This window comes from Sinohyriopsis cumingii, chromosome 19 (genome assembly GCF_028554795.1).
Source record: "Sinohyriopsis cumingii isolate HCF-2022 chromosome 19, ASM2855479v2, whole genome shotgun sequence".
Classification (NCBI taxonomy): Eukaryota; Metazoa; Mollusca; class Bivalvia; order Unionida; family Unionidae; genus Sinohyriopsis; species Sinohyriopsis cumingii.
In genome coordinates, this window is record NC_142979.1 from 1075866 (window position 1) to 1220044 (window position 144179).

A 144179-nucleotide genomic window follows, 5' to 3' on the forward strand; every position below is an offset into this window, starting at 1 on the left:
TGATGTGAGCATGAACCATCGATGATGTAACTACTACTTTTGTTCCTGTGCCTTAAAACACAAATAAAAAAATTAAAACATCCTCATTGGTACAGAATTATAAGCAGGCCAAGTTTCGACATACTTGTTCTCACATACCAATGCTACCGAGAATATCCAAACTGTAGTAGAAGTCGGTCCACTACAGTGCCCAGAATGAAAAAGAGGAAGAAAGTTTTTCAATCAGGCATTAACCTTTTCGTTTTTGGTGGTGGGTTTTAATGAGTCTTCAACAGGTTTTAATAAGCATGTGGGCTGAGATCTTTCGAGATGAGAATTTATTAAGTTTTTTTAAATCTCAGGTTTAAAAGGTTAATTTTTCTGGAAAACAGAACAAGAATATTTTGGCAGCTATTTGAGGGATTGAATTTTTTAAATTAAATATTTATAAATCCCAGCCGAAATCGGTCCCGTACGGTGTCTGAAGTGAAAATAAAGGGAGAGGTCCTTTTTTAGCCGAGATTTTTTTTTTGTTTAACCTCAACCTAATTATTTTATATTTTTTTAAAGTAATAAATTGAAATAATAGTTTAGTTTTTTCTTTCTAGAAATTGAAACAAGCATATTTTGCAAGCTATTTCAGTGCCGGAAATTAAAACAAAAATACTAGACAGTTAAAAGTAGTTGATCCTGAAGAAGCATGGTTCCAGACTAAAAGTGTGGTCATGTCTAAATGGAGCACAAAATCCTTAAATCTTTTCATCATTTGCATGTCTCTTTCCATTCTTTGCATCACAGTATTATAATATTCATACATGTTGTGTGATGTGGATAATATAGACTGACACATTGTATTTCTTCCTCTTAGGTTTGAAACAGGCTGCGTACAAAATATAGACCATTCAATAACGCCTGGTCTAATTTTGGGACAAAACGTTTTAAACCCAGCCGCAATGTCTGATAACAATTTTAACCCCCACTGTCTGGCTAAGTGAACCTATTTTCAGAGGCTTTGTACTCATTACGATGACAGACGCTCCGATTCTTGGATACAGACACGTGTGTGGGCTTGTTTTGAGATGACTTAATCATTTACATAGGACACATGACGGCGACTGGAAGCGTATTCTAAATTGGTTGCAAATCCATAGCAACCACATACAGTATTTGTCTTGCTATGTAACTAGATCAACGACTCAGCCTTTGACGAGACGTTCTGTTAGTATCTTAGCCTTTGCTTTAATAAACTCTGATTATTGTCCCTCATTATCTCATATCCAGAGATATAATGAAATCAATCAACGAGCACACTCTCTCTCTCTCTCTCTCTCTCTCTCTGTTCTATATATATATGCTTTCGGTTTTAAAAAATTTGTTCATAATCTTTTGGGGTGTTTTTTTTCCTTTTTTTTTTTTTTAGTTTTTCCTTAAAGCAAGAAATGCACGAATACTCGTAGTTCAACCCAGTGAACCTACACTATATTTTATTTTTGTTACGACTCTATAGTCTTTATCTAAGTAACAGAAAGAATCAAAACAAAAAAGCTGTAACACTTAGTTAATAATTTATCTGCCTGAGTTATAGATGAAAATATTAGAGGAACTTGCAGTATTATGAGTTGAATCCAAACTAATACTGACCAAAGTTCTATTAAAGTCCAAAGGAATGAAAACTTCCGTATACATTTCAGAACTGAAAATGCGCTAGTCCGCCAAGAATCATGACGTTGTCAAAATGGCGCTATCCAGAATTCCTATGAATAATTCACAACAGTTCAAGCATAATAGTATAGAGCTCTTTCTATTTTCACTGAACAGTCTAAACAAATGTTCTTTTCTCTCCAATAATAATTATGTACAACATAAAATACACCTGCAGACTTTATGGTACAACAGGAGCGCAACAAATAAGAATGACTCCAAAACTGGAATAAATCGGATTGTTCTGTTCTCTCCTTATACAAACATACCCAGATTTTACTACTCAATCTAATATTTCAAAATGCTGTGCATGTGACCTAACCCATCCAATAGGAAATGACTTTATTTTTCGAAGATACCTCCAGACCAATCCTACCAATAGGAAAACGTCCGAATTTTGTAAACAAATTTACTAATAATTATATTATCAGTAAGTGTCAACACATACATGAACATCTATTTATAGATCTGATTCAATTTTATGTTCTCTGATATCTTAAAATAGACCCTATGCACGTACGAAATCCATCTATAGATAATCATTAAAATTTACAGTCAGGGATAAAAGTTTCAAACAATTAGGCAAAATCATGTAAAAGGAGTTATCAAAAATATAGATATACCTAGGACAGTGAATCAATTATCTAGGCTTGTCTTATCAGCCAAAGTGAATAATGTCACGAAAACAAGATTCATTTTCAATACGAAAATCGATGACTGCATTGAGAATAATATTGGAAAAGCAAAATATGTCACCAAGTTTGACCTTTTAAATGGTTTCTGGTAAATTCCACTCAAGGAAAGAGCAAAGGAAATTTCGGACTTTGCAACTGTATGTGATCTTTATCAATATAAAGTGGTGCCGTTTTTCTTTAAAAACTCTCCGTCAAGATTCCAACGCTTAATGAGTATGTTAACTGAATAGAGCATCTTGTGTGGATAACTGTGATGTGTACATCGATGATGTTATTACCTGCAGCTACACCTGGAAATATCATTTCGAAACCATTCGGAAATTCTTTGATCGACTCAGTAATGCCTATTTGGCAGTTAATTTAGATAAAAGCGAGTTTGGTTATAATTGTTTTACATTTTTAGGACATATTGAGGGGCACGGTCCATTTCAATCTGTAGATGTGAAGGTCAAGGCTATCCCTGAATTCCCAGTTCTCATCTGTACAAATTAAACAACTGATGCAATTTTGGGGTATAGATGGATATTATCGGAATTTTTATTCAAATATTTTCATAATTGCTGAACCCCTGACCAATTTGTTGAGTAAGAAAATCAAGTTCATTGATCTGACAATGTCTGGAGGCTTGCAGCTCCAGATTTCAGTCAATCATTTAAAATGTCTGTTGATGCAAGTTATGCTTGGATTTGTAGAATATTGATTCAAGAAAATAAAAATGGTGTTGATCCTCCAGTGTGCTATTTCTCTAAAACAATACACACCAAGCACCAGAGAAATTAGTCAAAAATCAAGAAGGAATCGATACTGGCATTACAACACATTGAAGTGTGTATTAGTTCAGCTCCTTCTTCGATTGTTTTATTCACTGATAACGACCCTCTTCCTTACAGTGGCAAAATGAAATACAAAATTAATAAATTGTTGAGGTGGAGTTTGATGTTGCAGGAATAAAACACTGACATCAGGCACATCAACGGAAAAGATAATATGATGCACTTTCAAGTGTAAATATGTGCTATATTGCTTTATTTTTATGAATAGTTTGCTTTATTCAAAAGAAATATTCTGATGAAAATTTAATTATAGGCATATTTGATTAACATACCAAAGAAGCTTTATTGCATAAGTATTTCCTTCTTTTATGACGGGAGGGGTTATGCATATATGGTGTGTTTAATCTTTCTCCACGATTGTAGGTTGTAAGGGACATTGGTAAGCAAGCTGTTGCATAGCTACTTTATGCCCATGATTGTAGATTAATACTTTAAGATTATATATATATATATATATATATATATATATATATATATATATATATATATATCTTGTTGTTTGTTCACATTTAAGTAAACATAGCTGACCTTGTTAACAAATGGATTACCCACATCCTAGCCCTCTTATTGTGCGTAGGTTTTCATATAAAAGGATGTGATCAACAAAGCTGTTTATTCTTACTTTAACATCCGCCTATTCGCACCAGTCTTGTAGTTGTGTTTAAGTTTTAATTTTAGAGGACTTATTTACTTAAACTATTCATTGGAATTATAAAATGCTTCTTGACTTATGGACTAACAGACTATTCTAGATGTATTGTGAATTCATTCAAAACATTCTGGATTAAATCACTATGATACATCAAGACTATTGGTACATAAGTGCACTTAAGACTATTTGCACAACAGCACATTCAAGAATATAATTCATTGAGATATCCAATGGAATTCAGTCAGAACGTTCTATACATGTAGGCCTGCGGTAGAATGTTTGGGATTATTTGAGATTGATTAATATACTGTAAGATCATTTTAAGCTTTAAATTTGTATTCTTTGGAAATACTTTATTTGTCGAATTGTACTAAACTGCTTTTCTTCTGTTATTTAGTTGAAGACCATAGAGTCGTAGCAATATATATATATATATATATATATATATATATATATATATATATATATATATATATATATATATATATACATGAATCCTATTTAAGGGCAGAATCTATGTAACAAATGTGAAATGAACACAGTTCAAGGGGCGTTATCTTCACGGTGGCATAAGAATGATATATTTCAGTATCCTGTTATCAAACATACAATAAAGTAAAATAATCTGTCTGTAATATTTTGGAAAATGAATATCCAAATTATGCACAGTGGGCAACTTATGTATTAAAAATGAATCGAATCATATATTTAATGGCAAGTGTATGTGTTGCAACGCAGCGGCTGCACACAGCTACCATGATGCATTATCTCTAATATAATACTACGACTCCATAAATTCTGCTAGAAATAAGAATGAGGTAATCAAATTCTTGAAACTACACCTGAATTCCTATTTTGGAGTTTAATAGTCATACTAGGTATTACTAGGCAATTGTTTCTCATACCATTGCATTAGTTTTGATATCTAGGTACAAATTATTGTGAATACAACAATGTGATCAGCTTTACCTACATTGAGTATTCGTGTGAAAAGGGTTTAGATTATGGCATGTAGTCCTCTAGTGCTTTGGAACCATTCATCGTGGGTACGCTGGCGACAGCCACAATGTCTTAGAGCACTATCGTGCTACCTGCAAAATTTCCCTTGCTAGCTCATTTGACGTCACATTTCTAATACCTAACAAAATATGAAAATATCTGCCGTACCATCTTGACTTTACGAACAAAAATATCCGAATAACTTAATTTTAGGCAGATCAGAGATACCCACACATACTCATTAGCATAAAAATATCCAAATGAACTTAGCAGAACTGTGTAGCATGCACACTGAGTACTACATGGTAAATATGGTAGAAAACGGTTGAATCGTGTCCATTTATTGTATTAGATATAAGGAGAAAAAATGGAACACACTATAGCTTTGCGTGAACCGATCCTGCTGTTGGAAGGTGTTTTTTGGTAAGTCGGTTTCTTTGAGACAGATGCCAGTTTCAACCCGAAATGGTAGAGGATTATTTTCAATCTTTATAGTATATATCACTCATAGTATATATCACTCATTCCTTGAACTACCTCAGGGTCCATGCTTATGGCCTATGTAAGGGTTGTATTAATTCTACACATATGACATTAGAAATGCAGCCGCAATGCTTTCAGACTGTGCACAGTTTCATTGTGTGAGGGATGAAAGTAATATACACACATTCAACCACATAGAACCAGTCTTGTTCAACACCTAGGTCTAATATTAAGGTCTCACTGGACAGTTTATATGGTGAATTTTCATCCGACAATGACCAATTACAGAAAAATGAGAATAATTTTACACTAAAGAAACAAATAAAAACAAACTAATGATTTTTGTAGAAAGCATACATGTGAGATTTTTACTGCAGTAATCAGGTTAATTCCTGATGCAACTGGTGGTTTCTATAAACACTGCCACCAACCCCTAAGTTTTACATTCATTTTTGATAAGAAATAGCTATTTTGAATATTTTTATCTGACAAGGCAGCTAAAAGAATGAATAAGTGCCTTATGCATGAATAAAGTTCACTAGTACTATAACAAATTAGCATACTTTTCATCACCCCTCAACCATCTAGATTTTTAGATTTTTACCTCTGTAGCAGACACAAATAAATACGTAAGCCAAGTCGGCAGCTCATTTGCAGCCCAAGTTACGCATTTGATCTCCAATGCTCATCTAACTGTGACAGGCAGTCACCAACGAGACAACTTGTTTCCGAGCCTAACTCAAAGTAAATCTAAACCACATTATATATTTAGCTTATGTGTGAATTTATAAATGCTAGGCTTGTGATAATTAGGTTCATGTCTTCTACCTTAAAAATTAGGGGTGTCAAAATACGAAACTATCCAGTGAGACCTTAAGAATTTAATAGCAGTCTGATTAAGGGAAAATCTTCTTATTTTTAAAACTTTGGCGAATTCTAAATAAAACGCAACCTTAAGAAGTTTAAAATTCAAAATTGTTTGTTTCCTATGTTTTATTGAATTTATCGAGGACCAAAAGCTATCAAACAGAACAACAGCTATGAGACAGCTTCATACTTTATGTATTAGGCCCCTTCTTTCCCCTCTGAAACATAAAATTTCCTTATAATATGTCAGTTTCATCATTTTTCACAGCTAATACACCCTGTCTTGTTAGTGCCTGTGAATATCAAAAATATCTGAGAGCACAAATAATACAACTCTTCATGCAAACTGAAATAGTAGTGAATAAAAGATGTAAAAGAAGCCAAGCTGAATTTCTTGTACAATAGCTGCAGAATGTACATGCTAAGTACTTGAAAGAATAATAACGATAATCGGAGGGAATTCAGATGCTTCTTCTTTAGTTAATGTTGATTTCAATCAAAACTCCATGGTTCAACGGTACTGATACTGGTCTCTACGCATTAGTCACTATAACGTCACGTGAACATTCCAGGACATGCACGTATTTGTGTTTTTTTCTCTCCAAGAACCCATTTCTTACAAATAATGACGCTATCTGTGGATGATATTTTCTGCAGCACTATATAAGACTGTAGATAATGACTACATTTTTCTGCCAAAGAACGTTATAGGATATATGTGTAATCAATTTAATTGAATTTAGTCACGTGATTCGACATTGTTAGACTATTTGATTCCAGTCTTATAACTGTGCTTGTAAATGTGGCAAGGTTTTGAGTTTTGACTGGGATGTGATGTAACGTAAAGACTGAAGAGTAGCTTAGGAATTTATTTATACTCGCGTGTCAAGAAACAGAATTGACTGTAATGTACTAACAATTGTAGCAAATGGAATGCAATTTCATTGCGTTCAAACATTTTAGCAAAGTAATTGAATTGATATACTGAAATAAGCATGAAGTTGACGATAATATTCTTACCATCCGGTAAGTATATTTTCCTCCAATCTGGGTCTATACCCAGGTGTTCTGGAGTATATTACCGGAAAAGAGAGCTCTACCAAACTGCTAATCATGTCAGAGCTATGAAGGGCTCCCATATGATATTCTGGTGTAGATATGACATAAAATGTCATAATAATGACGTAAAATAGAGATGTGGCATACCGTTGAGAGAGAAAAAACTGAATTGGTTATCATATCCTTCACTTTGTTGGGTGGAAGTCTTAGCATGAATGCGGTATCAGTCTGAATGCAGTATAAAATCTTAGCTTAAATGTCAAATTAAATACACTAAAAATAATAAAATGAATCGAAGGAAGGAAATATAGGTATGTTCGGTGCAAGGTTGTTGTTGTTAAGACTTTACTTATTTGACAGCTTACACATATTCTTGTCACACTTCCAAGACCATGGAACGACTAAGTTAAGGAACTCAACAAAATTATTTCTAAGTATATTATTTGGAATAGAACTGACAGAGTTGCAGGAAATGAGTTTACTCCAAGTTATTACAGTAGTTTATGCAAGATGGATATAAATGAGTTTATTTAGTAAGTCCGTGATGTTTTTTTACGACCGGGTGTTTATTAACGTCAAATTCTTCATGGATTGTTCTTAAAATGACTCCTTCCGTCTAAAGTGCGATGCATATTGATGAATATTGTCTATACAGTTACTTAGACAAAACAAGAAACCTTCCTTAGAATGAAATCTTTAAAGAATCCCTTCAATACAATATAGATAACTTTTACTAATGCAAAAAATGCGTTTACTAAATTTTATATAATGGATGACTTCTAGTTGACATTTTTTATTTTTTGCGAAAGCTTGATACGTAAGAGGTCGCAAACATCTTAGATATATTTTCCGCGAATGAAAATATTTTGAATTTTGAGCAGTTTTGTAAGAAATATTTTTTAAACCTGCAAATACTTTAAGATAATAATAAAAAAACAGCCATATTACATAAATGACCGATTCTAACAAACGCTTTTCAAGTAATATTTTATTAATATACCAGTACATATTAAACTATGGAAAGATGGTTAATAATTTTGTATCATGTGTATTGAGAAGTTGAAATGTTCAGATAAAGAGAAACACAACAATTAATATATTACTGACATACATACTGGCAACACCATGCATAAAAACAGTAACAACTCTGCAAACTATTTGCTTCAATATGTAGGAAAATGTTCACACAGAAAATTCACTGCAAGAATAATGCTACAATTTACTCACCAATGTTATTTGCGGCCGTATTTCTTTCGTACAAGTAGTCCATATTTTAATCTCAATATCTATTTTTAGGCTCACTCCACACCTAGGGTTATTTAATATTCAAGGTGCCTTGCAAACATTAATCAAATACAGACCTTCGCTGATATCAGTTAACAACTAACTCAATGGCCTCAGGACACGAAACAGGTACTCTCTCTCTCTGTCTCTCGCTGTCTCTCTCTCTCTCTCTCTCTCTCTCTCTCCAGTTCGTTTTGACATAATATGTAAAGTAGAAGTGAAAAGAGAACATATTGATACACAGGCTTGAAGGCACACGAATAGATGGAAACAAGTACAATAAACGGAGACATATATAACTCCTGGTTTGTTGGCTGAACAAATGGATAAATGGGTAAATGGAGAAGTGTTACAAAGTGCAGACATGTCGGGAGCTGATAAGTGACTTAAATTTGAAAAGCATTTACTTATTTGACAGTTGAAGCTGATTTACAAATAAAGTGCACCCGTCAGTTAAATGTATTTGTCAACAGGTTTAATTGCGATGACACGGTACAAGGGGACGACATGTAATTGAAATATATCCACCATTCTTTACCCTCTGGTATTTATACAGTTTCTATATAAGGAATAATATTTTATGTTATTGTGTATTATTCCTTGTAGATTTGTACCGTGTACCAGCGGTCAGGCCACCTGGCTTGGAGCAGGTGCGTGAATTATCACAGTCCATGGGACTGCAGTGTACAGACGACGACCTAAATGTTTATCAAGGTACTTAGATAAATTATTTGCTTACACATGACACGTTATCGTGGTAATGCCAAATATGAGAGTTACACGAGTGATTGTTTCCAATGAAATTTATGACACGAGTCGAGTTATGTTCATATTTTCCAAGTCTTGAAGATTTAATTGTTCAACGAATTCAATAAATCACATTTGAAATGAGTACAGATGACAGATTTTAATCTCAAATGACGATAAGTTTTAATTTTATTTTATGAAGCCGCATAATTATATAGTCAAATGACTGCAATACATTGAGATACTTCGATTGCTACCTTGCAACACGTTAGTATGTCATTTTTGTTACATATAACTTGATCTCCAGTGTCATTACGCTCCTCACATCATCTATTTTTACGAATAAATCGCTGCCGTAAAGCTGTTTTGACCACTGGGTTATCTAAAAAAAAGTAAATAGTCTCAGTGCTTTAGTACGCAAGCATGTTGACTGGATCTCGCTTTATTTCTGTTCTCTTGGATTGAAATCCAAACATAAATAATTTTAAAAGAACCCGACTGTACGTGGTGGCTGCGATGCGCATCCTTGTAGCTTTAATCAGTATATTGTTGATGCCTGCCGCGTGCTATCTTATAACATCATCGGCCTTCTACTACATCAAGGCAAGTAATCATTCCGGTCTTTTTATTCTAGATATTTGTCAAATTCCTCCCATTCTGCACGTAAATCAATTTATAGGAAAGATGGAGGGTTATGCAGCTGTCTAAGAGTGCACTTTCTGGAGGTGACACTTTTTTTTGCCACGTTTGCATCATTGTGGCAGTGGGATTATCCAACCCAAGTTATGTAATCCACAGTTAGGCATATACAACAGTAATATAGTTACGGACGTTACGGACTCGCGGTACTAATTCAGGTCCCATAGTAAACCTATAGTAATATCACGATGTTAGCAATTTAATGACTTGACATTTCTGAATGCCCATGATCAAGCATATATTTATCAAGTTTCTCTGTAGAGAAAACAATACGAGTCGCGGCATTTTCTGGTGATAGGTGTATTTGAAACACGTTTTCAGTTCCGTACCAAAGAGACAGGTGCAAATTTCTGTAATGAGTTTTCCAAACTCAAGCCTGTAAAAGAACTGAAATTCAAACGATAAAAAATTGTTTGTGCATTTTTTATTTACAACTATGATAAAACCTTAAAAGAATCTTCTTAAAAAAAACAAAAAATTTACTCTCATTTTCAGCCTATCTTGTCTCCAACCAAACCCATTTATATATTTTATGTTCATCCATATTTAGACTAGTTCCCATTCCTCCATATCATTAGCACCGATAGTCTTTAAACAACCCATTGCCTACATAGAACGTGTGACCTGGGCTTAGTTAGACTCGTTTTGAACTCAAAACTTTATGAAACGAATCGAGAAAAATAATATCAGACTGTAGGTAAACGTATTCATTAAGAGGCACATACATACTGTAACCTATTTCATCTTTTGTTTATTAGTTTCTTGTGTATAAAAAAAACCCAACTATCATAAGGTTCGAAAAGCGGATTCTTTGTAAATATTAAATTATCCGAAGACCACATTCCCACTCCAACCCCTTCTTTGTCTCTCACTGTGTTAGTTAGTCAGGCAGCAGACAGAGGAACAGAGACGAACAATAAAAAAAGTACCCTTATGGTAAGTCTCTTAAACCCCCTCACCACATTTCTCTCTCTCTCTCTCTCTCGATCTCGATCTCGACAATCTTAGCAAGGTAAGGGAGAAATATGTTAATTACGGTACAAGTTACAGTTAAAAGGACCAACGAAAGGAGGAAGGAGAGAGATGAAGGATAAAAACAACTTTATAGCCGGTAGCTATCTTAACTAAAGCATAATAATGGACTTATATCAGCTGTACATATGTTTACATATTTGAATTACCTCTTGTTGGTTCGTCATTTCCCTTTGTTTATATTCCCGCTAAGAGAATGGATGTGCGTTCAGTGTTCAAGATGCTAACCCTGTGTTTGTAGTGCTCTACTTTCTTCATTTCAACAATCAATCTTTCATCTTTAAATAATAATTGTGTCTTAACTTGTACTCATTATGAATGAAAATAAAACATCTAAAAAGAAACGAAGCAACTTTTGAACTAGCAAAGAGGATTGTGAATAGCCGCAAAAGGTAAAGAATTACATTTTGTAGCGGGCACACTGACAAGAGATGTAAAGAGTTCATTCACTTCAATCAATACACAGTTGCCTGTAGTAACTCTTAACTCCGTTGGAAATGCAAGTATGTGTATTTTATGTGATACAAATAAAATATTTGCATAGTAGGTACGTTGTATCTTTGATGTACCACTCGTTGCATACATTTTTCATTAAAACCATCGTTTCTTTTTAATGAAACATTTTACATCTCGTGGTAGGTATATCAATGATGCAGCTTACATAATATATATATTTGTAAAGAGAGAGAAAGTTACACTGCACATACATACATACATACATACATACCGTTAGAAGCACACAGTTTCATAATGTGACCAATTATTCAATTAATCGCAATCAATCGTTCCACATTTTACAAAATGAGTCATGGATCTTATTCAGATTAGATAGTTAATGATTTGTCTTATAATAATAACAACACATTCCTTCACTGACAGATTCAATGTTTAAAGGGGCCCCGAGTGGCCGAGTGGTCTAAAGCGGTCACCGTTACGGATCACTGCCATCTCACCTCTGTCTGCGTGGGTTCGAGTCTCGGATTCGGCTAATGTGGATATGTGAGAAAGCTTGCCAGTAGCTTCTCGTGGGTCGGTGGTTCTTCCCGGGGTTTTCCAGGGTTCTTCCTCCACCAATTATACTGGCCGCCATGTATAGCCTATCTTGTACTGAAAAATGGCGTTAAATCCTACAATAACAACAACAACAACAACCAAAAGGTCATGACATCTGGCCACATGACATGAAGCTGATATCAGCATTACTGGCTTTGAATGACATACAGAAAAGGACGATGTCAGATTTAAATATATTGGTTATTCCATAGCTGTGCAATGAGTTCAGAACTTAAATAAAAGATCAATTGCTGAAATATATTAGAGTTAACTTTGCTAGGTATGCGGATCGAGTGATGTCTGCGTGGGTTCGAGTCTCGGATTCGGCTAATGTGGATGTGTGAGAAAGCTTGCCAGTAGCTTCTCGTGGGTCGGTGGTTCTTTCCGGGCATTTCTGGGTTCTTCCTCCACCATTAATACTGGCCGCCATGTATAGCCTATCGTGTGCTGAAAAATGGCGTTAAACCATACAACAACAACAACAACAATGTTTAAAGTTCCACTCATTATACGTTACTTATATGTTAAGTATTTTACAATATATATATATATATATATATATATATATATATATATATATATATATATATATATATATATATATATATAATTGTTTCATGTTCTAATTCACCAAAAGAACATAGTTTAATAATCACTACACTTATCCTAGCCAGATATTAATTGTTTGCCAATATTTGATGAATTATTTTGTATTGAAACTATGGTTTCTAGGGTAACTTAAGCATCATTTGCAGATCTGAAACTGTATTTATGTCCGCAAAAGACATGATGCTACATTTCCTGTACCTGTACCTGTCTCTTTATCTGAAAAATTCACCTCTCAGTACACATGTACAAAATTATCGACTATCTTTCAATAGTTCAATATTTACTGGAATATATTAATGCAATGGTATTTGAAAATCCTTTGTTAGAATTGGTCATTTATATAATATGGCTGTTTTTAATATATAATATAAAGAATTTGCATGTCTAAAGTCGTTTCTCACAAAACTGCTTAAATTCAAACTTTTTCGTTCGCGGGATATAAATCTAAAATGTTTAATCTTTTGTGTATCGCGCTTTGCAAAATATAAATAAACTATCTGCTAGAAGTCTTCCTTGATATCAAATTTTGTAAACGTAAAATTTCGTTTGCATTAGTAACATTTTGTCTCTTTTGTATTTCAGCAAATTGCTTAATGATTTAATTCTAAACAGGTTTTCTTGTTTGTCTCTAAAGACAGAAGGACTCAGTAAAAGAACGGTCAATGAATAATGTGTCTTCAAAAAACAACCGATTCAAATAAAATGTAAGGACTTATTAAATAAATCCATGTTTATCGCTTTGCATACACTACTACATACTGTTATAACCTTGAGTAAGCTCATTTCCTACAAATCTGTCAGCAATATTCTTGATTTTCTTTATAACATCATTTGATAGTCTTGGAAGTGTGACAAAAAATTCATGTTCATGTCATCTTTGATAGTAAGTAGTCTTTACAACAACAGCCTTGCATGGAACACATCTACATTTCCTTTTCTCGACTCATTTAATCTTAGTTAAGTTGGAATTAAGCTAAGATCTAATATATCATTCAGATTGATACTGAAACGTACACCAAACACAGTGAGAGAATATGATGTCCAATGCAGATTTTCTCTATCTACATTAAGCCAAAACTCTAAATTTAAGATATTTCTTCGTCAGAATATATCACGGGAACGCTTCACAGCTATAACAGGATTAGCCGTTTGGTAGGGCCGTCTCTTCCGGTAAAATATGCCAGAACACCTGGGCATAGACCATCACTGGAGGAAAATACACTTAATGGATGGTAAGAATTAATGTTAACTTCGCGCTTATTGCTGAATATGATTTCAATTACTGTGCCAAAAAGATTTAAACGCCTACAATATTTAATTTCCTTCACTACTATAGCGGTTGCTACTGGTCGAGTCGTATTATGAGGTTGTACCTTCTTACAAGGTGTCGGCTTTATTTAGCTGTCGTTATCTAGAGGGTGATCACCCTCGGTATTGTTGACTGGATCGAGTAAATATTAAAATAAAGTGTGAAACTTATAGATGGAATAAATAGAGATCTGAGCCGATATATATAACAGAATGACACAAGCCCCGTATATGAAAAAACAAAAATTGAATCAATTACATAAACAACTGGGACAATACATTACATTAGGAAGATATATTTCTTTTTGAAATAAATCTTTCACCGAATTTCAAACACAAATATAATTATATAAATAGCGGATCTGTTTTAAATGATAGAATTAGTTCATCATATAGTCGACTGAACGATTGAAGTCATTGCCTTGTACAACTTCATCACCTGCTTATTCCGGTCCTCTCCGACTTCACTATGGTGATTGTTCTCGGTCCTTTCGCTTTTACTCTTTTCCGACCTCCCTACTGACTCACCACCTTTCGGCCCTCAAACTTTATGTGGGTAGGAGGATACGTAAGTGCGTAGATACTTGGATAAGTAGGTACGTGGATACGTCCGTTGGGTTTTTCCCCCTCACAAAATAAACAGAGAAGTGACCTAAATCTTCTGTCAGTTGTCCTACTGGAAATAGATCATTACTTGCCTCTCATGTCAGATATTTTTCTATTGGAATTCGAACAGACCTAAGGCTATCTGGTCAAGCTAAACATATCCGACCATACGCAAACCTAGTTTCACAAGATTAATGTGCTTCCTAATGGCTATTTCGTTACTGATTCCCATTAACATTACACGAGACATAAAGGTTCCGTTCTCGCCTCAATTACACAATTGAATGAATGAAATTCATGAAATGTAACTACGTTATTTTCAGCGAATACACACATTCAAGTCTTTAGCATACATAAAATCATATCTAAGATCGGTGAATTCAAACGGATTCTCGTAACTAATATCAACTGAAAGTAATGCATAAAAATCTTAGAATACCCAATTTCTATACAAACAAGGCGATAAATTCAAACAATTCGTAAACTTATGAAGAAGATAATTGTACGAATTCAGATATCTGACAGTTTTACGTATGTCAAGAATATTGATCTATGAAATTTAAACAAATAAATTCATGCAAATATAAACAATTAAATGCAAGCAAATCATTATATTGGTATCAACGAATTACAAGAAACTGACGCAAATACCTTGTGCTTTCAAGCTTTGTTCGCTTCTACCGCCAAAATTGTTTCCTTTGATTTTCCATACATCCGGTCCGTTTGACCAATGTTTTACGAGAGAATTTCTTCCAAATTCAGTCTCGGATTCACTTTTATTTTCACTCTTGCGTGAAAATGGAGACTGACTAGATTTCTTTCGATGAGGGCAATTTAACCCCAAGAAACTTTCGTGTGGGAACCCCTCCCTTTATAGAATTCCAAACAACATATCTGGATATTTCAAATCTGATAGTTCCGATATAAAATCGAAGGTATCCTTCCCTTTTCTAGTTGTCTGACGGTTAAGTAAACGAAGGCTTGATTAAGAATCAATTCCTTTCCTGACACAGACATTAGAAATAATTGCAGTATAGCAATTTAGCAAGCACCTGTCCCCATAAATGTAATTCATTGTTCTCTTGCCCAGAATAATGTGTTCTTCATACATCGAGATAAATTTGCATCCTTATAGTTACCATATGTAAGTACATTGCAGTAAGTTCTCTGTTTCTTGACACCCGAGTATAAATACCCTCAAGGTTATTCTTCGCTCTTTTCTCTACATAATATGCCTGTCAATACTAAAAATCTCTCCACTTTTAACTCCTAATTATAAGACTGGTGTCAAACAAATCTAACACTGTTGAGTCACAGGACTTATTTCAATTAAACTGAATACAAATCTATCACTCTAGAGTCACAAGACTTATTTCAATTAAATTGAATACAAATCTAACACAGTTGAGTCACAAGACTTATTTCAATTAAAGTGAATACAAATCTATCACTGTTGAGTCACAAGTCTTATTTCAATTAAATTGAATACAAATCTATCACTGTTGAGTCACAAGACTTATTTCAATTAAACTGAATACAAATCTATCACGGTTGAGTCACAAGTCTTATTTCAATTAAATTGAATACAAATCTATCACAGTTGAGTCACAAGACTTATTTCAATTAAACTGAATACAAATCTATCACTGTTGAGTCACAAGTCTTATTTCAATTAAACTGAATACAAATCTATCACTGTTGAGTCACAAGACTTATTTCAATTAAAGTGAATACAAATCTATCACTGTTGAGTCACAAGTCTTATTTCAATTAAATTGAATACAAATCTATCACTGTTGAGTCACAAGACTTATTTCAATTAAATTGAATACAAATCTATCACTGTTGAGTCACAAGTCTTATTTCAATTAAACTGAATACAAATCTATCACTGTTGAGTCACAAGTCTTATTTCAATTAAATTGAATACAAATCTATCACTCTTGAGTCACAAGACTTATTTGAATTAAATTGAATACAAATCTATCACTGTTGAGTCACAAGTCTTATTTCAATTAAATTGAATACAAATCTATCACTGTTGAGTCACAAGACTTATTTCAATTAAACTGAATACAAATCTATCACTGTTGAGTCACAAGACTTATTTCAATGAAACTGAATTCAAATCTATCACTCTTGAGTCACAAGACTTATTTCAATGAAACTGAATACAAATCTATCACTCTTGAGTCACAAGACTTATTTCAATGAAACTGAATACAAATCTATCACTGTTGAGTCACAAGACTTATTTCAATTAAACTGAATACAAATCTATCACTGTTGAGTCACAAGACTTATTTCAATTAAATTGAATACAAATCTATCACTGTTGAGTCACAAGACTTATATATTTCAATGAAACTGAATACAAATCTATCACTGTTGAGTCACAAAACTTATTTCAATGAAACTGAATACAAATCTATCACTGTTGAGTCACAAGACTTATTTCAATTAAATTGAATACAAATCTATCACGTTCTTCGGCAAGAAATTATAGTCTTTATCTGTAGTGTTAAAATATAATGCTGCCGATAAAATCGTCCATTATGTCTGCAAAATGACTTGTTTGAAAAAAACGAACAAGCGTGTTCGTGTCTTGGAATGTTCACATGACATTATACTAAAAAATGCAAAGCAAAAGAAAAGACCAATACCATTGAACCTTTGCTTTTTGATGCAACGACTTTAACTCAAGGAGAAGTATATAATTTCCCTCCCATTATCAGAACATAACGTGTACAATTGCTAAACCACCATCATCTTCGTCCATTGTTCACATTTAAATTTTATTATTCAGTTCTTTATTTCATGTTCACAAAGCCCAAATCAGTGTAGGGAAGTGATAGGAAAAACCCTAAAACTTTGTAGTGTAGGATTCGATCATTTAAATTCACACAATAAGCATGAAACCTGTCTACATAGGAATATAAAATTAAAGACCATCCTAATTCCATTACTGAATTACTGATACGTACTGATGAGCAAGAAAAACAGTGATTGACAATTAATCTTATTCTGAACTGTGTAATGAGTTTCCTCCGATGCAGAGTTTAGTTTAGTTCTTAGAATCAACCCATCAGCTGTTGACCAGAAAGGGGTTGAAACCATTCGTGCCTGTTAGCTACTAAGATTTCTAGGATTCTCAAATAAATTTAACTGGTCCTGGATCACCGAGTCAGAGGTTGAATTTATTCAGCCAACATAATTCGAGTAACTGTGTATATAAGAAAACGATTTATTGATTTTTGTAATTCGAAAGTAATCTATCGAAGAAGACACAGAGAAGGCAAGTTACGTTTTGTATGCAGACACTCAAGCATGTCTGGAAAAGGCTAGCTGTAAGAGGAAAAAAAAACACCGGTTTTGGTACAGACGATCGTCTGTTTATTATACCCAAGTTACTTTTACAGAGCTCAGACTACCTGGATAAGATAAAAACCATGTTACCTCCAGGATACTTTGTGGTTTTTATCACAAACTTCTTGTGTAGAATCGTATGGTTCCTGGATTAGGCAGAGATTTCGGTGGCATTTCTTTGTAGATTTGGCTTGTCCTTGTTAATTTTAGACCGAAGGTGTTGATCAAGGCTGATTGTATACGTTGAATATGTGTATATTGCTTTCCGTTCTCATATAATGAAAATGTGCACAGTCCGAATGCATTGATGCTGCATTTCTAATATAAAATGTGGCGTGGCAATACAAATCTTAGATAGGTCATAAGCATGAACCCTACAATAAATAAAGTTTCCTACCATTTTAACATGAAATATTCAGTGTATATACTACAAATATTCATATGGGTAATTGAATACTAATGACTCGGCGTGGGTATCTCTGCACTGGGTATTGATTAGTTATTCGGATAATTTTGTACAAGAAGTTAAAACTGTATGACAGACATTTTCATATTTCGACAGGTATTGGAAATGTGACATCAAAGGAGCTAGCCAGGGAAAACTTGCAGGTAAAACTCTCGGGATCAAGGACAACGTGGCAGTCGCCTGCGTACCCATGATGAACGGTTCCAAATTGCTAGAGGGATATATGCCAGAATTTGATGCAACCGTTGTTACACGAATATTGGATGCAGGTAAAGTTGTAGTGTATTTATTTACAAAAACTTGTACCCAGATATCGAGACCGTTGATATTGTATATTTCACTCCTCGTTCGTTCTCCCTCGCTCCATCAGTAACAATAAACTTGTCTACATTTCTAATTGTATAGAGTAACAGTTAGGGAGGTATATAAAAACTGGGCTAATTTAAAGCAAAGTACGAAGCGCAGCAAGTAGATTTCGAGTATTAACCTTTATGAAACTCATTTCCTCATAAATCTTGTCAGTGGTCATTGACTGAACTGATCATTAACTATTCAATTCAGTCTTCAGTGTCACCTGATAATCGATGCAACAAATTATAAATGATTTAGTGCAAAATCTAGATTTAATATAAAATAATTTTTATTATTGTACCTAGTTTAACTCTCATCACATTTACATCTAAGTTTTAAATTATAGACAAACAGAATGCATGAAAATTGACTGCAAACCGAAAATTAGTGACTATCGAAATTAGGGTCGGTCCTATAATACTGAACTAGACGGCATGTTTGTCAAGGCCACTTCATTTGAACGCTGAAGTTACAATATAAATACGCAAAGCTCTAAAAAGTAAACATGCAGTGATTAAGTCTTTACTTGAGTGCCATGGTTCTATATTTACAATATAGAACAAACTTTGCGCACTATAATTAGAGCTGAAACGAATATCCGGACTTTCCAATCAGAATACTTAGTCGAACAAAAATTATATTCGTATATTCGTTTTTGCTAACCTAGCAAGCGTGGCAGCATATTGTAAAGAAATAAACAGGGTGAAATGTAAACTATGCGATGGTGAATGGGTTTACAATGAAACAACTTCAAACCTTCAAAATCACGCGAAATCAAAAATCAGACTCACAAGGTAAAAGTCGAACTTCTGAAAATTTCGATTACTCACTGCCATTTCTCCATTTCTTTTCATTATATTCTTGAAATGATTACATTTAATACTGCAAGTTTGTGCATCGTGTACAATAGGTGTTATATCAAAGTCAAACAGATCTTACGCAACAGTTAAACAGAACTCGAAAATTCTGTCAATAGCTGTTGTCGGATATTCGTTTCGTCAAGAACAGTTGTAATCAATCCCGCAAAAATTTGCTACTCACCATCACAATCCATCACTCGATCCGCATACCTAGCAAAGTTAACTCTAATATATTTCAGCAGTTGATCTTTTATTTAAGTTCTGAACTCATTGCACAGCTATGGAATAACCAATATATTTAAATCTGACATCGTCCTTTTCTGTATGTCATTCAAAGCTAGTAATTCTGATATCAGCTTCATGTCATGTGGCCAGATGTCATGACCTTTTGGTTGTTGTTGTTGTTGTTGTAGGATTTAACGCCATTTTTCAGTACAAGATAGGCTATACATGGCGGCCAGTATAATTGGTGGAGGAAGAACCCTGGAAAACCCCGGGAAGAACCACCGACCCACGAGAAGCTACTGTCAGCCTTTCTCACGTATCAATGTTAGCCGAGCCTGAGACTCGAACTCACGCAGACAGAGGTGAGATGGCAGTGATCCGTAACGGAGAGCGCTTTAGACCACTCGGCCACTCGGGGCCCCATGACCTTTTCGACAGAACCATTTAAGTTGTAGAGGTCAAGAGCATGAATTTACAATATAGCTTACTACTATCTTCTTCCCACCATGTCTTTATGAAAAACAACATAGTTCCTTGGTGTCTGTTCCTTGTAAAGGTTATTTTATGATATTAACAGAAGCCACAAGGACATGCCATGCCTATTGCAGTGTAAATATTACATATTTGTTGAGGTCAATACTCGATTTTGTGTTTCAGTCAATACAATTAGTCAAGTTGTAATATGGGTTTCTTATGGCTAAACAGAAACTTCTAATGTCCGATCTGATCATTGTATAACCGGTCGAAAAGTCAGTCCGGACGAAAATGTCTGACATATATTGGTAAGACAAAATCCGTAGGTCTGCATGTAACATATAATATTTAATTTAAATTAAATTGAATTGAATTGGCTACATTCCCAGAACAGTTAATAAAGTTTCTGATCTTATTTACCATCCGTCTTCAGTACTAAAGCATCATTAAGGACTGAAATGAGCTGAAGTTAATAAGGGAAAATAAGAAGTACATTTATTTGATTTTTAGTTTGAATCTCCAAACAAAATGCGTTCCAATAAAATAAAATGTCATTTAATTAAATTCAGATAAGATATCTGAATTTAATTAAATGACATTTTATTTTATCCATCAAGCGCCACTGAAAACACCGTAAACTAAGATAGTTTACGGTGTTTTCAGTGGCGCTTGATGGATAATTTTGGATTTAAATAAACATCGAACGAAACAAAAAAGAGAAAGGACTTGGTACCTTTGTTTACATCGAAGAACATACGAATCCAAATCGAACACATTTAACGAATATTCAGAAAGAAAATTTTGGCATTCATATATATTACTCTTTTAATTAGGAGGCAATATTGTCGGAAAGACAAATTGTGAGGACCTCTGTTGTTCTGGCAGCAGTTTTACTAACGTCACAGGACCGACACTAAATCCTCATGACAGGACCCTATCAAGTGGTGGCTCAAGTTCCGGAAGTGCAGCCTTGGTAGGGTTTGGTACCCAGACACTTGGCGTTAACGTGGCTAATTTCTTTAAAACTGGCATTTCCCTGGCACCTTGCATTGCATCTGAGTCTGACTGGCCGCCGTCATTTCTTCAAAATTTAAAAAAGATGGCTTAAAGATAGTACATTTTCGTTACTTTTCGTTTGGAATGTTCAGAATTAATTCAGTAAGGAATCGCCACACTAGATGTCACAAAATATGGAGAACAATTAATGTATTTTGAAGAAAAAAAAACGAAATATAAGAAATAAAGGGATATAGTCTTTTTTTCTTTTTTTTTTTAACAATATTTTGGAACCAATCAGAGCACACTTTAGACTATCTTTCTAGATTCATCGATGTCATGATACATGTTTTTTCCCTTATATTTTAATAATCATGAAAGAGAACTGGTATTGTGTTAGTACAGACGGAAACAATACCAGATTCAAATCACGTTTAGAGTAAAGCATCAGACAAGAATGACCTTTAACCTGTGCGATTGCTATATTGATGCCAAATTATGCTGCCGATAGAGTAATGTCGAACGAATCTGATATGTATTATTTTGACGACAAATAAAAAGAAAACTTGCTCTAGACACACAATTGTGAAAAAGTCTTTTCTTTGTTTTTGTTAAGGTGGCTGCTAGAGAAATCGATATGGCGATTGGTGGAGACCAAGGAGGATCAATTAGAATACCGGCTTCCTGGTGTGGTATCGTGGGATTGAAACCTACATTTGGACTGGTTCCCTACACCGGAGCATGCCCTATTGAAATAACGATCGATCATCTCGGGCCTATGGCCAGAACTGTTTATGATTGTGCCTTACTTTTGGAGGTTTGATTTAAAGATGTCTTTCGCCATTTCCATTATTGTCAATAAGGTGTATAGTTTATTATAATGCGGTATTTTCAAACTTATGCTGATGACACATTCAAGAGGGTTAATATACCTTTGGTATATATGCAGTTCATCTTGCCTTAGTTCCTATATTAAGTTACGGCATCTCAGTTACTTTTATCATGGTATCTAGATTAAGTTGATGTATTTGAATTAGTTTCGTCATTGTAAGTATATTAAGTTGAGGTAGTTGAATTAGTTTCGTCATGGTAAGTATATTAAGTTGAGGCATTTCAATTATGTCTGTGTGGTACGTATATTAAGTTGAGACATTCAGCTAGTTTTTTTCAACCGTCTTTTTCCTTCATATATTCCTTAAAAGCAACGCATGTACACTTTGATAATTTCAATAGATACACTTTCACCTCTTGTATCACTTGCATCAAAATTTAACAGGAAACGTAAGCACTCGTAATTTTCAAATAAGGTTATATTTCACATTCAGTGTACTGTTTTTTGTTGTGGTTACGTTATTTGTCTAATTTCTTTATTTATTTGTCTGATTCATAATTTTGGCAAACAAACCTTCTAGAAACATTAATATATTCTAGCATAGAAACAAATAATAGCTTCTCGTCTAAGCAGTGTTGTTGCTTCGTACGTCATTTTCGAGGACTGAGAGCTAACTTTTTGAAGATATATTTGATGCTATGTATAAATCGAAGGATAAACTATCATGGACACATTTTGCACAGGGTGACTATTGCTAATTCTTTAAACTATCCCGGCTTCATAGAACTTAAAAATACGTCGCTGATCAATAAAATATATAAAAAGAAGTGTTACAGCCGGAAAACGTGTGCAGAAACGTATATGGGCAGATCTTACAAGTGTGTAAAATCAATGACAAAAGCAAACAATGGAAAGAAAAATAATAGTTTAACTTTTCTTGCTATCAATTTCAAATCGTTACGATTAGATTTTTAAAATGCAGAGTCATTAAACAGCTTTAAAAACCTGGTTGACATACATCGGGAAAGTACGATGATTGCAGCTGACCAATTCAAGTACCGGTATCAGACAACATTCATACAATAAGTGTTAGTCGTCGACTGTGCAGAGCGTCATATAAATGAAAGGATCATTCAGCACCAAGGTCCACAGACTGATCTCCCATCTTTTCTGCGATATACGTTTGGGTACAAACGTGACTAATCTGTTTTTAGGTTATTGCGGGACCGGACGGAGACAATGATTCTAGGCAACCACGTAACTTTCAAGTGCCAGAGTACACCAAAGCGGTGAGGTTCATTTACTAAAGTATTACGACAAAGATGTATATTCCATTAAGAACAATGCAGATTATGTCGACTGTATAATTATGCATCACAAGGTAAAATTCTTATCAAGGAAAATGTATAATGCCTGGCATTCACAAACTAGTTTCGTTTATAGAGAAGAATTTATACTTATAATGATAGAATCACATGTCCATGAGAACTGTTACCATTCCTCGCACATGCATCCGGCTATCTATTCAAATTTATTTATTTAACCGTTGGATGATTAACTGAAAATTGTACGCTTTGTAGAGATCATCTATATAGTCGCATAAACGTTCTCAATATAATTGATACATTTATATTTTACCAATCTGCGTTTAATTGTGTTTTAATTATGTCAGCACGTATGTTTTTAGTATTCTGCTTCAGTAAACAAAGTGAGATATTATTTCAGCTATCAACGGACATGAAAGGGAAAAAAATCGCCATGGTAACAGAGGGGTTTACGTGCTGCACGCAGAACGTGCAGGACATTGTCAGGAAGACGGCTTTGCGACTGTCCAGTAAAGGGGCAGTTGTTGAGGAGGTGTCGATACCATTACACAAAGATGGTAATTCTATTTCTGAGAGAAAGAATCTTCGCTAGCCAAGGTTCCGACATGATAACCCTATCCATACCTTGCAGCATCGAGCAGATATTTGTGTGTTTCGGGTCTGTGAATTTCACTGGATTTTAAACTTACAAAGTATCCGTTTTAAGTCAATTGCCTCCACCATTTTCGGCCGATGTACAACGCACCGCTCGAAGATGCTAGTGGTTAGTTGGCATTACCTACTAAGAAAGGCAACTCCTGAAATGTCGCTAGGACAATGCACTAAAATGTATGTTTTATCCGCCTAGGTATGAACTGGGTTATCACATCGGCACATTGGCTAGCAAAGATGGAGAGAAAGCCGATCATTTTATTTATGCACCCAACACTACATGTTAATAGTACCGCCAGAACTAACTGGTAAAAGTAGATAACAAAGTCTCATTGTAACGTTGAGTATTGTTAATATATAAACGGATGAATAGGAAGAATTGAATATACACATTATACTTTCTATATAGTAAGCATTGTAGGCACGCTCTCGGTTGTGAAAATAGCAGGTGCATATCTCATTTTAGATATTTTTGATAGTGCGGTCGCAAACATTATATCATTTGGTAAGAAAGCTTGTGTTTTCCATCAAGATAAAGCATCTGAGAGTTCATCCAAAATTGTCTACAAAATTTATTCTGCGTGGGAATAGATATTCCCACTCAACGCCATCACCACCCCCACCCCCTCCAAAAATTCTACACAAATTAAATGTATGTTATGAATATGAAAGTTGTCCTCCCTGGTTAGATTGACTTTGTAAAACATATTATATTGGCTAGAATTGTGTATTATGAAACAATAAAAGTATACTAGGATCAATTTTCATTCATTTTAAATGATTATTTTTCTCATGTGCCTAGTTAAAACTGAATTGGCCAAGTTTTGATTTGGATATGTTTAGGGATTCCAGAGGCAAAATTGTAGTCGAACGTTTGTTTTGTAGTATAAACAACTAACAAATTATTGCTTATCGAAACATTGCCGTTCCGATTATTCAGAATCTTTCAGTGCTAAGCTATTAATTCAAAGTAGAGCTATTTCACTGTGTACGATATATCCCGAGAACCCTCGAAATTGACTTGAGAATATGCGAAATGCACGTAAATTTCAAAGATATATCGCTAAACAATTGCGACATACTTGAAGTTATTTTTAAAAAATCATTGAATGTTAAAACAAATTAAGAAAACTTCATAAACTATTATTTTATTTGAGATCATGCATGAGAAATCTGTATCACAGTCTGCGCCAGGATTTGTGAAGCTTCTCCACTGGATTTTCCTGTGTTTACAGCTATCACCAATACACACCAATACATTACAGCGTCGTATAACCAATACATTACCGCGTCGTATCACCAATACATTACCGTGTCATATTAACAATACATTACCATGTCGTATCACCAATACATTACCGTGTTGTATTACCAATACATTACCGTGTCATATTAACAATACATTACCGCGTCGTATCACCAATACATTACCGCGTCGTATCACCAATACATTACCGTGTCGTATTACCATTACATTACCGTGTTGTATTACCAATACATTACCGTGTCATATTAACAATACATTACCATGTCGTATTACCAATATATTACCGTGTCGTATTACCATTACATTACCGTGTTGTATTACTAATACATTACCGTGTCATATTAACAATACATTACCATGTCGTATTACCAATAACTTCCTGCGTAGCAATACCAGTACATTACTGTGTCGTATCACCGAAACACAAAAACGGGTAATTCTATTTGTAAATAAAATTATTCTCATCCTGTAACGTTAATAAGTGACTATTGCAAACCAGCATCACTTGTGAAAAGGTACTGATAACTCTTTAAAAGATCATGTATCAAGAATATACAGTTATTTAATACAGTAGATGAAATCACAAACTGACTGAGGTACAACAATAACTTACCCCCGACTTTTAACCATGGGGATTCCAACACGACATCAATGACAGTGATAATAGCAACACCATGCCGCATGTACGACATCTGTTCTTTAAAACGTTGTGCCAATAGGTCGAATCCAGCAGTTCAAAGAAACGAAATCTACATATGTTTATCATCATTTCAGGCGTGACCATATGGGCTCCTATCATTACCGAGGGAGGATTTAACTGCATTTACAGAGAAAATGGTGAGCTTGAAAACTCTTTTACTAGTTTAATCTCAATCACAGATATTCATACAAAAGAAAACTAAAGCAGTGTGATAAAATACAAGAACGCACACTACAACGATATGCATAGAACAATGATTTGTATATGTGATTCAGAATGTGTGTGTTAGGTTCTCTCTCTCTCTCTCTTACCCGCGTTTCAGAACGGGTAATCAGCTTTATCGCCAAGTCGCTATCTGAAAGTACATTTGAACGCATTCAGACAGTAGAGAACATCAATCTATCGACTGTTATGATTTTAACACTATACATACTTAAGGCAGTTAGCAAAATGCGTCCTACATTTTATACCAAGAAAGATTTATTATGTACTCCTCTTCTGTTCCATTTTTGACTTGCTGACGATGGAACTAGCTCATACAGTACTCTTCTGGATTGTGTATCAGGGACGACAACTCCTATTCCCAGCTATCCAGGACAACTAAACATATTTCTGCTACTACGCTTTTATATAAGTAGACACATTTTTCTTCAGAAGGGAAACTATGATGTTCCGATGGATTTTATGCATGCACTTTGCAGGGTATAAGGTTAATTAATGGAATTACCGGAAGTTTTCTGATACAAATAACGATTCTATAAGCTCCACAGTACATTCCCATCATCAAGGTTAGATAAAGGTGATGGAGGAATTCCATTAATTAGTGTATCCCGGTAGCGTTCCACCGAAGCCTGCACTTTTTTGTTCGAGCGTTGGCAGATATTCTCAACTGATCCCCCGAAAAGAAATAATAACATTATCGCTGTACGTTAACGTTTGTTAATAATATTATTTTTGCAGGCGCTGGGTATCACTGGAAGGGATATTATCCTTTGTCAATTCAGGAAAATTTGACGAGAGGGTTTAACCTCAGACCTGAAGATGCGTCTGAAACGTTCAAGGCCATGATGTTATTCGGGGCTTACATTCAGAAGAATTATCAGAATAAATTCTATGCCATGGCTCAGAACCTAAATATGATGTTAACTGCAGCCTACAACAATGTTTTAGAAGAATACGATGTTCTGCTCATGCCAACCATTCCATTTGTGGCAACTGATTTGCCGAAAATGAGTAGCACATTAAAAGGTATTTTCAAAGATTAGCTTAAATTACTCCTGTGGCCTTATTCTGGATTAAATCGACTGATTCTTTTTGTTGACCGATGCACATAAATTTATTTATTTGAGCAAATAATGCCCCTTATAGGTTACAATTTCTAAAAGTTCAATAGTATATCCTTTGTACGTGTGGGTAATTCTTCTTTTATTTTTTAATGAAATAGATGTGTTTTTGTATTTTAAGGTATGCCTTTGCTAAAAGGCATTTTTTTATTGTTACGCAGTTACCACGCCTAGAGCCTAGACGGATTAAATCAGCTTTGACCGTGTTTAATTATTATTCCTTAAGACCATATCACCATTAGTATTCATTGTCTTTGTCACACAGGTGAATCCATTCTTTCCAAAAGAAAAAAATAACAAAACAATAAATATGTAAATATTTATTTTCCAGATCGACTTTTTTCCGGAATTGGAATGGTGGCCAATACCGCGCCCTTTAATAGCACGGGTCACCCAGCAATTAGTATCAATGCCGGAACTTCGCCTGAGGGACTTCCGGTTGGAATGATGATTGTGGGTAGCCATTTTGATGAAACATCAGTGTTGCAGATAGCATATGCATATGAACAACTGCTCAATTCATAATTTTGTGGAATCGGTATGTTGAAAACGTGTCCCATCCTGTACAACTTCGAGTGAAACATTAGAAGCATCGATGATTATAGAAATGTTTTTTTTCTTATCAGTTCTCTTACATTCAAAAATGCCATTAAGCATCGATATGCTTGAAAGATGCATTTTATTTTGAATATGAAATTAGGTATAGTCTAAATCACAAATGTAACTTGGCCGACTTCTCTTGACGTTATGTGTATCCTGACTGAGGACTTCTCTTGACGTTATGTGTATCCTGACTGAGGACTTCTCTTGACGTTATGTGTATCCTGACTGAGGACTTCTCTTGACGGTATGTGTATACTGACTGAGGACTTCGCGCTGCAGCATGTGCTCTTCTGTAGTCTGTGTATAATTTAACTTTTATTCCAATGCCTGGAAAATGTCTTGATTATTTCAATTGTTGTACATTTCATACTTAAAAATATAGATTTTGTTTATTTTAAATTACTTGTCTGATTATGTTACTCGTATACAGTATATCTTTATTAAAGAGAAAAGATCGGGTTAAGAATACTTAATTTGATTCGAGATCTTCAGCATTTTTTTTCAAGCCCTTAACTTTATTTTGATATCATGATGAAACGATCTTCGCTAGCCAAGGTTCCAATATATTAGCCCTATCTTCACCTTGGCGGACTGATCAGATATTTCAATGCTTTGACCTAGCGATATCTATTGGATTTCATGAGGTGTCTCCCTTCGTTTGTAATGCCAACTAACCAATAGCGGTGCTTTGTACATCGGCCGAAAATGGTAGAGGCAATTGATTTTAAAGAAGGACACTTTGTAAGTTTAACATCGAAATTATGACTACGTACAAGAGAGAAGCCATTAAAGATGTATCTGAGTGAAAGGATGTATTTGTGCAATCATGGACCGGCAGTGAAAAATGTCTTATTTCGAATCCTATTCAAGTTGTGTGCTCTCCTGGTCTATATTATGTTGGAACAGTGTTACAATTTAAATAACTTGATTTTAATTGGATGAGGTTGCTTGCGGCCGCATCCAATGAAATTCACAGTGCCGAGGTACAGAAATATCTGATCTATCCGCCAAGATGTAGATCGGACTAATATATCGGAACCTTAGCTAGCGAAGATACTATCAAACGTTCGGTTGACGGAAATGTTTCAAAACAGTCATTAAAACAGCTTCCCAGTAGGCGCTCTCGTTTCTCCTGATATCACAAGCTGATACATGTAACGTTCTTGTTTAAGCGCCTTCTTCTGTTTTTACTTTATTTGCAAGGGATACGCAATAAGTACTAGAGCCAGAGACTCCAGCGTAGTTATTGTTAAATGAACTGTCTGCGTCTTTTATTGAATCCCGACATTGAAACCTAGATTAAGCACAACCTGTTATTTCATACACCATAATATGAAATAAGCATTGCCAAAGGGATAGAAACGCAGCTTCAGTCATAAAAAAGACTTATCGAAGCGACCGACTGACTACATGAAGACAAAATAGTTGCTCTCCGCGACATATTATTATCTACTGACATTAAATTTAGAATTGAACTGTCTGTACGCATGCCTTAGCGGTTCAAACATGAGTTCAGCAAACAGTTGATTGTTAGATGGTCAGATCGGGGAGTGATTGATAATAAATTATGAGTGTTTTGGAAAACTTTGGTGCAATCGTAGGCATTTAAAAGGGCACCCGATGGGTACATAATTATACAGTTTCAACGAGATAGCAGGATTTAATATATGAGCGGGAGGTTACCTGAGTACAAATAATATGTACGATCGCCCCGCTTTCCAAGTGAATGGCACTTTAATCGAAGGAATTCGGTCAAGTAATTATGTGCCCCGCGATCTTGCATATTTTATACGTGCAGACGAAAAATTAGCAGCGAAACAAAATAGCCGAGAGAGACACCTTCAATGTTACATTTTATCGCAACAGAGTGATACGATCAAACAATTTCAGCTGCTTACTAGATAAAGGACGAAAATCCACCATCAAAGTCGACTGAGGAATTTGAAACAGTATTAGGTCTGCGAAATTGGGAGACTTCTGTTGAAGAATAAAATTTACCATATAATTTTCAGGAAATCAGTGTGGGAAACATTTACCTTGGTGATTCGTTTTCGATTAATTCTTTGGTCCGTAATATCTCTGCTTACAGCTAAAGTTATCATACGTGACTATCTCTGAGCTTTACGTACTACACCTGAGGGCAAGATATTTATGTTCTATCTGAGCTAGATACAATTAAGCAGAGTGACGACGAGGAAATATTTAACTTGTTTGTTTATCGTTCATCTTCAGTGTTAGTGGCCTGCTTAATATTTTGTAAATATTGGATTGTGCAGTGCAAACATACTAACTTTAAAATATTTTTCTTTCCATTTCACAGTTCTTTTTCTCGTGTGAATGCAGGCTTAAGGAAATAAAAGATTTTGTTTCAGTGTATATCTTTTTCTTCTTCTCAATTGCATCCCCCCCCCCAAGCGTGCAATGAACTAATTTGACTTAGTTTTGAAATGTAGTTGTATATTTTCAAGGTCAATCAAGACTGTCGCCTGTTTGTCGCTTCTTGTTAGTTAATATGTTATATTTTCAAAGCAGAAGGTAAATACAACAGACAGCGGTGGACAGGGCCGACAAGTGTGTGCAACCGGTGGTATATCCCAACACTTTTTAATTTTATAAACGAAAAGTTTTGTTTGAACAAGAACTAGGAAAGGCCCCGGTGTTTCTTACCCCTACGGGCCTGGTGGTGGATATCAACATACAGTAACAGTAAGTTATACTTTCAAAAAAGAAAAGCCTACTCAAACTTTCAGATCGTGAATATCTGACTACAGGCTAGTGTTGTCGCTAAAATATTATAAAAATGGCATATGCATTTTTTAAATCCCTATTTTTGTACGTGCTAGTGCCTGTAAATGCCTTTGTGTGTGTGTGTGTGTGTGTGTGTGTGTGTGAGAGAGAGAGAGAGAGAGAGAGAGAGAGAGAGAGAGAGTAAATATAATTTAAGTGCCTATCCAAAACAGCGAATATGTAAATTTGTGGACAAGAAAAAGAAAGACAAATCTGCTTGTCCAAAATGAGATAGATTCTGATTAAACACATAACAATATTTTAAATTATTTAATTCAGAGTTGATAGAAGTTCTGGAATTTATGATTTTCCTACATCTGGATTATGTTGAGCCCCTTCTGTACTTTGTGTTTGCTTTGAGATTTATTTCACGAGCAAGGGGCTGACTCATTATCTCTGCTCATTTTCAGCATAAATATATCTATGTATGGAATTTTTTTAATCACGGTGCTGTTCTTTGCTAGTAAATATTGAATAACGTCAGCATTGCTAAGACACTTTATAAAACACGTCAAGTACAGAAGCATATAACATTATCTTTGTCCGTCCATAATATAAAGGAGAATTTAGTCGTTTTACACATACAACGAAATCTGTTCTTTTAAAAAGCGAATATATTTATTGCATAGGGTATATTAATATTATATGCATACCAAAAGTATCGTTTCGTATATCAAATAAAACAAGAATTATGGGGTAGTTTTATATAGATTGGGCTGTGATAAGTACCAAATGTTCACTATACAAGGAATGCAATGGATTGTGGGAAAACTGTGATAAGTACCAAATGTTCACTATACAAAGAATGCAATGGATTATGGGAAAGCTGTGACAAGTACGAAATGTTAAATGCACAAAGCGCAACGGATTATGGGAAGGCCAAGATAAGTACGAAAAGTTCACTATTCAAAGAGTGCAATGGAAAATGGGAAGGTCGTGATATAAGAACGTTGTAATGTCAATATATATATATATATATATATATATATATATATATATAGAGAGAGAGAGAGAGAGAGAGAGAGAGAGAGAGAGAGAGAGAGAGAAAGAGAGAGAGTCGTTTCTGACGTTCTTTGATAAAATATTTTTTTCTTCTGCTTTTTATTATGCATACAGGAATTTGTATGCTACGCATCTAGGAAACAGTTTCGACAAATTTCATAAACATTAGAAAGTCAAATGGATGGGAGGAATCATTCTCGTTTCAGTGAAAAATTTGCATGAAGAATATCTAACCAGTTTTAAAAGAAACAAGTGGAAAACGTGGTCCAACTTCTGAATTTTGGCTGCTACGGATGGATAATGATAACTAATGCGACATTTGTAAATCAGCGACATATAAATAGATGCATGACCCAGCTACATCTATTGTGAAATCTGTGTATATAGGATACTCAGAGACCACGCAGTTTTGTTCATTATGGACCTTAAAATACAAAACTAAACTTAAGAAATAGGGTTCTAAATGTCGTCCTCTGTGCACAGGAAACCTTTCTTAGAGATGTGTGGTAAGCAAGATCCCTCTATAAGTATGTATGCACGAAGGCACGCTATATACACCAATAGATGAATGCGAGTATTTACACAAGTTGCATATGACTACCACTATATTACTGAAAGCGTTTGAGACAATCTAACGAGGAAAGACAATTCACTTTTCAAAAAACGGTCTGACGAAATTAAATCAAGGAAGGCAATATAACTTTTATTACTGACGAAATATGCATTAACACCCCACCACCCACCCCAAAAAAGGAATAGTTTGTAAATTTAACGGTTCCGTTACGACTTGGAAATATACAAGCCTAAAGAGAAGCAATTTATAGCCTAAGCACTTAACTTCATCAATTAAGTGGGCACCAAGCATCAGGTGTATTATAACTAGAGCTAGTATTTATGCGTGTATTGGAAAGTCCCTCGCTCCCTACAGTTTGATCTGCAGTGCAGAAGAAAATATGTTGCAAAACTAAAGCTTGCAGTAGATATGTATTCAGGGGCCATAACTCTTCAAAGTATTGCCATACAACGCTAGAAATTAATCTAACTAAATATCTCGTCAATATAAAAGTGGATTTTAGCTTCGACTGAAATGCAGTTTTTCTTCGGAAAGTTATGCGGCATAAATCGAAATAGGAATACGGTCATTCACGGACTTTATCTGCTGTTAATGACGGTCTATAAAGCTGGAAATCAAACTCACTCAATGTCTGTCTCATCAATCTTATTGAAAACAAGGTCAGGAAGAGGAGCAAATAGGGACCATAACTATTCTAAGTGGATTAACCAATATAATGCACGTATCAATCTAAAAGACAATGTTCATACCAAAATGTATTTGAATATATTCAGTGTTTCTAGATGTATGCCAGTGTCAAGCAACAGCCCACGTGAAGATACGAAGTTAATTGTCAAGGGCCATAACTCTATCCAAAATGAAGTTGACGAGGCAAACACCATGAAAGGTGCATATATGCCTATGACACTGTTCACTGCAATCTGCATCTGAATATGTTGAGTGGTTCTGAATTAGACCGGCTAGAGGAATATTTTCAGTGCAGATGCAATATTGTTGTAGAAACTGTAATAACTCCGTCAAAATTATAACCTGAAAAGATGTAACCAAATGGCATCTAATTATATGTCAGGGTTGCTGAGATATGCCAGTTGCAATCATCCCATGTGAAAATATGAAATTAATCGTCAAGGGCTACAACTCTATTAAACTATTGAGTCAATTCTCATCGCCAAAAAGTACGTCTAGGAATATGAGTCAGTTTACATGGCAAATTGCATCAGAATATGTTGCGTGACATCTGACGTATCCTTTTCAGAAAAATTAGCTGAGTGAAAATATAATATTTGTAGAAAAAGGGCAAGTACTCCGTAAAACTATGAACTGAAATGACGGAAAACTTTAAAGGCACATCTACGCATAATTAGCGATTCGCCTACCAAACAACATCCAATTATATGCAAGGGTTTCAGAGCTATGTTAGTTACATTAAAATGAACAGACGGACTGGCGGATGGACTCAAAAAGCGATTACCATAAAACTCCAGCTTCTCGATGTAGAGCCCTAAAATTACAAGTTAATGCAGATTCGACTTTATGGATGCCAAATATGGTGCAGAGAGAGAACCCAAAATATTGCAAGATTTTAGCTGGCTTCACATTTTTGCTTTCTCAAATGCGTGTCCGACTTGAAGCACGCTCGCATCGTCAAAATGGCGGCCGATAATCATCATGCCGATGGGCAAATCTTGCGTGAATCCGGCATTAATGGTCAGGGTCGGATGGCCGGTGATGTCAAAAGGAGCAGTGTTCTGTATCATTTTCAAGGCTAGATTGAGGCGATCTACAACAGAAACGATAATAAACAGGATATAATTACAGAACGTGTAATGTATGCGCAAAATAAATTCATGTTTTACACACAAGCTGGAGATATATTTCCTGTGCATTTGAATTAGATGTTTCTTCATGTTACGAAATAAAACATTTCTCTACTATGTTTCCTTCAAACAAATTCTGCTAAACCACCATCACCTTTTTGAACGGATACCAAATGCTATGCTACGAGGATAAACCGTGCAAAAGATCATTTAAAATCCAAGGTTTTCATGCGGACACTGAGGAGTTTACACGAAACACTGGAGTAGAAATTTATATCGGCTGTCGTACGAAAATCGATTAATTTGGAATGATAAACAATACAGTAAAGCACTGGTGTACCGAATAGGTGGCAGTGGGGGAGAATCACCCGGGGCAGCAGTTCTATAGGGGCGGCAAAAAAGTGAAAAAGAATAGAAAAAAAAAGAAAGGAAAAGAAAAGGAAAAAAGAAAGAGACAGAGAAGGGTAAACGAGGATAATATTTTGAACATTTGATGATGCCGTCCTTTGGCGGTGCCTATGCAGCCGTCGCCGGCTCGACTTCTGTGAGCTGTGTTTACAAGGATCAATTGGGTGGCTTCAGTGCAAAGGCAAATTCGACAGTTATGTGTATTTTAGCCGAATACAATAGTTGATACGGACCAATGCAAATTATGGCTTATTAGGGACGTGAGTAATTTCGGGTGCAGTGATTATTAACATTAAAAATATTTTAACTGTACTAGTTATTTACTAAAATAATCTAATCGGAGTATTCGGATACTCGCAGAAAGACGGAAAATGCGTCCTTTCAGTCGTTACATCATGTACACAAAGGGAAGAAACTTTTAACTCATTACCTACCCTCACCATTCACTAATGGCTAACCTTCAACTGGATATTTACCAGTTTAATATTCGTTTGGTGCGATCAACATAGTCCTGTATCATCTCTTAATATCTAAGAAATTCGGGTTTATTTCTATCCATCTATCCATAATATCGGTAAACTATTGCTTATGAATGCATTTGCCATATGTTAGATTACATTTATTTTTATTTGTGATCAATATGTTTTGTGAATTTTTCTATGTATGTGGAATTGTAGGTTGGGTGGGGGAGTTACCTTGTTCTCCAACTTGCTACCGTTGCTGCTCGTTTGTTGATTGCTTATTTGCTTACACTGCCTGTATTTTCCTTGGTGATGAAGAAGGTTATTATTTTACATATGAATATTTACGGGTTGTTAGTTTCCATTCCAGCTCATTCGCCCCAGTCAAGCGATAGACGACTGCGCGAAGCTCAACCTGCTCAAATAGCCTCGGTAACATACGTTTCATCTTTACACAGAGAGGCTTCTCCTGCACGCATGGTTCGTGACAACAGAGCCTTACGAATAAAGAAATTCAGCCTTACATTCGTGGAGAGAAGGCTTCAGGGACTGGTGCACATGCGACAACATCGTTCGTTTAAATGCCTTGATCTCACAAATGGCTACCTTTTAGTCTCTGGCTTTTAAAAAGAAACTCAACTCCTACTGCTGTCTGACGTTACCGCTCCTTGCTTTCCAACACTTTCAAACATCATGTTAGAGGGGATTTAGGCAACAACAACGACCTAATGGACTTACAGACCAATCTTCACGTGAATATGCCCAGATCACTCATCTTGTTTCCTATGTGAAATTTCACGTGGATTTTGACATGGTTCAACATTGGCAAGTTCTAGCCTTTAGCTAGAATCTCGCTTTGGCTACATTGATATAAAACATGTTTTGGATAGCCCTAGCGTTGGCATGCAGGGTGTACGAGTTGCATGCCCTTTCGATGGATCCGAACTATCTCCATTTCAGATAGGATTGTTCGGTGGTCCTACTTCCGAAATGAGCTTCACAGCTAGAATGGCCTGCTAGAAGAGCAACAGGAAAGTGACCAGTCACTACATCTCTTAGATGCCTCACTCGGCTTAAACTGGTGAACATCGTTTTGATGGATAGTCGCCTAGCGAGTGGCAAGGGTACATAATGGGAGCAGCAGGGAGGGCTAACAGACCTAGGGTTTCCGACAAAAAATAAATCCTCCACAGAAAACTTTCCCGTAGAAGGACTCTATTTACCGAATAGAGGCTTCCTGGGGAAGCTTACTCGTTACTGAACCCCGTTCCATTAACGAAACCTTAGTTTGAAGATTTAGCTGAAAAAAAAGTATTCTACGTGAATTTTAATTTTTTTTTGGATTCTATATATACGACCGACTCTAGGTAGGTGCCCTCCCTGCTGCTATTATTTAATTGAGTATAGTTGTAATTAGAAGATTACGTAGGAGATTATGATCAGAAAGTTATATCAGAAAATTATGTAATTAAAATTAATACTGATTTAATAAATCATGGATGTTGGAGAATCACTAACATCAAGAATAGCACGAGAGAGACGAGAAGCTATAAGAAAATATTTACCAACACGAGAGTCAGTTAAGAGAAAAATACGCGCAATTGAGGATGCAAAGGAGGGATTTACTGAGTCAGCTGAGTTGTTATTTAAACCAGTAACTGAAACCACTGAAAGAATTTTATTAGGTGACGTAGAAGATCTTGAAGTGAGAAAACACGGTATTCTTTCTGTGCTGAAAAGAATTGAAGAGCAAACCAGACCTCTACCTGTTGTACCTCCACCTCCACCTGGACCTGGAAGACCCAGATTTAGACCAAAAAAACTAAAACTAAATTTAGACCTAAAACTAAGACAACAACGATAGCTGGAGATGAAACTATTGAAGAAGAACCCGAAGAAGCTGTAGCTGAGGATGAAACTATTGAAGAAGAACCTGAAGAAGCTGTAGCTGGTGCTGAAGCTATTGAAGAAAAACCTGGTAAAAAAACAAGAGTTATTCTTTCTCCACGGGAATATTTTACTGAATTCGGTTTAAATTTTCTGGATAAGCAAGTCGATACTGACAGCAAAGAAGGATTACAAAACTTTGGTCTGTTTACTGGTTCTAATTATCACAATAAAGATAAATTTATAAAAGGCGAATATGTTAAAAAAGTTGATGCTGATCAGTGGGAAGATCTATTATATAAGGCAAAACGAGGAGTTGATCGTTTAGATCGCAAGAGAGATTATTCTTATCATGAATATAAAGATTTCGCAAAGAAAGGATTTGAATATTTGAAAGAACAGAGAGGAGAAAGGCGATTAAAAGAAAAAGAAAAAGAAATAAAAAAAGAAGAAAGAAAGAGAAAAGCAGTAGAAAGAAGAGCAAAAAAAAGAAGAATCTAAAAAAGGTTATATAACAGTACCACACGTGCCGGCCGGGCAGGTAGAAATAGAAGAACAATATGAACCACTACCAGAACGTTATTATTCTATGTCACGTGAAGGAGATCCTTATGCAGCAAGAAGAATAGAAAGTATAGAATTAGGGAATCCTATGGATGATCCAGTAGAAGGAAAACCCCAAAGCATATCTCGGCATCAAAAACAAACTAGGAGAAATGGTGGGGGTACCCCCCGAAGAATATTATAAAAAAACTGATATATATGAGGCTCCTTTTCCATCACCACCCACCAGAGATACAGATTATTATAAAAATTTGCTTTGAACAAATACTTTTCGTGATCTTGAAAATGATCAAAAAGTTCTTGCAATTGCTGCTCATAGATATAAAAATAGAAGATTCTATGTAAAGGATGAATATTGATAAAATGCCAGAAAATTTATGGCCAGTAGTAATGTATTTTGTTTCCAAAGATAAAGATATAAATAAAGATGAATATTCTAAGTTTTCTCGTAAATTAATGAAATATAAATTATTAACGAAATCACCACCTAAAACAGGTAGTCGTTATAATTCTATTTGTCCTGACAGTGTTGTCAATAACGTATCTCGATTAGAGGTTTTAATTGGAGGGAAACGAGCTGGGAATAACTCGCACGAGATAATCAACGAGGCAACTGATATCTGCCGAAGATTATTCCAGGGTGGTATCATCGACGTTACTGTTTATCGTGATTTTATTGATGAGTTAGTTGACTACCACAGCGATTAAACAATTAGATAATAATAAAATGATTATTTACAGGAGTCATCAGAGACCAGTACATGTTCATGTAGTTAACTCGCGGCTACCCGTATACAAATACAACTACGGGTCAGGATTTGGTGATTTTTTACGCGAATAGCTCCTAAGATTGGTCCTATAGCTAAACAGTTGTTAATGAAAGCCATAGGAGTTATTCGCGATAAAGCTGCCAACGTTGTTGGTTCTGCTGCCAGTAAAGCATTTGATGTCGTCAAAGAAAGAATATTAAGATTAGTGCGACGAAAAAAACCCGCCGTAAAATTACAGAGTACTCATGAGATGCCCGGTGATGTTAGTAAAATAATAAATAAAGCCGCTAATCAAAAACTAGCATCTCTGGCGTTAGAGCAAGAGGCGGATAATATTTTGACACAGCCATCACTGGCTCTAGAACAGCCATCACTGGCTCTAGAACAACCGCGACGGAAAATTAATACTAGCGCATACGGAGGTAGTCTTCGTTTTAGAAGATAAATAATTTATAATAAAATGTTTTCGCGAACATCTAATGACGCGTTTAAGTTGGATGAGCCAGTAAGAAAGGATTTCTCAGTGCAAGATTATCAATATTACTCATATGATGCAAGAGAACCAAATGCTAATGGTAGAATTGAATTACAAGTACACGATACGACCAGGTATTTTCTACCGTGTGAGGCTTTTATTGAGGTTATTGGTGAAATTGAGAGAGTTATTCCTGTTCCTGGTCCTCCTATCGTCAGGACATTTGAAGATAATTTTAAAATTGACTTCGTCAATAACGGTATCATGGCATTATTCAAGAGCGCCGTTTACATGGTTGATGGAAAAGAAATTGAATCAATTAATGATAACGTTGATGTTGCCACAACAATTATTGGCCTAGCAAGATACTCAGATGACTTTATCAGATCAGCCGGTCCCAGCATGATGTTTGCAAAAGATAACTACGATGAGGCCGATCATATGCAATTTATTATAAGACAACCAAATGATCGTGCTGCTCCTCCTGTTGCTTTTAATAACCTCGAGGATATGATCATAAATTATAATACCGATTATAATCTCGGATTTGCTACACGTAAAAGTATGTTATCAGATGATGAGAGAAGATTTTCTTGTGTAATTCCACTGTCACATATCTTTGGATTTTGCAGAGATTTTAGAAAAGTTATTTTTGGAGCTAAACACACTATTGTCTTTTATCGAAAACCTGAAAGTAACGATGCTCTCTGGAGACAAAGAGGCGATGGTGATGATGGTAAAGTAATATTAAGAAAACTAACGCTGTGGATGCCATCAATGACTCCATCACTACTTGAAGAAGATAAATTAATTTCTTTTATGGACCAGGGTGGTAAATCAGTAGTATCCTGGTTAACAACTGTTACTGATGTTTCTTCTCCTACTAATGTCAGAGGTAATTTTACTTGGCATATAGCATCACAGCAGGGTGTTTCTGCACCCAGACATATCTTTATTGCTCTTCAAAATACTGCTCGGTTAGGTGATCAAACTAGAAGTCATATGATATTTGATGATATCGGAGTCAGCGAGGTATCACTGAGAATAAATGGACACCAAGAACCAGCTGAGGATATTCATTTAGATTTCGAAAATAACTCAATAGCACGCTGCTATCATAGATTATGGAGTTATTTGGGACGAGATCAAAATATTGATACTGGATTGCAAATATCTCAGTTGGATTTTAAAAATTTCTATCCTATCTATTACTTTTCGCTGGAACATCTTGATTTGATGAAACAGTCTGTTGTTGATATACATTTTAAGGCTAGAATAGGTAATCCATTAAATATTAATTACAGAGCAATCGCGGTCATACTCAGCGATAGGACTATGCTTCTCGAGGGTATTAGCGGTCGCATGAGAATCATTAGATGCTCCTGTTGAGAAAATGTAATTTAAATCAATCATTTTATTTATAAAATGCCATACGAACACGTTAGTGTGACTCTGACTCCGGGTCAGATAAAAAAATTACAATCGAATACAACAAAAACCTGCGGGACAAAATTAACGCTAAAAAATAATGAAATCCAGGGTGGACCAAATAAACTATCTCTAACCAAAACACAGCTAGCACGTTTCAGTAAAGCTAAATCAGGTAGCACAGGAATTCAGGTTAATTTATCTGCTGGTGCCATTAAAAATATGGTAAAAACAGGTGGATTTTTCCCTCTGTTAACTGCGATACCAGCGCTGCTCACAGCAAAAGCCGCGGCGTTACCCGCGTTAACCGCCGCAGCAGCACCAGCTCTGGCGAAAGCCGCCGCGTTAGGTGCTGTTGGAGTGGGAGCAAAGATGGCTGCCAAAAAAGTATTAGGTGGAAGATACGGCAAAAAATAGGTCGAGGTTATCGTCTACCGGGAACACCCCCTTCATGGTACGGAAAAAGTCTTCGATTAGTAAAATAACACCGATGTCAAATTTAGATCTAATTAACGCTGCTAAAAAAACAAAAAATAAAATTTTTCAGAGAAGTATTCATGCGAGATCAATTACCAGCTCGCCCCAATAAATATGAAACAGGAATTATAAATCTCGATAAAAACACCGGACCAGGTACTCACTGGGTTGCTTACGCGATAAATCCACACGAGGTTATCTACGCCGACTCATATGGATTAGCTCCTCCTCGTGAGTTTTTAAATTACATATCTCAATTAAATATACCAGCATGGTATTCTACGCTACCAACACAAGCACTAACTCATCCTCCGATCTGCGGTGATGAAGCAATTAATATACTCGATACGATATCTAAATCTAACAAACCATACCATAAAACAGTTCACGAGTACACGTCAAATAAATTAGATCAATCAGGTATAAATAATGGTTGATATTTTTGGTAGATCTCTCTCATCGCTATCAATAAAAAAAACACCTGTTGATGTTGATTTATCTAAATATGCAACAAAAGATTACATAAATAATCTTTTATCGATAGCGGGAGCAGATCCTGACGAGGTTGTTATTTTTCAGGATCAGCATGGAAAATTAAAAACCAGCAACGTTAAGATAGGCGATATAATCAAACGAGACGAATACGATACTCACCTACGTGAATACAGTACTCACTTACGTGATTTTAATACCATCAGTGATAACACTAAAAAAAATGATGATGCCATCAAAAAAGCAAATGAAGATATTAGAATTACAAATAATTTAGCGCGTCAAAAAATTGATATATCAGTATATGATGGAGAAATTAGCGATATTAATGCAAAAATTAATAATTGTGTAAAAATTACTGGCGATACAATGTTAGGAGAACTCAATATGAGCAAATATAAAATATCATCACTGGGAGATCCAACAGCGGGTGAGGATACTGCAACAAAAAAATACGTCGATGATGTAAATTTAAAATTAGGTATTTTACGTGAAGAATATGATCAACACTTAAGTACATTCGCAGCCTTTGCAAGTTTTAGAAGAAATACTTTAGAACTAAACAAAATAACTATTGAATTTTTTGGTAGATCACCTACATTTACTATAAAATACTTAGAAATTAAAAAATTATTCGATGAAGTGGTTCGTGTGGTATCATCATCTACATCTGCAACGTGGACAAGAACAGATAATGCAATAAAATATACTCCAGCTGTTGCTGGCGTATACAGATTAACAGTAATTAGTCCAATGAAATTTAGAGTAATTATAGCTGGACTATCAATTGAATCGCCTCACCCGGTAACAGTTGAATTACAAAAAGATACTGAAGCAGTATTTGAATTACAGCTAATTGATAATGTTTTATTTGCAGCAACATACTCACACGTGTTAGAACTTCTAGTTAGAACATCCTAATTAATATAAAATGAGTGCATCAAAATATCGATACGATCAGGCCCGTGCGTGGCAGGAGTATCTGAAAAATATAATCGATATTTATCAAACAAAAATAAAAAAATATCAGCGCAGATTAGTCGTAATTGATGTTACTGTTTATTCTGTATCTGCCGTTGTTGTCGGTACCGGAATAATATTATCCGCGTTAACGATGATAGCACCGGCAGCGATAACTATCGTCGTTTCTGTGACTACTACGCTGTCCGGTGTGTTCGGTATAATAACAAAAAAAAATATCTTCATGTACCAGCGCAAAGATGAATTAAACACAACGATGGCGGCGTGTTCAAAATTATCCTCGATGTTATCAGAAAGTCTCAATGACGGTATTGTATCTGACGCTGAGTTCTCGCTGATGACTAAGATTTACAATCGAACGATTAAAGATGTCAATATAAATAATGACAGAGTTATTGACGCAGATAGCGACGAACACAAAATCCGCAAAAGACAACGATGATCTCGGCGGGCTCGACTAAGCCCGAGTTCAGTATTAATTTTCCAACACCTATTTCTATTAGTGAAATAGCACTAGCGCAGTTGAGAGTTTATTACAGCTGGCCAAATATCAGAGCTAAATCATTTGGAAATTTACAATCAAATAATTCATTTGTTTTTGCTAATAAAAATAAACCCGATGGAACACCTGATTGGAACGTAGTTGGATTACCAACAGGTAGTTATCAGATTGAGCAAATCAGCGAGGAGTTAACGTGGAGAATAAAAAATATAACCGGAGAGGATCCTGGAATAAAGATATCTGGACATGAATCGACGTTATCATCGATCATCGAAGTGAGCTCAAATTACATAGTTGATATTTATTCAAGTTCAATAAGAACCATACTGGGCTGGCCTGAGGTTGCGCCGCCAGCACTACCAATACTACCAGAGCCTAAGAGAGAAGATTTTATCGCAGATAAACGAGCTTTAACATCAACTATTCTTGAAAATATAATGAATAAAAAGGATACATATCCTGATAAATATTTTACGTACCACACACATCATCCTGTACTTGGTGGTAGAACAATAGAATGGAAACTTTTTAGATCAACACCAAGCGCGCATTTTTCTATAACCATTTATTCTGTTGATGTTACTAGAAAGACTAATCACATTAATGATATTACTAGATCATTTAATGAACACAATGAAGAATATCGTTATAGATTAGATCATTTGAAACGACATTTTAATGAGTGTATTTCTGATGTATCAATTTCATGTAATGAAATTATTAAAAACATTGAAATAATGAATAATTTAACGTCTATCTTAGAAGAATTTCACCGATTTTTAATTCAGATGATAATTGATGATAAAACAGGTAATAAAGAAAATTTTATGAGAGCATATCGGATAACTGAGGCTGAGTTGCCAAATTATAAATTTCCCGGTTATAACGCAGATGAGTTTAAAAAATCTCTAAAAGATGCTATTGATGAAATATTTTCTAAATTACACGCTGCGTGGAGAAAAAGATTACCACCACCATCTATTCTTAAACTTGATAATGCACCAGATGGTACCGGACGGCATATTTCACCTGATATAGTAAATATGACAAATGTTGTCGCGGTTAATCTTAATTGTGATATCATCGAGAACAGTTACAGTGCAGATGCTTTCGTGTCAAATCAGGCAAAACAGGGGTTTGTTTTATATTCGTTTTCACCAACATCCCCACCTGGATTTTTACTTGTGCAAGAACCGATCAATCCTGTGTATTTGAGATGTCACAATAATCTGCTGTCGAGAGTGAATTTCTCACTAACTGATCAATCCGGAAATTTGTTAGATATACGTGGGGAAACTCTGAGCATAAATCTGTTAATAAAATCTTAATTTTGTCATTATAGCAACAAAAAACATTTTTTTTTATTTTATATATTTTTTTTTCTGCTAAGTAATTTCACTAACACTCCATTAGCTTTCTCAGCTGCCTAGCACGATTATCAATCATTTTTTAGACTCATACTCGTCAGACAGCGCTGATCGAATCTTCTCAATTGCACGAGCTAACGGGGTGAAATCTGATATCTGCGTGTCATCGATGTTAATGAGTGATTTATACATTGCAGATTGTATTTTCTTTATAATCTGTACTCGGACGACAGCGTATATCTACCTTCCTGTTTGTTTTGCATTAGTGTTTCAAAATCCATAGTAATTTTATCAGCATCTAGCTCATCTGATAATGGAATCTCTTTAATCTTCAACACCTCAATGGATTTAATTATATCGTTAATATTTTCTTGGTTCATTTATTTATATTACCTTAATTCTAAATAATTTTATTCATCTAATATGACAGGATAATAACTAAATTTAATCCATACTCCAAATCGATATGAAAAGGTCGATTTTTGTAACCCTTCTGCAACAAATCGTATTATAGCACGATTAATACCAAAATATTTACCAGCAGAGTTCATTGATTGAAAATGTAACTCTTCGTTGCTCTCCATATTAACTGATTTGACTGCCCTGGAGATTCTTCGCCCTTCACTGAGATTACCTTTCAACAGGTTTTCGCTTTGAGTAATAGCCTGAAGATTATTTATAGAATTATTTAATTTATCTCCATCAATATCGTCAACTACTAAACCATTTTTTATTGGTCCATTAAAACATTCGTATATAAATCGATGGTTATAATATTTTAATTTACCACCGATGTTAATCATGAGATAACCATGATTATTAATGTTACCGAGTGGTTTTTTCATTTTAACATGTCTAACTGTTCCATCACATGATGCCTCGTAGTTATCGTAAATTGGATGCTTCTTGAATATCGTACTCATTATACAGTATCCATTTGTCTAAATCAAAGTTTGTCCAAAAATCTATTTATATAATCTTCTTCGCACTTGATAGCGAGATCACTATCCTGTGATTTTTTGTTGTAATATCTTTTCAGCTCTCTGTATTTTTTCCCACCGCAGTCTGAACAAATACGTGTTTTTCCTCGAATTCCGACGTTGCATCTGATACATCTTGTTGGTCCAACTCCGCCTCGCTTTATATAAGCTAAGTGTATCCCGCAGTATTCTTTTCTACACGATCTATTACAGCAATTTAACGAACCGATCATCAACCATTTGCAGTTGTTCATTTTATTTATTAAACATTTGTCTAAAATATAATGAAGATATTTGACCTCGATGATATTGAATATGTTGTTCCTGAGGTAGATCTCGCTAAGAAGGAATTCTACGATGATGGAGCAGCTCATGTGTGGTCCACGTGGAGGACAAATGATATTGATAATGCAATGAATAATACACGAGCTAAAAAGACAATTGACTTACTCGGGGATGACAAATATATACTCAGAATAAAATTTATCGTGTATAACAAAAATGACGTATGGATCACTCGAGATAAACGTGATCCTGTAATCAGCGGGAAAAAATCTACAACAGTAAGCAAAAAATCTAAACCAGGACTACTAACAGGAATAGACAAACCATACTACGTGCGAGCTTATCCTGTTACAGCTGTTGTCTATGGCATATATAAACTAAATAAACCCACAGTCGAGAATCTAAGATGAAAATATCGACAAAAATAAATTGTGTAGCTGAGCGAGTAATAGAACACTTTACAAACGCAAAACGTGGAAACGGTTTGACTGATCTAGGACGAGAAAAAATAAATACCTGGGCTGAGTCAGTTGCTGATGGAGCATCAGTAAGTGATGTTGCTGCTTTATCAGTAAAATTAAAATTCCCGATAACAGTAAAAACTATATCAGGAGAGATTTTATACTCATCTGCGTATAAATCTAGAGGAGCTCCTATCGAAATAATTGATTACAATTCTCATGCATGGAGCAGCGCGGTAAATATTTTCCCTCGAGAGCGTAATATTAAATTTTACAGTGGGTATATATTCGATTTTATTCATGAAATAAGTAAATCTGACCCGGTATCCGTGTGGTTATTCTCTAGTGATCAGAAATACGATCAGTTTGTGCGACCTAATGGAGAATTATATCGAAGTGAGTCTTTGTATGATTCTATGATAAAAATAGCAGAAAAATACTCTGCAAATAAAGATTCACTAGTTAACTGCTTTACCATCCCATCTGTTGTTGCTCACGCAGCGAGAGAGAAAAATTCGTGGAAACCTACTCGACGTGAATTTCTTAAAGATATTCAGCAGAGTTGTGTCGAGTACGGCCACGGCCGATTGTGGAATACTGAATATGATCCTATGAAGATGATTTCATTTGACATGATAGCATGTTATCCTGGTAGTTTTCTCGGATTAGGAGAGTGCAGTAAATATTTTACTCAATTTGGTCATCCCTGCGATGAGATGACCAGAGTATCTATTAATGGTCCTCTGCCAGATTTTCCCCTAACATGATTCGCTGTTGTCATATCATTTAAGTTTAATGATGGTTTACATAAAATCTGTTACATTTGGTTTGGTAAACATTTCTCAGAACAACAGTGGGTTCCAATAGTTTTATTGAGATATATGTTGGATTCTGAAATGTTAACATTGTTGATGATCAGTGAAGCTATTATATCGTATAAAAAACAAACTCAAGTTTGGCTACCAACTGAGCATGACGATGCAAAAGATTTAGGCAGAAAAATAATCGGAAAATTTACGCAGGGTGGAGCATGTAATCGTCAGCGACATCATTGCAGATTGATCATAGATGAAGGTGAATTAGATTTTATAATCGCTGTTACCGCTGAGAGAGGTATATTTTGTGACCGAGAGAGTATTTATTTATCAGATGGAAAAAAACTTGGTACTGTAGTTAGTTATCTCGAAGGAGAGTCACCACAATATACTCATTTAAGATCATCAATGTTAGCGTATGCGAGTATAAATTTGTTATCGATGATAAACAGATTCCCCAATGACGCTGTCAGAGTAGCTACTGACTCATTTTATGTTGATGAAAATTTTTTTACCAGAGTTAGAAAAATTAACCGGTGATGGGTCATGGGGTACATGGCGAGTAAAAGATGAAAACATTTTATGGTACTGCCAAAACGCTGATGTCACTGTTGAGGATAATTATTATTCAGATAGTATATCAGAAATATCAACAGCACCATCTGTGCATGATCCCGCATCAAGATATAAGACAGTCTACATGAATGGACTGGGTGGATCAGGCAAAACTACTAGAATTATAGAACTATTTAAGAACTCTGATGTAATTGTACTGACGCCGACACATCGATTAGCGCGAGAAATGAGACAGCGTGGCGTTAACTCATGCACGTATCATAGCTTTTTCAAGTATAATGGTGGTACATGGAATCCTTCGCGAATGGGAGAGAAATATGTAAATAAAATAATTATATGGGACGAGATCTGTACTGTATTCGTTAAAACGTTAAAGATGTTTCTAGACTGGTTGCTAACAAAAAATACTGCTATAATCATGTGCGGAGACCACGGTCAGCCTAATCCTATTGATGGAGAATCACCTCATGAATGGCTAAAGAATTTTGTTGATTATTATGAGGAAGTCAACACAGATTATAGATCTCTTGATGGCAGATTAAGTGAATTCAAAAGATTAATTCGATTACAGTGAAATAAAACTCAGTGTAGTGTGATGAGAGAAATAATTCCAAAAACATCCATGGAAGATTTTTTATCAACGTGGACTCCAAATGACTTAATTGTAGCCAGCAGAAAAATAATACGCGACGTACTTCAGCAGAGGTTATTTAAGTTACATCAAGAAAAGTTTCCTCATATACCTGTACCACTATGTTACAGGCCAGCCGATACCAGATTACAAAATATTGATGTTGATATACCAGGACAAGAGAAGCAGAATCTTGTATTGAATGATATAATTACCGTCGATATCGATTTCGTTAGTGATATGTTGAGTGCAAAAAAATCTCCGTGGACACTAGGATATGCTATGACGATCCATTCTTCACAGGGACTAACTATAACCGATACTCGAGTTTGGATTGTAGATGACCACATAGAGTGGTCTAATCTGGTATATTTAGCTGTATCTAGAGTAAACCAACTAGGACGAATTGTTTTAGATAGAATAAATATTAACGATGAAATTAACGAATATGTGATTAAAAAAAAATTGATCAGCTATAAACAAAAAGATAAAAAAATAATCACGAATTCGATTTAGATGTCGAATTCATTTTATCGCTGAAAGAGAAACAAAAAAATCATTGTGCAGGTTGTAATTGTATAATGACATGGAGTTATCAAAAAAATGATTCCAGACAATTTACCGTAGACAGAATAAATAATGATTTAGGTCACAATCGCGATAATGTTACTCTGACGTGTTTAGAGTGTAATCGGCGCGGAGTCGATTATTTAAGTGATTGAGGTGGTAATTGAGTATCAGCTGGTATTACTTGTAATTCTTCACGAGTAAATCCTCGCTGAGGTGCTAATGAATCGAGTATATAAATTGCTGGTCTACCCGATGATCTCGTTACTGATACTATCTTATGTGTCGTCGTGCTCCAGATTGGATCTGTCGCTCTTTTTCTGCCACCCTCAGCCTCACCTGGTTTGTATAGATATCTAACGATAACACTACCAAGAACAGGCCGAGCTGAAACGTCACGTCGTTTTATCGGTATGAAATCTTTCTGTATGGCAATTGCTGGTTTCATTGATATAGCTCTCGTTGACTCATTATTTATCGCAGATATGACACCGGGTAGCCTGACAACCCAGTCATTAGATCGTTTATCCTGAATAAATTCCATAGCATACTGATAACCAAAAAGTCTCTCAGCTAGTGTTTTATTGAATCTTTCCACAATCGCCTGATCATTATGAATATTAACCTTGCCTCGTCTTATTTTTGTATTTTTTTGTTTCATTAATGAGGTCACCGCGCCAAGAAATTCCCGTCCGGGATCAACCTGAAGTAAAATCGGATTTGTTAATGGTCGTCGTTGGTATATTTTTTCAAATGCATCAGCTACCTCAGCAGCTGTTTTCTTAGTTAATGGCTCAGCTTCTTTGTATCTGCTGGCAATATCTACTACGGTTAAAACGTATTTATAGATTTTACCATCAACAGTATCATGTGGTAAAAACATTATATCAGCCTGATGAACCTCATTTGGCACACTAACATCAAAATGCGCGTATTCGATTCGCTTAGGTGGTGGTAGATAAATCTGCCATATAGCCTGTTTAGATAGCCAAGCAGCAGTTGTTGACGGTTTTACTCGAGCAGCCTTTGCGAGTTTTTTGATAGCTGGTTTGCCACGCCAAAATCCTGCTGGAGAATAATAAATTGCTTCCATATTAATTACCGGCACCGAAAACTAATTTACGTTTCATCGCGTTTTTAATTAACCACGAATCTAATCTCTCCCTGATAGATTTATTTTTTATAGAATTTATTGCGTGATTAAATTTACATCAGCAAGATGTCGTTGTTGAATATTTTTATTTCGATATGCTATGTCATGAACTAAACATGCATGATCAATCGCATTAATCGGTTCCTCACCTGAATTAGGTTGATCTTGATTATTTAATCTGATATCGAGTCTGGTACCTGGTCCGCAGTAACTGTATCCTGATAGGTGTTTTTCTCCTGAGTATTTAGCCCAGGGGAATCCTGGTAGCGATGATAACTTTGAGGTGATATCACCTCCGTGGAATCTTTTTTTTTAGTTGATGAGGTAAATCTCAATTTTTTTGTACCACATATTTCACATTTACCGGTAGCTGCTGATCTGTTATTGCGAGTTGTAACTGTAGTTAACTCCATAGTTGGTGTACGTGTTTTACACTTAACACAATATAAATCCATATTTTAATTATATTCTGAATGTAATTGATTTTTCAGCTACAAAAAAATCTGTCCCTGTCAAACACCACGCAGCGTTACCTAATTCGATTTGAATTATAATCATTGGACCATCAGGGAGTTGAAAAACTCAGCTATTGTTAAATCTGATAATGAGATGGCTGAAATGGGATAGGTTGTATTTGGTTGCACCATCTGTGGATGATCAACACTGCTATCGGGTACTAAGAGTGTTTAATGACAACGCAGCGTTACTAAATGATGGTAATGGTATTATTGATTTTATAACAGATATCGAAGACGCTCCCTCAGTTGATGATCTAGATGGATCGATTAATAATTTAGTAGTCTACGACGATGTGATGTTGGATAAACAAAATAATCCTGCTAGAATATTCTCCCGTGGTCGACACAAAAACACTGATGCTATTTATGTAACTCAGAGGTATACTCAGATACCTAAGGTGATCAGATATAACTGTAATATTTTAGTTGTTTTTAACGGTGTTGATGCTCATACACTAAGAAATATTCATCAAACCTGGTGCGGTGGCGACATGGATATAAATAAATTTAGAAACTTTTTCTCACGAGCTCAATCTACTCCATATGGATTTGTAACAGTAAATTAATCTTATCCCAGGTCAAGATATCGGGTAGGTCTAGATAAAATCTTTTAGTGCTGATATTTTATCTGATATAAACTTTCTGATCATAATCTCCTGCGTAATCTTCTACTTACAACTCTACTCAATTAAATAATAGCAGCAGGGAGGGCACCTACCTACAGTCGGTCGTATATATAGAATCCAAAAAAATTAAAATTCACGTAGAATACTTTTTTTTCAGCTAAGTCTTCAAACTAAGGTTTCGTTAATGGAACGGGGTTCAGTAACGAGTAAGCCTCCCCAGGAAGCCTCTATTCGGTAAATAGAGTCCTTCTACAGGAAAGTTTTCTGTGGAGGATTTATTTTTTGTCGGAAACCCTAGGTCTGTTAGCCCTCCCTGCTGCTTAATGGGTTAGAGTTTCTTCCCTTGTCTATATAATATTCTGACGGGAAGGAGGAACATTTCCTATCTTCGGAAAGGCAGAATTCAAGTTGTAGTGGAATTTATTTCCTCACGTTAATGTGCTCTGTTAAGAATTCTTGGAGAAATATATTTTCTACAAGGTACGTTCTCCCTATTATTTATTTTATGGCTATCCTAACTTCCCTTCACGTTGAATACACGCCTTGCATCAGAGATCCCAAATATAACATTTGTTCCTTCATCTGTCAGTAAATCTTCGTAACAATTACATTACGAATACGTTTTGCCTTTGTACTCAAGGTAAGAAGTGGACTATGAATCAAAATTGACTGGTTCACTTAAATTAGCCACACAAATCAGTGGAATTATCTAAATGTTTAGCAGGTTTCACAAGCTATAGGCGTTGAATCTGAAACATTTAACAATACATACCTTTACGTGTCTCACTGCTTGTAGGAAGCTTGCTTGCTTTGAATGGCAGGGTTGGCATAACAAGGACGTCATAGGTTTCCAGTGCTTTGTTGTAGGCTTTGGTTAGCATAAGGTTCTGATTCTGGCCAATGGTGTAGAACCTGTTCTGGTAGTTCTGGCTCACATATCCCGTAAACAGAGTTATCAGCTTCCCTGTCTCCGAAAGATCCTGCGGTCGTGCTTTAAATCCACGGGCATAAGCCTCTTGGAGGGAAAGAGGATAAAAGCCTTTGTTTTGATAGCCCTTTCCTGCGATGAAGAAGACAAATAAAGAAGTCTTCTGGGAAGAACGCTGATATGGGTTATCCCATATATACAAGCACACACAGTAACAATTCCCTACGTCAAAAACTGTTAGCGGTTTAAAGGAGGTGGCCAGGTTATCATGGCTTAATACTATTAGAATGGCCACTAACATGCAGAGGAGGCCTGGTCGCAGATGGGCAGACTTGTAAATGTTTCTTCTGAATCCATTGTCTTTAATACAATTCAAAGTAGCATGTGATGGTTATTAACCGAGTCCATGACTGATTCTGCAACTAATCTACATTACAGAACACCCCCACCCACCCCCCTCTCTCTCTCTCTCCAGCGTAACTGACACATATACCTGTAAACAAACGTAAAGCATAACAATCAGTTTTTTTGCTACAGCAGGGAGACTACCGTAATATTTAAATAAACTAAAGTGAACATTACCACAAATGAAAATCGAACATGCTGTCATTTCATTAAAATTATTGTTCGTACAGATGATATAATAACTTCAGCTTATGATAAGAACATAAAATTAGAGTAACCTTGATAAAAGTTTAACCGGTCTTAACAGGTTCAATTATGTAAGGGTACGAGAAAACGTACTTACCTAGATTTTATTGCTCGTAACCGAATATGAAAAAAATTCACTTTGATTAATTAGGAAAAACGTTAAAATTTCAATGTTTTGCGAACAAAAATGCCCCCAGAAAGTCGTATATTTCAGTAAAATGGAACTATCGACTTGCTATGTATGTTTATCATACGTTTACGTCTGTAGTATTGCCTATATTTCTTCATAACTGGGCACACTGCGAAACTATTATGACGTAACCTTATCATATTACCATCTACATACTGTAAAGTATAATAAGATGCCCAATAAAATAAAAAAAAAACACAGAAAAGCAGTAAAGTAACCATTTGGAAAAAAAGGACTTTGAAAACTTTTGAAATGAGAGAAGAACGCAAATGAAACACAGAAGAGTACTAAATCGATTAAGCAAATCTCAAAATAAAATCTTTCAAACGGATGACTACCTTTATGGGATGTTGTTTACATTACCGAATCTCTCTCTCTCTCTCTCTCTCTCACACACACACACACACACAGACCGTTGTTGTTTTCTTAGAGTGGCGAAAACTGTATTGTACAGCAGACGAGACTTTTTATGAAACGTTGGCAAACCACTATTTCAAAGGATTTAGGTGAACTGAAACATTATATCTTGTTTGTTACGCTCTGATCTGGTCCAAAATCGCCAGAAAATAAAATGGCTCCTAATCAAAACTTCAAATACCGTACGGGGGTGGGGTGAATGGGTAGCTGGATGATAAATCCATGATCTTTGCTTTAACACCATGTTTTTTATGTCTCCAAAAGAACACAAAATACATCCGAATTTGTCTATTCACAATATATCAGGTTAGAAACTATTATGAAGAACATTTCAGTTGAAAATAGTTATGGGCATATGAAGCTTCGCATGGATATCATTATGCTATTTGGTTATTTCCCTCCTAAAACGGGGCCCCGAGTGGCCGAGTGGTCTAAAGCGCTCTTCGTTACGGATCACTGCCATCTCACCTCTTCCTGCGTCGGTTCGAGTCTAAGATTCAGCCAATGTGGGTATGTGAGAAAGCTTGCCAGTAGCTTCTCGTGGGTCGGTGGTTCTTTCCGGGGTTTTCCCGGGTTCTTCCTCCACCATTAATACTGGCCGCCATATATAGCCTATCGTGTGCTGAAAAATGGCGTTAAACCCCACAACAACAACAACAACCCTCCTAAAACATAAAAATAGAGCTTGGCCAGCACAAATTTGGTTTCGGCGTGCCCAATTCCTTTGGAAAAAGCGGTTTGCCAACTTTGCAATGCTTTTGGAGTGTGAAGAAATATTCTAACATATAGCTTTATGTGCCTATATGAACGACCAAATCCCACTAGGGCATCTTTTAACCAAAAACAGTCAGGTAGATCCAGAGTTGGATGCATGCCAATTATTCAAACTTCTGTACACGACATAAGAACCGTTGAGTATAAATATTCAAATAGTTCTACGTGTAGCAACCTCTCTTCAGAAAAACCTTACAGGTTTTACAGTTGATCAAGCTCTCTTTTGTGAAGTTGCAAATTTTATGTCGATCTAACAAGAATACATTAATTGAGACCAGACAACCATTAATTAGATTTATTGAGACAGGTGCATATCATATCGCCATACTACCGTGTACGGTAATGTCCTTTAGAGGGAGAATTCTGTTACTAATTAAACATTTGTTTATACAGCAGCCAGGCGGACAATTTAGGACAAGGAAAACTTCATTTTCATGGTAAAGTTGTCACAATTGAGAGCACGCAGAAACTCTGTTACTCAAACTACCAGTTCAAGTTGACCCTGACTTTGGCGCCTCTGGAAAAAGGCGGCAGAGATATTTGATTCTGATTGGTACGTTAAATGAGAGGGCGTGTTCCAACACAAAATTTCATAGGTTTTAATATCGCCCGCATCGAATTTTAATCAGTCTAAGCTTTCCCTACAAGAGGGGACCCAAAGGTTACGACTCCGGGAATTTGCAAGAAATTTCCGTAAAACTGTTGTCCAAAAGGGGACGATTGTCGAAAGGAACCGACGAACTAATTTACCGATTAGAGGGAGGAACGTTGAAAGCAAAGGTAGTGTGACAATTCCATGTAATTTGTTGATGCCATATATAATGCTTTGCTGAAGTTATTTAATTGTATCTGCATGAATTTTTTTTCTACATTCGTGTAATAATTTGCTTTATGAAGTATAACTGTGTTGAGTTTATGCATAGGAAGTTGTACATTAATCTTCTTTAGATAAGTTTGACGAATTGGTTGAATTTGTCGTCTTGTTTGCATAAGAATTATGTTCTAAGAATTTAATACATTACATTAGTTAATTTGATTACCAGAATCCGTGTGAATTCGCCGAATTTAGAAGATTTCACGTATGATTAAGAATAAGTGTATTGACGGAAATGATCTAGTAATTGATTGACGTGATGTATCCTATTTATTCACTGTGTAAACTGAGGCTGGCTCAGAACCCCAGGCCTCGCGTATGGGTTAATGTGTAAGGTCAAGGTGTAACGAATTAGCCATTTGACTAACTAGGGTCATTATAGGATATGTGGAGTCGATTGATAGCCTTAGCGTCTGTTTAGCACTGATAGTGAAATCTGATAACGAGGGAGAATAATGAAGAATTAACCGTTTCATAAATAACGGGAAATTTAGGTTGTCTCTATTTATATTTATCTAAAAGGGAGAAAATAGCTCCAGAGACGTATGGAACGAATGAGGGATGTTATTCTGAGACCTATACGGAGAAGCATAGAGAAGAGTGCAGTGAGACGTATAATCCTGTGACGCAATCCTGCGACGTATTAATTTCTGAAGACTTATTCTGAGAGTGTCCTGAGACGGATGGTAGAAAATATCATCCTGAGATCCAAGGGTCTGAACAGCGACAGAGGAAGCAAAAACAGACTGAGGACGAGCAGGTTATGAAATCGTACAAGACGTTGACTTGGATTGTTCACTCGATCCTATGATGAACTAAATCTATCAGTAACAGATCGGCTATCTTATTTAGATCTATTTGCATTTTCTTTGTATTTCGGTGAAAGTTAAATTTCTAAAAGCAGAGTACATTCCTGATGTAGTGAATTTTCACAGTGTTTGTATGTAATTGATTAAATTGTTTATTTACATGTACGGGGGCTCGTGTTGGTTTGTTCTATATACCTGCTCAGATCTCTATCTATTTCACCTATAAGTTTCACCACTTATATTTATATTTACTCGAACCGGGCAATAACATCGAGGGCGGTCAACCCCTAGATAACGAAAACCAAATTCGGAGGGACAATCACTCCCCCCTCCCCCCCCCCCCCCGTTTAACATCTTTCCTGAGCTGAAATGGAGAATGCCACAGTACAAGTATGTTCTGATCCTCGATTAAGAGGCATCCATAAATTAATGAACGTTTTAAAGATCTTAGGACAACAGACTCAAGAATCTGGATTGGAATACGTGTGGTTAGAGATTCGAATTATGGTACAAATTTCCACAGAAAAACCAATGGCTAGAAGAAAAAAAATTCCAAAAGATAGTACGTGTGGAAGCTCTTACTGCAAACGCTGTGTTAACTACTGCTTCATTGACTAATGCCATATCTAGAGGAGAAGGACCATGGGCTGAAGGAAGATTTAGCGACTGCAACACGATGATCCAACCAATTATGATGCGCTAGTGACAGCACTACAATTTAGCCAATTTCCTTTTTAACATGGCTGCGTTTATACTCATTAACGAGGAACGCGTGAACTTCCAATACTGGTGGCAGTATATAAAAATGGTCTGCATGCCACTCGTGTTCATCAGGTCTTATCATGATGGTCTCTAGAGCTTCACCACTTTTATTTTCGGCCAATGCTTCCAATTTCTCATCGACATGATCACACTAACAATGCAAGGTAGGACTGTGTCTACTTGTCTGAAATAATCATCTACCTGATGATGTCAAAGATGAGTTCTGTAAATGTAACTTTGTTGTGAAGGAATTAGACCAAAGATTCAGCCATGCTGAACCTCACCAGAACCAGAAATGGTTAAATGCAACAGGAGCAAAAGTGTTGGCATCGTAGGAATTAAGATGACCACTTCACTAAAAAGACGGGCTCTGTCATGTAACAACAGGACCTGCATTATAACCAAAACGAGGTCATTGTTCATGGTTGGATGTGATTATCAAATTATTCACATTGAAAACACTCAAGCTAGAATGAAACAGGACAATGAAGATGAAAACGGCATCACGTCAATTCTAAAAGAGTTAACGTGTTTTCGACAGACGTGTTCTGTGATATTCTCTAGAATATTGCTATTAAAGATGTGGCAAATGGTGATATTGAGGGATCTCTTTGAAATTTTCAGGAACTCGGTCAAGTACACAAGTAAATCGAGGACCAACATGATGAATATGTTTTTAAATATTTTTTCCGTAACTATTTTCAACTTAGATGTTGTTCATAATAGTTTCACATACATATATTGAACATAAACGTAGTTGGATGTTTTCAGTGTGTTTGTAGGAATCACGATAATGGCATCAAACTTAAACATCACGACTTCATCGCTCCCCGTTCATAACTTATGAGAGTCTGAAGTTTGACATGGCGGCCATTTTGTTGTTTGGTGATATCGGTCATAAAGCATCAGAATAGAGCATACCCATATCCTTGGACAAATTGTTTTGCCAACTTTTCCTTAAAAATGCTTCCTAAATTTTATTCATCATCAAATCTGAAAATTTTTTCATAATCTATTGATAAAAAATCCCTCATTATGTTTTCAAAGGAGACATATTTTAGTTGTTCAGATTTTATAAGAGGTTTTTACTAGACGAAATTATTTCCAATAAGATTCTGTAAACAGTATATATTTTGTCTAAGCAGAAATTTTAAAAAATCGCAAAATACTGTTCTTTGTTTCCGTTTATTCTATCATTTGTTTTCCTGATTTATGTACATTTTGAGAAATCCAAGAAGTGTCGTGGGCCAATAAATGTTTATCGACAAAATGTAGTGGATCTTCAGTGAGAAATGTAGGCTATCCAAGAACAACAAGCTGAAAGCATTACTAATGATATCACTGGACAACAAATTTTTACAAAAGTCATGTTACTGAAATAAAATTAGTCAATTCTTATCAATTTTTATGTGCTGAACACGAATATGACAGTCAAATTGCAAAATTGGCTCTAGTTTTTTTGTAATCTGCAAGAAATTAATGTTTACATAACGAAATGCATTCCAATAGTAAAAGGTCAACTGTAATAGCCTACCTATAAAAAATCAAGTCATTGACTACATCTTAGATTTCTTCGCCTGTCTCTTGTACAGCTGTTCGGGAGCATCTCTGAGGAGTGTCCAGCAGTAGTCAGCCAGCATTGTAGTGGACCATTTTCCCTGGTATCTTTGTTCCATTGTTGCGATATCTTGATGAAAACGTTCGCCGTGTTCATCACTAACAATACCACAGTTGCTAGGAAAGAAATCCAAATGGGAATGAAGGAAGTGAATCTTTAGAGACATATTGCAGCCAAGTTTCTTATACTTCATCAACATGTCTTCTACTAGTTCCTTATAGTTTTCTGCCCTAACATTTCCGAGGAAGTTTGTAGAAACTAGGCGAAAAGCATTCCATGCTTGTTTCGCGTCACCTTCCAGCAAGTTGTTGAACCGGTCATCTTTGAAAAGCTCTCGAATCTGAGGACCCACAAAAACTCCCTCTTTAATCTTTGCTTCGCTGAGTCGAGGGAATTTTTCATGCAGATATCGGAATGCTGGCAAAGTCCGGTCAATGGCTTTCACGAAGTTCTTCATCAAACCTAGTTTGATGTGAAGGGGTGGTAGCAAGATTTTCTGAGCCTCAACCAGAGCTGGGTGTTGGATATTCTTCTCTCCAATGGCTACATTCTGCCTGCGAGTCCATTCCTTCCTCATGTAGTGCATTTCCCTTGCTCGGCTATCCCACTCGCATAAGAAACACATGTATTTTGTATATCCTTGCTGCAGTCCCATTAAAAGGGCAACTACCTTCAAATCACCACAGAGGTGCCAGCTGTACTTGTTATACTCAATGGAATTCAGTAGCTGCCTTAAGTTATCGTATGTCTCTTTCATGTGGACAGCATACGCTACTGGAATAGATGGAAGAATGTTTCCATTGTGCAAAAGCACAGCCTTGAGACTCAGTTTCGAAGAGTCCACAAATAGTCTCCATTCTTGTGGGTCATGAGTGATTTTTAAAGCATTCATGAGGCCCTCAATATCGGAACAGAATATCAGATTACTTTCCTTTCTGAAGAAAGGCTCCAATTGCTGGTGGCGCTTTCGATATGCAGTAATTGTGACATCTTCTTCTAGAAGATTCCATTGTTGGAGTCTTGATCCTAGCAATTCTGCCTTGTTCTTTGATAAGTCCAAATCACGAATCAGGTCATTTAGTTCTTCCTGTGTTATTCTGTGTGGGGTTGATGATGCACCACAGTGAAAATCTGGATCACTGCATGCTGATGGACCAGAAGAAGAACAGGTCGACTCACCTTTGTCTTCGTCAGATGAATCAAGAGAATATTCTGCTGGAGGTTCTGGAATAGGAAGTCCCTCACCATGTGGAACTGGTCTCAATGCAGACGGAATGTTTGGGTAGACTATTCTCGACTTCTTTCGCTTCGTTATTCCGCCGGAAAGAGGAGGAACCAAGCAGAAGTAACAGTCATTTAGGTGGTTGCTTGGCTCTCTCCACACCATTGGGACTGCAAACGGCATTGATGACCTTTTGCAATTCAACCACTGTGAAAGCTGTGTTGTACATGTAGCACAGCATATATGCGGAGCCCAAGGCTTGTCTTGGTCACCAACCTTGCATCCGAAGTAAAGATGATATGCCTTCTTCACTTGAGAATTGATACTTTTCTTCTGGTTGGCAAATGTCACTTCCCCACGAATATAGCAAAAATTGTCCGCGGTATTAACACACTTTCGAGGCATTACTGTTCTTTATTGTACGTAAATGGATAAAATAATAAGTTTTATGTAACAGTAGCTTGAACTGTCTCGCACAACGTCTAAAATATTTTAAATGCTGAACCTATCTGATTGGGCTTTATATAGTACACTGCTTACGTCAGCTTCAGCAGCCGCCTGGCATTAGTATAATAGGCCTACACATGTATAGTACACTGCTGACGTCAACTTACTTCAGCAGCCGCATGGCATTAGTATTGCATTGCATCAGAAAATGATGCAATCAACTGTGGATGATGTGAGCATGATGGTATTATGCAATGTTACATCATTATTCCGGATGTTGCTGCAGTCCTACTGGAGAAATTTACACAGTGAAACATAGAAAATGAGGTATATGAATATCTTCAAAACGAGAGCCAATACAAATTTTTCACGGTTATATTCGTGTTCGGCACACCAAAATACTACAGATTAGGGCCTTTTCAAGTCAGTAATGATTTCACTGTTGACCAGTGTATGTGAATACTAACCATTGCCTTGAATCATACATTTATCTGTTCCTTCTAGAGCAACAAGAGTCCAAATGTGCACACCTGTAATATTATTGTACAAATTAAAACATTGTTTGAAGTGCAGGATCCTCTTTCAACAGTAAACCATATCTGACGTTATCTGTTTAGATATGGACGCAAACACACACAAAAATTCTTCAAGATAAAAAACTAAAATAAATTTTTTGTTGTTAAAGTAATGTTTCCAGTGAAACGCAGAAATGGACTGTAATGAAAGAATGGACAAAAATAAAGGTTGATCCAGCAGTCGTTACGATGTTACGCTTAATTAATTAATTAAAATTACGCCATCATCTCGATAAGCTACCCCACAACGAACTGCATTGTACATTGTGATCTATCTATCTGTCTATCTGTTTGTCTGTTTGTCTGTCTGTCCGCCCGTCCGTCCGTCCATCCATCCATCCATATAATCTTTCTATCTATCTATCTATCTATCTATCTATCTATCTATCTATCTACCTATCTATCTATTTATCTATCTATCCAAACCAAAAATAAACATTCGCTAAAGCAAAGTTGTAAGAATTTCACTCTCCACACTCTACCATAATAACTGTTTAGATCAGGCACGGGCAACTTTCTCCAGAGCGTTATTTTTAAAGCCACATCCTATGATGTAAATTAATTCATAAAAGCAGCTACGGGCCGAATTTTGCCTACCTCTGGTTTATATAAAATACATCCTGTCCTTCGCCCTTTCTAAATTTTTGAAGATTAAAATCCATTCCATGCTAAACTACTATCAAAAAGCTTTGATTTTACACCTATCATGTCATACTTTGGTGTCCTATATGTTCACCCCTTTTGATATACTAAATCAGCACACACACACACCCCGGGAAAGAAATGGTTTTATAATGTACAGAATATGCTTTGGTTAATTATGAACTGTTCTAAAATGCGAAGTCTTGTTGATATTCTTTCTTTAACGAACAGATCCCTCCCTTACCCTGCTGCAGGACCATTGGGCCAACCATGAAAAACACGCTACGTTCATGGTATACATTGAACATATCCATCCCTTACCCTGCTGCAGGACCATTGGGCCAACCATGAAAAACACGCTACGTTCATGGTATACATTGAACATATCCATCCCTTACCCTGCTGCAGGACCATTGGGCCAACCATGAAAAACACGCTACGTTCATGGTATATATTGAACAGTTTAAGAACTGTACTAATATGAAAATGAAAAGCGTAAACAACAGGGAAAACTGTGCATCCTATGTTTTGGTACCTAAAATTATTTCTAGGCTTGGGCCGGGGGAGAAAAAAATAGCTATACCAAACCATACAAGAGATCTATATTCCACTAGGAAGACACTTGCAACTTGCTAACTTTAACCACCGTATCATAAACGGTAAACGAAGTTCCGCATTTACAAGATACGTGACGGTCACACGGCCAGATATGGCACGAAATTAATGCCCATGCTTTTTTCCAAATAGTGAGTATAACATGTAGAACTTCTGAGAATTTTCTGAACCTGTTCACCACTGAATCGTAATAATTATTAATAAGGTTTTCTTTTACCATTTAAAACATTTAAGCTTGCCGTTAAGAATGATCCTTTATAAAGTCAATAAAATATGCACTGTAGGAATTTGCTATGGACATTCAAATGCAATTGACCTCTATATCAAGAATACATTATGGACGGACAAGAGGCAATCATTTTGCCCCTGATGGCCATTCACACTGCACATACAGGGCATTACAGTGTAACATAAAATAACTCAAGAACTACTAGCTTATTGAATGTGTATCCGTTTGCTGTAAAGCTTCCCTGTATTTTGATATATTAATTTAATCTTATGGTTCTCTTTTGAAATATGAATACTTCGTCATAGAAAAATGGTTATTGTTGGGAAAATAGTTTGGTGTTTTTGCAGAGACAGCGATTCACTTAGAAATTGTTTTAATAATATAAAGGACACCTATACGGGATAACATTTATTATGGACTTTTGTCAAACCCTTATTGAAATATCTCATTATACCTTCACTGTGCATTGGTAAAGACATTTCCTCAACCTCTGCCCCAAGGCCTCGCAGACTGAATGCTGCTTCTTTCACGTGACTTACAACATCCTGTTCACAACCTTCGAAACCCTCCTTAACGAGACCAATCTTTTTCCCAGTGATATCGTTCTTTAGCTGGAATTTATGGAAAAATATGGTTGATAATGAGAATTAGTGATAAGCACTGGGCCATATGTACTTCATTTGAAGAAAATGTGGAATTATTTCGTCTGAAAGACACTGATCAGTGATTACAATGGTGCATGGCCTGGTTATATAATTGTGGGTGTAGTAACCAATGTTTTAGGTCAGGTATTCACAGAAATATGCTACATCTGGAGCTTCCAGAGTCTGTTAGGGGGTCACACATGCAATGAATGACCACTCTCTAAAAAGACTGAATAGAGCAAAAGGTAAAGAAGTTCGAGTTTCTATCCCATGTGGCACGTTTTAAGGTAGAGACATATTTTTACCATTTGTTATTGTGTTGGTTTGGTTGGATTTTCGTGGTAATTTAGCTACCTTTTAAGAAGGAATAGGATGAAAATGGATATTTGAGACCGGCTAACCGGGTTCCGGTTTCCAGGCCAGAAAACACTTCATGATTCCCCATGGCCTTTCCTTACTGAAGATTTTACACACGTCTGCATCTGTGATTGTAGCCCACGTGAGTACACGTGGAAGACAGATCAATATACGCTGACAAAAGGTTACTAGAATTTTACTGCATGCAGCTCAGTTATCCTATTTTGGATCGCTAGCTCAATGGATCAACTTCTGCCGTGGTAACTGATTTATATTCGATAGCCAAAGACTATAGTTTGCTGACTGTATTGAGACTATTCTGTACCGTCGCGATAATTCTTAATAAACGCATATTCACGACTGTGGCCTTAACGAAATTCTTTTCCAAGCATCGGTTACTGTTAATAAAGCCCTGACAGCAAATTTTCAACTGGTGTAACTATAATGGTTATTGCAGTCACAACTTCAAGAACACCAAGGCCAACAACGGTCACACCGGTGATTCCGCAATCGCATCAAAGACCAAACAAACGCGTTTATATTTCGCTAGTAAAGCGGTTTTCTAGGCTATTTCATCTCGCAGCTGTTGTTCAGCATCACTATTTTTCACATCGGTGGCTTTTAGGGTCCATCAAAGTTCTTCTCTTAATACTGTGAGCGCAAAGTATGATTGTCTGTCAGGCTGGCCTTGTTCAGGTGCAAAACGTGCACGCACTTTCAATCAATTACTCTCGTTTACTGGTACAACTTCCTTAATAATGGTAGTCGGTCGATTCAGAAGAGGTTGCGCTCTGTGGAATCACCTTTGGGCCTGGAGAGGGCTCTGCAGTCCCATTCTTTCCTTGCATAGTCGATGATATATGGAACATTGGAAGTCCTTTGTAGATACTGGGACAGACACTGACCTATGGCGACGCTCCTGGAATGCTTCCATCTGGTTATGGTGTTCATTTTCGAGGTCAACTGACGTTTTGTGGGTGAGGGCACCCCAACGGGTTCGGTCCTGTGCTGTTCTTTCTAGCTCTGATGGTTTGAGGCCGCACCACTTTAGACTGTCTTTTGGGGTGTCTTTGTAGCGATTGTGTGGTCGTTCTTGGTTTCCTCGTCCATGTGCCAGTTCCCCAAAGAAGATCTGTTTCGTCAAGCGAGTGCCATCTATTGTGATGACGTAACCTGACCAGCAAAGTTGGATATTGAGCGGCATTGCTTCGATAGTTACTGTATTGGCTTTAATCATGATTTCAAAGTTAGTAACCTTATCTTGCCATCAGATCCTAATGATAGAGAGGATAGCCCGCATATATAATTTCTGCAGCTGCTTGTGGTATACAGTCCAAACCTTGCAGCCGGAGAGCAGGTATATGAGGACCACTGTGTTATACACTTTAAATTTGGTGGACAGGGTAACATTGTCATGGTCGAGTAATCAGGGTTGGAAATGACATTGCCTATGTATTTGAAGCTGTCCACAATTTTTGATAGAGTGACATCAATGGTGATGACCGGATGTAGCGCACTGGTGTCCGTGGCTCACTGGAAAAGAACTTCAGTCTTCCCAAGGCTAATAAGAGGCCAAATCGCTTGGAGGCTTTGGAAAACTGCACTCAGCATTGACTGCAGGTCTCTTGTCTTGTGTGCCGTGAAGGCACAGTCATCAACAAACAGGGCTCTCTGGATAAGAGCAACCAGCGTCTTAGATTTTTCAGTGAGTCGTCATATGTCGAAGAGTGAACCGTTAAACCGGTATCTGATATACACTCCCTCTTGGAGATCATGGACGGCACGGTTGAGGATGCAACTGCCATACAATCGTAGAAAATATATACCTGGGGAATGTATGAAATTTCAGCGATTGTACGTTTTGGGGGCCAGGCACTATGTTCATAAGAACCATACTGATTATGCCATTGATTGGTGTACAAAACGATTATTCTCGTTTCTGCTGAAGAACTGTTACACGAACAAGTGCGTCCTCGTTTAATAACAATCTAGGTCTTTCTTTTCTTAGTTGAGTCGATGTTGGTTTAACATAACCGACGGGGTATGTAACCAGGATGGACTTGTAAGTCAATGCCACTTTTTCATTGTAGAAACAATCCCTGGTTGTTTTCACGCCTTATATTGTAGTCAGCAACAGTGTGTTTTCGCGTGTTAATGCGATGATTCTAAAATGAATTTGAGGTGGTATTGGCACACCAGGTTGGTCTCGGTGGTCGATTTCTGTTTGCACCTTTGCAAGGTTATTTTTCAGTGTATACGAGGGTTGGTAAACGTCACTCGGAAGCAGGTATTTATGGACAAGAGACACAAAATCACCATCAATGTTTGCATCTCCCATCAGCCGATCCAACACCTCATCTGTAAATTCCGCATCCTCATCACGTGGTTGTTTAGAATCAATCACGTATATGTAGTAATAAATCTCAAGCACAAACACCAAAGACGCGTTTAATACCCCTCAGAGAAAACATCAATTCTTTTGAACTGAATTTTATCTCCGGCGACTAATGTCAACAATGTTGTTTATATAAAAGATTATAAAATGATACCGTTTCTGAGGATACACGTTAGTAATCTACCATCACACACGTGATTATTTACCAACATTATCATTGCACCCAACCCGTCTCTAAATGCGGTTAAGATGAATTAATACAACCCAGAATTGTGCATCATTTAAACTAAGGTTTAGGTCTATTAAAACTATCTACGACAGGAAGGAGAATAAGTCAACCGTTTGCTTAGTCATCAATATGTTTCACTTTTTCAATACTTAATATTTTGTAATTTTTCTCCATGAAGTTACTACGCGCATTAGTGAAGGTACCTCGGCTACTTTTGCATTCACGCATTGTTTCGTTACAGCTTCAGAAATATTGATGCAGTGTTTGATAAATTACACCGAAACATCAGCGTCTCTGATTCCTTGCTTCGCGTTGATTTCCACCAGGTTTTTCTCAATGGATCTTCGCTGCTTTAACAAAATTTGCTAAATGTTCACGCTGGACATTTGCAGTTTTCCAGTTGGATCTTGAAAAGCCACAAGCTCGCCAGGGTTTATGCCAACAACAATCCAGATGGTAAACTAGGGCCTCTGCGTTTTCACGTCGGCAAATGACAACAGGCATTTCATATACTATCAAGTATTATTTCTAAGTGACAATGCAAAATCAACAAGCGCTTGTGGTGTTGTCCTTCCCACGAATGCACACAGTACTTCAACAACAAGATGCCCACATATTTGGGCTGTCCGTCCGAGTTTACAGCGGGAGCATGGCATACAGAAGCGGTCGTAGATTTCTAGAGTCAAATAAACACTGAATGGCTAAGCCACCACGTAAATAATCAACTGCTTCACATGGCGCTGCAAGTCCGTACAGTCAAAATACAATAGCTGTCGAGGCGTTACCATGTATGCAACCCTATTAGTCCCACTTCCTATTGTCACATTCAGGTTGCTGATGGCGGTTTCCCACTTGCGGGGAATCATTGACGTAAGTTTATCACTCACAAAGACATCGTGAACAAATTAAATTTGGTCAATGGACGCACTGCTGAAGTCGAGGACGAGGCCACAACCGAAGACCTTATAGAGTTGTCGCGGGTAGTCGAAAACCATTGCATGAAGGTATGGTATGAGCCGTCTCGGGTAGTTGAAGATCTTTTGCTACTTTTATGCGGTGTTAATACATTATATGTTTATAACCGCCTTTTTCAGAACCATCCCGGCTTTGATTCCAACTGCCACTAACGCAGCTGCTTTTGCAACCACAGAGTTGAAGCCGCCATTAAGGCTAGGTATTTCAGCAGTATTTTGCTTTTGCGTCACCTCATACTTAGATATATGTTATGTCTCCGAAGCGTGAGCTCATTAAGTTGTGTTTGCGTTAGCCACAAGGAACCAGTTCCATCTAAAGCCATGATGTGAGAACGCAATCGTTTTTATTGAACTTTTTTTCGCACGCAGATTTTCCAGATGACGAACTTTAACTTCGTGAAATGGCATTATTTTTAATCGTGCTGCTTTAGTACACCATTTACAAATTCGAAAACACCACTAGGCGCATCGATAGGTCTCATCTGGCCACGTGTGCCCTCCAACAACAGCAACTTATCGGAAAGAATCATAGCAATGCATCTGATCTCAATAGTACGTGTCTTATAGTGCATGTCAACTACGGACTGCTTAGCCAGGTTCAGGTATTCGAACCAAAAGTATTAAATCAGGTACAACGTAGAAAAGTCTTTCTAGGAAATTTGCAGTCATGTACCAATCTTTTCATGCCGGCGCATATATAACCACAGCAAAAAAGCACATAGTCTGTGTAGGTTCCTGGTGGCAGTTTTTCAATTGCAAAGAAACTTCAGATACTCGTAACCGGTCAAATATCACGGTACTAATGAGCACCATGAGCACCATCTGTACTAATGAGCACCATGAGCACCATCTGTACTAATGAGCACCATCTGTACTAATGAGCACCATGAGCACCATCTGTACTATTGAGCACCATGAGCACCATCTGTACTAATGAGCACCATCTGTACCAATGAGCACCATGAGCACCATCTGTACTAATGAGCACCATGAGCACCATCTGTACTAATGAGCACCATCTGTACCAATGAGCTGTCCACCATCTATGCTAGTCATATTTTGAAACGCCACGAACACATGTCTTGGTGAGTTATTGTCTCATTGGGTAGTTATTTCGTATTAAAACTGTTGAACAGCACCTTCATGGAAGTCTGTGGTAAGCATGAGAAATGACAGTGGTGACAAAACTCCTGAACTCATAAAAGACAACAAACGCATTTCTGCGACTATCGAAAGGGTTAGTACAGGCAACCACAATGTCTATTTCGTCAACAGTTTTATCATCAGCACCATCAGCATGCCAAATAGTATCCTTTTCCTCGCTCTTTGTGAATAAAATGACTGAGTCTGACTCAGAAAATAACCTCACGAACTTCTCTCCATAAGCCAAATGTTTGACCGCGAGGAAGTGCAAACAAAAGCATTATTGAGAGAACTTACAATTGTCCTTGACGCTTTAAAAATCCAATGTGATAATTATCAATGGCATCAAACAGCATACTGGCGCTGCCAATATCAAGTCTGACGTGTTTGCATGCTTACATTGACATAAGATACACGGGGTATGATCTTCGTGATCGGATCTACCCTTGTTAAACATTATAGACGGGTCAGATGATCTTGCTTAGTTACAGCTGTATTTGTCAAGTCTAATAATACTGGTCTACAATGTTTTAGAAGTCGTCTGCTTCAGAGATAAAATGTGCTATTTATTATGGATTTTGATGTGATGAATTCAAATATGACAATTAAAACAACTGATTGGCTACTGTTTCCAAGACATTTTAGTTTTGGACATTCTACGTCTATGTATATTGTGTAGATAGTCGAATTTTATCAAAACTTGTAAACCTAGGTCTTGTGATGTTTTTATGGTTGATTTACATGATAATATTTCACCTGTCCTGTTTATGTAATAGTTATAAAAAACAGCAAAATAAATAAAATTTATCATGAAACAAAAGACAAAACTCATATATATATATATATATATATATATATATATATATATATATATATATATATGTGTGTGTGTGTGTGTGTGTGTGTGTGTGTGTGTGTGTGTAATAAACTTACTACGAACAGTGCAAAACTACTATCTAGCTAGCCTAAGCGCTTTCGACTCTTAATGAGTCTTTTTCAAAGGCAAATGCAAAACATGGACAAGACAAACAAATTAAACAGGCAAACCGATGTCTTTGTAAAACTTTACATGGCTATGACTTGTTGCGGATGCTGAAAGATATTTTATATTGACCTAGAAATCAATGAGCCATAGTGTCATCTGTTATTTTATGTAAATTTATGTACGTGCAAATTATATCACGGATATTTAATTGTTAAAGTTCTAATTATAGGTTATTGGGTGACTAATAAGCAAATTTAGAGAATTATTGAAAAGAGAATATGCCGGCTGCAAAAAGGTAATTTTACTTGTGAATGGCTGTCTTTTTCTAGTCTTCTTGGTTTAAACCGCTTGGTTTCAATGTTTAATGTCCAGTAAGTTTCCTTTTTTTTTCTTCCTGGTTTCGGAACTCCTTTTGGGGTTGTGAGTAATTGCTATAAGTGTTATATCACTGAAAGTGTGGCCATGGGAGGAGAAGTGTTCTGCGACTGGGCTCCGGTACAGCTTCTTTGTCATCCAATCAGATCTATGAAGGTTGATCCTTTTGTGTAGTTGTTCAGTTTCTCCGACATACTGGTTGCTCAAGATCTTACATGTGATGAGATAAATTACATTATCTGTTTTGCACGTTTTGTTTGATCCATATATGTTCAGTTTTTCCCTGGTCACTGTGCTAGCTAGATACTAGTTTTGCACTGTTCGTAGTCAGTTTATTACATTTATCTTAATCAATCCCTGACAAACGCGATCCCTTGCTGGACCCAGTGCACTTGAAAGGACTGTTACATACATAGTTTAGTCTTTATTCAGCGTCTACTCTGTGCTTCTTGGCTTGTCTCATGTATTCAGTAAATGGAGCATCTCTTGTCACTGTCCAGCAATAGTCTGCAAGCATTGATGGGCTGCATTTCTCCAGTGTTTCATTGTCTTCCTGAAATCGCTCGCCGTGCTCGTCGCTCACTGCTCCTCAGTTCGGTGGAAACAAATGTAGATTAGAGTGCAGAAGAATGCATCTTTAGTGACATGTTGCAACCATGATTTTTTATGCCTTGAGGAGGTATTCCACCAACTCCTTGTAGTTGTCTGCCTTGTTGTTTCCAAGAAAATTTGATTCCACTAACTGGAAGGTTTTTCATGTCGTCTTTTCCTTGCCACGCAGTACACGGTCAAATGCATCATCTCGAAAGATTTCACGAATCTGAGAACCAACAAAGACACCGACCTTTATCTTAGCTTCCCTAAACCTTGGAAATATTTCATGGAGGTACTTGAAAGCTGCTTGTGTTTTGCCCATCAGACTCAGCTTAATGTGCAAGGGTTGTAAACAAACTTCCTTGATTCAACAAGTGGTGGATGCTGAAAACTTTTTCTCCCAAGCACCAATGATTGTCGGAGTGGCCAATCTCTCTTGATGTAGTGGGAATCTTTCACACGACTATCCCATTCTCAGAGAAAACAGCAGTACTTTGTTTAACGAGCCTTCATACCTAGCAAGACACCAAGTATCTTCAAATTGGCACAAAGCTGCCATTGATATTGGTCATAGTTTATGTACCTCAAAAGTAGTTTCATGTTTTCATAGGTTTCCTTCATATGGACTGCATGAACAACTGGAATGGATGGCAAAACATCGCCATTATGCAGCAAAACAGATTTAAGACTCCTCTTCCATGAATCAATGAACAGTCTCCACACATCTGGATCATGAACGATGTTGAGGGCTGCCATCACACCATCGATGTTGTTGTAGGCTACAAGATCACCTCCCATGAAAAGGGGACAATATCCTTTTGACGGTCACGGAACATGGAAACCCTAACATCACCTCCCATGAGATTCCACTGATGTAGTCTGGAGCACAGCAGCTCTGTCTTACTCTTGGATATTTCCAAATCTCTGACAAAATTCACCTTGTGTAATGAGGTGTGGTTCAGAAGAGGAGGATGGGAGAAAATAAAGAGCACGACACTGTATGATTTCTAGAGCTGATACAGGCTAATTTGTTCGGCAGATGATGTACGGTTTGTTATGAATGCATCATCCATGACTTCTAGGAATAACATGATTCAATTCATATCATATATAACGCAATACCAGCTTCAGATTGCATCATTCATTGTTTTGCCTAAAATGCAAGTACTATCCAAATCCAGGCATATATTTCTTCATAGATCCACTCAAAGATGTATTTTAGTCATTTCTGGTTTAAATTGAGATCTCTTCCCTTTATAACTCACTAATCCTCCACCATTCCCAAGTCAAGGGTCGTTTATGCTGACCCAGTATCATATTTTTTCAAAACTAGACCCAATGAACAATTTTAAACATTATTTTCGTTCTCATCTACCTAGAATTAGTGAAGTTTGTCTACATTTATTTCGGGAGCATTCGGGCTGTAGACCAGTGTAATCTTCGTGGCAATGTCAGCATTCTCCCATCATGATTTTATTTCCTTTTCATCGATATGATCTCGTGCGCTGCTACCACTGATTGGGTTATGGGTCAGATTAATCTTAAGCTCCGTGGCAATCCTTACAATGTCGGGTGCCATATTTTATTGTATGTGCAAGATTCGTTTGTCTGCGGAAAGCTCATTAATATCTTCTTGCCAACCAATAACTGTTCTCAACAATGACTGTCCAATATCAGTCTTATAATGTGGGGAGTATACCAAGATTGCTGAGCTCATTGTGGGCTCGTATATATTGATTTTTGAGTCCTTCTCGGTCACCAATGAAATCCTCCATTTGATGTAATCATTGATTGAGTCAATGTCGTACACGATGTGGAGAGTCAAATAACACTACAAGGACCTTATCGATTGCTTTCAAATGTCCGTGATCGAATATTAGCCCATTTAATATATGCACATCAACGCTTGTCGAATCTCGAATGTGCGAAATTTCCCCACGATAATTGGTGCAGAGAAAACAACGTTTAATTACGTTCTCCTCATGGAGGTAACACTTGGATTTGTATTTGCTGCCACATGCTGTATGGCTACATAGATTTCACGTAACAAGTGAAGCACATAAAACCATATCAGTGGTATTATTGTTATTAATATTTCATTTGATTGTTTGTCTGTTACTTTTAAAATGTTTTTATTCCGTTACATGTTACTGTAATGTAATATTTTTACTAGGCTTGATTTTGTTTAGAAGTAAGTTCAGTTCTGTTTGACTTGATTGATTATTTTATGTATTCCATTGATGTAAATACCTAATAATAGAAACATTATATCTAGTTGGCTACCTTAAAATCAATTTTTTAATTCTTTCTCAGAGTAAGAATCATTTGGTTAAGTCAATGTCATGCCTGGACTACGTGACGTGAGTCACGGTTTACTTCGTAAACAGACTTCCATTTTTTCCAGAAGGATGAAGTCTTGGCCTCCATCCAGGAATCTGTTTTGCGTTTTAGTTAGTCTTATAACTGATGCTATGATAAGACCTATATCAGTCGTGCCTTAACACTTGAGACGTCAAGATGTTTTATGTTGTGTCCAGTTTAGGGCTGAAATATTATTTTATTCAACTTAATGAATTCAAGTGATTGTTTTCCTTGGAAACACAAAAGTGCTCTAAATTAATTCTTGGACAAAAACATTTACCGGGATTTTTACGGAATTCAAACACTGGAACAATATTTTCTGTGATTCAACAAGAGACTGTTGACACATTAGCACAACGCTGACTATTGCATACGTCATCGGCTTCCATTTTGGATTTCATCGGGATTTGAACTATAATTCACTTAGAACTTTTCATTGATATGACTTGTGTTTTAATTCTTGGATTACAATTTGGATTTAATTCGCAATACCGTTCGTACTTTTCTCTTATTCTGTTTATTTTATAGTCTTGGAAAATACATTATTTGTTAAATTTTACAAAACGTGTTGTCTTCACTCTTTTCTGTTACTTATTTTAAGAGCATAGAAACGTCACATTATATACATCATCGATGCATGTCCATAATGTCATCGGTGGGCAACAGCTGAATAAAAAACGCATCCTCATCGATAGCTTCTGATGTTTTGTTAACGGAGCGAACTGAACCCATGAGTGTTTGCAGAGGATCCAGGAGTTCACTGGCCTGTTTCTGGTCTACAAAGCGCATTTCTCCCTGCTGGTGTAACGACTTAAGGCCGACTCCGTACACAAAGAGGCTCTACCTCTCATAGACCTTTTCCTACAGGTTATAGTTAGGGTTAGGGTATACGTCTGTACTGAAGTATCTGAACGTTACATTATTTCTTGCTTTGTTCGGTGTGCCCGGTCACAAATTCTTTATACTTCGTTTAAAAACAATCCATTTATCACTTTCATCTTTTGTTTTCCGAGTAAACTTCTTAAATACCGTCTTGTTCCATTCACAATCCGTTTGTGTATCATTCACTTTTGACGTTACTTCCAAATGTTGTTCTTTGAAACTGTCAGAAGGGTAAAGAGCGGCAGTCACGGGATTTTCAAGAATCCACGGGCGAGCTTCTTCTTTAAAGAAGGAGGCGGTGTTCCATCTGTGATCGTACCTGGGTGGTTCTGCTTTTGGAAATGCATAATTGCGCAAACGAAACACGCTGTGAGACCTTCCCTTAAGATTACTGCATAAGAAGCTTCGCTTTGCCACTTTCGCGAACAACTATATAGTCGAAATGTTCCAGTTGATACCAGGCATACTAGTGGCATCGTTCCCCATAATCAGGTATGACTTCACTGTCGGATATTAGTGATAGTCGTTAAATTGCTTCTTACGGTTGTGTTCAAAACCGTTTGATACTTACGCGACCTGTCAGTCAAGTGAATCGTGAGGAAATTATGCGGGTCCAGGGTGACCTTCGCAAAGATATTTCGAAACTCATCTCACTTAAGGTCGGTTACGCACCAGGTCCAATGTATGTTTGCGAGGCCATGCGCGTTAAACCCATGAAATATCATTAGCATATTACAGTTTTCCGGATCACTTTAGGCACGTGTACGTATCGTTGGGTCACATATGTCCGAGAAATCATCCTCGCGGGGTTGTCTTGTAGGTCAATCATCATATTGTCGTACACGACAAGATTATTATGCTCCGGATCAAGTTTGTCAATTGAAGTGGCTTCATCGAATGTTGGAAACAACCCAATGGTGCACGACGAAGACGTCCTCGTCAACGCAAGCGCTTCCGTTAAATGTCTGAGTATATCATAAAAATATTGGTCTTCCGCCGATAGTACAAACAGGTACAACACATCCAACGTTAACCGTGGCATGTTCAAATTCAGCAACAACTGAGTTTTCCCGGATCCGCTCGCGAACCGAATTTGGAAACAATTGTAGAGGCCGATGATTCATTGGTGCAGAGAAGTCAATGGCGGTGAAATGTATTCTATTTTCATGATTCCCTGATGAGCGTCAATTGTTGTGCAATTGAATCACATCTTCACATTGTCTGTGATGCTGAGCAAAAACACGTACCGCATATCAACTCGGTTCCAGATGCGTAATGACTGATCAGCAATCGCTGACCTTGGGGACGATGTGGGGCAAATAAATTTTTGTTCCTGAGAACCATTGGTTCTATAATTGGACCTGAAAACTCCAGGTTTTACAACAAGCCGTCGTTGATATCGTTGCTGTGTTAATGAAGCTTTCCACGGCACCGAGGAGTAGATATTCTGGTAAAAACATATCCATGAATGCAACTACAGCGGGCATTGCACACGGCTGGATATATGACTGTTCCATAACCAGTCGAAGCTTGAAAAATAACTTGCAAATCTCGTTCATAATGCATGTTACCGACTTGTAGTCGCGTATAAAATCTCAAGTGAGGTGTATCTCATCGATGAATCATATGCAGTCGTGGGATTCTACAGCACGCGTGGTGTACTGGAAATGTTAACAACCGCTGACCAGATAGTGAGCTCAGCAAAAGTTAATCTAGGCGTCGCACGAGAGTGTCGTGTGGTTTGGTAGATTCACCTACCCGTGAAAGGCAAATTTCTCGCGTTTTGGTTTGTGGAGTGGACCCCCAACGACGTTCATCAGGCGGATATTGTATTTCTCCCACACGACTGCGTACGGGGACACAAATGCAAATACGCAATAGCCGTTGTAAATGTTGCCAGTAGATATTATAAATCCGGGTCGCTGACAAATATTGCAAACGCGCTGAACATATATAAGCATATGAACCTCTAACGTGGTTGCAGCTTCTCCCGGAGAACAATTTTTCGGAGCAGATACAGTGTTGTTCGTCAAACATCGTGCATCGGTTCGTCGTGCATCGCGATATGGTCATCGTGAAAGGATTCAGCCGTACACTTGTGGCATGATTCTTCGGCACCAAGACGCACTGCAAATATTGATGAATCTTAAAGCGCGATCTCTGTCCCAGAGTGTTAGCACTCTAGGGCGATCTCGCGAAAGCGTGACGCGGCTTCGGTTGGTCATAGCAGCGCTGAATAGTAAAACTACATGCATGATTAGGTAGTGACCCGTTGAGGCGAATCGGCAGTAGAATGTCGATGCCCATAAAATAGTTTCACCATTTCCTGCTTCAAGCCACTCAGAAACAATTGAATTCAGCATCTTTATGAATAGGGTGTGTTAGAAGACGATCAGCATCATGCTACCGAGCCAGTGGTCTGTTGATTCGTTCACAATCTGGGACCGAAACGATCTTCAGGGTCAGCAATTATCTAGCGCTATAACCTTCCGTACTCACGGACAAATACTCGCATGAGTGGAATTACAAGTCATTGCCGTGAAGACACAATTAACATGAAGATTTTTTTTGGGGGGGGGGGAGATATGCGCGTGCCGGTACGCATAAGTTGTGACACCATCGGGGAAAATCTATCACTTGGTGTCCATCACGGACAAAATTTCCACCAATAAATAGTTTGCGTGCCTCGGTTGCCGAGATTGCAGTCAGCCTATTAGGTTTGTATTGCTCGCAATCCCGGACAAGTTTCAAGCGAATTTGCTTCCGCAGGTTATCCAATGTTTTCCCGAACACATTATTATTCATGAGCATAAGGAAAACTTTCTCAAACGGGATAATCATATGAACTTGCTGCTCGCGCATCCCAAACCGCAGATAGAACTGCAATTGCGACGTTGACTACATAATTAAGTGTCTTGCATAGATTATGGACAAGCATACTATATCCAGTATACTTGCATCCGGAATCGTCAGCGATTCCACAATAATATGGTGAAAGCCAATTACGCGGCAACGGCAGACCCTCCGGGGCCAGTGGATACTCATTGCGAATGTTGTACAGCTCGTCTGGATACTACAGGCAAACTTCGGAGTGGTATCCATGGTCTCTGTTGCTGTCGTAGCCGTGTATATAAGTATGTCTACATTCGCAGGATCTATGTAGTCTCACCTACAGGCATGAGCTTCATCATCAACCGACCCTATAAGATGTTTATATTAGGATACATAATGTAACTGTTTGCGAGATCCGGGTCGCATAATCCGCAGAGCGGATTGTTTGCTCAGGCGAAAGGGTTACTCGCCATGGAAATCCATCCACGGGTAACACGCACAATAAACAAAGTTGGACGATTTCATTCAACAGTTCCAACTCAAATTGGTTTTTGAGAGTAATGCATGCTAGGTTAAGTAATACGCGGGATCGAGCTTCTACACGTGCATGACTGTATCATGAAATGTCTTGAACACATCAGCGTAGAGCAACACATCCGTGTACAGGTACATATCGTAATAGTCACCAGGGTATTAACAATCATACACTGACTAGACTTTGTTTCCATAGATGTAGTCTTTTTCGAAATTACCTTGAACTGACGGCAAGCGAGTCTGAGGAAACTTCTCCGCGTCGCTCATGAATTCGTATGGGTGAACTCCTTTGCAGGTGAGAAAACACGAGGCCGCCTGTGCATTGTAAACTCTGGAACATGGCCTCGTTGTGCTTGCGAAGCAGCATCAGCGACAATTGTAACTGTGATACGGCGGCGGCGGGGTATCTCCTCAGCATCAGCCACAAGGCCCACCTGGCACATGAAGAAGTCTATAAAACTGTGCTGCTCTTTCGCGAAGTTGTCTCAGTTTAATGCGGTTCGCAAGTATAACGGCTTTTCTTGTGCCTCTCTGTGTCTTTATTTCACCTTACCGCGAGGATTGTTTGAGCTGGTGTAAAGCCACTGTTGGCAACCGGCAGTAGTTCATCTGTGAATCTTAATATTACAAGTATTTCTGATTTTCCCATACTGCTTGGAATCCCTATTCCACGCTCTCGCGCGGTTGCTTAAGCTGATTCACGGTCATCATACCTTTTAATAACAGAAAAACATTGTCTAACTGCTAATTTACAAATAAACGTTTTAGTAAACAACATTTCTTGGATACTTGACAACATCGTCCGCTTTTCCGTGAAGTGTACTTTGGAAAGTCTTCGCCATTGCAATCGATATTACTCGGACACAGCTCCACATGGACGATTACACGACTTGACTCCGATACTATACCAAAGACATGATCAAGCACCATATAATGTGAGCAAGTGTGATTTACAGTATTCTTAATCACATGTTCTATTACAAAGTTCGAGTCTACCATGGCATCAACAACCCCTTGTTTAATTTTTTCAAGATGTTCAGGAAACGTCTTTGAAAAATTACATAGCATCTTTTGGAACTCTCTGATAAATCGATATGATCCATTCAAGCTAAATAAAGATTAAATCTTTTTTGTGACGTTACAAACACACAATGGATCTGGAAATTTAATTTCCGTATTAGCCGCATACGTGAATTCTTTATAATACTATATTTATCACACTGTGTGGTTCCTAATAGCAATATATAAAAGGCTATTGCAGTTCTCTAATAATGATCAACTTATATGTTGCCTGAGGCAGTTTCGGGCCTGGGAACCGAAAATTGATTAACGATCTCAACTCTCCATTACCATACTACTGGAAGAAATAAGAGATAATTACCTTTCCCGATGACACATCAAGACAGTGTATTACTGAATTCAAGTCCTATATTTGATGATAAATACTATGTTTGACTGTAGTGAACCTCCTGAGAGAGGAAATAAATGCATAGATAACACATACATGCATACATACATACATACATACATACATACATACATACATACATACATACATACATACATATATGTTAAACCCGGAATTACTACATGTCACAACAAGCATGATAAATCATAAAAATATTATATTTTAAGTACACGAAACACGATCATTTTGATAATTTTTATACTGACCAGTTTGGAATATTCTGGAACTATGATAGCTGGATGCTGTCTTGGATCGTTGCCCTCGTCAAAGCCGGCAATTACCTGTAGAAAATACATAATTGTTGCAGCTACATTACTGTCACCGAGAGTTTATGAAAGTTCACAAACTCCAGTTAGGGCTATCTTAATGATTCTGAAACTGTGATTTATCCAGGAGATGGGAGTTCTGCATAAAAAGGCTAAAATGCATTCTAGTTCGCCAACGGAGTCAAGAAATGGACATAGCAGGTCGAGGAAACAAAAGGTTTCATCATGACCCGATAGCTTTGCCGGGTCTTTGTCCAGTTATATCCTAATGCAGTTTGTATTGGGTATCAGTTAACTAAAGAACTTGAATAGGATTCACGTTTTATTCAAATCAGCTGACTAAGGAACTTCAATAGCTCTCTCATTATATTCATATCAGCTGACTAAAGAACTTGAATAGGATTCACATTTTATTCGTATCATCTGACAAAAACATTTGAATAGGATTTGCATTTTATTCATATCAGCTGACTAAGGAACTTGAATAGGATTTGAATTTTATTCATATCAGCTGAGTAAGGAACTTGAATAGGATTCATATTTTATTCGTATCATCTGACTAAGGAACTTGAATAGGATTTGCATTTTATTCATATCAGCTGAGTAAGGAATTTGAACAGGATTCATATTTTATTCGTATCATCTGACTAAGGAACTTGAATAGGATTTGCATTTTATTCATATCAGCTGAGTAAGGAACTTGAATAGGATTCATATTTTATTCATATCAGCTGAGTAAGGAACTTGAATAGGATTTGCATTTTATTCATATCAGCTGAGTAAGGAACTTGAATAGGATTCACGTTTTATTCGTATCAGCTGAGTAAGGAACTTGAATAGGATTTGCATTTTATTTGTATCAGCTGACTAAGGAACTTGAATGGGATTCACGTTTTATTAATATCAGCTGAGTAAGGAACTTTAATAGGATTCATATTTTATTCATATCAGCTGAGTAAGGAACTTTAATAGGATTCATATTTTATTCATATCAGCTGAGTAAGGAACTTAATAGGATTCATATTTTATTCATATCAGCTGACTAAGGAACTTAAATAGGATTCATATTTTATTCGTATCAGCTGACTAAGGAACTTAAATAGGATTCATATTTTATTCGTATCAGCTGACTAAGGAACTTAAATAGGATTCATATTTTATTCGTATCAGCTGAGTAAGAACTTTAACAGGATTCATATTTTATTTGTATCATCTGAGTAAGGACCTTGAATAGGATTTGCATTTTATTCATATCAGCTGACTAAGGAACTTGAAAAGGATTTGCATTTTATTTGTATCAGCTGACTAAGGAGCATGAGTAGAATTCACCTTTTATTAATTTACAAAATCACTTCTAAATTTTCGGGTGTTATATAGTTTGTTTATAATGTACTGATTTTCTATGCTGAGACAGGAACGAAACATTAATTTATAATTAAATATTTGACCTCTTGGTTTCTAAGTATCACATATATTTCTTCTCTTGTGCAGTGTTTCTCTTTGATAACAAGGTTAATAAATACAACTTTGACACATGTTTTTTGCCACGAGATTTTAATATTGTCATTTTAACTCAATATTCTAAGTTTTCCTCTAAGTAAATGATTTTCAGACTGCATTCTCCTCTCATGTTTTACAACAGTTCAGTTCAATACACTATGGAAAATATTTAGCAATTGAAGGTATCTAGCACAAAACATTGTTAATTGATAAAAATGGTGCGATCTGCCTTTTTTGCACACGATCTTCGCCGATTCGAGCTGAGCAACAATAGCCTACTTACCTCAAGAAGCAAAGCGCAGTCTTCAACAGACTTGGCAATAGGTCCCAGATGATCGATGGTTGTCTCAATCGATGAAGCTCCGGTATAGGGAACCAGTCCAAAGGTCGGCTTTAATCCAACCAATCCACACCAGCTAGAGGGAATGGAACCTCCCTGGTTACTCCCTATTGCCATATCTGCCTCTCTATTAGCAACCTGGGTGATCAAAACATAATGGGAAAATACACCCGCTATACATAAAGGAAGAAGAATATGGCATGAACTAAGCTTCACCTCACATAACATTTTACTATTAAACTATTGCTAATTAAGAACATTCCATAATGATCATTCACTATCGTAAGACTGCCTGATCCTGATAACCTTTCTCAGTTATTTATCTAACTTTTTCAGTTGTTCATTCAAATCATTGTCATTCTGATACTTATATGCAGATTTCAAAAGTGGCTTTACGTTTGTAACCTAGTGCCGAACTATCCAAAAGCATACCTACGTCTGCCGCATGAATCACGCCTTTCTCTTTTGATACTGCGCATTTCAGTCTGCTTAATTAATGAATTCTAAACGTTCAAAATTTACTCCCCCTCCAAAAAAACCTGACAAGGCTTAATACATTCTTCATAACTTTGACACATTGGGACCTGTTTATGAGGAACATGGAAATTTGGTGATACATCATGTCCATATTTGATTATAAAATTGGAATTTGTTTCCCTTTATAGAGAACAAAAATGTAATTCCTGACCAGCAGTTTATGACTACTCCAGTTCATTTTAACGTAACCTTTATTTAGTTTAAGGTATGACGCGTATACGTACAGCTACAGCGCTTCCGGAGCTGGAACCGCCAGATGTTCTGGTAGGATCATGAGGATTCAATGTCGGACCAGTGACATTGGTGAAACTTGCACCGCTCAAGCACAGGTCTTCACAGTTTGTTTTACCTATAATTCTGCCGCCTACAATTCAAAATTGATTCAATCAAGTGATTTGCGATATTTAATAATGGCAAGAATTGCATGTATCCACTAACGCAATCTTGAATTTCAAAATACTAACGGAATTAAAGAATGCAATATGTAATGGTCATGTCATTCAACCACCAGGATCAGAGATCATACATGTCATTAAATTTCTACACCAAATTATTTGTTAAAATATTTCTTATTTCTCAATCCATCAAATCAATTCCAAGAAATAATTGTATGTCTTTTCTGCGTCACCTTGTTCACACCAATCCACTATCAACTTCACATCAAGGAACATCAAAGTTAAGGGATTCGGGTTCCCTAATGGGTTATTCAATAAGAAGGAAGACGCAAAAATAGCTCCTACCAGCGTCCAGTATTCTCGTCACGACGGTTGCATCAAATTCTGGAACGTAACCCTCTAAAAGTTTGGACCCAGTCATCATTGGGATGCCGGCCACAGCCACAGTATCCTTTATGGCTACTGTTTTTCCTGACAGTTTTCCGTTTTCTGCTCCTTTGATGTCACAACGCCAGTACCTTAAAAAAAGAAAACAAACACTTTTTTGGTTTTTATTTCATCTTCATTGCCTCTGAATGATATTGAAAAGGGTTCATTTTTCTTCAATAACTTTCCGTGGAAGGAAAAGAATACTATGAATGGCAAAGCTCATTCCAGCCGACTGTTGAATAATCCTCTATGTAGATAATTCAAACTTTTTGCAGAAATCACTCTTCTTCTTTCAGGTACAATGAAGTTGACCCATGAACTTTTGCCTCAAAATCAAACAACGTCTTCTTTACTCCAATTGTAAACCGTTCCCAAAGTTTGTTTCAGGTCTGTACTGTAGGAATAATGTTGTTGTGAGGAGGCACAGTTTCTTCATGCAGTCACGAAGACCTTGGCCTCCGATATTTTGGCCCCAAGATCAATAAACTCCATCGTCATCTCAAGTACAAGCGTTCCACAAGTTCTGAACATGTATGAGGTAAAACTAATGTTCTTATGCGGAAACCATTTTGATTCAGTCGCAGTGACAAGACCTTTGGCCTTTTGGACCCCCAGATTAAATTAACAAGGGTCTTCCTTACCCCAAGTTCAAGCCATCCAGAACGTTTGGTAACTGTAGATGGGTAGGTGGTGGTAAAACCAAGTTATTGTGCAGGAACCATTTCCCTTCATTCAGTCACTGTGACCTTGACATGTGACATTTTAACCCCGAAATTGATAGGTTCTTTCTTACCCCAGATGCAAATCATCCGCTGTGACTGGTAACTCTAAATGGTGGATAATTGGGATTATTGTGCATACATGAAATTTGGAAGCGATAGACGAGTGGACAATAACACTGCCTTATGGTGGCATACAAAAATAATAAGAGACTGAAAGAACACGCGTTACTCTTGTCACTCTGAACATTACCATACATTGAAGGTCATATATCATGGTTTGTTTGTATGGAGAGTTTGGGATTATGTTATGTCCTATGTTTGTGTTGCCAGTATATACTATTATATCCAATGAACTAGGCATAACCTGGTTGAGTATAGCCTTGAATGTGGTTATGCGTCGTATGCTTCAGATACAGAATCAATGAATTCTAAAACACGTACATACAGAAAGTGAAAATTTAACCTCGCAATCGTTTCATAGCCGTAAATTGGTGTTCTTTCACCTCTGTCCTTCGCCTTACCAAGCATTGCATTTGTTGTCCTGAGGACTGGGTCGATAGCCTGGAGTTCGGGGATACTTCACTGGCAATGAGGGTCCTTCCAATCTACTCACTCTATCGTACGACTCAGTCAGCCCTTTCATATGCTCTGTAATAATAATAATAATAATAATAATATAATATGATAATAATAATAAATATAATAATAATAATAATAATAATAATAATAATAATAATATGATGATGATGATGATAATAATAATAATAATAATAATAATAATAATAATAATAATAATAATAATAATATAGTAATAATAATATAATAATAATAATAAGTAGCAGAAGTAGTAGTAATAGCATGAGCCGCAACAGTAGTCAGTAGTATTGTCAGGGTGGCGATAAGATCGCCATCATCACCATGGAAAGAAATAGAGATGAATATTGGAGAGCAGAGAATGGCATGCACAAGAAGGATGAACAAATATAAACTAGAATCCCATTGGATGTAGATTGAATAGAATCGCATTGGATGTAGATTTAATAGAATCCCATTGGATGTAGATTAAATAGAATCCCATTGGATGTAGATTTAATAGAATCCCATTGGATGTAGATTAAATAGAATCCCATTGGATGTAGATTAAATAGAATCCCATTGGATGTAGATTAACTAGAATCCCATTGGGTGTAGATTAAATAGTTTAGTTTTTGTTCCTTGATTTGCATAGAACGAATACCAGAATACAGACATTTAGGCTCAAAACAAATATATATGGCTTATAAATTTCTCATTCTACCGTCCGTCCTTCCCAGGTTAGTATATGAGCGAAATCAGAGAGTTGTTAACAAAGAGAGAGAGAGAGAGAGAGAGAGAGAGAGAGAGAGAGAGAGAGATGATGAAGGGGGAGAAGATAAAAACATGACCTGTGGTTCTGATTTTCAATTATCATACAATTATGTACCATATCTTGCTAATTTTGCATCTGGGTAAAGTGTTGAGATAGATTTTTGTCATGACATTTACAGTATCAAGCACCCGTCTTAATAACTCGAGTTATCGTTTCTTATTCCAAGCTTCCAACAATTTTATAAGTGCTAGGGGTAGTGGATTGGAATCTAACATGATAACTTCAGAGTTCAAGATTGTTCGTGAAGTGTTTCAGTGAGTAGGTCAAATATTAGTACAAATATGTGGATACTGTCATTGTGTCCTATATACCAGTTACCATTTAAACATGGTCCCATACATAATACAAATTAAGAACGTAATAATAATAATAATAATAATAATGATAATAATACAACTGACTTTATTTAAAGAGGGTGACAACATTAATTCTATTGAAATAATACTTGTTGTAATTTTAATATTTGCATATTTATACGTATTACATTGCACAAAGCACACACAACTCTTAATTCGTACTATCGGAAAAATAGAAATAAAAAATAAAAAGGAAAACAATAATACTGATCTATATTTAGATACGAACTTAATTAACAGAATATTTTATAATGCTCCAGCTAAGTAAATAAAGTATCAAAACAGTAAGGGAGCAAAAAGAAAGGTTTGAAACTTGATACTATGAACTTGTAATATCTTTATAAAATCAAACTGGTTCCGCGTTTTATCCAATTAATTAGATTACAATGAAATGCATTTATATTTTCACTTTCTCTTATTTTCTTTTGGATTTTCATCCAAAATAGTGGCTCCGAATATTGAAGACTCTTCTATAAGAGTTCATGTTTTGGTTTTGGAATGGAAAACAGCTAGCTTGACTTGATTTTAAATGGTACTCGTATGCCTCGTTTTCTAGCATGCACTAGTTCCTTGAGTTATAACGAAGTATATTGCTTGCAACTCTGTAAATAAGTTTAGTCTTTCGCAAAAATGATCTTTTCCTTGATATTAATATTTAACATTATTTGCTGTATTTGGATGTCCAGCATTATCTATGAAGAGTATGCACTCTTTTTTGCAAGCGAAATAATTTAAAAATTCTTACCAAAAGTGTTTTCCTAAATAACATTAAAGCAGTTTAGGTAAGATTTTAGATAGCTTTGAAATATATTAACTTATGCATGTTTAACAGAGATTTCTTCCTCTTGTGTTATGTATATTTAATTTGTATCGCGTACTTGACATTTGTCCATGATTGAGGATCGAGTTGTGTGTGTACCTTATTTATGTCACGTTTGTAAGTTAGAAATAAAATGTTTACTGATATCTCATTTCATGGTCTAGCCTTATTCAAACATTCAGAATGTTCTGGAAGACTTGTGACACACATCCCGGTCATTTATTGTCTTGGAGTTTTAAATAAGGTTGTGGTAAACACAATTTTTCTAATAAATCACTTTTAGTTGTTTTCAGATATAATTTAAAAGGAACCATTTAATTAAAGTATTCAGTGGAATTAGATAGTGCTTATAGACTTTTTGAACTAAAACACTCTTAGGGATTATTTAGGACTCATTCAAACACATTCTGGATTATATCATTGTGATACATCAAGACTATTGGTACTTCAGCACATTCAAAATTATTGGAATTTATTCGGAACATTCTATACTTTGGACATGTGATAGAATATTTAGAATTATTTGGGATTTTATTCCTAATACTGTAAGTTCCTCTTTAATTTTCACTTTATTACTTAGAGAATTAAGTATTTGTTGATTTTACTAAACTTGTTGGTTTTGCTTCTTTCTGTTACGTAGTTTAAGACCATAGAGTCGTAACACCTGAGTAATAACCACAGACTTGAATTGACTTCATAATATATGACTTGAGTATATTCAATCCATTGCAAATTGGTGTCGATCATTACTCCAAGACTTTTGCCATGAGCAACCATTTGCAGATAAATTTCAATTAACTTGAGACTCAAATTGTTCTTTTCCAATTTATCTTTCTTTTGCTGGGTAGTAATCGTTAATACTTAAGCTTTGGTTGTGTTTCCTTTATTGCCATTTATTTAAACCAGGAATCTAATCTAAGGAAGACGACATGAGGATACGCCCTATAAGTCTGATATTAGCTGTCTCAAATCTGATAGAGTGTTATCTGCATACAGTTCGGTAGATGAAATACATTTGGTTATTTTTAGAGGCAGATCATTTATGATAAAGAGAAACATTTGCGGTCCAAGGATTGATCTATGTGGTACTCCAGATGAAATTAGTTCTTCATTTATTTTGACACATTGCGATGTCTTCAGTAGATCAATCTGACTAAAATCAGGTATCCACTGTTATAAATAAAGATCTGACAGCGACCGCTTAGGGGTCATGTTCTGGTAACCTATGTTATTACCATAATCGCTAATATTGTCAACCAATCAGATGAAGACTTATATCATTGCCTTTGGAGACTGAGCAGTGTCGATGAAGACCATGAATGTGTACCGGACGATTTGATTCACTTTCAGACTTTCGAAGCTGCATTATCATTGGCTAATTCAAAGGTGACCAGAACATGACCCTTATGGAGTTGTCCTTAGATCTTCAAGTAGGACAGCGGAGATCTGATTATATTCAGATGGTTGGTAGATATAATGTAAACCAATCAATCGCGGAATTATTACGTTGATATAAGTTCAATTTATTGATGGGAATATCCTGACCAGCAAGGGCAAACTCTTTTCTAAGATCAGCTAGTACGGATTCAACTAATTTTCCTTGATTTAATGCAGTGATCTATTTATTCATCATGCAGACCAAGACTGTCTCGCAGGAGTAGTTTGTTTTAACCACGATTGGTTTTGGTGAATTAAGTTATAGGATGCTAAATACGACATAAAAGTGTCACGGGCATGTTTTTCAAGACGTTTGGACCAAGTTGGTATGATAAATATGGGTCTGTTGTTATTGACTTTAATGGATCTGTTAAAAACAAACGTACCTCTGTAGTCCTCAATTTCCTCGACTGAGCACTGTAGACCAAGGGACCTGGATAAATCCTGGATCTGGTCCACGCTGGGTAGCTTCACAGCAGGAACTTTGTACATATCTATATAGAGAACAGTAAAAGAATCTTACGCATTGCATCAGATCGTTAAGTACTTAAATTTAATATCTTTCCTGCAAGATATCACATGTAACCACTCAAAATGGAGAGGGTGAGACAGTAACTTTGTCGAAATCTATATCAAAGAGAGAGAAAACAATTAAAAACTTAGTAAACTACTGTATCAGACTGTAAAATGACAAAATTCAAAATCTTTCCTGCGACATATTTGGCATATCGCACCGAAAGTGGGGATCCGGACCTCAAAACGTTTGAACCAGGATTTATTTGAAAATCTTATAGCAATCTATGTATATGTAAACGAGACCGAAAGCCATTAAAAACAATCAGGGAAAAAAACTAACAAAGCTGTTGCAGACTGATCAACGAAACAGACGGAAAGAAGGGTTCACATTGTAACTGATGTCTCGTCATTTACCACACTCATAGAAAAAGAATCCATTAAAACTGCAATTTGGGTTGTACTTCCGTGTGTATATGTACAAATCAAAATGTATGCATCCAACTCAATTTATGCAAAGGAGTAAAGGAAAAGGCATAAAATGGTAAAATGGAAGTTCATTGGAATAACTTGAAATATACATATGCGTTCTATTTTTTATTTTAATTTTAATATTTTGATTATCAAGCTCATTTTTACTCGATTCAAATGTGTTTATGATTCCTTTATTGACCGCATAGTCGTCAGTGGACGTTGACATGAATGAGCAGGTCGAAAGAGGTCCAAATGTCTGCACACTTAGGCAGACCAAACAAAGGGTTAGTCTCAAATGATTGCAAATATAATAGAAAGATTTCAAATATAAACAAACGTTTGGGTAGATGAATTGAAAACTGAAGCCTATACATATTCTTGAAACGGTACTGTACTGATTCTGCATAATAGTTGACTGATGTAATAAATAAATAAATAAATAAAATAATAAAATTACTTAAATTAAGACCTCCCAAGTGTCTTAAGGACACTGAATATTAAGTATTGTCTGCAGACAAACGAAAAAGGTCGAAAATAACCGTATTGTCCTCAAATTATGTACTTATCGCAAACTTTTTCTTGAATAATTGTTTTTGATTGATTTATTTATTAATCTATCAATCTATCTCTCTACCTAACTATCAATTTATTCATTGACTGATAATCATTAAATACAATCAATATATTGTTATTTCGAAAAAAGAAGTGTTCTAAATCATCAAGATATTTTACCCGCTTCATGCTCTGCCAATTCCTTTGGGGACGGGGACGGGGTCGAGTTTGCGTGCACTTAGCAATTTGTGGACATCAGAGCATATTACGACCATTCCTTTATGTATGTAGAGTTCAATGTTGTATCACCAGGGATAACGGATGAGGTTCCGGATAAAATGATTACTCGCAGAATACGATCAAACATATATAGTGTGTATTTTTGTCTATTTATTTCATACCCATTTAATCTAGCATGATTGATATGGCGTTCGATACATTTGTTAAGTCGGTGATTCCGTATCGCGCATCTAAAAGTTCCGTACCGCACACCTAAAATGTCTGTATAGCACACTAAGTCTGGAACTACTTTTACAGCTACAAATATTAACAAACCAACAAATAAATATCGGAATGAGTTATTGCTACACATTTCAAATTATTCAAAAATGTCAGCATCCGTTTGTAATTTTAAGAAATATAGGTATATCCGGTGAAAATGGCTGCGTTTGCCAAAGAGGACAATGGGGAGTACCGTAAGTTGCAGTTTATGCGTTTTTCACGGTATCTGCTGCCGAGAAATTAGAGTTAGCTAGGTTCACAACAGCATTTTGGACTGGATGTTTGACTATGAGTTCTCAGATGAAGCTGGTGTGCATGTGCAGTGTGACATCAAACTAGAGAGAGAGAGAAAGAGAGAGAGAGAGAAAGAGAAAGAGTACGTACGTCCTTAAAATATTCTACTGAAAGTTTACAAAGTCCAAGCAAAGTAAAAAAGACTCATGGAGTCCTGTCAAGACCAAAGATAATTAACCTAACGGACAGGATCTACGGCTACAACACCTGAACGTCAAATGAACTTGCTAAATGCCACAAAGTGCTGAATTATGGGCGCAACGACCTTAAGCAAAGAGATTCAAGAAACCGAAGAAAGAAAACTTCTGAATCTGTAGATATCGTTTCCAGCTACAGCAATGATGACATGGAAAGGAGACATTCCACAATTTAAATCTTATAAAATTCCAAACTTAACCACCAATATCAATTTCAACTTCATAGTTTTAAAAATGTGGTCTGCGGAATATTGGTTTAAATACTTTTTAACGAGCAAGTTGAAGTGGAGGAATATTCAAATTATCTATTATTATTACTAAGGAAACGACTTTGTTTAGCAAATCTGATGCTAAAACCCACAAACAGACGTAGCACGGAGAGTAGCCGATGTTTTGGCTTGATGCAAACTTTAAAGAATTCCATCTTGTTACAAAGTCTAGAGACTTCTTCATCGCTGGGGTACATTCAGGAAAGTACATGTTTATTTACATTTTCTGCGACTGTTAAGTAGAGAAAAAGAGCAGAAAACATAACACTATTGTATAGAGTTTTCTTGCCAAAAAAGTATCCCAATGAATATTAAAAATCTAGTCCACGTGTAATGTAGAGATTGAGGGAAGAACTCGTTTGATACGGCATAGGAAACATATGTCTATGTATTGGTTTGTAGTTCAAAAATATTAGTAATACCGATCTTAAATGTATCGATGTGTCTTGTCCTTTTCGAAAATATCTGAATGTAACACATACATATATGGTTTTCAATTGTTCAGTCTTATCTTATCATCATGACAAAATATATTGGCATGCTTACCAACTTTGTCAATGATATCGCCATGGGCAAATCCTATCCAATGCAGTATACTCCACAACCCTCTATGCTGTCTGAATCAGAGGACAGGATATGCATGAAGTTATGCACATCATCGTTTGAGAACATAGATGAGTATGTAAACTTTATTCTTTAGCGACAAATCCCTATTTACGTTTCGGTTGCTTTTAAGCTGAAGAAACGGCAAGTCTCGAGAAAGATATACAAGAGAAAGTTTGTAGCGGGAAAATTGCTCCCTCGCCGATCAACAATCAAAGAATAGCCCTTATCTGTTAATTATTTGCAAATAGATCCAAGAATCAAGAAGGTCGCCTCTTCTTTTGATACTTTGAAGCGAACATTAACTCGTTTGTGTATGGCTTGGTGTAATACTTTGTACTGGCCAGTGTGTGCTGGTCAAATGCGTGCTTTAAGAGAATTATATTTCAGTAACAAAATATATTCCACAGTAATCCGCAGTTTCTGTAGCCTGATGAGAAAGTTTGTTTGGGTGAAAAGTAATTTTCTTTTAATGGCCGTACGATCAAATCCTCTCCAATGCAGTATACTCCACAACCCTCTATTCTGCCTGAATCAGAGGACAGGATATACATCAAGGTACGCACACCATCGTTTGAGAACATAGATGAGTATTTCTTTGAAAGAAAATAATCAGCATGTATATGGACAAATATGATGGCAGTAGGAGGTAATAGAAGCAAAGGCATATGCATTGGAACATGCAAACTTCGCAAAAGATCATGTCATGGTGAATATTGTAAATCACCCTTGTTTGCTTTCCGTGTTGGAACCGCAAGTGGTGGAGTAGTCTTGCCAACCCGAATATGGAAAAGATACACAATATCATCAGTGAAAAAGACAATGAAAAATAATATTTAGGATAAAAAAGACTGTTGATCTTGATACTACGAAATGATTCAATGGTAAACAAGCAATGAGATGTTTTTACTACATAAGGTCATGCCGACTGTGAATCAACTCAAGCAATCTGCGTGAGACCTTGGAATAAGGATACCAAGATTTACAGGAAAGGCGAGTGTACATGCGCTATTAGGACTTCCTCCACATGAGCCACGGTTGACCGTGAAACAGCTCCGAGCAACATTAGCGCAGTTACATACCAAGATTCATTCACGGGACAGGCGGGCCGAAGTCGCATGTGTGGTAGCTGACGAGGAAAACCACCGCTGCCATACATGCTCGTCAACGAGTCCAAATTCCAGAGGAAAAGTCGCAAAGGAGCTCTCTATTGATTCCAAGATTATCGGGTAATTATCCCAAAGGTATACATGCCAATCAACGAAGTTGAGAAGTTTCATTCAAACATGCGTCTTGGAATCATGTCCAAAGTGCAGCTTACTGGCACATCCAGAGAAGCTTCTCTTCTCTGGTCCAAGTTGAACATTATTATTGTTGTGGACCTTACTATGCCTGCGCGTTGACAGTATTAATCGAAGAACTTTAGTGGGCCCTCGTGATCCTTCAGGTCATCGACGTTATAAAATAACTGAAGCGGAACAACAGCTGCAAGATGAAATCGCCAAGAAAACTCTTTCCCTCGCAAAATATAAACATATGTTTATTGTTGTATATGTCATTTGTGCTTTCGATCCATGGCCTTGGCTTTACTGAGATCTCGACTACGGCAACTATGGCTGGCACGCCAAACAGAATTATTGTCCTATCTATATCGACAGCAACTGGTGTAACCTGTAATACCGGGAAAAAAAAGATTTCGCTACGTTTGCATAAATGATTCTGGGTATAGTCGGACGGTAGTATATGGGGATACCCTAGCGACAATGGGAATTAGCATTACAGAACCCCTTGGGACAATCTGGCGACAAGGGAAAATTAACATGGGAGAAAAATCGTGGGACAATCTGGCGACAAGGGAAATTAACATGGAGAAAAAATCGTGGGACTGTTGAGCGACAAGGGAAATTAACATGGAGAAAAATCGTGGGACTGTTGAGCGACAAAGGAAATTGAACATGGGATTTTTTTTTTTTAAATTTTTTAAAAAAGGGGTAGGCAATCGAAAGGCTATCTCTTTTCGAGAAATGTGGGTGGCCCTGAAAAGGGCCTTTGGCTTTCTTCTGCTTCTTCTTCTATTTCCTCCATTTCCTCATCCAGCCCCTAATCTTTCCCCAAATTCCTTTGTTCTTCCTCTTTTCTTTTTCTGGTAACCAGTCTGGGTGACCCATAGCCCTGAACTTCTCTTGTATCTTGATCCAATTTTGATTGACTTTGTCAAAGGCCTCTTTCTTCTTTATTGTTTCCTTATCCTGTCTTTCTTGACTCCATTTTTCTTTTATCTTTTTCACCTCTTCAGTCATCACTTGTTTCATTATTTCTTCTCCTTTTTTCAACCTGTCCAGCCCCCTCTTCACATACGACAACTCCGTCCAATACACTATATGTTCTAGGAAGCACCGAACTTGGATGACATAATCCAGTGCTTCCTTCAAACTCCCCACTCTGACATAAGGTGGGTCAATAAATCCTCTTGATTTGTTGACTTCATCTTCTATCATTCCTTCTATTATTTGCCTGGCGGCCTTTAGACGTTCGACTTGACTGGTTACCAAGTGTTCTTTATCTTCATACTCCCATTCCTTTTGTATCCTTTCTATAGCATATTCTGCATCTATCATCCAGAAATAGATATGCCTCAATTGATTAAATGAATCAGTCACTTGCGTCATCTTGTCTAGATTATTCTGTAGAATGGTGCGAACGACGAACTTTGTAGGTTCTTATAGTTAAAGCGCGGACGTGAAGGAAAACATCCCCCAAGACATAAAATTAATATTACCTAGATCATGACCAAACAACGCGCGGACGTGAAGGAAAACATCCCCTACTTTCTCATTTCATATAATAAAACCCAAACTATGCTCTCTACATACGCTAAGAAACAATAAACCAACCCATAATCTACTATTCACACAAACTTACTTGATCCGTTACAAACACAAACACACAAACACATACACTCACATTATGAAAAAAGAGTCAGTGTTTATATTCACACTACTCTACCTACACACATTGGCAAATTGATGGTTATTTCTTTTCTAGAGTATTGGGTAGCCCTGAAAAGGGCTGTTTTTATTTTTTGAACTTCATGGACACCTGGTTAATGATGGCACCTTCCAGGCCTGGCGCCACATACACATCTTGTTCCCCAGTTGCTTTTTACTTTTTTTGGGGAGAGAGCAGAGGGAGGATAAATAGCTTCAGAATCCCAATTTTCTGTCTCTGGGATTCTGAAATTTCTTCTCTCCTTTTCCTCCTCTTCTTTTTATCTTCTCTCCGCCTCTTCTTTGCATCTTCTCTCCTCCTCTTCTTTGTTTCTTCTCTCCTCCTCTTTCATCCTTCCCTCTTCCACAATGGCTTCCGCGGCCAGTTCGTTCAACAGGCGCCTGGCATATTCCAGATGCACATGAAGTTCCAACAGTTTCGCTAGTCTGGTGTTCATTCTGGTGTTGATCAATCAACAAGGTTAGCTGGACTGCCGACGAGTTTCAATTTATACTAAAAGTGCGGACGTGATGGAAAACATCCCCCTAAAAAACATAAAATTGATCTTACCTAGATCATGACCAAAAAAACAACGCGCGGACCTAAAAGAAACACTCACTCACTTTTTTATACTACCCATTCCTATTCTAAAAATATTTTTTCATTAATCACTTCAATATACTATTCACATACGCAAAGCAATCAAACCCCAAATCTACTCTCCCCACACCTCAAACACCAAAAGAAAAGACATGATCTTAATCGACTATCCATACCAACGTACGTGAGCACTTACAAACACACAATCTTATACATAAGCACATACACTCACAATATGAAAAAAGAGTCAGTGTTTATATTCACACTACTCTACCTACACACATTGGCAAATCGATGGTTATTTCTTTTCTAGAGTATTTAGTTTCTAAGAAAGCGATGTCCTCTGAGGATAGACTTTCTGGCGATAGGTCTGCTTCTTCGGAAAGAGAAGAAGAACTCTTTGGTGTCAATACGACAATCGACAAAGCCTCTGTCAGGTTCAGGTTGCTGCTGCTGCTGCTGCTGTTGTTGTTGTTGTTGTTGCTGTTGCTGCTGCTGTCTCTGAAGTCTGTACTTCTCTGTCCATTCTTCTTTCTTCCTGTTCACTTCTTCTCTGAAGAGCTCTTCTATCATGTCTTCAGTAACTTTTAACATTCTCACATTCTCTATCTCTTCTGGCTTCGGTATCAGACTGTGTCTGACCCTATGCAAATTCACGTAGGCTTCGTTTAGCTTAGCTAGTTTGGAGCACATCTTCGTATGAGGATGAGTCGACAATGGATGGTTAGACTGGAAACAACCCGGTTCTTAAAGTCAAAGCGCGGACGTGAAGGAAAACATCCCTCCACGGTTTTCGAGCCGCAACTTTCAATGAGTGTCATGAGAGGGATAGTAAGAAGTCAAAGAGCATGAATCAAACATTCTTATAGCCAAACAAAAGACAAAGGCATTTTTTTTTCAAAACACAACATTTTTTTATTCAAAAATCACTTAACACTAACCAACAACTCTAACATTTTTTAACAATAATCCAACCATATAACATCAAACATTTTTTTAAAATGACAAACATTTTACATTTTTTTTTTCAATTCATACTCTACTTTAAACAGGCCTGACAACGTTGTGAATGAAATTGTGATTTCCACTGTTGGAAGTCATTAGGCCATTGATGGACACTACGTTTCCTAGCTTGAGACAAAAGATAAGCATAGTGGTCACAAAACCATCTATCTATTTTCACATCGTTTCTAGAAGAAGAACGATGATCAAAATGAGTCACTAAATGTTCTAAGGAATAGCCCAGGCTGCGATGATGCACACAATACACACAATATTGTCCACACACGAAGGAATCTGTGCCTTGTAATTTCGCATTATTGAATCGGGTGGTCTGAGCATTTCCTCTCATAAAGTCGATGATATCGTCTTCCAAAGGGGGCAATCCGTACGAATCGAAATATTCCACACATCCTTCTTGAGGAAAGTAAACGGCTACCCAGTGGGTTCCTGGGAGATGACTGTCGTCCGTGTTGATCACGTAAGCTAGATGGTCTTGAGGTTTGCGATGAGGGAGTTCATCTTTAGCACAGACGACAGGATTCCAAGAAGACGTATACGAACTGTGGTTCAAAAGGTAATAAAGTTCCCAGGTATCCATTTGTGTTGTTTTCTTCTTCACAGGTAATAATAAGTCGTCAATTCGATCCTGACTTTTTGCTTGAAAATGTCTGACGAATAAACGGTTATTCGTTCTGTTTCCTCACTCTGATTCAGGAGAGCTTCGATACGATGGATCTCTTGAGTGGTTAATGGTGGACAAGAATGTTCACGCATGTCTTTATACCACTGGTGCCACACGTCTTCGTCCGAGATGAGACTCCAAGCCTCGTCCAGATATTCGTCTAATTTTTCTTCTTGACTTAACGTCAGGCATTTATCGTGTTGAATTTGACTGGGATGATCGTTTTGACATCCATAGCAATTTTTCTTGATCAATTCCGTCATTTTTTCGGCCAAGTGTTTGGCAAAACAGGAGACTAAATGGGCTTCTTTTTCTGGCCATCTCGACTTCATCATGACAACTTCTTCGTCTTTGTCTTGGGATTCTCCTTCCACGGTCTCCTCACATTCCATCTCCAAAGTTTCTCCACTAGGTAAAGAGGGATAACAGTCTTCCATGGCTTCTAATAATCTAGAATGACTTCTCTCAAACTCTTGATTTCTATCCTATTATCGAATTCTGCATACACGATGACGTTCACTGTCTTGTCCAGTGGTTCTGCAACCTGAAGTTCCACACGAATCTGGCCGGATTTTATAGGGTGAAAATGTCCCTCGTCGCTGCCTTGGTCTGGAGTGAAATCGAAAGCCCACAAAGCATAGCCTCCTGCGTAATCTTCGTACGTAATGCCGTGACTAGTGTTGGTTCCGAACTGGCCGGTGGCTTCGTACAAGGACAAGTACGATCTCAAGTAATTCATCTTCGTGTCACTAAAGTTAGGTTCGAAAGGTCGGGTACACAAGGTCTTGCCATCGCGATTGACTTCGATTTTCTTCACCTTAAAGTGTTGAAAGTTGAAAGGATTTTGATGGAAGGCTCCGTTGAAGGCTGAATTCAGGACCATACCAAGGATTAAACATTTGGGTAACTGTCCTTGAAACAGATGATCTTCGATCATGGAATGATGGCTAGCGGGAATGGTGAACGTTTTCACTTCCACGCGTCGTATGGGATACTTGGCGGTCGTTCTGCTCAACGTTTGACTGATGTCATTTCCCACTTTTGGTAACACTTCCACGCGTCGTACGTAGAGTTTGACGTCCTCGATTTTGCTTTTAGGATTGCCAGCAGTAGTATCAGCCAACAAATGGAAAGCGGCACTGCTACGATTCAGTCTCAAGCGGACATTTACCCCGTTCAGCAAATATTTCTCTTGCAACCACATGTCCAAATGCAAACGATCCATCAGTTCTAAACTCTTCTTATTTAAGATTTTGCTTCGTCTTTCCTCAAAGCCGTCATTGTCTTTATCTATTTCGTCAAACTTGGTCGCTTCGTCAGGTTCCCATAGCACACAAGCATTGAGATGAGTATTCTTGGCATCTATTCCGTACGTCAAGAGATTTTCCAGGTAGGCACGGTAAGGGTAAGTATCCATGCTGCTGCTGACCAGTTTGTTATTCAAGTACAAGTCCACTGAGCTGAACAAGGAATGCATGAAATTGTTGAAGGGAGCTATATTCTCAGTGTCTTCTACTGCACCATCATCCTTATCTAGAACTTTGATTTTCAAGTACAAGTAACTGCTATTCAGATCGATGTAATCTTCGGGCTGTCCCTTGATTTCAAACTCGATGGGAGCGGAATCTGTCAATGAGCAGACGGGATGAAATTCAACCCATTGGGATTCTTGCATGGTCATCATGGTGGGGGGCATGGCAAACAGATCCAGTTCCGACTTGGAACAGGCGCAAGACTCTCGGTCCATTATTTTTTTTGTTGTTGCTGTGTCTCAATAATCGGAAACGTCTAAGTCTCGAACGGTTCTTCTTTTCTTGGCCTTTCTAGCTTTAGACGTGTGAAGTCTGGTGAAAGGATGTTTTATTCGTCGTCTCTTTCTGCCTTGTCCTTGCTGAATGCCTGACTCGGTAGCGTGTAGGGCATTTATAGGTGTGTCTCGTCGGCCCAAAAGGTCTTTACCCGTTTGCAGCAAGACATTTTTACCTGCCCTCATGAAGGCTTCTTTGGGGTTTTGTTTGTCGATGATCACATTTTGGAGAAATTCTTTGCCTTGTGTCAGTGCCGCATCTTTCAAGGCGTGCAATCCGCGTGTCACCATCGGTTTCAACACCGGAGCCACCGAACGAAAGGCGGATTTTAACATATCTCCTAAACCGTGTCCTCGCTGTCGAGCAACCCCTCGGTACACTGGATACATGACTTACGAGTCGCTAGAGAACCGTTTTCGAAAATGGAGTTTCACCGTGCCTTTTCCTTTGGTGAATGGAATATTTTGTCCCAGATCTCCTTTTATAGCAATGTTGACCGTGTCCAAATACGACTTGCTGACAGGCAAATAATGAGGATGTACAAATTCGCGGTGGACGTGATAAGTGTTTCCACCTTCCTCGTCAGTGACCGTGGCAGAATTTACTTTGAAAGGAATCACACGCAGTAATGGCACGGAGGTGTGTCCCACCACGTTGTACTCCACCACATCGGATTACACAAAGATCAAATTAAGTCCCTGGTTCAGTTCTACCGGGAAACGAAAATACCTCGCAAAATGCCCGTTGTTGTCAATGTCTGCTATGTGAATCTTTTTGGTCTGCTTATCCGTGACCATATTGAGGTCTCCACCCAAAATGTCATACAATCCAGGGCAAAATTTAATACGTATACTTTTTTCCTCACTTTCAAATTTGACAAGTAGACGGTGAGACAGTTTGTGATACTCAATGGTGACACGTTTTTTAGTCCGGTCAGAACTTTGTCAAATGCTGCATAGAATTTGTCAGCGATGGCCTCCACTAGATGTTGACCACTAAAATAATGGCCTGAGTTAATTTTAAAGTGATAAACGTAAAGAGGAGGAGAAGTGTCACTGCTGAGTATTGGGGCCTTGGGAAGTAATTTATGTTGAGAAGTGGCCGTCATGGTTTGCTGCACTGTTGGGTCCAGAATTTCGACGTCAAAAGTGTTTTGAGCTTCAGTGATGTTTTTGATTTGTGTTGGGTGAATCATTTCTACCAAAGCCACTTCCCAATGGGCTTCGTGATCTAAGGGGATGGCCTGAGGTAATTTGGCCGTGTAACAGCACAACGTGTTGTGGGGAAACACCTCCAAGGAACTGTCACTGGGTAAGGTTAAGTAAAATTGGTTTTGGTGACTCAAAATTCCAGAGTTCTGTGGCTGTCCGAGGGGTTACTGGACGTCAGAGGCGTGTCTCCGCCCAAAATGGAGTTCTGGTTGTGGTTGTTGTTGAAGTCGTGACTGGCACTGGCACTGGACACAAGGTTCAAGTGGTTCCCGTTGGAAGAGAATTTCAGGGAGGGATTGGGAAGCAGATAACCGATGCAACTGCTCAATAAAATGGTCCACAATTGTTTGTCTCCTTGTTGCAAACTCAAATTGGCAATGGCTGCCCCGATGACACAATACACCACATTGATTTGGCAGTAAAAAACGATTTGCGTTTTAGGCACACGTTTTCCACACCACACCCACAAAGGTTGTTTTTGAAAATCTTGCACAGAAGAACTAAGTGAAGGAGTGGTCGACGTAGCTGCGTCTGTGTAAAAGGGCATGATGGTCACTTCTTTTTATAGTCGATGACTTGCGAAGCGTCGATCCAAGAATCAAAACTGGGTGGATATCCTTTCCAACGTACTTTGACTTCTTTGACACGTCGTTTGCCTACTTTACGGGTTCTGCGTTCGAGAATGCTTTCGATGTCGTACACGTCGTCTTCTTTTTTGGTGACACGTTGTAACTCGGGCAAATAAAACGTTCCTTTGAGCACTTCTCCGTTCATGTCTTCCAATTTATAGACGACAGGATGACGGCCATGCACTCGTCCAGTGACACGAAACAATTCGGTCGTCCAGTTAGGTAAGTAACCTTTGTCGAAAGTGCGTTTGGTTTTGCCAATGCGCACCCAATCTCCTATGGTCAACTCTCCACTTTTCTTGGGGACAGCCCTCGTCGGGGACGTACCAAACAGGCGCTCAAACATCAGCACTTCGTTGTCGGAAGTCACTTCTTGCGGGGCACGTCCGATGCTTCGATGGTAAGATTGGTTGTACGCTTGCATCAGGTGCGGTAAGATGTCGATGTACTTCAGAGTGTGGTGATGCGTAAAATATTTCCACATGCGTTCTTTCAAAGTGCGTTGAAAACGTTCCACGATGCTGGCTTTCGTTTCGGGATTCTCGGTGGTAAAAAAATGAATGTCACGTTTCTTTAATTCTTTTTGGAAAGCTTGGTTCAGAAATTCGGTACCTTTGTCCGTTTGCCATCGAAGAGGGTGACGACCGCTTTGTTTCAACACCCGTTGCAGGGCTCGCACTAACTCGCTGCTCGATTTGGAAGTCAAGGGCACGACCCAGGCAAATTTGGAAAAGACGTCGATGACACAAAACAAATATTTGTAGCCACGATTATAGCTGGCCAAATGAGAGACATCGGCTAAATCGGCTTGCCATTGATGATCGATGCCTTCCACTCGGGTGCGACTTCTGGCAAACTTGCGTCGAATGGGTTTGTGTAAAGTGTAGGTAGCTTGTTCTTGTAACCATCGTTGCACTTGAGGTAAACGGAGACTTTTCAGTCGCGTTTTGGCAGCACGATACAATTTTTGAACTCCTGCGTAACCTGCAGGATGGGAGGGATCGTAGTAAATGCTGGCTAAGACTTTTTCCATTTTTTTGTGTTTGTGTGTTAATAAGGTACCCACTGTTAGAAGATGCTACTCTTTTTCTCTTGGGGTATTTTCTTGGATTGCAATGATTTGCGTGTGCGACCGGCAATAGGTGTTGAAGAGGAGGATGTCTGAGCGGGGGATATCGGTTCTTGTTTCACTTCTGTCTTCACTTCTGTCTTCACTTTCTTTTTTTCTTGTGATAAAGAAGGGGTGGCCATCATCTTTTTAATCCATCCAATTCTGGAGGTAGGTGGTGTTGTTAACTTGCGTACTTTTTCTGGTGGAGTTTGAAACCCTTCTTCTTCTTCTTCTTCTTCTTCTCCTTTTTCTGTCTTGGTCACTGGTAGTGGTGGTACTGGTACTGGTGATGGTGCTGGACTTTTCATCAAGGTCTTAAAATCTTTCAGGGTGGGTAGAGCTGTTTCGTCTAAAGCTTTCTGGTGAAAGAGTTGCAGTCGTTGCAAGAGTTGACCGTACTTTTGCGATTTTTCCGTTTCGGACAAATCTTGGCGATCCATCAAGGACTGTAATTCGTGTTGTAAGTGGGACATCTCGCTCAAATGGGGATTGGGAGGTAAATGCGGGGTGCGTTGTTCTTGCCAACGATGGTATTCCATCCATCGTTTGTAAGGCACTAAAGCTAGTTTTCGTCCTTCCTTGGGGTTGTCAAGCGTCAATTCTGAGATCTTGGGACTTCCGAGCCTCTTTATCTTGCTCCCACTAGTCCTCCCAACATGGTTCCCAAGACTCCTTTCAGTAAGGGACCTAACAAGAGGGGTAAAATACCTCCACGTTGGACCAACATCTTCTTCTTTTGACGAATGGGAATTTTCTTTTGAACCATTTGGCGAAGAACGTGACGATGTTTGCCTAAGCGTTGATTCTGGTGTTTGGACAAAGGGATCGTGCCTTTCAAGACGTTCAAACAACATTCGCACACGGTATCGATGACCTCTTTAGAGGCCGATTGAATGAGTTTTTTTCGTAGGGGTGGAGAAGCTTTGGACAGGACAGATAACATGTCCCCATGTTTGACTAAACGTGATGGTAGTCCTTTCCTTTTCTTTCCTTGGGGTTTTCTGGAGGGTGGCATCTTTGAGTCTTCAGGAGCACCAAACAGGGTGGTGGTGTCTGGTCAGAGGAGGGTCCCGCCACTGGAGAAGTTCTCCTTGGGGACCTGGTCTTTTTCTTCTTCTTGCGGCTTCGTTTGACTTTTTTCTTGGGGAGAAGTTTGGGGGCATTAGGATCCCATCTTAAGAGAGAGCGAATGATGACCCCTCCTAGAGTACCGCTCCCTCCAGGTTTCAAAATGATTTGTTTTTTGGTTTGAGTGTCGATGCGGGGATCGCCCAGTTGGACCAAAGCGACTTTGTTTCGATCGAAAAAGCGTTTGGTTTGATGAGGAATCTGAATGATTCCTTGGAGTAATTGACGTGCCGTCACCGTGAACCATCGTAAGACTTCTTTGAGACTAGCTTCTAAGACACGAGCTCGTATTTGTGGATTTTTTCTCGACTGATGCCATACAAGGCACGAATCAATTTGACGGGAAGATGCGACTGAAGGGACGTCATGTTCACACTGTGTGAGACAGACGAAAAGGGTCTGAGGTTTTTATAGATTTTTTTGTGGAGTGAAATTAAGTCGAGGACGGAGACGTGTACAGGACAGGCCCTCCGTCTTGGCACCAGTGGTGAAACAAGTGGGTACGAAATCGCAAATCCTCGGAAGTCGTAGGTTTCAAATCGACGAGTAAATAGGCGTGTGGAGTTTGAGTGGCATCGTCGTACGCCTGAGTCAGCCAAGGTGTCCCTAACTGTTTGGCTAAGACTTGCACTTGCGATTTATCTCGAGGGCTTTTAAACAAGACCACGTAATGCGCATTGAGACTGATGGTGCGATGGGCTTTACTTTGTTGAAACAAATTTTGGGTGAAGTAAACGACACTGGCATTACGGTGATGCCCTTTGCGCGTGAACCACAGTTTAATTTCTTCTTCGTCTTCTCCTAACTTGTCGTCGAAAATGGCCAAATGGGTTTGACGGGAGTCAGAGACGATGCCATCGTCTTCTTTAGGAATGCCTTCCACAAACACGATGGAATCGCCTTGACTTTCTCGCAAGAGGCTGTACGCCGATTGCCACTCTTTGTAACACCACACGATCCGCTGAGGTGGCCTATCGATCAAATGATGTTTATGTTCGATCAAACGTTTGACGATTCGGTTTTGCCTGAACCGCTAGGTCCAGCAATGAGCATGTTAAAGGGATGGCGAAGATACAAAGCCTCCCAACTGGCACGATCTATGTGTTCGTCGATGACTTTGACAGTAGAGGAAGAGGGAGCAGAGACAGCAGAGGTAAAATAGTGTGAGGAATGTCACTTGTGACACGAAAACAAACAAGACAAGAGTTTATATACTTTTTTCAGAACACGTTTATTGAATGTTTCAAACATGAATACGAAAGACAAAAATACATAAAAGCCAAAGGCTTAAATACAAGGATAAAAGGCACATGATAACCATTAACGTGGAATAAACAAAAGTGTCTGTACAACATATTTTGGGTAAAGTTCTAACCAGTTCTATAGTAGGGGGTAAGGTCACACAAGTGTCCTCCCGAAAGGGTCTTTCAGGTCTGTCCACGACAGTCCCGTCCTGGGTGACGGGTTCTTCTGGCACCGTCACTAACACGGGTTGAAAAGTAACTTTTTGCCTTGAACAACTCTCGTGCATACTGGGCCACTTCTTCGGTCCAAGCCTCAAAATCCCATTCTTTCCAGGCACGGACATCTGTCCAATGGGGATGTAAGTCACAAGCTACACACACATCGTCATACACGTCTTGGGTAGCTAAAAGTTGACGAATCTTTTCTTCCTGTTGAGGTCGAGAAGTATCCAGATGAAAACGCAAGGCTTTGAGCAAAAGGAGTTTTTCGTGACCATTTAAGGCCATGGAGGTATGGTAAGTACTGTTCGTAAAGAGTCCACAAAGAATCAGCTGGTAAACGAAATCCCAGAAAACAAGTCACTAAGACACACATCACTTGTCGACCCAAATTAAATGGATACAGTTCTTGTAATAATCGATGGTAATGATCCACGGTTTGAATATGGTCATTGAGTTCCTTCCACGGAATCTGTTCAATCACTTGTGACATAAGCCGTGCCATGGATTCCTGTTTTTATGCTCTCTTTTTTTCGGAAGCAATACACGTACATTCTACCCAGACATCTTCGTTCTCCAGTAGGAAATCTAGAATACTGTAACCTACAGTTCAAACGTCGATTAGAAGTTTTCTCTTCTACTAAGTAGATTCCACGTAACATATGTTGGTAATCCTTTAACTCGTCTTCCTCAATGCGTTGCTCTAGGTGAATCTCGAAGTAATCAAAATGATGAACATTTCGTTCATTCACTAACTCGCTAACAAGGTCTGACCACTGAAACAATTTCTGACGAATCAGTTCTCTTATACCATTCAGGAACCAGTGGTTAAAGATCTGGTGACGTAACCGATGCAATTGTTATTTACGTTTCACTTGTATTTTGACCAGCTCTCGGTAAATGCGTTCTCTCAACTCCACAGGCAAAGCACGAATGTTCTCTAGCGAAGTATCCATTTGGGTGGTGACCAATAGCCTCGTTTACCTTTGTGCCTGATGTAATATCCACTCATAATCAGTCTTCTTATACTATGGAACAGAGCATAATTTAAAAACGGTTGAATAACTTTGCGTTTGCGTTTCACTTGTATTTTGATCAGTTCTCGGTAAATGCGTTCTCTCAACTCCACAGGCAAGGCACGAATGTTCTCTAGCAAAGTATCCATGAATAGGTCAGTCCGTACAATTCACAATCTTCTCCTAGAGCAAAAGTAATCCACATACTGAGAAATTTCTGGCCACTGCCATGCAGGATAACGTCCAAGAATGTCACTGAACTCTTTTGATGTAAACGGTCTAGTGTAATACAATAGGACGAATGCACACTTGACCCAAAGAAATCTAACACACTGGTTGACTTTTTTCACTTTCCTCTTGTGAATTGCTCAGCACAAAAGTTTTACAGTCACCCATTGAGATTTCACTCTGGCAAGTCCCTGCCAAACATCCTTGTAAATCTTCTCTTGCAGTTCTTTAGGTAATGATTCAGTATCGTTTTTGAAATGAAGTTTAAATACTGGTCTCGGTGATGTCCAACATTTGATTCCTAGCCAAACTGGTTTCTTCTTCGTCAACGACATGGTAAGTTACTTCAATGTCTCGGTCCCACTAAGGGTAAGTAATGACAATTCGGTGACCATCGAGCATGTTCTACGTAGGCCGAATCTTGTGGTTCCCAGTGGTGAAGTGACACACCGCAACTGAAGCACTTGACTTTATCTCCTTCCCCCAAGTAGAAAAATCCGGCTCTGGCTAATTCTTCGGGGGTCGGTCCTCCCAGATACTTAGGCCATTTTCCTTTGAACGATTGAAGATGATTTTCAAAGTCGCAGTATTCCGACAAACGCACAGGAAACGAATATTCGCCTTTCGCAGGTTCGTTTCGATGAGGGTTGGGTGACATGAACAGGAGTTTGCTCAGGGCTGGATGACATCCGTAGGGGGGTAGACGTGAAGGTGAACATTCCGCTTTAAAACGAAACTCAGTAAAATGTCCAAGAGGACGAGCGGCATCACTTTCGCATCCCTCAGGTTTGACACGCACAGCATCACTTTCCTTGATAGGGGTAGTGACACTAAAGTTCCCATGATGCTTTACGGCATCGCTAAGGTCACAACGTACAGCATCGTACCCATCGCAAGGCTCACAATCGCATTCCACTTCCGAAGCCCCACACTTGAATTGTGCCTTTCTAAACAACTTGTTTCGTGTTTCTCTGAAAGTATTCATCTTGTTCGCTCGGTCTTGGTAGTCACAATGAACTATCGATCTTGCCTAGGGTTCCTTTTTATATACAGACTAATACCGACGTGTCCATACGGTAAGGTGAAATGATTGGGAAGTCGAACTCGCTTCTGGTACACGATTTGATAGACTTTTTCCAAGGGTCGACTGACGATGTGGTGAGTGGGTAAACGTACAATCTTGTTCGGTTGATAAGTGGTCACTTTAAAGTTTCCATCCTCTCCCGATTGCAAGGCTTCTTTCAATACCCCAAAGTTGACCACTCGACTGGTACGATAATTCAGAATCAATCCTTTCACTTTACACTCCGTGCGCACTTCTCCTTGTGGGTCCCGGTATTCGTAGCCGTAAGTTTTAGGACCGCCACTCGCGAAACTCAGAATCTTGTCGTCAGGATGCTCGTCTGTCCAGGCTCCTAAACGGTCTCCTTCGATGTTAGGGTGTTGCTGACCCGGTCGATCGATGTAGATGCAACTGTCCGTGTCAAAGTACAGGACGCGATGCCCTAACAGTTCTAAAGCTTCGTACAATTTTAAGCGAGCATGGGCTGTCACGTAAGCCGCAATGATGACATTTCCAAAAGGGTCGTCTTGTACAAAGTCCAGATCTTCTTCGTAATTGACCAAGATCAAATACTCGCGAACGAAGTCCACGTGTTTCATGTATTTGGTTTTGTCGTGAATCATCTGAAAGTAGCGGGAAGGTTCTGTCAAATATTCCATCTTGGGTAAACACGGTCGTTGTGCCATTTTTCCCCACAAGCAGTTTAACATCACTCTGGCAAACGATCGCCTGCCTTCGTTTTTCTCGATGTGATCTAAAGTGATGCCTTCTTGTTCATAGTATTTCTCTTTGAATTTTATTTGGTCTTCGGGAGTGTGACACCAGGAAGGATAGCCGCTGGCTTCTTGCTTCAGTTTCAAAAAGGCATCCACGTAGTCGGCGAAAATGCCTTTCTGCGTGGGGTCACCCTTCTGGTATTGTTCTGTCTTGGGAAAGTGACAAATTCGTACACTTCTAACAGTTGGTATCCCATGTCCATAGCTTTGAACAATTCCACGCTGACCCACGTCCCCGTCAAGGCCCGTTCTTCCTGGGTGTGATGGCAAGGCTGGTCTTGGTTGCACGTTTCGGCACAAGTACGGCACAAAGGAAACATCAGTTTGCCTTGGCAATGGTGAGGTAAGACGGGATGGTACAAGTCCGTGGGCGGCAAAACTTTGCACTTGATCAGACCTTCGTATTGTCGAATGTTTTTCAGGTCGATGTGTTCCGTCAGCAATTGTGGGTGCCCTACAGGAAAGCGACAATATTTGCACACGTAAGGATACAGCGAACACACGTCCAGGTATTTGATTTCTTCTCCTTTCTCTTCGTCGGCTTGATACAGCAAACAGGTGGCATTGGTCCTTCCTCCGTACAAACTATCCCTCGGGTTCAGCGGGTCCATCAGCTTGTAACTTTCCACGCGGCGTTTAAACTCGGGATCGGTTTTCAAACGGTGATAGTACTCGTGTTCCCACAGTTCCACCACTTGGTATCCTTCCTGTTCCAACTTTAGGCGTCGCTGACAAGTGTCCTGGTACAAGTCTTCCATGGTTCGTTGTAAAAACTGATTTTTAGTGCTACGATCAGGGTAACAGACGGGACATCCGTGAAATAAGCAACCGTTAAACTCGTACACGATCTTGGGGTTTTCTAAGTCCCAGCCATCGACCGAATACGTTCCGATGGTCTTTTCGCCATCTCCGTTGCGGGCATGATGAATCCATTTGTCTTCCTTGTCACACAAGTAATGTAACCAGCGTAGGGCTTTGACCGAGTATTGACGTTTGACATAGTGGGTCGTTTGAGGACTGATGACAGCTACGGTGTTTTCAGGCATGAATCGTTGTCTGTACACTAAGGAACACGCTTTGGCAATGGAGCAAGCTTCTTTCAAAGGATCGACCCCTCCGTGTTCCATGAACAGTTCTCGAAATTTTCCACAGCAACGTCGTAAAATGTCCACGTCGGAACGACAATACTTTAGCATTTCTTCCTGAAAGTCGAAAGGGTCGAGGCGTGAGCCTGGTACCAAGCGTAGAAAGCTTCTCGGTGTTCGGTACGCATGTTGTCGGGGCCTCAGGTAAATGGGGTAGAACGGCGTGTTGATTGGCTTCCGTATTGAAAAAGTGTGGAAAGTACCCTTTAGCCATTTCTGTCATTCCAAACGTTTTAGGCATTCGGCTCAAAGGCATGGCCAAGTAACTCATCGAATCTTTAAACTGTACTTGTCCCACTTGCATGAAAATGATTTTGGCTCCGTTCAAAGTTACTTTAGGACGTTCGGTGCCTTGTTCCGTATAGTATCTCAAAAGAAACTGTCCATCGTATCCGGAGAAATTGTGAGCCATCACCGCGGCATGACGATGACAATCTCCGTAACGTTCGATGTCCTCTTGGCTCCACGTCTTGTCGATGGGGTCTAAGACCCATTGGGCAAAATCGGCTAACGTGTTCGGTCCCCGAAAGATTTTTTCACGCCCTCCGGGAATCTTGCTGCAGTGATGGCAATGACTGAAGGTATGTTCTTGAATGCACTCCTCGCACGCTCGATGAGCCACGCAGAAATTAGGAATGTGAATGCCGGTCTCTTGCATGCATTCGAAATCGAAAAAGATGAAATTGCCTTTCTTCTTGTGACCGTCCTCTTTCTCTGGTGGGGGTTGGTATTTTTGCACGTAGCATTGGTGTTCCAAGTCCACGATGTGGTGACAAATGTGACATTTTTTCTTTCTTGAACATACGTGTGCCTTGGCACTGTTGGTACGTAGGCCTTGTCCACACGTAGGGCACAATCTCAGGAGTTGACAAGCACATTTCTGCTGTGAACCTTGCGTCTTCAGATGTTGTTGGTAACAGGTAGGGCTGACAAACGTGCGCAGACAAGTTGAACAAGGCACTGGTCCTTCGCTCAGACAGGGTGGAGAGGCCAAACATCCTGAACATTTCAATCCACAATGCTTGTGTTGCTCTTGATTATTATAACCATAGTCACATTTCTCACAGTAATAACCGTATCCCAGGAATGCAGTGATACTGGTAATGGTATCGAAATGGTCATCGTGATAATAGACATGAATGTATTTTCCGTCCTTAAAATCTTGGCCTCGAAACAACAGAGGCCCACGCATTTCTTAAGGGTACACTTTCAAGGTGTATCGTGGAGCTAGGGCATCTTGCAATTTTTGCATCTCAGGAATGCCACAGGGTGTGTCTTTGGACAGTCAGGCTTGTTGTAACAGGAGTTCTGCTTCGTTTCGTTGTTTGGCTCGGTCGGATCGTTGAATAGTTTTCCAGGTTCTTTTCTATTCTACCGTGTCGTTCTTGTTGGCATAGGTTCGTCCCACCACGATGGCACGGGCTAAACACATCTGGTCTTGAGGGTTGTTAATTTGGACGAGACTTGTTTTGGTATTGCGAAGGTCGTCCACCAATAACATCTTTTTGCGTCCAGTCCCTTGAGGAGGAGAGACGTGGGTCATGTCCAGGGTAGCTTTTCCATCGGTGATGTTAAACTGGTCATTAGATTGTTGCACGTGTTGAATCTTGTCCATGACTTTGGAAGCGGTCAATTCTGCAGGGGTGCTAAACTCGATCCAAACAGGGGATTTCAAACCGTCGTGTTGTATGGAAAGTCTCAAGCGATCGTCTTCTTTGGGTTGACATTGTCGCTTGAGTGCGGTGAGCAAAGAATCCCACACCCCAGTGATAAACACTTCTGCTTTCTCTAACGGTACTTCAGCCTTGAAACCTTTAAACTTCACTGTGTATTTGTAAGCCGTGGTTCTAAATTTTCTAGAGGAGCGCTTTTCCGTCTCTCAAATGGAATAGTATTTTTCAGGGTTGACTAAGGGTGGCGAACTTGGTTTAGAGGGTTCAAATTCTGGTTCACTCATGTCCTCTTCAAAATCACTGGCATGAATTTGTGCCAAGACTTCAGCTCTGGTACGAGGCGATAGATCACGTTTCTGCCTCTTACTTTCTTCTTCTTCTTTCTTCTCGAATGAATAGGATCGTTTCATCTTGAGTGCAAAACGTCAAATGACTCAAGTTTAAACACCATAGACTAATTTATAGTCATGGCAGACCAGCGTATATAAAAGGGTGTGTGTCTTGTCCTTTCACTATTCATTTCACTCTCAAGCCGAGCACAACGATGTAAGAGACTAGCCAAATCGAACGTTTCATCAGAGCTTTGCGAGGGGTCATTAGAAAATTCTCTTCAGACCAGCCGACGGACTACTCTCCTTCCTTTCGAGATAAAAGTCAAGATACTTGCTATATCTGTCAGAAGAAAGGGCATTGGTCTTCAGAGTGTCCAGACCGTCAAAAAAGAAAAAAAGGGGCTAGAAAAGACAAAAGTCAAGATACCTGTTATTATTGTCAAGAAAAAGGACATTGGTCTCCAGATTGCCCAAAAAAGAAACAAGAGGAGTCAGAAGAAAAGAGGGATTGTTCAGAAGAAGAGAGGGATTCTTGGGAAGAAGAGAGGGATTCTTCAGAGGAAGAAAGCAGACAGGTGAAGAAAAAGAAACAGGAGAAGAAAAGAAGAAGGGAAGAAAGTGAGGAGGAAGAAGAGGAAAAGCCTGTGACGGTGAAGAAATTTAAAAAACAGAGAGACTAAGCAAGGAGACAGAAGAAGTCAATTAACTTTTTAAAGTGATCTGTTGTGAATTGTGAATTAAATTGTAACTATGGATAAAAGAATAAATTAATTATATAAGGTAAGTGTCTTTGAGTTTTGATTTTAAAATAAGAACGTACACTCACGCATTCATACAAAGACACGTACTATAGGGGTAAAATGGGTTGTTTTGTTGTTGGTTTTTTTTAGTTATTGGCAAATTGAAAGGCTATCTCCTTTCGAGAGAAGTGGGTGGCCCTGAAAAGGGCCTTTTTTGGTGTAGGGGTGAGTTTAAGCAATCAACTTTAACTGTCTTAAGCCTTTGCCACGGCCAAGGCCTACTTCTGGACTGCGTACTGTTGATGATGATGATGATTGGGTTGAAATCACTAAGGGTGGTACGGTAGGCTTAGTCACACGGTTGACGTGTTTAGCTCGAGAAGGTCGTATTCTCTTCGGTCGTAATAAAGAAGTCTGATACATTTGTTTCAGACTTCTTAACTCCGCTAAAATGTCCAACAGTACCGTGACCGTTTGATTTTCACCCTCTTGTTTCTTTGATGCTACTTCTTCTTGTTGCTGTTGTTTTTTTCTTACCTCTTCTTCTTGCTGCTGTTGCTGTAGGAGAAAAGCTTGTTCCGCTTCCTTTTGTCGTTGTATAAATTTCTCCAATTCTTCTTTCTGTCTCTGTCTAAAATTCTCCACTTGCGGTAATGAAGAAGGTAACGAAGGTTCCGGAACAAATTCTTGCGAGGTAAGAAAATCCACAAAATCCCAGTTTACCTCTTCTGAAAGTAAGTCCGGGTTCCCTTGGGCGGTATCCACTGCTGGTGCACCCCAATGGATCGTTTTCTGAGTTTCCGTCATGTTGAATCACTGTCGCATAGATTGACAGCATACAGGCGCTAGCGAATCTATATAGACCACATGACGTCACAGACTGCTCTCTTCCGATTGGATGCGGACTGACTGAATTTTGTAACGCGTGTTCGGATTGGTGAATGAACTCAATCCGTTTCAATCCTTCCTCTACCTATAAATAAGCGCAGTTCACTGCATTGATTCACCTGTTCTCGTCGCCTCACGATGTGGACCACAGTTGAATCATCCACCCTTGTGTCTTCAATGATGTTTAGGACGGACATGCTCATGTATGTCCGGTCCAAGTGGACTGTTGTTGATAGGACAGATACTAGTCTATGGATGAGAAGAGTTTACATAGAAAGACAAGGATGCCTCAAGAGGGTACTTGTGTATGGACCTGCAGTTAGAAGGAGTTTAAGAAGAAGAAGAAGATGTGACAGATGCCATCTATGTTAATATTAATATTAACATAAACCCGAAGGCCCTTTTCAGGGCCACCCACATTTCTCGAAAAGAGATAGCCTTTCGATTGCCTACCCCTTTTTTAAAAAATTTAAAAAAAAAAAATCCCATGTTCAATTTCCCTTGTCGCTCAACAGTCCCATGATTTTTTCTCCATGTTAATTTCCCTTGTCGCCAGATTGTCCCACGATTTTTCTCCCATGTTAATTTTCCCTTGTCGCCAGATTATCCCAAGTGGTTCTGTAATGCTAATTCCCATTGTCGCTAGGGTATCCCCATATACTACTTCGGACATTCTCGCTGCGATACAAAATAATCTCAGGACAACTGTTTAGCTGTACTCGGTGGCTATTGAAGATGAATGCATTACCACAACCGAGTTTGAGATGTAATGGCTGAAATACAAACCTTCCGATGACTTTCGCGCACAGATACGAAACCCGAAACAAATACGTAATTTTCATACAGTATAAGTATACGGGTGTTTCCTACCGCAGGGCCCATGATCGCTCCCTACGGCCCTGAGTGTATTTACTTTTTTTATACACTTCTTTTTAAAAAAAAATATTTAGTGAGGTGCTTTTATAATAAGTAAAAGTTCGCGTCCATTCGTGACATATTAATGCTATATGGTGTCGGTTGGTATGCAGCAATAACTTCTCCTCTACCGGTACGATATAACTTATATAGGTCATGTAAGTGTGCTGTATCGGCTATATCATGCATAGAAGTTATAATTGATAATTTGATCACGCATACCTTTAAAGGGCTTTATTCGCTGCTCTTCGATCAATATTCCTTTCAAGATCATTACATAACAAACCCAGGAAACGCATGCGACACAATCGGTGTTTTGTACCTGGGCATTTTTAAATCAGGTCAAACAAGAAGTAACCCACAGTTAACTAGACTGACTGTCATGCGCTATGTCACAATAGAAGCGCCGCTTTAAGGAAACAAATATTTACTATCCTATTACAGGTAATGATTATATGCGACATCTGCCTTTCTTCATCAAGTTATTTCCCGTTCTCAGTTGTATTAAAGTCCAAAGCCATCGATACTTTTCGTCTGAAAGGTTTTTCATGACAACTAATGTGCAGATCACTCAACAATCAGGAATAAACAGACTTTAATAAAAGTGTATTAGTATTAAAGTTTACAAGAACAACTCATTTTAGTTAGGATCAGGCATACATGACTACGCTGATATACACTTTTAATGATTCAGTGATAACCAATAATGTCAGATAAATAAAACGCGAGGTGGAGAACAACTTCTTTGTCTACGTGGGGCCATAGGAATGTTCTCCCAGGACTGTTTCACAATATTTCCACGATTGTATGTATGCACTTTACAAATATAAGGTAGTATTATCTCAAAAGTATAGAGAAAAGCTAGAAATTATAAATTGTAACATCGTACAATGTGTACATTTTTGTTTACTCACGTGCGTCCGCCATTGAGTTGCTTATGCTTCAAGGTGATCAATGTGTTATGTGGTCGTGACGAAATTAGTAAGGCCACCAAATCGCAGGAGCGCCCCCTGGAACTTATTTTTATTTTCATCCATTTTTATCAATAGCCTGAGTCACATGACCCTCTTCGGCTGTCGAACTAGGGATTTATATCAGATAAAAGCTTAAAGCGAAGTGAAAACGAGGAGTTTTTAAGTTTCACGGTACTAGTCGTCGATGTGAGCGTTGAGAAAGACAGATCAACAGATTAAATTAAACATCAAATTCGAATACAATGTATGCCCAATTATGTTTGAGGTAAACAGAGGTACAAGGTGTCTCAAGTAAAATGGTCTAAGATCAATATTTTTGTATCTTAGCGTCGCGTCATTTTGACGACATGCACAATCTGACATAATAATGTCGATTACTTGTGTGAGTAAGAAATTACACAGAAAAGACGGAAATGTTGTCGTCGGCAACAAATGCATCAAGTTGAACAAGGGTGAAATATCCAATGACGAATTTGCTGAATCGGTAATATTTATCATTCCGCGTGTAGGTCATTAAGGATGACCATGTTGTCCTCGAACAGTCGTCGGAGTTTAGCGAAACGCCCCATCTTGAATCGGTATAAATAATAATGACCGCACGAATAACAACACGACTGGAAAAGATTTTTGCTGGTATGAGCTGTATTAGCAATAATCTGTTCCAGTCGCCAAAGAACACGATGATATCGGCGACGTCAACACAGCCGGAATTCGACATCAGCTTTCCTACGCCTATAGAGGCACCTAATGGTCGGTCACTGAGATCGCACTGGCACAATTACGAGTTTATCATAGTTGACCGAACATCAGAGAAAAATCATTCTGTGTATCATCCGCTAAAAATTATCTGGCATTCGCAGCGAAAAATAAAGACGACAGTACCGGAACAGAAGTTCCGGACTGAAACGTCGTCGACATTCCAACAGGATCATATCAAATCGCGCAAATTAATGATGAACTTCAGCGTAGAATTACATCAATAAAGAAAGAATCAAAGATCGCTGTCACGGTACATGGGCCAACGCTGACTACCGCCATTGGAATAGCAGCGCCAGATTACGGCGTTGACATACATCAGACGTCGATCAGAACTATGTTGGGATGGCCAGAAACTATCACTGATAATCGTTCTCCTAGATCAGAACGAACATCACTGACTCAGATACGGTAGAAGGATTACACCCCCATCAGATTCTGTCGTGAAATTAATTGAAATAGCCGAGGATCTTACAGACAATACTGTCAGTTACATTTTTAATCATTAAGCGATAAATAAACAGAAGAAAATGTTAAAAGATACAAGGAAACTATGTAACAAATACGAGATGGAATTGAAGCTGCTATAAAAACCATAAAACAATCACATTTTCACAACTACTTCGTGAATACCCAAATGAAAAAGTACGGGGAAGACCTTTTTCAGAAAACTTTCCTCTCCTTGTTGTGATTGCATATGTAAGGGGATATTTGGCTCTACTCCGCGAAAGCATGAGGAGGAGGGTCTAGTTTGTAGATAAATATTATCGCTCCAGTTCCCTATCTGATCACGAAAATAAATGCATTGAGAACGTATATATAAGATTACCAGCGATGAGGTACTAAAGAAAAAATTTTCAATTCTCGAAATTAATATATCGAGAAATTGAGAGTCGTACAGATAAAATGATTGACACTCAATAGTCACAACTGTTTCTTGATTGGTTGGAAACTAAACAAACTGCTATTATCATGTGTGGAGATCAGGGGGAACCTCCTCCATTCAGAGGAGAATCGCCACGTAGTTGCCTAAGAGACCACATTGATTATTACGAAGAGATATTGATAAATCATAGGACCATAAGCAAATCAGTGAACGAGTTTAATGTATTAACTAGACTTCAGTCTGACAAGATTCAGTGTGAGATAATGCGAGGTGTAATTCCCGAAACAGTGATTGATGATTTCTGGAACTTATGGCGCCCTAATAATCTGATTGTTACATCCAGGCACATAGTTTGCGATTCACTTCAATCTGAATTATATATGCAACATAGGGAACGATTTTCTAGGTTGCCAGTTCCACTATGTTATCGTCCAGAGGATATTCGTCTTCAGAATGTTCTCACGACGGCCGGAAGCAGCAAATCCTTGTTCATAATGATATCGTTCATGTTTCATGCTAGACTCAAGGATATGCAATAAAAATTAATTCATCGCATGGATTAACTATCTTTGATACCAATATCTGAATTATTAACGGCGCGATGAATGATCAAATTTAGTATATTTCGCAGTATCGGATCCTGAGCTAGCTAGATACATCGTGACGGAACACAAATTTTACTGTTCGACTTTTAGTGAATCGACTGAACTCTGGAACAACACCTCCAGCCCTAGCAGATGCACACTCAAAAATTTAATGTGCTTTTCCACGCTGAACGTTCGATTTCTGAGCTCATTCAGTATCTCTGGATGATTGTCTACATTATTAAACGTGATAAGCAATAATGTTGTGTTTATACTTGTAAGCTGGTTGATTTTGAGAAGATCTTCAAGCGTATTCTGAGTAGCCTTCATATTAATTGTCTCTAAGTAGATGTGCGCCGACAGAATTACCCTGGAAGCATAGTCTCCAACATCATCGAGGTTACGGTGATTTCTGTAAAGGTGATAAAACATCAGGGCGATTCTTTCGACGTTGAGCATCGCCTTTGCGTTACTAAAAAATTCTCCACAAGAAGTTTTTGATTAGACAACATAACCGCTCTGTATTTAGAAATATCTAACTTTCTGTCCAAGATATTTTCATATTTCTCCGGTTAGGCCGCGAGGGAATTCCTGAAATACCCTTTAGGAACATTGCTCACACTTCTTAATGAGGAGTCAAGTTCAAAATGGGTCATCCTCAGACTCTCCAGATAACGATATGCTTCCGCGACCAGGTTCGCATCGACCTTTGCATATGCGCCGTACACAAGGAGATAAAGCAGCTCCTCTATGGCTTTGTTTAGCTCGAATCTGGAACCACCGGTAGTTCTGGATCCTCTACAAGCTCCTCGTTTGGAGCGTTACCAGCGACTGAGCACATCAGGAGAGCTAAAGCACGAAAGCATGGTTTAGACATAGCTAAAGCTAATGTTGAAATTAAAAGAATGAAAAAGAGAATTAATTCGTGCTATGACAGAAGAGATGAAAAAGAGATATAATTTGCGTAAAAGAGCACGATGGAACGTGAAGCTGTGAGAAAGGCTGCCCAGGATAAGTTAAAAGTAAAACAGCACCAGGAAGAGGAAGATCTGATGGATAGAGCGCAATTTGTGCTGACGCACATGATTAATTGCACCCCCATTATTTATCAAATTCATGGCAAGAAGAAGTCGTGAATGTGAAGGTGCCTGTCATGACTAAAATTTTGAGTTATAAAGGAGATGTCCAGGACGACTACTAACACAACTAAACAACAGTTACGGCAATCGATCAGTAATATGAAGGAAAGTGAGGATAAAAGTGAGTTGAACGCCATTCTCGACTAATTAATGAAATTCAACAGCAATCTTCGCGGGTTAATCAAACAGAGTGAGGGAGTGTATGAAAGCTATCGACTCGAAACAGACAGAAAAAAAGAGATACAATCGGCCACCTAGGAAACACCTCCTCGAGTCGACTCTCTCAGTCAACTGACCTCTGAGAAAACATGTCCTTTTACACGTGAGCAACCTGGTTGTTACAGTCCTGGAGAACATCCTATGACACTGGTGAACAGGAAAGAGAAGGAGTACAAAACAGATCCAAGATGTTCAGACTGCAAAACCGGATCTGGGATCTATGGTGAATCCTACTTCCAGTAACACCATTCGCTCCTTCAAGAACCCTGTCAAGATCATGACTCGGTTGAAGCTCTTAATCCTTCTAACCAAGCAGCTAATGTCGGTGTGAAAATCGATAATGAGTAGGTAAAAATTTTGACTCATCTGCAGTCACGTGACCTGCTCATGCGCGACCAGCACCACGTTTTGGAATTTAATTGGATAACAACCTCGTTGTTTCGGCTGAAACCCATTTTGTGTCAGCACTCTAAAATAAGAAGAAGCCTCTCGACGATACCAAGTTGGTGTTGATTCTTGATCGGTAAGATCGTCCGTGCGGTACAGTCCACCCCCTAGAATTAGATCGGCAGCCCTCGTACGAGACCGCCTAGATCTGGAACAACTTGTATAAGATCACCGCGGACAACAATCAGTTTTCGTACTGTGCGAGAGCACAATGCCAATAAGATCACGGGGCCGTCAACGCGTTGATGGCCCAGGCTCAGCACTCTCTCAATAAACTCGCGAAAAATATTGGAGCTGTGTGCTCGATCTGAGCAGAGTTTGTCTGACCTCGGCGGGAAAGCTTTCAGCGTTTACTTGCTAAGGGTCGGTCTCCCTATATCTAGATACGGCCTGAAAAGATTATGGTGACCAAAGACATTTTTAGAAATGCCAGTAGTGCCAATCCACTGTGTGATATTTTTTATCACCGTGTGATTTAAACTGAGCACCATAGTTTTATAAACCATGTATAAACCATGTACTCGACATTCACATCCGATTACATGAGGGTGAACGATAATACGCCCATCGACGATTCGACGATTGAGCACGAGTACATCGAATACCAGGACACGAACATCACTAACCTCAATGCGATTACCTGAGACGCGGACCGAGCATATGTACCTGCCTCCCCACAAGGCTTTCCTGGATGTCCAACGAAAACTCCACTAAAAGAGACTCTGCAACCAATGCTCAGATCACGCTGAAGAACAAAGGATGTCGTTGTTCAAGTCAGCACTATATAAGCTGACCAATCAGACCGTAGAAGTGATCAACAGTTATCTGCCTCAGGCCAGCACGATTCTCAGTTTGATCATGTTCGGCGACGACCACATGAGATCATGTGCCACCAGCAATGTGGGGGTTCAGAAATACGAGCATTTGCACAGCAATGAGTAACGAATTTTCAGCCATCGCAGACATACTTCCCGTGACCGGTGTAGGTAACACCGATGCAGGTAACACCGATGTTCTCAACGGAGCCGATTTCCAAGTCAGTTTTGTTTTCATACGTCAGAACACGTACAATCATGGATCTACAGCACGGCGACGCTTCACCGACTCGATCATGGAAATTTGTATGATAATTTTTCACAGTAGCATTTTCGGAGTCTGCCACGTTATCTGCACGGTGTTCAGAGGCGTCAAGCACACTCTCATACTAGAAAGAGATTCTCATGAGCAGTACATGTTCAGGACAGGTGGTCCTGGAGCTCGAGCCGATGGTCATTCCGGATGCCTAAAATCACTGCCTCGACGTACCATGCACTCGTGATAAAGACTACGCTGGCTCGATACACGAAAAAAACTTTACTTCAAGCAAAACCGAATTTACTTGTAGCAGTCTGCCCTGGGACAGCAAACCACGTTGTGGACAGTGGCTACGAATTCAGGTAGCGAGCTTCTTCTGTATGTATTTGTGGCATTTCAGTTAGCGACCAGACAGGCAACAAGCACATTTTCGAACATCTGCGTTTATCTAAAATTAACGTCCCCATCAATTCCAGGAAGTAGCCACAGCAAGAATTAGAGTGCAAGTTGGCCACCTCCACGAGAAATTACACAGTGCGGACATGATGCTCATCCAAGCCATGCAAAACTACCATGACTTGGACACGGGCACAGAGGTACCTCTGGAGGATTTCGCAGCTTTGTAACCAATTTTCCATTTCGACGTTTCCAAGCATTCTTAAAGACTCTCCACCTGATATCGAGATCCGGTGCACCACTGGCAATCCTGGAGCGTATTACGTGTGCTACGCAAAGGTGACGTCAGACCGGTTCATGACGCATGACGTGCTTAACGGAAAAATAGACGTACTGGTTTTACAGTGTCGCCGTTCCATGGATGAATCGGGAAAAATTCCCCGAGCAGGTGCTTAGTGCAAAGGAGCGAACGTGCCTTAACACGTGCCTAATTTCAGGAAGAAAAACAGGTACGTGGTTAATTACGAAAATCTCATGCATTATCTTCGCATCAATGCGAAGCTGGTGCAGATTCATGACGTGCTGAAATTCAAGCAGAAAATGGCTAGAGACTTACATTCAGTTCAGCACGTTCAAGCGAGACATGGCCAAGACCGATTTCGAAACGGACATTTTCAAGCTCATGAACAACACGGTGTTTGGCAAAACCATGGAAAACATTCGATCCCGTCACTGACGTCGAGCATACAAAACAAAATGGTAAACTATCCCACGTTTGTCAACATGACGATCTTTGACGTTAATATGGTGGCTATCCACAGGAAACAAAACAGTCTCGTCATTAGCAAACACATCTACTGCGGATTTGCCGTGAAGAAGCTGTCTAAACAGTCCATGTACGACTTCCATGAGGGTTCATTCAATCGCCCTACGGTCCGAAGGCTAAGTTACTATTACAGACACGGACAGTTTATGATACGAGATCGAAACCGAGGATGTGTACCAGGACGTGTTCGAAGACAGGCTTCTGTTTGACTTTTCAAACTATTTCAAGTCGTGTCCGTTTTACTACGACACCAACACATTGGTCATCGGAAGGCTTAAGGACAAGACGATATCGGTGCCCAAAGTGGACTCAATAGCAGTTAGAATTCTAAAACTGTAAAACTTGATCGAATTTAAAGACCATTTACTTCAGTTGAAATAAACCGTTTTTCATCACTGGTCATGTTTTAAGATCAGAGTAATTACAATACAAATGTCGAATTTTGTTTAGCAATATCTCTTGTTAAAAAAAAATTAAATATTTTTTTCTATACAGAAACCACAGCTAAAGAAAATAAAAATGAGCACTGTTTTGCTTATAAAACTAACTTGATACCAACAAAGATTTATATACTTTTCAATATTGCTAGCATAGTTGCATTTTGCAAAAATATTTAAGATAGTCAACATATTTAGAAACTCTGATATTTATGGACAAAAGTTTTGTCACAGAATAAAGCAAGAAATAACTTGGTTTTGCCTTAGAATGATTTGACCATCTTTCGTTGTACATGCGTACAACGTTACCTAGGGTGAATAATTGTTTTTCCAGGTAAGCGACTGTACTAGTATGTATCTCGTCGAAAATTACTTGCGACGAGAGACATTAAAACCACGATATGCACGGGTATTTTACCCTGACTATTACTCACTCTCCTATGGATTTAAGGTAGATTCCATTTCTAACCGACACTGGTCATTTTGGATCTTGTAAAGGAGTGAACGTTCTCCATTGTGTTCTCCAGCCATAGGGTTGTTCAGGGCTGTTTAGGGATGTCTGAAGCTGTTCAGAGCTGTTCAGGGCTACGTAGAGCTGTCTGAAGCTGTTCAGGGCTGTTTAGAGCTGACTGAAGATGTTCAGGGCTGTGTAGAGCTGACTGAAGATGTGTAGGGCTGACGGTAGTTGTGTAGGGCTGACGGTAGCTGTTTAGGGCTGACTGTAGCTGTTTAGTGTTGCGTGCTGTCTATACGTATGTGTATACGTGTGTCTGTACACGTGGTGGAGCCACGAATGTAGACGTAGCCAATACAAGGGTGCTGTATGCTGTCTGTACGTATGTGTAGACGTATGTCTGTACATGTGGTGGATCCGTGAAGGGTGTGAGCGGCCGATAAAAGTGTGGGCCAACCCAAGGACTCGGTAAAACTGTGTGGTTCATCAGTTTGTGAATCATACGACTGTACAAGTGTCAAGAGGCATATGTTTGTTCCAACTGATGTTTCAACTGAGTACATTTTCAATTGCGTGAGATTATTTTGAATCTTATTTGTATTATAGGAGATTATGTGAAATCTCGCTTACATTGCATAATATAGGAGATTATGTGAATCCCTTACAGTACATACTATTATTTGAAACATATTTGAATTTCTTGAGATTATTTGAATCTTAATCGTATTCCGTACGTGAGATTATATGAATCTCACTTACAGTACATACTATTATTTGAAACATAATTGAATTCCTTGAAATTATTTGAATTAAACTTTCCATACGTAAGATTACATGAATCATATTTTCGTTCTTCAATTTGTGAATGTTTGTGTAGAGTGATTGGATCAATCGTATGTTGAGAGCGTGAGAAAATCATTGAAAATGAACTTTAAAATTTCCAGATAAGTTTCATGGAAAAAGTTCACATTTTTTCTCCAAAATGAAACATGGTTTAATTGAATGAGGTAAGGGTCAACATATATGTTATACGTCAATCATTCATCAAAGTGGGTTCTACTTGAAAATCATACTGTTTGTCGTTTATTATTTTTTTCTAATAATGCACAAGAATAACTTTTGTCTCAATATGATTCTAATTTCAAAATTATTTCACACCTATTCATTTCATTATTAGTTTTATTATATTAGTGCTAAAAGACATATTATCGATGTTATATCTCATGCCTGTGGGTTTTTTAAAAAAATCAAGTAATGATCAACACTATCGGCAGTCTACGATTATTGCATAAATGTACATTGAACTATGTTTGTGATAGGTTTGCTTTGCGGCATTATCGCCATTTTTCAGATAATGATAGGATATACATGCAGCCTGTATATTTGGCAGAGGAAAACCCCGGGAAGAACCACCGAACCATGAGAAGCTACTGACAAGGTTTCTTAAATACACACGTTGGCCGAGCCGAGACTCGAACCCATGCGGACAGAGGTGAGATGTGATCTGTAAAGGCAAGACTTAGACCATAGTCCTTACGTTTTTGAGAAAAACGTGGATGCAAATAGTTGCAATAATAATAATAATAATAATAATAATAATTTCAGAAGACTGTACACTACACTTTTGTAAAAACCTAATGAAACCATTTAAATTACATTGTTTTGTATCATAAACTATAAGAGTGAGGTCTTATTGTTTTACAGTTATAGTTTTATGCAACGTGAGTGCGAAATTCTTCTACAAAAAAAACAAAGAAAAAATCTAAAGATGAACGACAATTCAAAGATATACAACAATCAATGGAGAAAACAAAAGCTTGATAAGCTTACTCTCTCTCTGTCTCTCTCTCTCTCTCTCTCTCTCTCTCTCTCTCTCTCGCATAAAGTCTTGCTGGTTCTCTAAGGCAATAACAAAACAAAAATACGGGAAAAGAACGATAGATTTGGATGGTATGACTCCTGACTAGTCCCACTATTGGATTTTCCGAAAATGTTTAAACACATAAATGATGCCAATGTAAAGTATGTTGTTTGCGAGCTGCCATTCCTCGCACACCATAAACTTTATTGACATTTGTTAAGCTTGAAATATCTGGCTTAATACATATACAGTTTGAGCTAGTCGAAGAAGTGGTACATCTTGCCCTTTGGGAGTGGCTTGACCTCGTGAAAGGAGTGGTATATCTTGTCTTTAGGAAGTCCCTTGACGTAGTCGAAGGAGTGTTATATTTTGTCTTTAGGGAGCCCCTAGACATAGTCGAAGGAGTGGTGTATCTTGCCTTAATGAAGTCCCTTGACATAGTCGAAGGAGTTGTACATCTTGCCTTAATGAAGTCCCTTGACATAGTCGAAGGAGTTGTACATCTTGTCTTTAGCTTTAGTCCCTTGCTGCATGGGTCTGATTACTGTTAGGTTGCCAGGAAAGTAAATTGATTTCTTTAAATAAGGAGAAACTGTAAATGACTGATAGTATGTGTCTGTTGTATTGCTGCTTTTCCAGTCTCTTATATTTTATTGGTCAGGTAATGGTCAGAGCAGTTAGTAAATATAAATGGTGTACCATTTTTATTTTATTGTTCAGGTAATGGTCAGAGCAGTTAGTAAATATAAATGGTGTACCATTTTTATTTTATTGTTCAGGTAATGGTCAGAGCAGTTAGTAAATATAAATGGTGTACCATTTGGGAGTTAAACCAAAACGAAGTGAATTAGAAAGTCTACACCTACATTCATCTGTACATTGTATAGTACTGCTGCAAACTGAACAATTATGCATTGTGTGGGGTAAGCTCTTGTAAAAGAAATATGAAATATTTAATCGATTGCCAATTTCAAATGAATTTTATGAAGTTGAAATGGGGACAAACATTATAGCATTTTACCGTATTCAAGTAAAATACGTCTCCATCATCTGAGCTCGCAATGTCGTGTACATAACTTGCTATTCTGTGAGAGTAGTAAATTTACCTAAGATTGTTTGTACTTTCCTCTAGTTTCCCTATGTTTAATTTAAATCGATTTAAAAAAAAAATCGAATCATTGTGCTAACACAGGACTCTCAGGTTGTATGTATGCATGCGAACGATCCTGCAAGTGACGCGAGAGACTGCGAGACTTCACTTGAGGGAACAAATTCATAAATTACTTCCTCAGCCTCTAAGAAATTGCTAATAAAGAATAGTGATACTTTCCTGCATCGTAAGCCGATGTTTAAACATTAATTTTTGTTAATTTATGTAGAATGCATGCTAAGAAAAATGGCTCATCAATTTATCAGAGATAAATAAGTTTTGATTTACTGAAGATGTCTTTTACCGCGATAACTATTATGGTAAAGATCTAATGTTGATTACCTTGGTCTAATATTAATTAAGTTAGTATAATATTAATGTGTGTGTGTGTGTGTGTGTGATTATGATTTTTAACGTAGCTTTAACAATTTTTCAGTCATATCGCTACGATGTCTGCAGTGTGGCAGTTTATAGTGATGTCTAGCACTGAGACATCATGCCGCAGTCACATTATCCTGATACCAGGCCGACCAGTCCTAACTAATAATCTAAATAATAACCTCTTAATGCTGAGCGCCTAGCGAGGGAGCTGTTAGTACCATTTTTGTAAGTCTTTGGTATGATTCGGCCGGGGATCGAACCCACGACCTCCCGCTTCCGAGGCGGACGCTCTAACCACTAGGCCACCGGAGTGGTCAGTCTAATATTAATTACCTTGGTCTGCTAAAATCAATATGGAAAAAGAGTAAGAAAAAGGATCAAACAAAAACCGGGCCCGAATTGCATCAAGTAAACTTAAGTTTTGACAAAGAATCTGATTGGCTAAATTTAAGTCTGATTTTAAAATCAATCAACCTAATAATCTTAAAACCGGACATAACCTACCAATTATGCTGATGAAATTTTGGCTGGAATTAGCAGATTAAATAAAATAAAGACTTGCCTTATCGATTCTAATTAAGGGATATGTGTGGCTTGTCAGCTGTCTGAATCTTTATGTTGTGTGCGCATGAGGACCGTGGGATAGACAATTGTTTGATTGCTTGATCTTATAAAAAATGCTACCTAAAACTCCATTCAAAAGTAGTGTCCATTCATTCTCATACTTTGCTCCTTGCAAATGAATGAAAGAAGAATGTCTTCTATTGTGCTTATATTAACATTTTACTCTTTTGTAATAGTCATTGATTTATTCGTATTTGTACTCAAATTCAAATATTTCGTAATTCTTTTATATGTCTCTCGTTTGGTAGATTTATTATTTGTTCTGTTTGTTCATTATTTTATTCATGTCCTTCTTGAGCCGACTCTGTCATGGACCCAATTATCAGCATTTACGTCCGTTTCTTTGCATTCCCAATTATCAGCATCTACGTCCGTTTCTTTGCATTCCCAATTAAATACTGGCTGGCAAATTTGACAACTGAACTATTTAGATTATTAGTGACAGTCAAAACAATTATTTAGAAGAAGAAAAAATCGTCAGAAAAGTCTTAAGGCACAGCGCTATAATTTAATTGAGACAGCCGTCGTGAAAAATTGCTTTATATTTAAAAATATTTCTTTATTTTGTAGCAAATATATGCCCAGGGAATAAGTGAATCTCAAACTAATTTTCAGTAATTTACCTCATATCCCCCCCCCCATATCTCTCATAGTAAATATTTATCCTGGTCGACAATGCCATGTCATATAATTCATCAGGGAGAAAATTTTATGAACATAAATGTTTATCTTAAAAATTTGTCTTTTTCTCTGAATTTTCACAGCCAAAGATAATTTCTCTTCGAAGAATGGATTATTTTTTGTGGAAGTAGACAAGAATGTTAAGGCCATACAATATTTTAACAAATGCATTATTGTTTTTGTATTTTAATTTTAGGGATTAATATAAAATTCATAGCAGCTGCGTCTTATCGACTGATTTCTTTAGAACATTAATTAAATATTAGATTGATTGACTCGTATCGCTTTAATATGAAATTACACATGGGACTGAACAAATTTATTAGCATTTGTAGAGTTTTATCCTAATGAAAAGGCGAAAACCCAACACATGCTTACTCGCGATTTTACATCACCCACCCATGTAATGTTCATCACTCATATCTTTATATTCACGCTGTCATCAAGCATTTTATTTATTGACTTTTTTCATGTCATAATATATATGGTAACAAGAGAGAAGCATCAATAAGAACATATTTTATCAAACGTGCGAAGCAAATAAGAGCATATTTTATCAAAAGTGCGAAGCAACTAGAAAATATTCCCAATATTTTACACGCATGCAAAGAAAGAAATAAACAAGGAACGAAAGAAAGAAAACTTAAAGGTTGAAACTGTCGTTGTCACTGACACACATTTCGCCATTTCACATGCAGCAATATTTCAGTGAACTTACCTGTACAAAAGGCGGCATCCGTCCATGCAAGACCAGTCATGGCGTAAAACATGATTGCTGATATCAGGGAACAAACACAAATTACACCACTTGAAAGACAGTTTTGAAGTGGTTACAGCAAAAGGAATACGAGACGAGCTGGTGGGCGGAGCTATAGTACCCAGTCACCGTAGGAGACCAACAAAAGGGGAACCCAAGCTGTAAAAGCGCCGTTAGATCCACTCTAACCTGCGAAGGCATCATGAGTATGATGTCTATAGCGAAACAAAGCCAAAATAATAGTCTTCTTGGATATTTCTTCTTGTCAATACAAAATTCTACTAAAGATCTGAAAAACCGTACCACGGATTTTTTTTTTTTTTGTTTTTTTTTTTTTTTTTGTTTTTTTTTTTTTTTTTTTTTTTTTTTTTGTTTGGTGTCTGACTGGGCTTCCAATATGTCAGAAACAGGTCTTTTTGCATCTCGTTTTGGTCTTGTTTCTGGTAAATATAGCAGCGCAATAAGAAAACCACAGAAACGCAAGGCCGTCGCTCCCAATGCTGGATAGAAATAACCAGTGTATTTGATAAAGTATCCAGTGTCAAAAATACCCCAAAACTCTTGAACTTCGAAGCGGTGCGTCAACAAGTGCGTAGGCTAGAATGACCTTCTTCCTGGGCGGAGTTACAGCAGCAACTATCACAGAACACGCCACAACAAACGTGTTGGACGAGCAAAGAATTCCATTTAGTGCCTGGCCAATGAATGCAAAGGCGAGATTAAGTTCGAATTATATAACTATGGGTTGTACTATTGTTAGCAAAGTATTTCCTGCTAATGGCAAAATCAGGAGATATTTCGCCCCGAACGATCGGACACCATTGATTACGGTATCAGACTGATGAAGAAAAGAATGTTTTGAGCCAAGTCAAGGTACAGGTTCCACTTTGCAGCCTGACTTTGTGCTTCATCTTCGTTGCCTGCTTTATCCTTCCTGATGGTAGGGCATCCGTCTTGGACAGAGGAATTAACATAAGTCACCATCGATGAACGTGATGGAATCGCTTTCCTAAGCCAATAATATATATATTGGCTAAAGTAAGATGAACTAAGGACAGTGGAATCTGCTGAGTATCTGTTCCGGATGACTGTATCAACGTCTTCTCTGCCATGTTTATCTCAATTGACTAAGTTTCTATTTGTCGTCTACGGTTATGCAGTGTGCCCCACAAATTTGCTGTTTATGCACGCAGTGTACGCCTTTGAGATGATTTGATACAATCTAGTTGACCTTATTCCCTGTGATCAAGACTAAACGCAAATTATGTTGGAAGTGGAAATCAATGTAAGGGCATAACCTCTACGGAAATTTGCGACCACACGTGAGATGTATATTGGCGACTTCACGTGAAAGGTATAATTTTCAGAACAACTTTTGATTTTGTATAATCTGTATAAATCATTGTCTCTAAGTGACTATAATTGACTTATATTTATTTTGTTCTAGAATATGTCACACAGTTCAGTCCTATTAGTACGCACACATATTTCCGATAATAAGTCGCGCTGCGCTGAACGTCAACTATTTGTGTGGAGTATTTCAGGTAGTTGACGGTTGATAATTAGATGATGTGCAATAATTGTGAGGTTTCATAAGCAAAATAAGTGTCTTTTAAGGTGCTGCTTAAGAATATTCAAGTTGAAAATGACTTTGAACGTGTTATAATCTACACAAACATACATACACAGAAATAAAATATGTGTCTTTCACGAGACAGTTGTCGGATACTTTTATTTGTTTTGGATGTAATTTCGCGTAATCTATGACTGATGTAACAAGTGATATAGCATGTGCCACTTCGTCACAATACATGACAGCCAGCAATTAACAACCATCCAATGTAAACTGATGATTTAATTGGTCGTCAGAGTGAAAGTTCGAAATTCCGGGGCGGCAGACATCGCTGTGAGCGTTGAGAAAGGCGAATGAATGATTAATCAAATACAAAGAATACTAAATCAGATTTAAGGTAAACAAAGGTACAAAATTATTTAAAGGAAAATGTTGTAGATCATTTTTGTAGCTATCTGCATGTCATTTTTGACGGCGCGCACATTATGAGGCGTAGTTTTACTATAGTTTCCCCCACAATAAAATAATAGGAATCGTCAAAGAGGCGCAATTGTTACTGTAGTTTCCCAAATTAATGTCTATACATTTTATGTGCGCATACGGTAGCTGCAGTAATAATCAATTCTTAGAGCGTCGAACCCACACTCGGTTTGTTGCGGATTTTATACTAACACGTGCAAAAAGTAAAAATGAAATCCTAGCTGATATGGTTTGGCGCCAAAACCCAAGTACACTGTGAGGTTACTCGTGTATTATCAGTAAATATGTAGAGTAAATAATGAAATGAATACATTTTCAAGTCGAACGTGTATTAATACTAATGAACAGTTTATAATAAGCGATGACCCTATGAATCGGGAGTGAGAGCAAAAGGTGGAAGGTTCGCCTAGGGCGCCAAATACCTTTGCACTGGTATTGATGATCTGAGGTTGTTTTCATGGGGTTTTGTGATTTTATTTGGCTTCACAGAAAATTCGAGGTTGTTTTCATTGAGTATATATAATATGGAAAACTGGAACTATATAAAATCTTGATTCACGATTTACACAAGAAGAACCGCTCGAGCCGCAGATACTAATAATAAATAGGTCAAGCCAAGTCGAGCGCCGATGACTGACTTCTCGTGATGTCACTGAGTCACATCGCATGATACTAATGAGACGTGTCTCACTGTGACACTTGAGTGTTCGTAACTTTAACAAAAGAAAGTGCATTACATCGCACGGTATATATATATATATGTATATATATATATATATATATATATATATATATATATATATATATATATATATATATATATATGTTCATTTTTTCTCCATTGATTCACATTGTCAGAATCGTGCATTATTTATCTTTCTTCACTGCTTCATACTACACGACACGTATGATGTCTAAAATTAGTATCGACTATTAGGAACTGTACGTTCACAAAGCAGACACAGGAGTTCATGATTATTATATTTGACTGCATGGTCTAACCAAGCTCTTTGGTCCATTCGAAGGTAGAGATGATAAAGTTAATGAGTCCACTGAGTCACAAAAGAAAGTTTCAACCAAGCAAGCGAATGAACGTGATATCCGCAATGTCTACAACAAACGAGAGACATGATGTATTGAAATATATCATCATGTCAAGAGTTATTTCGGAGAAATGTTCATGATCGAGTCTCTGATGCATGCTCTCAATGGTCGGCAAAAACAGCACTGAAAGCCATATCAAGGCCAAGGGTTTTACAGCCTCCCTCAGGGACGCCCATGTTACATGTCAATCCAAACACTAAATTCCAAAAGAAAATGAAAACATCAAAAGAAGGCGGGTTTATGGCAGAAAAGACAAGAAACCGAGACGACGAAGAAACCTTATTTCAAATAGCGATATGAGCTGGCACTCTCCAGCTGCTTGGCAATTTTCCCAGTTTTACTGTTTTGAGTAAATGTTTGAATTCTTTTAGTGTCTGTACAAGTCATTAAGTTGATGTGAATAGATGAGGACCTTCCAACTAAGAACATGAAAGAGATATTAGTATCTCTTCATTAGCTGGTAATAGCAATGCCAATAAATATAAGAATCTTTTGCCATTTCAAATATCCTCACAAATTACTTTCTTAGTAATTTCTGCTACTCAGAATTACATGGGTTCCTTACATCGATCCACATCGTGAAACTAATGTAATTTAGACTACATTTCCAACGCATATCACATTCCAAAGGAGAATTTACTGCACTCAAAAACTAAAATAATTTAGATATTCTTTATCAGAAATATTTAATACTGTGTCTTTTTGAGAATTTCAAATAAAATAATTCACATTTTTCTCACCGTATGATTTAAAATATCATTTGTGCAGCAGCATCAAGGCCGGTCCTTCCAATCCTGTGTACATCCTAACGAACTAACCCAGCTAACAAGTCCAGTCCATCGCTATTGGAAAGCAGAATTTAGCTGGATTGAGAGAAAAACTAAGTCCTTCCATTTCAGACAACTGCAAACGCTTTTTCAAGTCGCAGTCATTCACAGTATAACTCTAAATTTCATCTTAAGTAAACCCAATCGAGATTTAATTTTGAAACGAATGCGCGCGTCACGTTACTAAGTTGAAAGGTCGCTGGGTGTTGCTATGAACACGGTGCTATGACTACGGTTACTGTGTACATGTATTTCATGGACCTATGGTTGTGCATTTATTTTAAAATCCAGCATAATTTCAGTTACTTTGTTTCTTATAGTGTGATCATTTTATTATTCAGCCTCAGGTAGAAAAGCAAAATGAGTATATAAATAAAACGGTTAAACATTTGTATGGGTAAAATATCAACTCGTTTTGTTTCTAAATGATACTATACCCTAACGTCGTGCAGTATATCTCAAAAAAACTTGTTAATATTTCCGATACAAGTACAGCAACCTATGATTCTTTTGGGATTCCTCCCAAACTCTTGTTGTACACTATTACCTTGGCACAGAGTGAAAATCGAGATCGAGCCAAATTGGTCAGAGATCTTCAGTATTCAACTTTCATGGTATACTTATAGTTGACGAAATTTAATTCTAGCAAACGCTATAAAAATCTACGTATTTCGTAAATGGGTTATCATTAGAATTCTCTATCTATGTCATTCCTAGTTTCATTCTGCTACACATGCCACAACCGTCAGCGTCATAGATTGTGTAAAACAGTTTCAAGTTAGCCTTTAAACTCCATTGCTGTATCTGATTCATTAGCAAAGTACTTTAAACCCAATTTTGCTAGTCCACATTTTTTAAGAGATTGGTTGCAATTTATGGGGAACAACACTGAGGTTATAGTTTCGTTTTAGGTTTGGTTTATGTAGACTGCAGAAAGTTTGTGTTCAGGGTCTTGAATATAGCTCTTATTGAGGAACCATGCATTGAACTTCTCTTCTCTGCATTACACGTGTTAAATATCATGTACTTGGCCTTACTCAATGATTTTTTTAAAACAATTGTACTGACTTTTTTTTTTATTTTTTTTTTTTTTTGGGGGGGGGTACTGCAATTTAAGGTACCAAAGTTTGAAGCTAACGTTTGTATTGCAGGTTAGTAGACAGCAGGTTAAGGTTTGTGGGTAAGGCTTTGTTTAGTTCTTGTTGGAATGATTTATGCATTTGAACCTTGCTTCAGTGTATTAAATAACATTATTCAATACTTTTCTGAACAATATTGCTGATTTTTATGTGCAGTTTATAGAAAAATGTTCCAGTTGAAAGATCGCGTTTTAGGTTTTGTTCACAGATTGTCAAGCAAGAACCCCACGTTTGAAATTTACTTCTGTGTGGTCGATAGGATATCCTTGAACTGATTTAATATTTTGTGCCCAAATTTACTGGATATAAAAACAATTCTTGCTGTGTCAATTATCGGAAAAATTTGTACTTCTAGATTGTTGTATTATTATTATTATTATTATTTGAAAGGGACATATAGTACAAACCTCAGCTGCCTACCCATCTGTATATCTATTCATCTGTTAGCCCTTCTCTACATCACAGCCTGGGTAAGTTTTTAATATGGTGAATTTTTAAAGGCTCACGTGGTGTAGTGAGTGAACTAAGTTTGGAAAGAACTAAAGTTTACACAAGAGATCACCGTGACATGCATGTCATGCTTCACTGACTTCTTTAACAATGAGTGTCATAAAACTTTGAATATATAGTCATGTGCCTTGGACTATGGAACGATTATATAGAATATCATCATTACATCAAACTTAGGTCACTGTGACCTACATACCACGCATCCTCGACTTTTGAGCTACACTTTTACATCAGTTTCTCAAGCAGATTGGTTTGGTCGTACACCTTTCCGTGCGTACTAAGTGGAATTGTTTCTGGCCATTGTTAGTGCACAGGTGGCTGTCGTCGGACAAATCTTGTTGAATTTGCTTCAGTTTTGCAAATGTGTGCATGGACAATTCTCTCCTTCTCTTATTATCAGTTTATTATATTTAAAAATTTCTTTCTACAACATGATGGATGCACATAAATAATTTCAAATAAGAAATAGTCATGAAGCATGTTTACGTATCGATAGTGTATCCGCCAAAGCAAATCTCGAAAATTTGTTCGTGGATGATTTGATTTAAATTGGTCTTCGTGGGGGTAGCTCAGTTGGTACAGTGTCTGACTTGTAATCCAAGAGTCGCGGGCTCAATACCCGCTTGGCCAACTTGGTTCCACTGCATCGGTCTGTCTTTGGGAAAGGTACTTAGCTCTCATTTCCTCAGTATCATATAGCCATTACTGTCTTTAATATGCAGTTAAAATTAACCACCCAAATATTTTTCCCGCGGGCAAAGTATATTCACAAAACTAAATCACGAAATACAGTTTATTTCAATTGATGCTATGCTAAACGATGATGCCGCAAGAAACTTATTCCACGAAATCGTTTCTTTTAAAATACTAATATACCCCAAATAATATTTCAGATTTTACAGTATATGTTTGGTGTTTGCATTATTTTTATATCCTTTAGATCTATGTTTATTTCTGAAAAAATTTTATTTGTGCCGTGGTTAGTCATCGTGTCTTCTCACAAAAAAAGCGCTTAAAAGCACGTGCTTTATGTGTTTTATGAGTCATGACCATAACGACCGACTTCAAATCAGAATTCAATAACTTGGTGTTTAATTTGAAAATATCCGATAGCATTTCACTGTAATACAAATGTCATGCTTTAGTTTCCATGTCATGCTTTAGTTTCCATGTCATGCTTTAGTTTCCTTCATTGCCCAGAGAATAGGGTAAATCAGAAAATAAACTGCAAATAGTGTGTGGAGTGACTGACAAACGCTACAGGAAAACATTGTCTCCAAATTTACACCGTACCGCACGCTACTGGAAGCCTCCTAATAAAAGGGAAAATCAACACAGGAGGACAATGCTCTTACAGAGATTTTCCTTTTCAGAACTTTCTGAGAAATTTGTGTGCCGGTTTTCCAACGCCATTTTGGTGCTGTGCCTGGTGATGATGTGTGAATCCGAGTGAAAAGTACTGCCTTTGCATTTTACATACGTTTTTTTGCATGCGCGCACCTGCATATAATTGTATGAGAGAGAGAGAGAGAGAAATAAATAACATAATGGAATCCATCTAAAACAGCGAGTAAATAATTTGGGGAACACAAAAAGAGAGTCACTCAAAGGGACCGATGCTCCACTGGGCGAACACGATTTCCAGGAATTCAAGATTTGAACCTTTTCTTTGATATTAATTAACGAGTGTTGGAATCAACTCTGATATTCATTAGCAGTAACAAGATTTTCAGATTAGCTGCTTTAACGCACATATTGGATGCCAGATTGGCACCATCTTCATTCAGGACAAAATAAAAGTCTGTTGGTGAAAATAGCATGCCATAGATAATCCAACAAAATTTTAACACAGTCGTCCTGGCAGCCAAACTGATGTAACACTGTCACAATTTGTATATTTGGGACTTGGTGAAAAACTCCTGTCATAATGAGGAATAGTGATAATAATTGTTATGTATATTTAATTTATATTTGATTTAATTTGATTCTTTGTAAGTTTTAAAATCTCTTTTTGTTTTAATTACATGTCAAAGTAATGTAATTTTATTTACTAGGAATTTGATATTTTCTAGAAAATTCAGTTTGACCTGACTCTTTTCATAAACACCTAATAATAGAAACACTGTTTCTATTTATTCTTTTACTTAGTTCTCGACCTTGATTCAGAAATCACTGAGACAAGTAAACAACTTTGTATTTTTATTGTATTCTCGGAGTAAAATGATTGGTTTTTATCAAGGTCATACTGGGAGTACGTAATTTTATATGTAAACAACCTCTATTTCGCAATTTTTTATACCGATGTATATAGAGAAATTAATTAGTTGGGCTTTTACACTGGAAAGTATGTGTTTGTGACCAGTTTGGAGTTATATTTTAATTTTTATTCAAATTATTTGGAGTTCTTAAAGATTAATTCTTTTTCCTGGAAATATATGAGTGCTCATATAGAATTCTTGGACAAAGATATTTATTTCAATTATATTCGGAAATTCAAACACCGGAATATTATTATCTGTGAAATAACAAAGAACTGTAGATACTACGGCACTATAAAGGCTACAGTATACGTCATCGCCTTCCATTTTAGATTTTTCGTCGGGACTCGAACTGGAATTCATTAGAACATTTCATTACTAGGACTTCTGAAATTTAATTGGTGGATTATTCTGGATCATATTTGGATTTGATTCTTAAAACCATAAGTTCTTTTTTTTCTTTTTTCTTCATTTTTACAATGTATTTCTAGGGAAATAAATTATTAATTAAGTGGTCTAAAGCGCTCTTCGTTACGGATCACTGCCATCTCACCTCTGTCTGCGTGGGTTCGAGTCTCGATTTGGCTAATGTGGATATGTGAGAAAGCTTGCCAGTAGCTTCTCGTGGGTCTGTGGTTCTTTCCGGGGTTTTCCTGGGTTCTTCCTCCACCATTAATACTGGCCGCCATCGCGTGCTGAAAAATGGCGTTAAACCCTACAACAAATTTTTCAAAGCTTGTTTTCACTTTTTTTTGTTACTGTTTATTAGAGCATAAATACATAACATCAGATAATAGTTTAAGATTCTTCATGACAGCCATATTGGATGTACGACTGGCACTGTTCCTATTTAGGACAAACTGAGCATAATTAAACGATTAATCGTGAAAACAATATCTTCAAGATAAGAGTTTCCATTCCGAAGGAGTCGCAATCAGAAGAATTTCAAGCTGGCTCCTAAAGCTTCCAGATTGGACGCCAGAACATGAATTGTTTTTAAAAACCAACTGGACATAATAAAAAGTCCTCCAGTAAAAAAACTCACTTCAATATGAATTTCTGGTCAAGTAGAGTTGTCGTAACAAGATTTTCAGGATGGATGCCATTCTATAAGTCAGATCAGCACCTTGTGTTATTTGGGACTAGCTAAACATCATAAGAAATCTTTTAATAAAGAAAGTATGTTGATGCGGCCAACTTTAAAGAGAAGCAATAACAAGATTTTCAAAATGTCCGCTGTTTCGGCTATATTGGACATCAGATTGGCGCCATTTTCATTTAGGACCCACTAGACATCATACGAATATTTTTTTAAAATCCCATGCTGCTATGACAATTCGTCATTCAGGATGAGTAATGACATTATGTTTAAGATGCCTGAAGTGCAGCCATATTGGACGTCATCTTTGTACCATTTTCCGTAAGCTCTTCTGGTGTATGACCAGTAGAGCTCAAAATACCGATAAATCTGTCTAACCAAAATGACACAGATTCTGATTAAACACCGAATAAAATCGTACCTTTGCATTTCTTAATTAAGAGTTGATTAAGGTTTTTGAATTTATAGTGTTTTTGCTACATCTTGATTATGTTGCTTGTCGTGTGTGTCTTTTGTTTGTTTTCATATTATTTATGGTATTTCATGACAAAAGGATTGATGCAATATTGTTTCTTTTTAGCAAATATAAATTTGTACATGTATGTGCAACTTGAATCCCTGTACTGTTCTTTACGTCTGCAATTATTTTGATAACGTCAGCTGTGCAAAAAAAAATTAAGTCTGGGATGCCGTCTTTACATCCGCAATTATTTCCCTAACGTCAGCTGTGCTTAAACAGGTATGGATGTTTATTCATGATAAGAATCTTGTAGTTAAACAAAATACCACAGACAACTATCGCTTTACAAACCAAATATATTTATGGTATAGCATTTATTAATATTCTACACATAGTATAAGTGTAGCTTCATACGTCCAAGAAAACGAGTTTTGCAATAGATTTAGGCAAGATGGGCTACGATAACTACGAAATGTTCACTATACAAAAATCTTATTGATTATGATGTACAAAATAAAAACAACCTCAATGGTTATATTAGGAACAAATACAAGATTGAGTGATATTTGAAGAGGAAAGAACAAAGTCTGAAAATATAATGATTTTTTAGATTCAATTAAACATTAATTTGCAATACACGCGTCTTGGAAACATTCTTGACAAATTTGATAGAAATTAGTTAACTAAATGGTTAGGAAGAAACGTTCAGTTCAGTGCAAACGTTCAATTCAGTGCAAACGTTCAATTCAGAGCAAACGTTCAATTCAGAGCAAACGTTCAATTCAGTTCAAACGTTCAATTCAGTGCAAACGTTCAATTCAGAGCAAACGTTCAATTCAGAGCAAACTCTGATGAAGAACACCTGAAGAATTTTAAGAGAAATAGCAGAAAAAGGCTGTCATTGATAGAGACTGGTTTGGTCTGTTGTCTTATGCCACAGTAAACAAGTAGGTTAGTTCCAAGGCAAATAGATTAAAATGCCTTGTCCAACCGGTATCCAACCTGTGCTGATCTGATGGTGGGATTCGAACTATTTTAATTGCATGTCAAGCACACTTACCCCTAAGCCGCTGTGGCTACTGTACACATTTGTCCCCTCTTATGACATGCTATAGGATACATCTAAACTACTGTATCTTCTCGAAATAATAACTCAAGGGTGACTATTGCATGCAAAGTTTTTGACCAAATTTGTGTAAATCAGCGAAATCTAAAAAGATGCATGATTCAGATTCACGTAATGTCAGACCTGTATATAAATGACATTTAGAGACCACATGGTTTTGTTATTTATGGAAAAACTTCGGTTATACACATGTAATATATTCAAGTAAACTTAGGAAACCGGAATTATGATGGTTGTCCTCAGTGAGCAAGACTATTTTTATAGAAGTGTCCGCTAAAATAGGTTATATAAATTTAATCATTTAAGAGACTTTAAAAAGAAAGGACAGCTCACTTTTAAAAATAACAAAGAAAAAAATCTGGTTGAATCAAATCAAGGAAGAAAATAGGCATTTTGTCACTGATGAATAAGGGGAAAAAAACATTTTAACCCCAAAATGACGCGTAAGGTTTAAATACCTCTGTACTCCAATGTGTCTGCACAATACAAGTCAGAAGTAAATTATTTAATAGCCTTTGCGCCTGAAAATGCATATATCTCTCAAACATCTTGTTAGCATCAAACACCAAGGGTTTCATAACTAGTGATATTAACGAGGGCACCGCCCTCTACAATTTGTTCTACAGGGCCTTAGCTGAATTGAAGTTGCAAAACCAAAACTTGATGTTCATTCGGGGACCATAATTCTTGGTTAAAAGTCTTCTCAACATAAAGATGCATAATAACTTTTGGCCGAAATCTAAATTTCACTGATAAAGTTGTGGTGCACAAAACAAAGTTAAGAGAATGGGAAAGAAGGGATCATAACTCCTGTAAATTATGCTGTGGAATGCTGGAAATAAAACCCACTCAATGTCTTATCAACATGTAGTCACATTAAAAATGTCCTTAAAATCAAATACATATTGATTAAATTATCTTGTGGATAACCCTACCAAGCGAGACGAAGCCCATATAAGACACGTGTAACTGAAACAATGTTCTTACCTTATTGCATAGCTTTATTTTAATGGTTCTGGAGCTAATTATAGTTACATACAACATCCCATTTGAAGATATGAAGTTAACTTTCAATGACTACAATTCTATATTTAAAAAAATAGAGTTCATTAGAGAAAACAAATAAAAGCTACCTCAGAGGGTATGATGCAGTTTTCTCAAAAAATGCATCAGAATATTTTGAATGATTCCTGTGTTATGCCGCTCACAAGAATCAGCTGTAATGGAAATGCAACACTGACAGAAAAAGTGCAATAACTCAGTAACAATTTGGCCTAAAAAGACGAAAAGTTTTAATGAACACGTCTACATGCAGCAAGCAATATACCTACCAGATATTACCCTGTTGTGTGTAAACGGTTGTAGCACCATCAGACCTGTATATAAATGACATTTAGAGACCACAAGGTTTTGTTATTTATGGAAAAACGTCGGTTATACACATGTAATATATTCAAGTAAAAGTCAACAGGTTTAACGGATAGATGGACACGCAGACGGACCGATAGAAATACAACGATACTGGGGCGCTCTACAGATACAATATGCTTCTGAGACACGGACAGGTGAAAGTTGTTTGCCTTTGTACCATACAAAATGGAGAGAATGTTGGCATACATCTATGTTACTTTCATGTACCTTAGCTGAAACTTTTTTGGAATAGCACTTGTAGAAATTGTACATGATCTAAGCAGATATCAACCCAAAATGGCTTTTCCAATGCGCTGAAAAAAATCAGTCCGATTTAGTCTAAAGTACACCATCTTTAGCAATTACTGAAAAAGGGAAAACGATTTTTGCCACATTACACAATACTACCTTCTAAAAGTGCAACAAATGAATTAACAAAATAAACAAAAACCAAAAAGAAAGTTCTAGGCTTGTTATTTACAAATTACCTTGAAATCCAGGAAGTGAAAATGACCATGCCTTTCTCTTCATACGTGCACATTTAAAGTAAAGCCAAGCTGTATAATCTATAATCATATTATGCCAATCATTCATACACCAGAAGGAAGGGAATTAGAAGTTTCTTTAAAAATACATAGGATATAAAATGTCTTTTCTAAAGAGCCATAAAAGCTAGTGAGGAAAACCTAGGAATATTTTTTTCTTTAAACGTCTAACCCTACGCAAAATACAGAACGTTAGAGTGCCACCATTACTCTGAAGCTCAGGCATCTTGATTGTTTCACTTTTTCTCTGCATTATTTCAAAGGATGGTGCAGATTTGTCTCAATCGATGTCAGCCATAGCTCACTTCTCAGAACATAAATCATTACGAGAAGAGATGGTTTGTTCTCTCAAGTGCGTGTCCCACTTGAAGAACAGTCGCGTCGTCAAAATGACGGCCAATGATCATCATACCGATGGGCAAACCCTGCGAGAATCCGGCATTGACGGTCAGGGCAGGGTGTCCGGTGATGTCGAAAGGAGCAGTGTTCTTTACCATTTTCAAGGCTAGATTGAGGCGATCTAGAACAGAACAGATAATCTGTTGTAATTATAGAATGTCAAAAATCATACACGAAAAATCATAGCATTTACATACACGTTGGCGGTGCGTTAAACCATTTGGATTTTTCTATCTTTATTGAAAGCCCGAGATTACAATTTGAATACTAGTATTATCTGATATTTTGTATTCAACTAAAGCCTACCAAAAAAAACCCATAAACAAACGTTTGCTTGCTCTTTGTGACATATTTTTCAGCAGCAACGTCTCTGTGTACGGATAGCTTTATTCACAAGAGTTATTAGAATATTTCGCAACCTCAAAAGCACAATGAATAAATTTAATTGGCCAGTACCATACAATAAAAGAATCATTACAAATACACTCACAATAAAAGTAATTTATCCATCAACATTAGATTGATAATTTAAGTAATTAAGTAATTTTATACTTTGCATTAATCATGGGAAATGCATTTCTTTTATTTACGTACTTTCGAGAGAGAAATTTAATGCATTCAACAAAATTTCATGTTCCCAGGAGTAATGACGGATGGATAAGGTTTTGATATGGAAGACGGGGTTTCTAAACGAAGCACTGGAGTGTGCATTAGTATTAAATGGGCATGTTAAACGATATGATCTGAAATCTCCTAACTGTTAAAATTTCGCATTTTATCTCCATAACATTTCTCGCTACCTTCCCATTCTATCTGCCTGAAACAACACCTAATACATACCTTGCATCAGAGGCCTCACATATAATGCTGGTTCATTCACAAAACCTCAGATGGAATATATATATATATATATATATATATATATATATATATATATATATATATATATACATATTAGACGAGCGTTGGGCGTGCAGTTTCCAAACTATAACAATACAAACCTTCACGTGTCTCCTTGCTTGTAGGAAGCTTGCTTGCTTTGAATGGCAGGGTTGGCATAACAAGGACATCATATGTTTCCAGTGCTTTGTTGTAAGCTTTGGTTAGCATAAGGTTCTGATTCTGGCCCATAGCATAGAACTTGTTCTGGTAGTTCTGGCTCACATACCCCGTATAAAGAATCATCATTTTCACTGTCTCTGAAAGATCCTGTGGCCTCGCTTTAATTCCACGAGCATAAGCTTCTTGGAGTGAAAAAGGATAAAAACCCTTATTCTGATATCCCGTTCCTGCCATTTAGGAAGAATACAAATAAAAATCTGTGTTATTCACTTTGTGATTCGGCAACTGACAGTTTATACCACGATAAACGCAGACAAAAATATTAAACTTTTGTAATTGCAATTCTTTATAATACATTCATTTGCTTACTTTTACTTTGCTTTGTTAAAAATATTTCGTATCAGTTTAATAACCTTATTTCAGCACGTGAATTTTTGTTGAGGGCTTCTGGTATGTAGCTGGTATGTAATTATAGAATTCAAAAGCATACGCGGAATAAATCATAGCATCTACATACATGATGGCAGTGGGTTAAAATGTTTGGACTGTTCTATCTTTTTTTAACTGAAAGTCCGAAATTACAATTTTGAACTCGAGAAAACTCCATCAACAACGTAATAGTTGCGTCTACATCAAACAACTAACTACACAAATGGCATCCGATCTAAGGTTTTGAACATTCCACAGCATGGCCTTAATATCTTATCTAAATGGACAAATGTATTCTGAGAAGAAATTCAATATTCAATGCAACGGATGTGCTGTTTTGGTAGACATTAAAATGACTCTTGGATTTGATGCTTTCATGGACGAGTTCAACATGATTTGGCCAATTCATTATGGTCCGGACTGGTTTGTAACCAATTTTCATTTCTTCAAACTTATTTTTCATGTTCATTAACAGGCTAAGCTATCTACCGGGGCCCCTTATAAAGGAAATATGAACTATCAGTATATGGTTATAGTCATCTGAGGCCAATAGTAATACAAAGTAAGATATCGACCCAGAGAGTTAGAATGGGAAAAGGGCGTGATCTGCCAACCCACTCCCATCGTAACTATCAGGATCGGTGTCTTGGTATTTGGGTCAATATATATATATATATATATATATATATATATATATATATATATATATATATATATATATATACTTTTAATTTGATTTGTAACGAGCATGAAGTGAAAGTGCTGAAACTCCAATGACTTTCTTGGTATACATGTAGCTTCCCAGCTCTAAGATAGTGGTCTACATAAGAGGACAAGGGTCCTTTACAAAGAAATTCAAGAGTATCGGTCAATGGATATATTGCTGGGGGCGGGGTCGATCCTCTAAAAATAGAACACATATTATATTTTTAAAGGTTTGTCTGCTATCCCTCTATCAACTGACCGATACATTTAATTTCCTTTGCAACAAGCCCCCGTGCATAAGAGATCTTACTTATTCTTTAGAGATTTAAATAGTTTGGGCTTTTATTCACCCATTCTCTTTAAGAGATTTAAAATGTTTTAATTTCTGGTCATCCATCTGTTCAACTTGGCATGCGACTAAAGTTTATTTGCTTCATTCGGAATGCTTGATATTTGAGCGTGTGAAATATCGTCCACTTCAGAAGAAACCGATGGGTCAGTGTGTTCAGTGTCTTCATGTATGAAACTTATTTGATATGGCACATTTAGCGATAGTTACAGAATTCTGACATTTTGGACACAACATCTACATGCAAAAAACTATAATAAAAAAAATAAAAAAAATAAAGCGGCAACACAACCAACTTGACCAACCAACACAGGTATCAAATATAGTCAAAAAAGGAATGATTTCTGTTCACAAGAAAAAAAATTATAATTTTTTTAGTTAATTCTGTCAAAATCATTTTATTCAATATCAGGACAAAAGTACAAAATAATATTTTTACCTCGTTTTTCAAGGCATACAGTGCGTATGCCTTCTCTTTTAGTATTTAAATTGGTTAATTTGCACGTGACTCTATTTATACAAGTTAGTATGAAGTATTTCACCGGATAATTTATGTAGAAATAATCACAGGTCTGTCTGATAACACAATTACGTTCAGACTAACGAAAATCTTCATTACATTTTCCAGCAAACTCTATTGCAATTACATGACGTTAATGGTACTGGACTGCAACACAGAATCATAAAAATGCAAATCAAACTCATTATGTTTTAAAAAGAAAGGAAATAATTTGTTGGTCAGTTTTTATAAGTTGTTTGACTAGGTGACATTGCAGCCAAACAAGTCGAGTAAATGGTGAACGACAGTATGTTGAAATACGTTTTGTCGACTGCCAAATGTCACTGAACATAGTTATTTCTTAAATTTTCATTCGCTAATATACTTCATCTAAACACCAATTAGAGACAATATATCACCCAATATTTTGTCACTTTCTTTATCTTTAAATCTCTTCAGATTTAGGTCAGTTTTTGAAATCTAGATGAAGTGTCAAAGTCAAAAAAAAAATGTATTTTTAAAAAAAGCAAAAATGTGGATTCCCAGTAACAAATCTAGGTTAATTATATCCAAGAACCTCAGCCGAAAGCATTAATGATTATATGCCACAATGCGAATACTAACCGTTTCCTTGAATCATACATTTATCTGCTCCTTCAAGAGTAATAAGAGTCCAAATGTGCACACCTGTAATAATGAGGCAAAAACCTATCTGTTAATTATCAACACCTGCAATAATGAGGCAAAAATTATATAACTAACACCTATTTGTTAATTATCAACAGTTAACCATCTATAACATTATCTCTCAAATAGACTCAAATGTATAAAACAAAATCAGCTGAAATAATAACAGATGTCACGGAGACTGGGTATGTGGTGTAGTGCATGTAGATTGAGATTGGGGTCGGGTGAGTGGAGACTCATTTTGGAAATCATTTGCCGAGTTTGAGATCAGTATCAGGAATGTAAAAAAGTGTTGATGTTACAATATCTCAAAAGCCTTCAACTTTTTTCTAACTTACCCCTTTCAACATCCTCTCCCGAATCTAAACCCCTGAGACCAACCGTGAACAAAATGTTACATTCATGGTATCTCTTCAGCAATTTTAAGTGTGTGTGTGTGCGTGCGTGCGTGCGTGCGTGTGTGTGTGTGTGTGTGTGTGTAAAGTTCAGTTACTTGCCAAGTTTGATAGCCGAAACATGAACGGTAAAAACAAAAAGTTTACTTTTGCAAGGAATAAGATGGACTGACGGACAGCCACTTAATGAAACTAATATAACTAAAACTGATACAAGTATACACCTTTTGCCTATTCTTTTAATCTTTTCAATATTAATTCATAATAATAACAAATAAAGTTTCTGTGTGTTTTATACTGAAGAGGAAATATGCCACTAGTGAAAAATCTTTCTAAACTTAATAAAAGATGATTTTTAGTAATCCCAATGAAAATTCAAATGTAATTCCTGTCATATAGGTGGCGCTATACAGTTTTGCATTTTCCATAGGGTTAAGATTTTAAAGAAAAAGAATTTCCCCAGCTTTCCTCACTGGTTATACTGGCCATTTAAAAAAGACTTTGTATATCTTAGGTATAATTAAAGGAACCTTTAATTCCCTTTATTTTGGTGTATGATTGATGGGTGTACTATGGGTTATAGAGTATACAGCTTGGCCTTACTTTAAATGTGAACCTTTCAAAAAAGTGCTAGCTCTACTTGGTCATTTTCACTTTCTGAACTTCAGAGGTAAATTGTATAAAAAAGAGCCGAAAACTTTTTTACATTTTACATAATTGGTAATTCATTCATTGCACTTTCAGAAGCTGGTATTGTCTAGTCTGGCAAAATTCATTTTCCCTATTTTAATAGCTGCTATGTATAGTGTACTTTAGACTAATTCAGACTGATTTTTTAACACAAGGGAGCAGTAATTTTAGTTAGCAGTGTGCTTAGATCATGTACAATTTCCAAAAGTACAATATCCAAAGAAATATCATCCACATTACATTACTGTAGCATATAGGTATGCCAACATTCTCTCCACTGTGCATGTTTTAAATGCAAACTACTTCACCTTACATACGTCACTCTCTCTAAAGTACATATTAATTGGTGAGCGCCCCCAATAGGGATAGCTTACATGTAGATTGTGTCCCACCTGGTCATTCACAATGCACATAAAATACATTACACTGTAACCTAATGGTGACGTCAGACTTTCTCATGAAATACGAATATATTTATTGTGCATCCATTTAGTTTTGTTTCAATAAACTGTATTTGGAGAATCTAACTGAATCAGTTCCCTTCTGAAACACCAATTTTTCATCAAAGAACAATGGCTAATGTTTGGGAAAATATATTTGTTAGTAAGAAGAGTGATCCCAGGGGAAACTCTCTAGTATACAAGACACCTATCATTAAGGATAACATTTATTTCATCACTGAGTCAAACTTGTATTGATCGATCTTAATGTACCTTCACTGTGCATTGGTAAAGACATTTCTTCAACTTCTGCCTCAAGAAATCGCAGACGTAATGCAGCTTCTTGCACGTGACTGACAACATCATCTTCACAGCCTTCGAATCCCTCCTTAACGAGGCCTATCTTTTTCCCAGCAATATTATTCGTCAGCTGGGATTCATGAAGAAAACTGGCTATTAATAAAACTCAGTAACCAGGATTAAGCCCCTCCCCACCCTCACCAAGTTATATGCAACGGTATAAATTGCCATTGCGTGTTTAATACTTGCATGTACGAATTTTTGGACATACCACTCGCCCGCAGTAAAAATAATACAAGCACTTATCTCAAATATAATTCAGACATATACATAATCTTCGTTGTCTTTACTATCTCAAAGTTAATCATTTAACAATAGATACATTGTTTCCTTGCGTTTTTTTTATTTTTTATCGTTGCTGGCACTAGACACATGTTTAACAATATTACTTTTGATATTTCTATAGACGTATGACTGTATTTAATTAGGTATACTGTTATTGTGAATGCGTTCGTTGAAGCAGCACTATACTTGTTTTGCAATTTGATTCTTTGAACTTTTCAAAATCATCTATTATCTTGTATTTTGATAAAGCTGCTCTGTCTCCGATGATATATATATATATATATATATATATACAGACAGACACAGAGAAAGATGCGTCAGTGGGTGGGTGTATATGTGTGCGTCAAATGGAGCATTACAATAAGCAAGAAAAACCAGTAAAATACGACACTAAATTATATGCTATATGCAGCACAATCATTTGATGAATTTGTACACTGACCAGTTTTGAATATTCTGGAACTTGAATGGATGGATATTGTCTCGGATCTCTGCCTTCATCGAAACCGGCAATTACCTGTAGTAAAAACAAACTTGTTGAAACTGCATTTCTGTCCTTAGTAATTTATTGTAATTTACAAACTAAGACCAGGGATCTCTAAATAATCCTGAAACTGTAGTTTTGAGCAAACTTATCGAATAACTTGAAGCATCATACAACGAAAGATAAAAATGGAACCAACTTTTTTAACCGAGAAGCCAAGAAACCGACAGGTAAAATCAGGAGGCTAACATTTTCACCGCTTAATGAAAACTGTCAGGTCCTCTTCTAGTTATCTCTGAAAGGAATTTGAAATCGGTATTCTCTTACTAAGAAATCTGAATCTGTTTAAACATGTATTCATTTCAAAAACCACTTTTTGATGCTTCTTATGTTATGAAGACTGTCCAGTTTACTGACTTTTACCGCCAATATGTAATCCAACATAGGTAATTTCTCATGCAACTTTGAGTTCTTCGCTGTTGTGTGTCATGGAGAAGCTTTCTTACTTTGTGCAGTGTTGTATTTAATAACAAGCCTATGCATTACAGTTTTTCTACTTACTTCTTGCATGAAGTCTTTTATATTTTAATTTTGACTGAAAATTCTACATTTTCCTACAAGGAAATGGCTCAAAGTTTCTATGCTTGTTTTACATTTGGCGGCTGACACGAACACACAAATCAAAAAGATATATAGTAATGAAAGGTATTTAGCATGAAACAATGGTCAATCTGCCAAAAATTTTGTTCACGCGATCGTCAACAGAAATCTAGCTCAACAAGAATGGACCACCCACCTCAAGAAGCAGAGCGCAGTCTTCAACAGACTTGGCGATAGGTCCAAGATGATCAATGGTAGTCTCGATCGATGAAGCTCCTGTATAGGGAACCAGTCCAAAGGTCGGTTTTATACCAGCCAATCCACACCAACAACACGGAATCCGAATGGAACCACCCTGGTCACCCCCTATCGCCATATCCGCCTCTCCAGTTGCAACCTATGTGATTACAAA

General features: G+C 37.5%; 3 protein-coding genes across 5 annotated transcripts in view; 1 reads left to right on the forward strand and 2 right to left on the reverse strand.

Moving 5' to 3' along the window:
* The first annotated feature begins 8551 nt into the window (after positions 1–8551).
* LOC149775035 (uncharacterized) lies at positions 8552–30441 on the forward strand. Its single transcript, XM_089943225.1, has 11 exons — positions 8552–8681; positions 9159–9266; positions 13798–13924; positions 18535–18707; positions 21182–21321; positions 21961–22161; positions 23391–23465; positions 23902–24058; positions 26194–26256; positions 27080–27367; positions 27794–30441. Exons 1-11 carry the CDS (start codon positions 8660–8662, stop codon positions 27985–27987), a joined length of 1548 nt encoding a protein of 515 aa, XP_089799351.1. The 5' UTR covers positions 8552–8659; the 3' UTR covers positions 27988–30441.
* A 1007-nt stretch (positions 30442–31448) lies between these two features.
* Positions 31449–111228, reverse strand: LOC149775036 (uncharacterized). 2 transcript variants are annotated; one of them, XM_089943133.1, is made up of 12 exons: positions 111121–111228; positions 85792–85899; positions 81906–82032; positions 80579–80751; positions 80063–80202; positions 79245–79439; positions 77402–77476; positions 61877–62033; positions 59829–59891; positions 51442–51729; positions 42097–42189; positions 34072–34208 (listed from the first exon to the last, which is right to left on the reverse strand). In XM_089943133.1, the coding sequence occupies exons 1-11, from the start codon at positions 111131–111133 to the stop codon at positions 42125–42127; spliced, it is 1404 nt and encodes a 467-aa protein (XP_089799259.1). In that variant the 5' UTR covers positions 111134–111228; the 3' UTR covers positions 34072–34208; positions 42097–42124. The 2 variants fall into 2 exon arrangements, with proteins under 2 accessions (XP_089799258.1, XP_089799259.1); XM_089943132.1 differs by lacking the exon at positions 42097–42189 and having other exon boundaries at positions 31449–34208.
* Positions 111229–133638: 22410 nt separating this feature from the next.
* Positions 133639–144179, reverse strand: part of LOC149775037 (uncharacterized) — a 16040-nt gene continuing 5499 nt past the window's right edge. For both annotated transcript variants that reach the window (XM_089944470.1, XM_089944472.1), the window contains exons 6-11: positions 143964–144164; positions 143126–143200; positions 142312–142468; positions 140451–140513; positions 137784–138071; positions 133639–136903 (exon numbers count right to left, since the gene is read on the reverse strand). In XM_089944470.1, coding sequence (XP_089800596.1) covers positions 136707–136903; positions 137784–138071; positions 140451–140513; positions 142312–142468; positions 143126–143200; positions 143964–144164 — 981 coding nt within the window. In that variant the 3' untranslated portion in view covers positions 133639–136706. The remainder of the gene's footprint in view (positions 136904–137783; positions 138072–140450; positions 140514–142311; positions 142469–143125; positions 143201–143963; positions 144165–144179) is intronic.

What these genes read in the sequence shown, in the direction of transcription:
- LOC149775035 (XM_089943225.1), top strand. Translation starts at nt 8,660, where the DNA reads ATGGCCTCAGGACACGAAACAG. An exon ending in CGACCTAAATGTTTATCAAG is followed by an intron (nt 9,267 to 13,797) that starts GTACTTAGATAA and finishes TTTCTTCGTCAG; the next exon opens with AATATATCACGGGAACGCTT. An exon ending in TGCCAGAGTACACCAAAGCG is followed by an intron (nt 23,466 to 23,901) that starts GTGAGGTTCATT and finishes ATATTATTTCAG; the next exon opens with CTATCAACGGACATGAAAGG.
- LOC149775036 (XM_089943132.1), bottom strand. An exon ending in GACAACAAATGCAATGCTTG is followed by an intron (nt 80,752 to 81,905) that starts GTAAGGCGAAGG and finishes TCTTTTTTTAAG; the next exon opens with GTACTGGCGTTGTGACATCA. An exon ending in GCTCCGGAAGCGCTGTAGCT is followed by an intron (nt 79,440 to 80,062) that starts GTACGTATACGC and finishes TTGATCACCCAG; the next exon opens with GTTGCTAATAGAGAGGCAGA.